This window comes from Diplotaxodon limnothrissa, linkage group LG6 (genome assembly GCF_057381915.1).
Source record: "Diplotaxodon limnothrissa isolate DT_005_m linkage group LG6, D_limnothrissa_male_GT1.1, whole genome shotgun sequence".
Lineage (NCBI taxonomy): Eukaryota > Metazoa > Chordata > Actinopteri > Cichliformes > Cichlidae > Diplotaxodon > Diplotaxodon limnothrissa.
In genome coordinates, this window is record NC_140601.1 from 38,894,087 (window position 1) to 39,038,265 (window position 144,179).

The 144,179-nt window shown below is 40.3% G+C and overlaps 8 protein-coding genes across 9 annotated transcripts; 6 read left to right on the forward strand and 2 right to left on the reverse strand.

Moving 5' to 3' along the window:
* Positions 1-2,617: 2,617 nt before the first annotated feature.
* LOC146631176 (testis-expressed protein 2-like) lies at positions 2,618-39,504 on the reverse strand. 2 transcript variants are annotated; one of them, XM_085355169.1, is made up of 13 exons: positions 39,346-39,504; positions 38,792-38,883; positions 17,501-19,025; positions 16,758-16,958; positions 16,255-16,579; positions 15,911-16,149; positions 15,403-15,567; positions 14,512-14,611; positions 7,402-7,528; positions 5,932-6,045; positions 5,419-5,628; positions 4,993-5,113; positions 2,618-4,273 (listed from the first exon to the last, which is right to left on the reverse strand). In XM_085355169.1, the coding sequence occupies exons 3-13, from the start codon at positions 19,010-19,012 to the stop codon at positions 4,124-4,126; spliced, it is 3,264 nt and encodes a 1,087-aa protein (XP_085211295.1). In that variant the 5' UTR covers positions 19,013-19,025; positions 38,792-38,883; positions 39,346-39,504; the 3' UTR covers positions 2,618-4,123. The 2 variants fall into 2 exon arrangements, with proteins under 2 accessions (XP_085211295.1, XP_085211294.1); XM_085355168.1 differs by lacking the exons at positions 38,792-38,883; positions 39,346-39,504 and adding an exon at positions 26,887-27,084.
* An 856-nt stretch (positions 39,505-40,360) lies between these two features.
* On the reverse strand, positions 40,361-41,236 carry LOC146631177 (myeloid-associated differentiation marker-like). The gene has a single exon (XM_085356401.1). It carries the CDS (start codon positions 41,234-41,236, stop codon positions 40,361-40,363), a length of 876 nt encoding a protein of 291 aa, XP_085212527.1.
* A 10,505-nt stretch (positions 41,237-51,741) lies between these two features.
* Positions 51,742-55,214, forward strand: LOC146631178 (perforin-1-like). The gene is made up of 3 exons (XM_085356402.1): positions 51,742-51,765; positions 52,431-52,966; positions 54,047-55,214. The coding sequence occupies exons 2-3, from the start codon at positions 52,431-52,433 to the stop codon at positions 55,212-55,214; spliced, it is 1,704 nt and encodes a 567-aa protein (XP_085212528.1). The 5' UTR covers positions 51,742-51,765.
* A 4,822-nt stretch (positions 55,215-60,036) lies between these two features.
* LOC146631179 (perforin-1-like) lies at positions 60,037-66,327 on the forward strand. Its single transcript, XM_085356403.1, has 2 exons — positions 60,037-60,584; positions 65,157-66,327. Exons 1-2 carry the CDS (start codon positions 60,049-60,051, stop codon positions 66,325-66,327), a joined length of 1,707 nt encoding a protein of 568 aa, XP_085212529.1. The 5' UTR covers positions 60,037-60,048.
* Positions 66,328-66,763: 436 nt separating this feature from the next.
* LOC146631180 (perforin-1-like) lies at positions 66,764-70,829 on the forward strand. Its single transcript, XM_085356405.1, has 3 exons — positions 66,764-66,805; positions 67,004-67,539; positions 69,659-70,829. Exons 1-3 carry the CDS (start codon positions 66,764-66,766, stop codon positions 70,827-70,829), a joined length of 1,749 nt encoding a protein of 582 aa, XP_085212531.1.
* Positions 70,830-79,703: 8,874 nt separating this feature from the next.
* Positions 79,704-82,150, forward strand: LOC146631181 (perforin-1-like). The gene is made up of 2 exons (XM_085356653.1): positions 79,704-80,239; positions 80,980-82,150. The coding sequence occupies exons 1-2, from the start codon at positions 79,704-79,706 to the stop codon at positions 82,148-82,150; spliced, it is 1,707 nt and encodes a 568-aa protein (XP_085212779.1).
* An 11,554-nt stretch (positions 82,151-93,704) lies between these two features.
* On the forward strand, positions 93,705-95,795 carry LOC146631182 (perforin-1-like). Its single transcript, XM_085356406.1, has 3 exons — positions 93,705-93,713; positions 93,848-94,383; positions 94,598-95,795. Exons 1-3 carry the CDS (start codon positions 93,705-93,707, stop codon positions 95,793-95,795), a joined length of 1,743 nt encoding a protein of 580 aa, XP_085212532.1.
* A 3,429-nt stretch (positions 95,796-99,224) lies between these two features.
* On the forward strand, positions 99,225-101,143 carry LOC146631183 (perforin-1-like). Its single transcript, XM_085356407.1, has 2 exons — positions 99,225-99,760; positions 99,964-101,143. Exons 1-2 carry the CDS (start codon positions 99,225-99,227, stop codon positions 101,141-101,143), a joined length of 1,716 nt encoding a protein of 571 aa, XP_085212533.1.
* The last annotated feature ends 43,036 nt before the right edge of the window (positions 101,144-144,179 follow it).

The following is a 144,179-nucleotide window of genomic DNA, read 5'->3' on the forward strand; positions in this document are numbered from 1 at the left end:
CCATGACTTACACACTCATGACTTACTCTTTGAGGGCTGTGTTGGAGTCAAGTTTTGACTCTTAAATTGTTTAATCTAATATTAAACTCAGAAATTTCTAGTTAGCATTGGATAATACACTTCTGCACCAGCATTATCACATCTACAGGTACACAGGGGTCGAGTTTTTTCTATGTCCACGCTCCCTCATGGTCAAATTATTTGTCAAAATAGCATCAGTCTAGATTTTGCAGCCTATTTTACCTTTGAATCGTGGAAATGTTATATAAGACTGCTCAATGAGTTTTGGATATAAAAAATACAGTGTCCTACGGTTTCTTACACTTAAATGAGTGCAAAACAGAGGTCATATTGTTGTGTGTTGCCCTTCCACTAAGGTCCATATAGGTCTGCTTCCCTAACCTATGGAATCAGGGTGGGTCCTTCGTAATTAATAAATAATAATGATCAGAAACAATCATTATCTCTTTCAGTGCGCCCCAGGGCAGCTGTGGCTACAATGTAGCTTGCCATCACCAGTGTGTGTATGTGTGTGTGTGAATGGGTGGATGACTGAATGTAGTGTAAAGCGCTTTGGCGTCCTTAGGGACTAAGTAAAAGCGCTATACAAATACAGGCCATTTGCCGTTTTTCATTATACACAATGAAATTAAATTAGTAAATACATTGCACTCATTATTGATTTTTACAATTTCATGTGTTGACCAGAACTCACCTTATATATTCAAGTTTTTCTGAGCCTACTTGAAAATGAATAAAATATCAAGTGGAAATCTGAAGATTTCCGGGCTGGGCTTATGGGTAACAAATACCTTCCTTGTATTTAAAATTAGCTATGTTTCTGTATTCTTGCTAGCTTCGCGCTAAGTCCTCAACAATAGAGAGGGTTTGTGAGGATCACAGTATAATAACTGTCAACCTGACTTTGGCGCTTTAATAGTCAAAAGAACAATTTAGAGTTTGCGTACCAATACCATCGTACTATATCGTACCAATGATATAATTTAATTTTGCATTTAGGATACAACTTACCACGGTAGCGTTACGGGTACAGTCGATAAAGGTTACTAGGCAACCGTAAACTTCCGTAGCTGGCGTCTGCGCAGTCTCAGTCAGACATCAGTCGCTGTGGCGTTTTAACACACAGGTAGCACGTAGGATGTACGCGCTTATTTACGACCGCTTACAGAATAAAAGTCATTTCTAGGAGTTACTGACATGTTCAAAGCTAATTTCTTAATGCTGTGGTAACATTTTATCTCCAGCCAACAACTGTGAGAGGGCTGGAGGAGCCTGTAAGAGAGTAGACAAATATTTAGATGCAATTTATGGCCTCATTTTGGGCAGTGATCTTTGTTTTGATAATCACATAAATACGGTTTAAATACTGCTTTCTATCACTTAAAGGTTATATCTAGGACTATAAAATTCCTGTCTCAAACTGACTATGAGATGCATTCATCTCATTCATGGGTTTAAGTTGGTTATATTATTGCAGCACTCTATTTGAAGGACCAAATCATCAGCACAACATCTCTGGCTTATTCAAAATGCAGCAGGCAGAATCCGTACAGGTAGATGGAAATTTGACCTCATTAACTTAGTTTTGAAGTTACTTCACTGGCTTCCAGTGCTATATATACACATTCTTCTATTAGTTCACAAATCTCTCAATGGTTTGGCCACCCAGTATGTCTCTGACTTGCTGACTGTCAAAAACCCAGACTGGGTCTTTTAACTGTTCTCAGAATCAAATCTCAGTCTGTTGAGGGTGCTTTCAGTTTTCTGGAACAAGCAGCCTGCTGACTTGAGATCAAAAACAGACTCAAAACCTTTTTGTTCACACAGGTCAATAAGTGTTGTTGTTTTGCTTTGTTCTGTCTTTAATGCCTTCAGTTTCCGTACACATTCAGTCTCATGTATAAAATGTCTTGTATAAATAAAATTGCCAGAAGGAGAAAAGAAAGGAATAGGGAAGAAGTGTTCAGTGAATCAATTCCACTTCCTGTCAGTTATGATCATAACGAATTACAGTAGTCCAGCCTAGAAGTAATAAATGCATGAACTAGTTTTTCAGCATCACTCTAAAACAGAATATTTCTAAATTTAGTGATGCTGTGCAAATGGAAGAAAACAGTCCTACATATTTGTTTAATATGTGCATTGAAACATATCCGTCTCTTGATGGCAACAGTTATAAAACAGTATGTAAGGACTGGAAAAAGTTACATCACAACTAAAACTTCCAGACGTGAAAGAAAACGATGAAGTTCTTGAGTTCTTTACCTATAATACCTTTAGGTACAATAAAGAGATGGTTACAGCTCCAACTATAAGCTTTAATAAAAATCAACGTGATTTAAGTGATGAACTGAGCCCAACATCAAATTATTATTAATCTATTATGAAAACAAGACCCACTGCTAGAGAAGAGAAACTAAGCATTTGCAACCCAAATTGTGAGAAAGCAAAAAACAACAATAAAAAGCTTTGACAAGATTTATTTTGCTCTATAAATAAGGCAGATACACATAATCACTGGATTTGGCTTTGAAATTAAAATGTAAATTTTAAAAAGTCATGAATAATTCACAGATACAAATAACTTCATGAGCTTTACATATATCATCAAAAAAATTCTCTTTTAATTCTCTTTATACCAAAAACATTGACACAAAACCTGAAACCATAACCCACTTAGACTTCCAAAATACAAGGAAAAAAAAACCCCTCAACATTAACGCATGTACTGTAGTACATCTGTAAATGTCACTTCACAATGCTTTGTCAATACAAGATGTGTACCTGTGAGCAGAAAGAGCAGTCCAACTCTGGGCCTAATTAAAGGACTTTGGTTAAGATTAGAAACAAAGTTAACGAGCTTTTTTTTCTTTTTTCCCCCAGAAGGGTGCACATTCTTGGCAATAGGTTTATGAACCAGTCTGTACCTTAGCTTCACTGAAGTGTCCTTCTACATACAGTGTGGAGGTTAAAGTCGTTTTAAAGCACTGTCACATATCTTAATTAAAACTGTTAAGTGCATCGATAAATAAGCCACTCAGCTCTCCGTAAGCCCGATTATCGAATAGGACATGTCTAAAATGATATGCAAGGAGAGCTAGTGTTTATCATAAGAAAACCTTCATTAGTATTTGTGCAATAATTTGCATATCCCAGTCAAATGTTTGCCGGGAGAAAAGACGTTTCCATTCAAAAACAACTGAAGCCACAAACACCCGTACGTACATTCAGCAGACGTGTTACAGGGCTCTTACTTCTCAGACATACACTTATAGTCTCTATCATTTTAAATTCTATGTAGCATTTCTAACATTGCACTTATTTGTTGCGTACTTGTCATAAGCATTAAATTTACGCTGTGAACGACAGTTCCTACATGACGCATGTTTGCTCTTGAGCATTTCTTCCATGTTAACACGGATAATGGCATCAGTGGCATTAATAAAAAAAACAAGGAAAAAGAAAAAAAAAAAAGAACAGGGTTTGGCAAGTGAACGGGGTGTTCAAGATCTGGTCACAGCACAAATCAATACTGTAAGTTAACACCTGATTAAAAGTCGCTGACACAAAGCCACTTAAAGGTTTAATCTTTTTCGGTAAATAAACATCAAGTATCTGATTTATTTCGCCTGTTTCTCTAGAAAAATCTACATACATCACGCTGTGAGCACCACTTGCTCAGTCTCTAAACTAAAAAGGCCTACCATGCGCCGTCTCACTGTCTCATCACGTGCAGGCTGTAAGGTATGTGGTGAATGCTTTCACATTGACATGTTCATAGCACATTATATACTTATATGTTCTCCTCTTATTAGCTTAACCCCCTCCCGGTTTTGAGCCAAACGTGACTCCCTTCATATGTCCATCCTTAAACTCTAAAAGACAAATCAATCTATCCTCTGATAAATACCACTTAAGGGAGCAGCAAGCAACAGTTTGTTTGTCATTAGTGTTTATTTGGTCGACTCTACCTTGTTCTTGTAGAATTCATAGTCTATTCTATGGGAATGTGTTCGTGTTACAGTAGCGTCAGACCTATCGACTTTGGCTCCGGTTTCCATTCTAAGACCCTGTAATAGTTAGGAAATACTGTAAACAATCATCATGGCTGGCTGGTGCTCTCCCTCTCTGGCTGGGAAGGCTCTGGGTCCACTGGGGGGCCAACTAAAGGGCCACCAGCTGTGCGTGGGTCCATGGCAGAATGCATGATCGGCAGCCACACGTCATCCATGTTTGGCATTACAAGGATTTTCTAAAAGATGGAGAGATAATGGACAGGCAGTATTTAATATGCTTGATTCAGCGTGAAACCTAAAGTGAAGTGGTTAATTTGCCCAGTTTATTAATAAAATGCACTCATGTTCCTAGTGCATTAATTGACTAGACTGAAAATGGGTGGAAAATTTGAATAATTTCTAGGGATTTCTGTGTGTCTTGGGTCTGAGTGAAACATCTCCATTGGTAGGTGTTCAGGAAGCATCCTAGTCAGATGCTTGAACCCACTCAACTGAATCCCTTTGATGTGAAGTAGCAGCAGCTCCCTAACTAACATGCCAGATGAGTAAAAACTGCCAAAAAGGTAATTAAGGAGCTGAAATGTTGACTGTGTAACAATCTACAGCTAATGATGTTAACACTTGTTTTTAACCTTCACTCCATTACAAAAGTGCATGCACCCAAAAATGCGTCTCAAGTGCATCAAATCCTCTAAACACCATCTGCTGTTGTCATAATTGTGCGCATGGTTGAGGACTACAACTGCTGGCATCACTGCCTTGCTCTACACTTTACCCTACATACTAATATGCATACATAAATCCATACATAGACGAAGACCATAAGCACATCAGCAAAGTGTGTCTTTTTAGCTCTACCTTCTGTACGGAACCATAAATAAATGTTGCTGTGCTCCGAAGTATGACTGTGTCAGTGACTTACAAAAATTAAAGAGAAATGTTGTGTTTACGATACCTCGAATTCCTGCTTCAGTTTTTTCTCTATCCAGTCTGTGACATGAGCCAGAGTGACTTCTCTTTCTCCCAGTTTAGGTCGTGCCTTCAGTTCCAGGTGAGGTGGTGTCCTGAAGCCATACCTGCACCAGAAAACAATCAACACCCTCACCATCACAGCTAACGACTGACATATGGCCACCACTAGAGGGCAGTAAGAGACTGTATAAAGAAATACACATTTATTTAGCTGAGTAATTCCACCAGTTCTGGGTATCCTCACAGTTTACTTAATAAACAAAGGTAGTTGGATTTAAGTTTAGGGTAAAGGTATCTGGAGTCTAAAAAACTGTTTACAACAAACGTGTTGTTGTCATTCTGGTAAACCTGCACCTTCACTCTGTGCATTCCACAGGTTACACAGCAGGACAAGACTTTCTTCACATACCATATCCTGTCAGTAGGAGGAGGGGGAATGTTGACTGCCAGTGTTCCTTGGAGCTCCTGCACCTCCACCGTGAGCAGCAGCGGTGTGTTGGACACTTCTTCCATTTTCTTTTTGATGAACTCCGTCTCTGTGGCCTTCTGGAAGTATTTGGACTTTGTGATCTTGTCCACAAAGCGCATGATCTTGCTCGATTTATGTCCTCCAACAAAGCTGTATTTATTAAAAGGAAGATTTGGGTTAAACAATGCAAACTTTCCTGTAATCCAATAATTCAATTTTTTCATTTTGATTTCTTCTATTATTTAGTTTTATTAGTGAAATAAATACAGATGTGACAGGTGAAATTATTTTAGAATTAGTGATCAGAAATGAATTACACATACATTTTTTTAGACAGTCCCAGTTCCAATTAAATTTAACCAGTACTTTTGTAACCTGAAGTAATCATAACACTCATTTCCTGTTTACATTTACAGTCCTTTGATTACAAAAAGCACGCCCCTTTACACTCACCCCTCCGCTCCAGTCAAATCATTGGAAACATCTGAGGAGTCTTCCTCATCTGATGAACCTGCGCTGGATGACTCTTCATCACTGTCAGCCAAGCAGTAAGTTCGTGGCCTGTATCTAGAAACACATGAACAAATAAATGAGGATTGTAATGTGCTGGCTTCTATGCATTTATTAACAAATGCAAACGGTTTTGCTTTGTGTTTTTTATCGTTTTTAATATGCCATCTATGATTACTCACATGCACACATGCTTATAACGCTGTTTTAATAAACAACTTAGTAAGTTACTAAAAAAGAAAAGAAAAACAAAGCTTCACGAGAATTATTTTCACAATTTTTCAGGTGGTGTACACCTTGTTTCCTCATGAGACCTTGAAAAAAAAAAAAGCCCCCTTTCCCATTATTTTTGGGAATCCCCAAACATTCATATTGTAGACCAGTGGTTTTAATTTGCACCTTTTACACCAAAAAGCAATGGAAGAATTGACAGGACACCTGTATCCGTATCTGTCATGTGACATGTTCTCAGTTCTTCTTTTGATTGTACTGTGAGACAGAGGAATTTTTGACAGCCGACTTTGGTTCAGGCCCAGTGGTCTAATCACTTTCAGACGTGATGTTTAGTTTCCAAATGCCTCTTTGGCATGCTTAGCAGAATGGCCAATGTCTCCTGACAGTTGCTGAAATCCCCGAGCTGACTGAAGCCAGAAGATAGAAAGATTATTATTTTTTCTCTTGTCTTTAGACGGTGGGTTATCTGTATGGTTAGCTGACGTTTGCTCAACACAAGAAAAGTGATCCTTTGACAGGAGTGACTGGATGAGAAATGGATGGATGGCACAGATGACTGTCAATACATGACCTTATCCTTATTTAATGTCAGAAAATCAATGCTGTCAGATACTTTTTACTCTTTCAGAGCTTTCTAATAACTCTTGACAGTAGTACAGAGTGTCACAACATACCAGGACTTGAAAAAAGTGGAATCTGTGCCTCCTGATCTGTATTTACATTAACATACTAACATGTTACTGCTCTGTAGTGCAAAGACGTAATCCGAGGGATGAAAATGGAGAGAGATGAAGTAAAAGCTAATGAGATTATAGCTGGTATTAGGAAATGACGACTCCCAAACTAAAGAAACTGTAACTGGAAAATGAAAGCTGATGCTGATTAAAGCACTCACCGAGGGAAGAAATGCATCCGATTAACAACCCCATATAGGCAGAATCCAAAGTTAACAGCAGGGAAAAAGAGGGGGGGGGGGGGGGGAGGTATAGGAGACAGAAAAGACAAAACACTGAGAGAAACAGGTGAGGTACCGGACAGTGTACTAGATACTAAAGACCACACGCGTTGTTTAAGTCCCAGGAGAACCCCCCCCCACCCCCCACAAAACTCTGCATTAAATCCAACAAAGGCTGTTCCAACAGGTGCACACAGTATTGTGGTGGAGATCGACTGTCTTACCCATCTTTGCCAAATTCGCCAGGGCGCAGGCTTTCTCCCTCCTTGCCCAGGCGAATGAGGTTCATCTTGGTTTCCAGGGTCATCAGGAAGGAGCCACTGTAGGTCATCTCTAGGTCAAACCACAGACCTGAGGGGAAAAAAAAAAAAAAAAAAAAAAAAAAGATTACTAGGAAGGTCGATATGAGGAAAAAAAAAAAGTAAGATATGAAACTGCAAAATGTAAGATTAGCAGATCACTGTTATATTGTAAAAAATGGCTTCCCAATCTGAGTCTATTAGTGACAGTGGAAAGAAACATAATTACTAATTTTGAAGCTAAAACATTGAGAATCTTCCATTTCACAGTCATCCTCACCACCTCTCGTCTCAGACTTACTCTCACTATTCTCATAAAGCTGTGCTGCTCTTTCTGTGGCACCTCTCATTCCCCTCCAAGCATCACTAAAGCAGGGAACCCAACTGATTTTATTTTCTTGATCTCTCTGCTTAGATGAGAAAGACACACTGAAGCACCCCGAGAAGGAAGGGAAAAACTGGAAGACATCCTTTAAACGTAGGCGGAACAATTGGAGAGCACACAGCTTTTCCCTAAGCCTCTGTTTGATAACAGCAGGGAGATCTGGCTGCAAAAAACAGGGCTCTCCTTTCCCTCCTCTTTTCTTGTTACCTCTGTACTACCAAATTTGCTGTAATCTGATAGTAGAAACTTGTTAAAAATCTCCATAGAAAGCTTGGCTTGACTGGGGCAGGCTGTGTATGCCCCCCCCCCCATGTTTCCCCATTTTTTTCCACCCCCAATTCTCTCCTTATAAAATAGTCACATGGTCTTTGTGTGCAAAGACTTACTATAAACTTGTTAGTGTGTTTCTCTTGGCACCACTAGAGGGCAGCAAAGTTTGAGAGATGAGGAACTGATGAACAGCAGTAGGGAGCCAAAAAGTCCACAACCTGGGTAGTTATTTAACAGCTTCGTGACAACAGCCCATCGAGAACAGGCTTTTAAATCTGAACAGGATGAATTAAGGGTCTAATCTGAAACCTTTTTCCCTACAGTGGGCTCAGGTGGGCGAGACAGCTATTGTGGGTCAACTTGTTCCCCATCAAACAAAAGTGATCTTTTTTTATCCTTGACGAAACATTTTTGGGATTGAAAAAAAAAAAGTGCAATATAATTTGCATGATATATGACCTTCATAGTCATCAGTTCTATACGTGAGGAAGATTCTTGACTAATGTGTTAGACCACACTGTCCAACATCATCATTAAAAACACCAAAAAAGGAAATATCTTTTGAAAGAATAGTCTTTAATCCCTGCAACAGAGATACAGAGACTTGGAGAATCAATGTCCTGGAGCAGATAATGGCCCCACACCTTTACAAGTGTTCTAATAACTGGAATGTTGGTGGTTTGGTTCCTGGCTGCTCAAGTTTATGCCTTTGGCAAGATACTGACCCCTAAAGGTCCTGTAACATTGTGATGTAGGAGAATGCTCTTTTTGGTTGATGCTGGATCTGACTTTAGCACATTTCAAGCACTTTTTCTTATCACTGCAATGCAGATAACAATCAGTTATATCTCTCCTTTAAGGACTAAGTGGGAGGTTTCTGACTAAATCTTCTAAGTACTTATGCGTCACACTGTTGCTAATTTGGCTGCAATGGATCCCCATTAGCTTCAGGGTTCACATTATGATCCTGGTTTTGACTGTTAGAGCCTCTGAAGTGCTATGATTGGTCAAAAGACCAAACATGCTGGGATGTTAATATAGGTTGTTACTTAACAAATCATCTGTAATACAGATATTTCAGCTTTGGATACTTGTTGTTGCTGTTTAAGTATTAGTACTATCAAAATGGAAAGGTTATGATGGAAACTTGTTCAGATATTAACAAGAGCTGACATGTGGGGAAAGTACACACAGGACTGAAACTGCATGCTTTGTTTTCACTGTTTTGCTGCCTTGATACCGTTGGTTTGTGTTAAATGACTAGATAATGCCATAAGTTTGCTGTGCCAGACAGAAACACAGAGTTAAAGCCGTTAAAGACAAAACCAAAAGTCGAGGGGGTGAAAAAAAAAGGACCTGGAACAAATGAAAGTACAGAAAGTACAGAGAGTTAGTAATGTCTGACAAAACAGCTGGTTAAAAATAGACAGGAAGTCAGAAAGACTGTGGGGCTGAAAGAACAGCTTCGATCAGCTGAGCCTACAGGGCATTGATGGGCCCACCATTTTGGAGAGGTGTGAGCTGAGGCAGGTTGGGTTAGGAGCACAGAGTTTTTGTAAGTCTGGACAAAGAAGATGACCTCGGTGCAAGCAGCTGGATCAGAGCAGTGCTTCCCTAATTAGGGTGAAGCCCCACCAAACAAACTGCAAAGAAATACCTTCACATATACAAGGAGGGTACTTGTTTTCTTGTGTCCATCAGAAACTGACATTAAGAGAAAAAAAAAAAAAAAAAAAAAAAGCATGTAACAACAAACATGCATGAATACAAATGTGCAGGCACGTAGATACAATTGCTTGCCAAGACATGCACACATGCACAGCTGAAAAGATTCATCGATCCATTGCACTCAGCAGGATTGTTACAGGAAGGAGCGGCATGAGACGAGATAAAGGAGGACCTGAGCTGCCTGAAGGATTCAGCCCCTACAACACCAGTGGAAATTTCCAAAGGAAACCTAAACTGACCATTTTGATTGCAAGTTTCCTAAAACCTGAAATACCTGGCATAAAAATAAGATAAAACACTTGCCCCCGACCTCCAAGAAATATGGCTAAAACAAAAATCAAAATCACAAATTTTAATTGAATGTAAGTGATATCTGTCAATTCACTTACTGTCTGTGATAAAGAAAAGAAACCTCTGGCAACCTTAGCTGTTTGGGGAGTAAGTGCGATAAAAACTGACAAAATATCAACATCATCAGTGAAAACGAGCTCCATGCGAACTGATTATGTTTAGAGAGACTTCTGATGGGTTTTTTGTCTGGAACTGAACCAAGAACTACTGTTGCCATCTCAGCTGGAGACACAATCAATTCCTGCCCTTATTATAGAGTTATGTGAGTGCTGCTGCAGTGATGAAAATGAAGCAGTGACTCATAGCGTTGGGATGAGAAAAGAGTGAGTAGAGGCACAAAGAGGAAGATGAAATGAAAGGGAAAGCAAGGGGAAGAGAAAACCAGGAAGAGAAATAGAAGATTGTGCATGCGAAACAGATGAAAAGAGAGATCAGTTACAGAATGTAGAATGACAAAGGTTACGTTGTACAAGCGAAAGGAAAGCTCAGTGCGCCTGCATTACTGAATAGTCACAGAAGTATTCATGTAAAAGCTGCTTGTGCTCTAGAACATGCATAGTTATGCAGAGCTAAGACCTCACATAGCTAAGCCTCGATTTATCTGGAGCACATAAAACCATAAAACCTGCTAAAGAGCCGTGAAGTACAACCTACCTGTATGGACTGTGCTGTATATGAGAACACAATTAAATTTCTTTAGACTTCTAAACAAAGCCTTACACTTTAAATAAGTTGTATTCTGTACAACAGTCTGTAGCATGTCTGCTAAAGGGTTTTTTGTCGTTTTTGTTTTTTGCATGAATCAAATGTTACTGTACACCAGTTCCACTCATACATCCATACAGTTAGCCAAACTCAAGACAACAATACAGGAGCTCAGGGTTATGAGCTTTACTGAACCGACTCCTGCCCCTGCCTGACAGACTGAGTGAATAAACGGCTGTTACTGCCCAGTACAAAAATTTCTATTTTGCATGTTCTTGAATGGAGCAGTTTTTCTTTTTATAGGTGTTAGCAAAGACTTGTGTTATCTCCTTTGGGTTATTTTTTTTTTTTAAATTATAATTAGCAGCAACCACATCCAACCACAACCACAGAAGTTATACCAGGTAATGATGTGGCCCTAACTTTCATATGTTGCTGTTTCTACTGCTGCTATAAAATACTTTTAAAAAGACCTGTACTATACTACATATTATATCATTTCCTGCTCCAAATTTTTATTGTTGGACTCTAGCGCAGCAGTCAAAAATAATCCTTATTTATTTGTTCTGGGTCTTGTTGCAGCCCCTCGTTTTTGCCCTCGATCTGGGCCAACATTCCTTCTGATTGGCTCGCCTCACAACTAGAAGGACTAAACAGCAGTCGTGCTTGGATATTCCAACTCACTTGAGGCAACTCTTGTGAACTGATGCAACAAAAATTTAAATAAAGATGAAAAAGCTGAGTCGTTCCAGTTTAACTACCGTATTTCCCGGACTACAAAGCGCACCTAAATATTAGCCGCACAAGCTAAAATCAGGGGAAAATCCTGTTTTGTACATACATTAGCCCAGGGGTGCTCAATACGTCGATCGCGATCGACCAGTCGATCGCAAAGGTAGTATTGGTAGATCGCATGGCATTAAAAAAATAGATGCCAGCCTATCATCCATCCCGTCACTTGATTGATACAGGGAAGCCAGTCAGATGACAGCAGATTTTTTCTGACGCTTAGGTCGCTGCGCATGCGCAAACAGCGGCGCGAAGTGTAGTAAAACTGACAAGCTAGTCAGCGAGTTAACTCCAATTTTTAGCTCTCGGTTTTTTCTCTTAAACCTGGCCGTCAGCAGCTACTGTCCGGACTATGCATCCCTGGCTGATTCAATTCAGTGCAAGTCATCAGAGTAAACTCAGGTAATGACAAAAAATTTACATAGTTAATTGTGTTGTGAAATATTGGATATTGCGGTTATGCATGTATATACATTGTAGATATAAAGAATCCTCAATATATTTATAAATAAGTATATGTTTTGGATTTTTGTAGTGGGTAGATCATTTTGACTTGGTCATTTTATAAGTAGCTCACATGCGGAAAAAGTGTGAGCACCCCTGCATTAGCCGCACCTGACCAAAAGCCGCAGGTGTTTCAATGTTGACTTATCATATGTAAGAGAATATGCACAAAGGGAATTGTCAGGAAAGAGATGGCTGTTTGGAGACATCACTTTTATTAATATTTTGAAAAACAAGTTATGGGTACATATTTGCACATGTAGTACATAACAATAACCTACAGCACACCAGAAAAATAGATTCGGACTACCTTTTAGGCTCAGGTGCAGTGACACAGCTTTAACAAGGAGAAAAGTCAGTCATTCACCACCATCTTTCTCTTCTTCCTACGCACTAAAACCACCAAAGTCCTCTTCTCCAGTGTCGGATACAAACAGGCTCATGATGGCTTCGTCATCCACTCTTCTTCTCTCCTTCGTTGTCACTTTCAAAACCAAAGAAATCCTCATTGTCAGTGTCAGAGTCGAACACCCTCAGAAGGGCCGTGGCGGTGTCCTCCTCTCCATCATGCAGCAGTCCAGCCCTTCAAAATCCGTTGGTGATCGTGGATGTTTTCACACTTTTCCACGCTGTCAGAATCCACCGGTGGAGTTGGGCATAACTTGCTTTTTGGGCATAACTTGCAAGTTTATCGCCGCTCATCATCCACGACTCCCGCTGAACGCGTAGCGCTACTTTGAAGTTTGTTTTTCGCGCTACTTCGTACGGCACTACGTTGCCTGGCGGACGGACATGTGACTAACATACCACTCTTGAACCCCGATCCTTCCGCCAGGCAACGTAGTGCCGTACAACAGCGGAACACACAAAACAAATCGTCTTACGATATGACAAAAATCACGGACAATCCATAGAAAAGCCGCACCTGACTAAAAGCCGCAGGGTTCAAAGCTTGTGCAAAAAGTAGCGGCTTATAGCCCGACATTTACGGTAGTTCTTTTTTGTTGTCAGTGTGGACAGGGTTGCTTTCAGTAAAGTTAGCACAGCGATCGCCGGTGTTGTTGTTGTTTGGATGGAGAGCGCAGTCTCAGAATTGTGAACTTATTAGTCACAGCAAAAAGTCTGGGAAAGAGACCCACGGCCAGTCATGAGGCAAAATGTCATTTCTGAGTTTTTTTGTCCACCAAGCTTTAAAAATGACATTATCTAAAGTTTTGACAGTTTAAAGTCTGGAAGTCTGGACTGCAGAGGCGTCTGCCACCAAATATAAAAAGCAAAGTCATAGCAAAAAAATCTGAGTAGGAGTTTTTGTAGAAAGAAAGCTTTGACATATAGTGTCATGTTTGCTTATGAAAAACTTGTCTATGTGACCTAGAAAACTACAGTAAATAAAACTAGGCTACAGTCCGTTTGAGGTTAGTCACATTCATGTTTGACAAGAGATTACAGTGACATTTATAGTAGAGCTGATGTTCAGACAATATCAGCTATAGATAACAGCTACTCTAAGTGGTACAGAACTGTCTATATTTATAAATGGTCAAAAACGCTGAATATGTCTTAATTCAAGTTGTGTTTCCATAAGTGAGATTTCCAAAAGGGAGCAATTTTGCAAAAGTAAAGTTAAATTATTTTTCAGTTTGTACCATGGAGACATCTCCAGAACTAAGAAATGAAACCAGTGTTTGAGTGCCAAACCCTGCAGTTCCTTAAATGGCCACTAGAGGAAGACCCCGACAGCGAGACTCAATGGTAAAATGCCCAACAGATCACAGACATGTTCACAGCATGCTACAAAATATGATTTTGCTCACCAACAGTCAACTGTCATCCTATCATGGTTAGTGAAATTGCAATATCTAATCTGTATTTTGCTTAGCGCTAATTAGCACTGTATCTTGATAACAAAGCTCACCATTAGCCATTAAGTGTTAACAAACAAAAGAAAAATCCCCTGAAAGCTGGAACCCAGATCTGTGACAGCTTTATACAAGCAACACCAAACCACTTGTAACTTTATAGATAACAAAGATTAGAATTTTACCCCTTATCTTTGTTATCTCTACCATGGGCATAGCTATCTGACTATGAATGGCCTGTGTGGAGGTGCTGTGTTTTTAAAAACACGAGATACTCGAATGTTCTCCGTGGCAAATATTGCACAATAACTAGAGTCTTCTGAGAGAGAAAAAAAAATAAAGTGCACAGAGCTCATGTTTGCCAGTGCATCTTTTAGTTGTTCACTGTGTGTGTGTGTGTGTGTGTGTAAGTGTATTATGGTTCCAAATTGATTTGTCTCTTGCCTCGATAGTTAATGCAGGGTTTAGATGCCCTGAGGATTCTGGGAGTGGTCGAGCCCATGTCCAGTTCTGTCAGGGTGAGCTCATTCATGAAGTAAGGCAACTGAAAGACACAAGCATACAATTTGGCTGAAGATACTCTCCGAGTATACTTAGTAAGCAATAACAAAACAACAAACAAAAAACCTTGACAACAGCAGATATAGAAGTTAGAGTATCATTTTTCAAAATCTAAATCAGTATCAAAATATTTTTCATGAAGTGAAATAGGTTTTGCCTGGGCTGGGGGACAGGATTAGAGTGAAACTGAGGGGCCGAGCAGCTTCTTCTACTGCACTAAACTGCATGTGGCGCTGTAGAGGGGGGTCAGGATCGAGACGGCTGGGAGGGGGTCTCCAACTTCTGTTTTGATTTCGACATATTCACACAAGCCAGTTTGCTGCATGGTGCAGCTGCAAGTTGTGGTTAGAGTGGGCGTCTAGTTCACGGAAGACGCTAGCCGGTAAACAACAATTGAACTTTCAAAATATGAGTGGATGGATGTTTGGAGGCGGGGAGGGTTTGAAAAAAAAAATAAAAAATACAAAACAAAAACATGACTCGCAAAATATACCGAGGAGGCCTGCCCAATAAAGTCTACATGTGCAAAATGCTGGTTAAGGGATAGAATAAATGATGCAGTGCCTCTTTCTCTCTCCCTCTCCTTGTAAACCCGGTATGGAGCTTCTGCACTGCATCACACACACACACACACTGACATTTAGAGTTTGTTTGTCTCTTCTCTGTGTGTGGCCAGACACCTGTTATCAACAGGAAGCTGATCATGACTCCTTTTTCTCTTGTATGCCTGTCTCGGTCCTAAAGGGAAAAGGTTATGTGCTTTGTTCCACACACCCGTATTTTGCTGAGCTTCATCTGAATCTTCTTGGAGACCTGTTCAATCCAATAGGGCTCAGTCAGGAAGTCCCAGAAGAGCCGGCCTACAGTGGCATTCACCCAGGCAACCGAATCGTCCTCTTCTCCGTCGGGCTGCACCTGAGCCGATGTGGTGCTCTGAAGCTTAAAGACAGAGCAGATGAGTTACTGTAAACACCACATAAACCTTTTATCCCAAAAGGGATTCCAAAATATCACCCAATCCCCAAACAACACAACATATTGTGCCCCTCTTATTAGGAATACAAATAACTTTATTGATCTCAAAGGGGAATTCCTATGGGTACAATGTTGCAAGGATATGTGCAAATGTAAAATGTATTATTAGATGTCACAGAATGATCTTTTTATTGCGTATAGTCACCGTTTAGTCCAACGAGGTTACACCGCAAATGAGACAACACCTCAAAAAGGAAATTAGAGAGAAATGTGTTACGAGTATGAATGTGAAATGAGTATGTGCTACCTTCTTATCAGCTCCAGGGCTGCTCTGTGGACTCTGAAGAACAGGGCTGGCAGCTGTAGGGCTGACTGCAGACTCTTTAGGCATTAAGGAACCCATGTAGACACTGTAGTCCAGCAGAGGCTTGGTTTTGGCACTGCCCACTGTTGTGGAAGAGACTGATGAGTCTTTTGACTTGGTCTGAGATGTCAGGGCTTCATCCAGACTGCTGCGGCTGCTGTTGCAACTGTGACAGCTCAAAGCTGTGGGTCACAGCAAAAGTAACAAAGAGTTGATGAATTCCTGCTATAAGAGCATAACTATATTGTAAGAATAAATGACTTCTGGCCCTTTTAGCCCTTACTCACCCTTCTTAAGTCCTACAACACTGGAACTTTTCTTCAAGCCCACCTTTAGCTTAGAGGCTGACAGAAACCGCTGGAACCACTCCTCCTTATCCCTGCCAGTCCTTCCAAATAGGTAGAGTGTCAGAATGGAAGAAGATGATGATGATGATCTCCGCTCTTGGAATGCCCCCGTTCCCTCTCCTCGCTCCCGTGTGCCCTCACTGGCCTCCATTCTTTCACCTTCTGCCTTTGACATGAAGTCATCCTGCCTGCCAAGTTCAATGCAGATAGGGTATTTTTTGTTCCAGACTCGCTTCCTGGCGAGACCCTGAGGCACGAGATACACCTGAGGGAAGAGTTTGGTTAACAAAAAAAGATAATAGCCAAACTGAAAAGTTTAACTTCTTTAAATTTCTTTTGGTAACAATTTCAAAATTTATAAAAGACTTATGATACATTAAAAAAAAAAGTTAAGCTGGAAGAATGTATAAATTCTGTTCTAATGTATGCATGTAACTACTTACTTTGCTGTATGTAAGATCATAAATCTTCTGACTGATGTAGTTAACATCAGGTTTTGGTTCATTGTGCGAGGCACGGCGGGCGATGTTGTGGTTGGGTTTAGACAGTCGAATGATGGATCCCTCCAATCGGACAAAGACGGACTGCGTCAGTGTGGCATGATACGTCTCTGGGTCGTAGTTCTGTATCTCATTCATCCAACCCTGCAAAGATATACTGATTTTACGTGGAGTTGATTATGTTTAAGGAATGTGTTGCAAAATAGTTTTACTAGAAAAGCTATTGCTATCCTCACACACTGTATATTCTTTCCAGAATTCAAACAAGAAAAACCTTTTTGGAAGAGCCACAAACACAGAGACAAAATCAATCACTGTACCTGGAAAATGGAGTAAACTCTACACTTATGTAACATATTTCTACAGTGATTGAAAAGGTCACCCAAGTATCTCCATGAACCATGTGTTCTAACCACCAACTGAAAGTACAAAAGGCTTGTTGTATTCAAAGGCTTTTAAATTGATCTGGATATAGTTCTCCTAGGATCCTTCTCTACGTTTATTTGCTGCTTTTTTGCTTTGTTGTTGAGAAGAAAAAAAAAGATTTTAAATCGCACAGCTGTTGTAACTATGTACAAATCTTTCCTGAAGGAAAGAAAATGTGTTGATAAATGTAGATTATGTGATTTGAAGTTTGTCTGAAACAAGCCATGTTGGCTCCTCTCTGTTAAAAGCGTTTCACTGACCTTGTAGATATCTGGTTCCTTAATGTCCAACTTGGTCACATTGAGCAGCTTTCCATGCCGTCTAGGTCCCATGTTGTTCCCTCCAGAACGTTTTGGTCCTGCCAGCCACACAAAACCAATGGCTAAAAGGAATCCCAGCTCAATCCCAAGCAGCACTCCTCCAATATAACTAGGCAGAGGCAATATAAAACACCCATAGAGGAGTAGAGTAAGGATGATGAGAGTATAGTATGGAACACTAGGTAGGGGCTCAATATATTCAGATTCATCCTCGCTGCAGGGTTCAGTACTACCACTTAGTGGCACTTTAGTTAGACTACCGGTTCCAGTATTATCAGTTTTATCAACACTTTCACCTTCTGTGTCTGTAAAAGTCTCAAATTCCTCATTGGACAGAATGCAATAGTCCTCTTCTGCCTGCTTTGCTAGAGCAGACATGTAAAGCAAAGATGATTTGCTGGGACTTTTAGTGGCAAAGGCAGTGCTCAGCGGGGATTCTGCTGAAGCAGAGGCCTGTCTGCTCGGGCTTTCACCCTCCCATTCAGTTCCTTCTTCCTCCTTAATGCAGTAATTATTGTTAGTCTCCATTGGACCATTGATAGAACCAAGACTTGACAGTTCTGTGGCACTGGCAGAAAGTACCTTGGGCCGGTAAATGCTGCTTCCAACTAAGTTGCCACTCTTTTCATCCATGATCTTACTCAACAGCTGAAGCGGTTCAGAAATTGCCTCCGATAGACGACGCTTGGTGTCTTCGATTCGTGCCTCCACTTCTGAGACTTTGAAGAAGCTGCGGTTATCTGGTGATGTCAACGGTGAGGAGGGGGCAGTTTTAGAATCACTAGCTGATGACATGGCAGCAGATGATAACCGGGACTGAGCAAATTGCTTAAAGAGTTGCAGGTTAAGGCGGGATTCTGGAAGACGGTAGGATGCTGACGAAGAGGACAAATCCTGGGATGTGTCTGAAGACAAAGATTTAACGAGAGTCTTCATGAGATGCGTGTGCCTTAGTGATGGTGCGGGAATAGAGGAAACCCCATCACGTGACTCGGCATCAGAGGAGATGGACTTCGCTAGGCTTAGAAAAGGTTTGTCACTGGAGGGAAAGCTCAAAGATTTTGTAGGAGAGGAGTTTGAAGTTGAGGCTGAGGACAGAGTCTGAGTGGTAGAATTGATAGTGTGATGTCTTGAAGGGGAAGAAAGTCTGGATGTTTCAGGAATAACACCAGCTCCAGCTGCAGAGCCTGATGGCACCCCATCAAACATCTCCTCACTTGCTTCTAAGGCTGTCACGATATCTGAGTCATACATGGCAGCTGAGGGAGTGGAGACAGTTGTACAGTATAGCTCTTCTTCCTCCTCCTCTTCCTCCTTCCCAAGGGCTGAGAAGTGGATGGCAATGTTCTCCTTTGACAGAGGCCGCTGGACATGGAGCCTGGGTGTGAAGGCAGGTGGCTGTTTATCCGTGGAGTGAGTACTCTCTCCATGGCCAGGATGCCGGCTGGTCATCTCAATACTCCCACTGAAAAAAAGGTAGAGAGATTTCACTACACTACAGCAGGAACGGTCAGTCCATTAAACAGATAAATCAGCAAAGACTGTCTTGATACAAACGCTCATTAAGTATCAAGCTGTTTTAGCTCTTCTTTCTTTAAGCACAGCTTCTTTAATTTGATTGACACTTAAACTCAAAAACAGAAGGCTTAAAAAGTGGGTGGGTGGAGAATCCATGCTTACAGTCAGAGCTGTCTGCATGAGATGACCATTTTAAAGATATGCAATATGACAATACAAATCTTCAAATCCATGCAAAAGCTATTTAAAAGGACATGCACAAACATAGGGGGTATTATTCCACAGTAGGAAGTCAGTAAGGGAGCACTTCCTTGTCAGTGCATCAGCAAATCCCACTGAGCAGTCTGAACACCAGCACAGATGGGGACTAAGAGCCGGGAGACTATGTGAACAACCAGTCAGTCCTGATCAAGCTTCTTGCGATCAGCATCGGAAGCATAGATATAGAAAATGTGCGTCTATATCTATTACTGTGTGGGTGCTCAAAGAAAAAGGAAAGAAAGAAAAGGTTTTTTACGGCTCAATCAGTTTTGTTATGTCAGACTTAAGAGGCAATCAGGCATCTTAAATTACCACCAAAACACATTTAGGGATTAGAACCCGACGTCTGACGCATTACCTGCTACCACTAACACTTCTTTCAAATACTTAGCAAATGACTCAGCAAAAATCAAGGAGCATCCTTAGAAGTAATCACTGCCAAAGTCTGATAGACTGAAGAAGCTTTTCCAAACAGTATATGTAACATGACTGACATTTTTAATGAAATATTCAATTTTATTAATGCAGCGCCAAATCACAACAACAGTCGCCTCAAGGCACTTTATATTGTAAGGTAGACACTACAATAATACATGCAGAGAAAAACCTAACAATCAAATGATCCCCTATGAGCAAGCACTTAGGCGACAGTGGGAAGGAGAAACTCCCTTTTAACAGGACGAAACCTCCGGCCGAACCAGGCTCAGGGAGGGGCGGGGCCATCTGCTGTGACCGGTTGGGAGAGAGAAGGAAGACAGAATAAAAGGCATGCTGTGGAAGAGAGCCATAACACAGGACTTCAAATTGACCCTATTTGGCTTTTTCTTATTTTCATATGTACCATTGTATTGGTGGTTGCTCATATCAAACAGTTTCAAATACTGAAGTCAGGGTATGTACAAGTAATCCTTTTGGACAAAAGGTTTATGCTTCAGAGTCTTTTCTTCCCTACTTTTAAACCTGCATGATATCCTATCCCTAATATCCCGAATTTGACTTTTGTAGACTTACAGGTTTGGTCTCCACCCATCGACTGTTCTAACCCTCCGTTTGTAAGGGATAACCAATAAGAAGAAAGCTCGTTTGAAGGCAGAGGAGTCAAAATGGCTAATTTATGAGAGTAAATGAAACAAGGGTCTATACCGAGACTTCATATCTGGATGACCAAATTACCACTACCACCAATTCAGCCCTGAGATCCTCGCAGTTTTGCCTGTACTGGACAGAGAGAGCAGTGAAAATAGACAGGAAAGTGGGGAGAGAAGGGGAAGACACATAGCAAAGGGCAGTGGATCAGACTTGAACCCAAGATGCTGCAATGTGGCATATGGTCAAAAGCTCTCAAAGAAGGTGGAAACTCAGTGGAGGAGGGTCGTGTTCATCAAAGGACAGCTGGTGTTGAAACAGTGTTTTGATATGTAACCGAATAAGAATAAGTGAAACGATATTGGAGCTTACTTTGCTGGATTTTATATAGAATTTCTTTTTTTTTCCTAAAATGACCTTCCGAATACATGATCGGAATAAACTGAACAAAAACAAATAAGTATATGCAACTGCAGCATTGTATTGCCTTGCTACCAAATAGCCTACCAAGGGAAATTACCAGTTTAACTGTATTTGTCCTTGGAAGTTTCAGGATGGCAGCTTTATCGAAGTCATGGATCAATTTTCAGGTTTCCATATGTCAGAACTTATGGATTTAGGCCTAGTGTAACATAAAACAAGGTTGTTACAGTAAAAAGAATCCACTGTAGAGATGCTTTTTATTTTTATTTTTATTACCAACACACTTCCTTGTTGCTATTCAACACTTTGTATGTGGCTTATGATAAAAGTCAAATGACAACACTGACACACAATTTGCAATTACTAACACTGTAACTAATGATTAAAAGTTGATACAGTGACTTGTCAGTCTAACTGCTGGCTCTTTGCTTACATCCTCTGGTAGTCAAAACAGAATTATGGTAATATCCTGTTGACATTTGGCACTGGCGTCCTTGTGCTTTGTCTGGATGACAGAGGTGGAATGAATGTTGGCTCACTCATTTACAGACTCAACTTGACCACTCATTGTCACATGGGTCACGAGTGAGCTTGTTACCCAGTCAGGCAGTCTGCCAGCCACCTCTGCCCCCAGTTAGACAGCCTTCAGTCAGCAGCAACACAATGAGGCCATTTCAGTGGACTGCCAGCTGGACATGAATTTCATTTTACCATACAAGACTCTAAGGACCTGGACGTTTTTGCCAGCAACACATTAGGATTATTGATAGTGGGTAACTATGTACTTGTTTGGGTCAGATTTGAAAGCTGGTTCTATCTCCTAATCGAGCACTATGGAAATGCAACAAACAAACAGCTCAAAAAAAAAAAAAAAAAAAAAAAAAAAAAAAAGTGGGCATGTGCTGTATATTTACATATTTATGATTGGCCTGTCCATCAGAGGCTGTATCTGTACACACAAACCATGGAGATTCCTGTTTGTCTTGCGTCTCCAGAGTTTTTCCTTGAGCCAATGTCCAGACTTGGTGGACAGAGAAGAATGAATAATGCCACTGATGCTGATAAAGCTAATCAGTGAAGCAAGCCAGCCTCATTAACCCTCATGTTTTGCACTCATTAAGGACATGTTCACAGTTCACTTCTTTGTAAAGCAAGCATACACTGGCAAGGAGAAAAGCTCCACAGAGCTATTGCATGCACTGAATGGCTATTCATAGCATTGCTTGTTTAGTGTTGTTAAAATGAACTGGAGAAAAATGACGTCACCTTAGTTCCTGTGCTGTAGCTTCATTCATATAATACCATACAAAAATCTGTACCAATAAAGTAAAATAAACCACGCTAACATGAAAACAGACACAAAAATACATACAATAAAAATAAGATTTGTATCCTTATTTATGTAAAAATGTCACACAGTACTGACTATAATACTGAGAGGCAACTGACTGTAGTTTATAATCCTTGTCATAATCTTAACTATTAGTGTCATTTTTCTTATTTATTTGGATGCTGCAACAAGGAGCTTAATAAAGATAAGCCTACACTCTACAATAGTAAGCATAATTCCTTTAATGCATTATTTAAGATTCATCAGAAACTATTATCACAAATCAGTTAACCATTAAAAAGTGTATAAACAACTACTGTTTTTATACAGTTTTTGTGAAAATGGACAAAAAGATGTGAATAACTGCTGTGTTTATTCTATCATGAACTAACATTAAACTGACTGGTGAACTGAGGGAAATAAAGACACCTGAATAGGTGATGTGTCAGGCAGACCTAAATGATACAGTGTGGACAATAAGATGAAGAAAGTGAAATTATGGTGAATGAATATATTTTATAAGGGAATATAAACAAGCGCAGTTAAAACTCTGAGGGCTGCTATCAGACTACCTGACTTCTGACCACTGAGTTCAATGAAAGTTCACAACCAGAACTTTCACAATGTCAAAATAATAAATGTGGGAAGTCCCCAAGTGAAGCAGTAAATGCAGTCACATGATGAGAAAAAAAAAAAAATTGGTGCCATAAAATCTTTCTTCTTCTTTTTTGGGGTTAAATGGCATAACTAATTCATCAATGATCCAACATGTGTCATGGCCCGGGTGAGCACGGGGTTTTTCCACTCCGCTGGGTTCTACCTTCAGGCAGAGACTCCAATCAGCTTCCACACCTGGTTCCAATCAAGTCACCTGCATATAAGACCAGCATTCACAACAGACCTCTGCCAGATCTTCTGCTAACCCATGTCAGTGCTAGGCTGCGAACCCCTTGTGAGAACCCTCAACTACTGCTTTTCCCTCACCGTGTTTTTCTTTGTCATAGGACCCACCTGGCAGTCACGTTTCCCGAACTACTCTCATCTCCGCCTGGACGCTGGTTCTGTCATCTGGTTTCTTCTTCTCCACCATCGGACTACACCTGCCTGCCTCCCTGCCAAGTCCCTCACTCCACGCATATTCTGGATCCTCTCTGGACACTCCTCACCCGGAACCCCCTGGACACCCCTTCCTCGCATGACACTTTAAACCTGCAACGCGTAAGCCCTAACCTCCATAGCCTAATCCTGCAGCTGTGATTCACTGGACTGCCACTGACTACTTGTCTCTTCTCATTATAGTGACTGCGTACCTCCATCCAAGCCGCTGCCCCTTTTTTCCATCCGTGAAATCCAGCACCTAGCCATAGCACTCAGTTTCATGTTCACAGTTTGGCCTCAGTTCACAGTTCATAGCATTTCATAATTCATAGCATTCATAGTCTCCTGTTGTGTAATTTCACTAGACACTTGTAAATAAAGCACTGTGTTCACGCCCGTTTGCCTCCCTCTGTGTCTGCATTTGAGTCCACACCCACAGCCGGGCCCTCTCGGCCGTAACAACATGAGGGCTATAAAAGCGAGAATATGCCTTTCCACATTATTTATACGCCATCATGCTTGAGGAACTTTAGTTCTCTTAATGGGGACAGTTATCATAGTAGCATGACTCAGTGTGTCCAAGCACAGGACCGCCTCCAACATGACCTCACCAAAAACTTCAAATCACGCTTCATCAGCATGTCTGGAACTGCTAATGTGACTGTAAGGAAGTGGAGAAACGCCTCCCTGGTACATGTCATGTGTCACTTACTTCACTTCTTTCTTACAACACATTCACAGTTCGATTTGCTAATTTGTTATACTCACAAGACTGTGGTTTTATCAGCTTTAGAATTTATTTTACAGCTAATAATTTAATACACTAACTTCTGGGTTTCCAGAAAGAAAAAGACTGTCCAACGTAAAGTATTACCCAGGTGAATCCAGAACAAAAGAAGTCATACTTGGCACTCGGGGAACAAAAATTATATTTCAACCGATATATACGTATTATAATCTTGTGAAGTGTGATTATTCCAAATAAAGATCAGCCAAAACAGAAGGAAAGAAAGTATAAAACCTTTTTAATGCCAAACACCCACTGTTTAAAGGTCACAGTGGATACCAACACAGTGGAAAACACTGGCTTATGGGTCTTCAAGTGCCTTAACTGTGTGTGTGTGTGTGTGTGTGTGTGTGTGTGTGTGTGTGTGTGTGTGTCTCTCTGTTACCTCGCTTTATAAGTTTATGATCTCAGCTGCTAGTTTTAAGTCTTACTGTGAACACTCTGACGTTACATTATAGTGACTATTAGGATCCACAAGAACAATAAAGCAGGATACGCTTTAGGGCAGTCCTACAAGTGTGCAATGTCTCTTGATCAGCTCTACACTTCTTACAAAACTAAACAATGTTTAATGACATGTACAGAGAGATAGCCACTAAAACATTACAGCACAAAAATAATAAATTAATAAAACTGACTAGTAGAATGTACAAGTATACAGAATTCTGTAGCTTTAGTGTGCTGCACAAAATCTGATTATTCTACACACTCACTTCTACACACTGCAGGGTGTTTGTGTTTGTTGCAACGTCACCTTCACCCTATTTTTCCAGTGTGAATAAATAAATATTTAGCAAACAACAAACCATCAAGGAATGACTTGTGCATGAGTGACTAGGTTTTGAATTTTGACCTAAAGTTCCCTTTTTTCATTTTTCAGTCACTTCTTTAATTATGTGCCTGACACCCAAAATACGGTGGAAACACCCGTGACCCTCATGTTTTCTTCCCCCCGATGATCAGTATGATCCGGCACGTGATGGACATCATTTTCTCATACAATGTTTTCCCAAGACATGGTCACCTGTTCACTTTTCTCAAAACCACTAATTTGTAACTGAGTTATAATTAAATGTTCAATTTACGTTGATTAAGTAAATTGCCTCTATGGTATATGAGAAAAAAAACAAGACCGAAAATGATTTTTCTGAGCATTTGAGCCTAAAATAATCTTAAATTGGGCTAACAGCATTTCCACTGATTGCAGCTCAGTAACTTCACTACAAGAGTATTTTTGCAAGTCACCGTGCTTGATGCTCTCTGCCAGAACAGCACCACAAGCCAACCCCCTCAGAGAATCTCAAATGTCATGCTCCACTGTTTCAGATAATCAGCAGCATTAAGATGACGCTTGCTAAGGGATGGAGATGAAACTACAACGGCAAAACACACCAGTAGGAGGTATAATGAAATCCCAGAACACTTTCAAGTTGCCAGGGAAGGGATTAGAAGCAGTCCCGCTTTAAATCCAGCTGTTTATTTGCAGAGTTAATAGCTTTCCCAGTGCCGACACTCACGGCTAAGGAAAGTGTCACACCCCATAAACACTAATGTCAACATTGCAGAAACAATAAGTAATGGGTACAGACATCTAATAGCTGCACACAACATTTTATGCCTAATTTTTTGTGGCAGATAATAAAAACTAATGTTGAAGTGGGAGAAATGACTCAACTCATTTCTAGAGAATGGCTCCCTGTACCTCTATAAGCCTTCTCTCACCACAGCAATATGTGAAGGTGTAAGTCTGCTCAATAACTTGCCTTTACGGTTCTGATTCTTGTGCCCTGATTTTGTACATAATTCCACAGACAAAGCAGAAGAGCACACATCAAACAGAGCAGTATGGCACTGATGTGGCTCAAGTTAAAACAAAAGCTTTCGGAATATTGCAGTGTGAGTATAACAATAGAAAACTACTGAGGCACCGTGTCTTCTGCTAAGATCATACCTCATGTTTCTTAGACCAATATGTAGAAAAATCAGTTTAATCTTCATCAGCCTTCAATAAACACAAAATCAGACAGAATCAAATACCAGCCCCAACACATCTGGCATGGTATATAACTCATAGATGGCACTAAAAAAAAAAAAAAAAAAAAAAAAATACTGGTCGTAGCAAGTGGTACCCCTAGGCCTCAAGGGCTGGTGTTCTGCAAGTTTTAGATGTGTGCTTGATCCAGCACAGCTGATGTAAATGGCTAAATTACCTCCTCAACATGTCTTGAAGTTCCCCAGAGGCCTGGTAATGAACCAATCATTTGACTCATCATTCGATGCTGACCCAGGGTGATATCTAAAACCTGCAGGACACTGGCCCTTGAGGCCTGGAGTTCCCCATCCCTGACCAAAGGTTTCAATTACAAAATCCTAAGTGACTTCCTTCTTCTTTATCGCATTCAAAAGATTTTATGGAAACTTGACCTCCGACCTTGACGTCTCTGAGATTTGAACTAGTCTGATATTTTTAGCAGACGCAGCTATGGCGTCGATTTGAAAGTCCTAAGTCACTTCATTCTCGAGCTCTCCCATTCACAAACCTTGGTTTTCAGGCTGCCCGCCCACTTGGCAGAGTGTTATCAACACTCCGTGAACCTTTTATGGGTCAGGGGTAAAAAAAAAAAAAAAAGCAGAAGCCACACACCAGTTAAAATAGTACAAGTAACAAATACTGAAGGATCATTATAAATTCAAGAGAAAAGAAAAACATGCCAAATTTATAACATTGCATTAGCATATATAAAACAGTAGCCCAGCAAATCCACATTGACATATCAAAAGTTTAAAACTTAAGGCGATGAAAGAAAAAGGCAAAAAGTCTACCTCGCCGCTCTGTCCTGGAAACTCATTAGTGATCAGCGACGTTACAATCCAAAATGTTTCAGTTGAAGAAACCTGTTACATGGTTCAGTGTCACTTTTAGAGTGACTGCTTTAAAAGAGGTTGGGGTCCAATGATCAGCTTGATTGTAATGTATAAGAAATACATTTCTTCATTTTGTATGAATATTTGAGTGATAGGCTGAGATTTTACTCAATTTCTGACACAGAAAAGGACAGCTGCAGAAACCACAGACTGTTCTTATCTGTGACTGTGCGGTCGTGTCAACAAGCTGAAGGTTACATGGGTATCCACACTGGGCTTTAGGTTTAACTTTCAATGACAAAATTGACATAATTCGGACTCTTAAAGGACGCCTAAATATTCACAGAAGCACATACTATCACATTGGTGTGGGAGGATCAGGAGGGCCTGCATTTGAATATAACCTGCATTTGAATATAACCTGCATTTGTATAGCGCTTTACTTAGTCCCTAAGGACCCCAAAACGCTTTACACTACATTCAGTCATTCACCCATTCACACACTGGTGATGGCAAGCTACATTGTAGCCACACCTGCCCTGGGGCGCACTGACAGAGGTGAGGCTGCTGGACACTAGTCCAACTTTATTCAGCAAAGCATCTCGAACAGTGGGTGGGTGGGGTTTCTGTGCACGTCTACCTGAGATGCACTAATCAGGGACATGTGCTGTCACTGACATCATACAGATTTGAGAGTAAAAACAAACCAATAAGTCTTTAAAATGGTGCGTTTGGAGCACTCTAAAGCCTGAGCTCTTGGTTTCCACAAACACCTTTTTGTTTCAAAACATTGGCTTGTTTAATATGGGCTTTTACAAAAGTTATTTCTCTAAAATGAGGCCATCTTTGTTTCCAAAGCACAAAAGTGGGGCATGGGAATAACAACACAAATAGCAAAAATCTTTCTCTAAACATCAACATGGAGTCATTCCAAGTGCTGGAGACAAACAATAGCAGCCCAACAAAACAGAAACTGTTCTGAAGAATGTTGAGGAACTGGTGCGACAGGCACGGACTGAAATGTTAGGCACTGGTATCACTGCAGGTACCAGCCCTCTCCGAGCACTCCTCGGCCAGCTAAAGCCACTGAAATCACACAACCAGCATAAAGCAATGAGAAAATACAATTATGCCATTGATATCTGAAGGTCAGTGTGCTCTTTTATCCTGCACAGTCGGGATAAACACAAACTACCAACCGTGATCATATTCTGCTCAGGCCTCACTCGTCACTGCTGTAAAACTGGTGATGAGCGAGGCTCCTTTAAATTCTAATGCTACAGTCGGAAAGGTGAACGAGCCTCACTCATTGGCCCTGATTAAAACCGAGAAATCAGTAGTGTGTGAAATATGACGTCCATAAATTATATCTGATTTCACCCTCTGCTAAACTCCTTCCAGGTGCAAAGTTTCTGATGCCACTTTATCAGAGAGTAAGTGCCATGCTTTGAAAATATATACCATAAACACTATAAAGGTTAGTATGACTGTGGTTGTGATTACTACTCATGCAGTGTGCAATCATAATGCATGATGAAACTGAAGAGGCAAGTTTCTGATCCCCAAATTAAAAGTATATTAACTACAGTTTTAATTTGGTTATTTATATATTCCATCAGACACTTGGGAATTTACATAGCACCTCTAAGTGACCCATTCACACAGAATTTGTGTGCACATTAAGGGCCATTAACCCAACATGCAAATCTGTAGAAACCACACATGTACAGGAAGAACAATGTTTGAAGCCTAAACCTTTTTTTCTGAGGCAGTATTGCTAAGCAGTGCACATTTAATGTTAACTTATCCTGCACACCAGCTCCACAGGACGTCAGGTTTAGACTGGCTAATAAAAGGGTCCCATTTAAACAGTTTGTTTTACGATTATATTTTTAAGCAGGTAGAATCAAATGCTCCAAAGGTCTAAGCTTTATAACGACAGTATAATAAAACTTCAGTATATAGCGTCAATATATATCAGTTAAGCTGTGCACACAAGACTGCCAAGCTTTTAATATGTGAGTAACAACCTTTTATAACTACAGAAAGTACAACTAGCTTACATTTTCCCATCTTTCTTTGCAAATATGCAGGCATTTTTATGACAGTTGGCACGCAATAGTTTGGTGTTATGGATCAATAGAGTGAAAGAGCACGAAGACTCATGAAGAGCATGTGACGTTCCGTCTATCGAGACTAGGAAGTTAAAAAAAAGAAAGAAAAAAAAGCCTGTTTTCAGCAACAAACAGAGAGAAAGGCAAAGAACAAGGCCAACAGCAGGTTTTCAGAGCACAGTGACCCCGGCGTTACACAACCACATCTACCCAGACAAATCACTATTCTCATGATTCACAAACAAAGCACTTCAAATCCAATTTATACTTGCTCCTATGCATTTCAAACCCTGCCAGTTGTTCCTGCTAAATAATTCACTCCTCACTTAACTGCTTAAGCTCATCAACAAGCCCTCATTATTTTTTGAATGAGCTTCTTGGCAGCAGCGGTGACAAAACGGTAACAGATCCGCCTCTCTGCTCCAGTCACAGAGACTCGTTCAGCTACAGCCCCAACTCCCAGGAGACATGTCACCTTTTATTCTTTCAGAATAAACTAAACAACATTTGTGACCTACAGCACTTTAAGTAGTTTTAAAGCTTTTGCTGCTCTTAACCTTTTTTAGCTACTAAGCAATAGCCCTGAAGCAGCGAGTCACACAGGCAGTTCTTCCTGTAAAAAGCGAGACACTTATTAGAGTAGGAGGATTACCGTTTTATTGCTGAAGAAGAAAACCACATCATGTTTTGTGCAAATGCCATTAAGGCAAAGGACTCTTTTCATAAGGCCCTGACCTAGTGCTTAGTTTCTGAGAAAACTGATTAAGTAATAATGGCATAGGTCTCCTCAGGATTCAGCACAAACTCTTGTCAAATGTCAACATAATATTTTAATAAATTTTGTCAAATTATGACTGAAAAACTGATCATTTCTCAGAGTTTAAGATCATTTTAAAGCTTAAAAAGCATCCCTGAGGAGTCCCCCCCCCCATCTGTAAACTGGGACTGTGGGTTTTTCCTGCTTCTCTGATTCCATCCACCACAACTGTAAAAGGCAGCTAATCTGTCTGCAGTAATTACATTTCATGCTACTCAATGCAGTTCCATAACAGTGAGCTTCTGAGGCCCACGTGAGACATCAAACGTTGCTGAGAAGCCACTTCACAAGTATTACAGATTGCACAGCTGCACATTTAATCAATAAAACACTGATGATTTTAAATGATTTCCAACATTTGATGCAATTAATAGAAAATGTAAAATAATGTGGTAAAAAAGAAGAACATTTTCCCTCTGAGCAGACACTTTAATTGTTGCCCACTTGCACAGTGAACAGAAATAAAAACTTTAGCAAAAGCCGGGAATGCTGTAATCGTATATTTTTCAGTGCTGTTCAAAGCAATAGGAATTAGGCAAAGCAGGTCCCAGCCAAACTGTGATGACAAAAGACCACATTGTGAAACTGTGAGAGAAGCTCATTGGAGACTGAAATAGCAAATGACTGCTTGAAACTGCAAAGGAGTGGCTTTAATCTTATGAAGCTGTGCTGCTCCTCTGGGCTGACATTAAAACTGTAAATAAATTCACAGATTCTCAGAAATCTCTCTGATTTTTGCTTTCATACAATCTGTTGCCTGCGGCTTTGTGAATTTGCCTCAGTTCCAAGAGAGAAATATTTTTAGAAAAGCTATATTTAAACACCTCCCCGCCCCCTACCTTGCCCGTGTCTCTCTCCTCTGGTAACAGAGGTGATTATTATGATGGCAACAGTGAACTGAGTGTTCAGTACTGTGCAAGCAGAGCACAAGTGAGGCAGAGCCTGAAATCACAGATGGCTGATAGTGTGACACATTCTCCTGATGTCCCAGTAATGGCCATTATTCCAGTAAGGGAGCGGCACCTGTTTAAGGCGTCTGCTGGCACCTGCATCAAAGATGACGGAGCTTACAAAAGGTTCCTGGCTTTACTACAGGAAAGAGCTAGTTTATCTTTTTTTTTGTAAAGTATTAGGGCTACGTTAAGAAAAAACTATTATCGATCACTTCAAAAATCAAGTCAAAATTTTGAGATTAAATTTGTAATTCTAATTCATTGTGGTGATGAGTATGTGGATGTTGAACACATGATGCAGAAAGCCGAGTCTGGTCAAAAAACAAACAACAAAAAATAAATAAAAAAATAAAAAAAAACTTTCACTAACTCGTCAAAACAAGGCATTTTGCAGGGGGTATTGCAAATGTGGCAGTTTGTCTTGAAACAACAACGGTAATCTCCACGCTCCCCATTTCAACCTTTTTTCCCCAGAATAATATTTTGACTTTTCTTTAACTTTGAATCTCAAAGTTTTGACTTTATTCCCAAAATAATCAACTTTATGTTTATGTTAATGTGGCCCTAATACTCTGTCATACAGTATGGTTGCCCTGCCATGGAAACTACTGATCACTCTTATCTACTGAAGTCTCAATGGACTTGTATAAAAATCAACAAATCACACCCCTATCTGGAATTCTTTAAGCTCAACAAAGCCTTGGAAATTGATCTGATAACAGAAAAAAAAAACAAGTTGCCTGTAACAGCACACTCACATGTGACAATGGGCTCGGCTTATTGCCTTTTACATTGTTGTAAAGATTACAAACTATTACAAATCTGGGCCACGGTTCATGGAGAAACACTGGTTTCCTTTAACAGAGGCCTTCACTCACTCATTGTTTAACTGAGCAAGCTGTAAATCACAATGAGAGAGTGTACCCTGTGTAAAACTGCCCCACATAGCCTAAGTACAATAATTTCATGTCAATAATTTTGTCATATTAACTCCCAATCATCTGTCTTCAAGGCTTTGTAGATACAAATGCCACCAATAAACTTCCTGCCACTTGGCAGCTGTCTTGGAGCACATCGGGGTAGTTATTTTGTGTATGATACATAAATTATTTTTAATTCTGGTGAGGGCCAGGACATAAACATGTATGAAGAAAAATCAATCACAAGCCAAACACAGAAAACCAAAACAAAAAAATGATAAGGTTTGCTTACCTTTCTGCCAAAAAAAACTTTTTTTCTTCCTAAAAGTTTATTTCATTTCATTCAGAGAGTGTCTGCTTCTTTTTACCTTTTAAATTTTTTTTTTTTTTTTTTTAATAAAACTAAGTGTGTCTACATCTCAGCTGAAGAAAAATCTGACGTAAGAAAAATAAAAAACGAATATTCCTGATGATCGAAAAATAGATTTGGTCTGCTGAGAACCTGGAAGACAAGAAAGTGTCTCAAAGCTATGAACAGGTGTCGAGTCACCAGGGTGCAGGTACATATGAGCAGCACATGCTCTTTGTCTCACAGTGAAAAATGAATAAGTCAAACTCTATTAGAGGAGCAACACTAAGGAGGTGATAAAGACACACAGCCACTACCTGTTCTACTGCATTACAACAGCATCAGAACATGTTTGGCTCGGAAAGTAAAACATCCACAACACAAACTAGTTGGTGTGTGTTTTACCAGTCGGTACAGAATTCTGTTTGGGCATACATGTGGAAAAGGCTTCCATTTTGAACGGCTTTCATTCGGCAGTTTTATTTGTGACATGCTTTCTGAGACAGGAAATGAAAACGTGATCCAAATCATTTAGATATGCTGCAGACACACTCAAACCCTAAGCCTCGTTCTGTCGCTCACAGGTGTTACGGCAGCTTTTACTTCTCCTTTGGTTGCCAAAATGACACCTTTCTCTCTGCATCCTTTCAACCACATCCTGTCCTTTAGTTTCAGCACTTTCAGCATGAATTCTTCCTACAGGTGCTGTCTGTGCAGCCGAGGTCTGAGTGGCTTTTAATGTGTTTGCTGACATATGCCAAATCAGGCTTAGGATACAAAGTACCTTACTTCATACCATGTAGGCTTCAAAAACAAACAAAAAACAAAACGCCACAGGTTGTGGCTCTGGATGCTTCTCTCAGGTTTACGTTCGACATGTCTGCTATTCAGGCCACCGTTATTACTTATTCAGTAATTCACTCATCCAAGTGATTTATTGAAGAAGTCTCTTGGACGAGTAGCCAGATGTTTCCCCCACAGGAAACGCTACGTTCAGATGAACAGAATAAACTTTTTGAGTTATTAAATTTAGCTAAAACTAAACTAAAACTAAAAGGCAGAGTGAAAAGAAACAAAAAATAGAGTTTAGAGAGATGAAAAGTAACCAAACAATTAATCTGTAGTCACAAAATGAATGAAAATAAAGAAAAAATGTCTTTAGTTTTAATCTTTTACATAAAGCATTAAGAGGCTTTGATGCACATATTTATTGAGAACATAAGCATGAATGACCTAACTGACTGCCTTGACAAAATACTTTATAATACTTACATTCTGAAATTCTTCTTAAATCATACAAGTACATCCCATACCAACTACCAATAAAATAAAAAAGCTTCAATTACATAAAATTTTCTAATAAAAAAACTAAAATGAAATGAGAAATACCAATTTTGAAAATGAACTGAAATTAATTTAATCAGAAAAAAAAACCCTATATTAATTCTGATTCAGACACGACCATATCCGTTACATATATCCTTACCAGAAACAAATACAATAAAAAACATTTCTGAGAATGACAGCCTACATCAGACCAAACTTTTCGTGTGTTAAAACCAAAATGTTTTACATCTATCTTATTCTTTAGCTACATCTAGAATGGGTTCACTTTCTTATACAGACATATGAACATTATAACATGACCACAAAAATCAACATAAACATTATGACTACAGAGTTAACTGATTTGCATAAATGCCTAAATACCCGACCAGGAAGAGAGACCATAACGTTCACTTTTTTTGCCACCTTGAAACAGGCTTAACTGAAGTCAGCAGGAGTCTGGCTGCATTACTCGAGCTCTTTTAGAACAGCCTCATGCAAATCTTAAAGTCAAATTCCTCTGTGAATTACCGTGAATAACTGGCTCAACAACACAGCTAACTGCTACGCTTTATTTAAGATCTACTATGAGACAATGTGGCAGTTAAGGAACAACCTGCAAAAGAGAACAATGCAAGTTTAAAGAAGTGGAAGCCTAAAGAAGATAGCATTATTGGATTACTTGCATTAAACCTGAAACTGAACATGTGTTTAAAGGAAAAGAAACGTGTTCTGGTGTGCGGGCTTTTACCACAGCCTGTGGGTATTGCTTTGAATAGAATTTCACGAAGCAGCAGCTTTAGTCATCTAAAAATAATGACTACATGACTTGAAGCTTCTTGAGCACCAAAACAATAAGCTCCATGAAGCGGTTTGGATGACAACAAGTGAATTCTTATTCCTTATAACACTATGCAGCACTAGTGTTTCTTTTAGTATGAGCAATGGCTACTTGACAAAAGTAGTATTGTTCAATATAACCTATAGAGACCACTGAGAGGAGCATAGACTTTATACAAAAGATGGAAGTAAGTTTCTTGTCTAAAAAGTGAAGTCAATGCATTTTTGCACTCTTCAGGTTGCATAAAGTAGTTAATTTGAACAGAAGTTTACAGCCTTTTTGTCTACTTTACCATGTGACTGGGAAGTTACTGTGGTATCACTCAGTTTCTGAACCTGAGCCACCTCGCCTTGTCAAAACGCTAAAATCAAGGCAAGAAAATGGTCATATTGAGGCTAACCAAGGAGTGACATAACGATGAGCTACATACGTTTTTATATACAGTGGGGCAAAAAAGTATTTAGTCAGCCACCGATTGTGCAAGTTCCCCCACTTAAAATGATGACAGAGGTCAGTAATTTGCACCAGAGGTACACTTCAACTGTGAGAGACAGAATGTGAAAAAAAAATCCATGAATCCACATGGTAGGATTTGTAAAGAATTTATTCGTAAATCAGGGTGGAAAATAAGTATTTGGTCAATAACAAAAATACAACTCAATACTTTGTAACATAACCTTTGTTGGCAATAACAGAGGTCAAAGGTTTACTATAGGTCTTTACCAGGGCCCTGTGCTTCGTACGTCGCTTACTACATCCAAGATCAAATGAAACATCCAAGACCAAATCATCGCGCTAACTCTGAGCTTGCTATTCCGGTTCCCCGAACACACCTGTTGTTGACGATTAGTATAGCTGGATGAAGTAATGTGAGATCACTGGGTGGCCCAACAGGGGCTAAGATAAGAGATAAGATAAGATAAGATAGAACTTTATTAATCCCTCGGGTGGGTTCCTCTGGGAAATTCGACTTCCAAAAAAAGCACAGCAACGACCGAAGTTACAGTTACAGAACTGTTATATATATATATACACACACACACACACACACACACACACACACACATATATAAATACAGAGACAAATATAAATAAAATATACAAAGGGGATAAATAGAATAAATAGGAATAAAAAATAAAAAATAAAAAATAATAAAAAATACGCATCGATAGTAGAAACATTGATCGGCAACCCTTTGATTGGTCGGCGAAAATGTCGAAGGAGCGCGCTCGGTATTTTTCGGCAGCAGAGCAAGAACTCTTGAGTGAGGGATTTCAGGAGTTTCGGAGTTTAATTAAAACGCAAGGGAACACTGCAAAGGCTGCAAAAGCAAGGAGAGAGGGCTGGCAGGAAGTTGCTGACAAATCAAACTCGTAAGTAATTCAATAATAATAATAATGGATTGGATTTATATAGCGCTTTTCAAGGCACCCAAAGCACTTTACAATGCCACTATTCATTCACTCTCACATTAACACACTGGTGGAGGCAGCTACGGTTGTAGCCACAGCTGCCCTGGGGCAGACTGACAGAAGCCAGGCTGCCATATTGCGCCATCGGCCCCTCTGGCCAACACCAGTAGGCGATAGGGTAGATTTATCATATCACACCATATTATCCAATATTATATTACATTATATTATAATATGTTATATTTTATCCTCTTTCACATTAGAGCCACAACAGGACCCACTAGAACATGGGAACAGGTAAAAGTGAAATATAAGAATATTCTACAGAATGGTAATATTTATCACTTATATTGCTTGTCGTCTCTTGGAAAGAGACCCTGGAATAATCTGTTTGTTTGTTCATAACAGCAACCAAGAAAAGGGCAGAGCAAAAAAAAAGACAGGTGGTGGTCCTGCACCCCCTCGTCAACAAGTTGGTTAAGTGAATAATACCCTCACGGGAAAATCAATATCTCTCTATGAGCACACTGTCGCACTGAGCTAAAGGATCCTGTCTGTCCCGCAATATACGCTGAATTCTGAGGACTCTCCTTATCAATCTTGCACCTTCCGCAATGGGTTGCTCGCGTAAACGGACAGGATATGACTGCGACAGACTTCCCAAATCCACCTTCGCTTTTATAGCCGTGGTCTCTCATCTTGATTACACGAAGTAATTTACAATTACTACTCTGAAATATGAATTAAATCTGTAATAATCACATACATGTAATAGAATGTTAATAGTACATTTCCCTTTTTTAGGAAATGACCTGTATGTATCTGTGTGAAATCAATAAAAGGATCAAGTGCTGCATTATCTTTAGTTACATTGATGTTATTTATTTATGGTGAAACAGTGGTGGAATATCGCTGTTGCTTTCGTATGAATGACGCGGACATACCTGCGTGGCCGCGATCTAATCCTGTTTACATAAAGTAAACCTGCTCCCCAGCAGGTTTACGCTTACGGCTCTGTTGCTATGACAGCAAGTCCCGGATGGGCTTCGGGGAACCGAACGATCCAGGATCACGCGAAATCGTCAACAATCTAATCCAGCTAACTCACTTAGCGCGGTACGAAGAACGGGCCCCAGGTTTGCACACACAGTAGCTGGTATTTTGGCCCATTCCTCCATGCAGATCTTCTGGAGAGCAGTGATGTTTTGGGGCTGTCGCCGAGCAACACGGACTTTCAACTCCCGCCACAGATTTTCTATGGGGTTGAGGTCTGGAGACTGGCTAGGCCACTCCAGGACTTTCAAATGCTTCTTACGGAGCCACTCCTTTGTTGCCCGGGCGGTGTGTTTTGGATCATTGTCATGTTGGAAGACCCAGCCTCGTTTCATCTTCAAAGTTCTCACTGATGGAAGGAGGTTTTGGCTCAAAATCTCACGATACATGGCCCCATTCATTCTGTCCTTAACACGGATCAGTCGTCCTGTCCCCTTGGCAGAAAAACAGCCCCATAGCATGATGTTTCCACCCCCATGCTTCACAGTAGGTATGGTGGTCTTGGGATGCAACTCCGTATTCTTCGTCCTCCAAACACGACGAGTTGAGTTTATACCAAAAAGTTCTACTTTGGTTTCATCTGACCACATGACATTCTCCCAATCCTCTGCTGTATCATCCATGTGCTCTCTGGCAAACTTCAGACGGGCCTGGACATGCACTGGCTTCAGCAGCGGAACACGTCTGGCACTGCGGGATTTGATTCCCTGCCGTTGTAGTGTGTTACTGATGGTGACCTTTGTTACTTTGGTCCCAGCTCTCTGCAGGTCATTCACCAGGTCCCCCCGTGTGGTTCTGGGATCTTTGCTCACCGTTCTCATGATCATTTTGACCCCACGGGATGAGATCTTGCGTGGAGCCCCAGATCGAGGGAGATTATCGATGGTCTTGTATGTCTTCCATTTTCTGATGATTGCTCCCACAGTTGATTTTTTCACACCAAGCTGCTTGCCTATTGTAGATTCACTCCTCCCAGTCTGGTGCAGGTCTACAATACTTTTCCTGGTGTCCTTCAAAAGCTCTTTGGTCTTGGCCATGGCGGAGTTTGGAGTCTGACTGTTTGAGGCTGTGGACAGGTGTCTTTTATACAGATGATGAGTTCAAACAGGTGCCATTCATACAGGTAACGAGTGGGGGACAGAAAAGCTTCTTACAGAAGACGTTACAGGTCTGTGAGAGCCAGAGATTTTCCTTGTTTGAGGTGACCAAATACTTATTTTCCACCCTGATTTACGAATAAATTCTTTACAAATCCTACCATGTGAATTCATGGATTTTTTTTTTCACATTCTGTCTCTCACAGTTGAAGTGTACCTCTGGTGCAAATTACTGACCTCTGTCATCATTTTAGGTGGGGGAACTTGCACAATCAGTGGCTGACTAAATACTTTTTTGCCCCACTGTAGTGTCTATGGTGATGAGTAAACCAGTTAAATGAGAAGAAAAGATGCACTGCAAGTCTAAGAAATTATTTTTAAATATAACCTTAAGTCAGTATGTGCAAAACAAAAATAAATAAATAAATAAATCAAACCAAACAAAATAAAACCCAAGAAAAATGGTAAAACTCAACTTTAACTATCTGCGTTTAAAAGCATTTGCTGAAATGTAAATTTAAAGTCAGAGCTTCAGAAGGGAGCCTTGGGCTCATCTCTTTTATTTGTATGTTTGAATATAAGACTCCATGCTTGTGCAAGGCTTTTAAGGACCACGGTGCTACCAATCATCTGGTTTTGTGACAACATGTTCAGTTTTGTGAATGACAAAGCTGGGAATCCCGGCACTTTAATCCTATGTGGTAAGACAAACACACGTTTCCACTTTATCTTCAGGTCACCAATACCTGAGGCCTGCTTCTAACGCAGAGGTTTTATCTGATCCCTATTCTGTGAATGCCAGCTGTTCTGTAGTACTACTCAGTTCTTCACCACTCAGAGCTATGTTTGTCCTTCCTATCCTCCACACGCACTCTCTCTTAAGCTTTCCTCTTTCCATCTAGACTTTGGCCCCACTGAGGTCATTTGTAGCTCAGGAAACCGATCAATAATCAGTCCAAATTTACTGGCTAAGTGCTTACCTTGTATCCTCAGTGCCATTCAATCCAGCCTGGGACTTGCATCTGCCTAGAGCAGAGTCAAGTATCACATGTCCATGGTGCTCATGGGGCTTCTGAGAAACACAAGAATTAAAGGGCCAAAGATAATTATGGCTGTAAAAAAATATAAACACAGAGACCTAAAATATAAAGGGAGTGTGTTCTTCGTAGCTCAGCGTTTAGCTGGTAGCCATTTGTGGATGGAATATAACCATATGGCAAAATATAGGCTTTGACAGTAGGAGTTAGCATGAGGATGATACTGGGAGGTGCTATATGGACTAATATGGGTACTAACGTGGTCATAATATTAATTATGATCTTACACGGACCAGTGAAACACGACAGCATTAACTTACACTTATTTTCACTGCCATTAGCCCAAACATGACTTAATATCAAACCATAAACAATGAGTGGACGGAAAAGAATAGTTTTCCTGTTTAAAACTGAATCCCGAATTTGTTCCCAAGTCTGTTTTTAGACGAGCTTATTTCACCAAAACTGGAAAAATGTGTTTCGTAATGATAGCTTACCGTTTGTGGGAGTCTCCATGTTCGCCTGGACACACACGAAAAAAGCAAAACTTCCAAACGGGCTCCAAAGATTCACGCACAGTAATGTGTGTGTATTCAGTTCCACGTACCAACTTATTTCGACCCGTCTTCTACCTCACCCTGTTGACAACGACTAAACTGCACTTAGTTCCTTAAAGAAGAATGGGAAAAAAACGCTGGAGTCACGGGAGGCCAGAGTAATCGAAACCGAGCAGACGGATAACTCCATTGCAATGCGGTTTGGGATAGCCAATCGATGTTTTGACAGAGCTGCTTTGCAGGCCTGAGCTGGTGAGGCAGATGTGTAAGGTAAACAGTGTAAAATGTAAATAAGTCGGGAACACTAGTGTACAGTTTTTTTTCTGGCTTATCTTGGGGACACAAAATTTACTAAATTAAAATAAACTCCTTTTGTAGATTATCATAAAAGAAAAAGAAAGCAAATCCATCTTTTATTTTGCTTGTGTGCAGGCTAATCAGTTAAAAAGTGTGTGAATAACAGTCACATCTAATTAGTATTTAAGAGCTAAATGCATTAAAGAAGGATGTTATTTACAGCAGTTTTTATCTTCACAAAAAGGCGCAGCTGACACCTGCTGAAAATAAACATTGAGTGTAATGTACAGTTAAAAGTTCCCTCCTGTGATTTAAATAGTGGTACTGCTAATGTCGTGTTGCCATCTAGTGTTAGCAACTGGCAACTGGCCCCATTAAACTGATGGTACTGCAGGTTGTGTTAAGGTATGTAATAAAAAGAAAATAATTAGTCTTTCATGTATCAGTTACATTGGAAACAATTTTATTATTAGTCTGAATGCCTTTGGGTTAATTTTCTTTTTTAGACTCTTTATTCTGAATAACTAATTTACAGTTTGATTTGTTAAGCATCATGAGTAACTGTTTAGGAAGTTAATTATAGTTATCATACATTCAACATGTTATTTTCCCCATATTACACCCTTCAGAACACTTTTCACACAATATATGAGGACCTTCACATACGACCCCTGTCACACAACAGTTTGATGGAGAAAGCGAGATCCACTGTGTAAGCTAATAGTGTAATACTGGATATAACGGTTTCCATAATAACCAGCTGTTGTGTTATGGCGTTTTTGTTTTCATTCAGCTGCAGTATCTTGGTAAAACAAATCACTGTGGCCAACATGTAGAGCAGTACTCCAATTAGGGAGAAGCCAGCCAAAAATCTGTCAAAAGGCAGAAGACATCGCCCAGCAAAGTCACCTACTATAACCACCAGTGTAATTAGAGACATGAGGATGCAGACACCATATGACACACCAGAGACCGATAGCTGCCATGCTACTCCATTAAGGAGTTCATGGACCATCTCCACAACCAGAGGTATGATCATACAGCCCCCCCATAGCTGGATGATCTTGAGGAGACCCGGCATGGTGCTCATGTAGCCTCTTTGCTCGTGCGCTTGGGTGCGGAGCACAATTGACTCTGAGGTGTAGGCCAGGAAGGTGAGACCTGAGGCCACTGCAGCCGCCACAGGACGTGGTAGTTCCCCCTTATGATCCATCACCATCCAAGGGAAAATCACAGATGTACTGAAAGTCATCAGTGCCCCCAACACTGCCACCGTCATAGTTAGGTTCTTCCAGGATACTCGGATAAGACTGTGAAACTGGATGATGCTCAGCATGTGGATGAGCAGGGTAATGGTGAAGAAGAAGCACCAGATGAACATACAGAAGATCCTAAAGGTTCTGTTCCAAGTTGTGTTACTATGTTCCACAGAGGCCACAAGACTGAATGCTGTGCAGGTTGTTAGGACTTCCAATGTGCGCACCAGGAAAAGGGGACTGGTGAAGTCTCTGGCCTCTAGTACAATCACAGGCATTGTCACACCGTGCACTCTGAGCGATCTAGCATCCAGCAGTATATTTAGGCGTCTTGAACAATACCTCAGTCTCAGTTCCTCAAGGTTTATTTTTTTTATATCTTGTAGTTCAAAAGTTCAGCCAGCTTGTATAAATCCACAAATATCCGTTTAATCAGGGTTTTGGAGAATAGTCCAGTAGTGTCCATGGAAGCAGTTAACTCAACAAGATCATAATAATACAAAAAAACCTAATAAATCTTGAAATTATTTCACTGTCTTCCTTCCGTTCTCCAGCACCTAAATATGTGTAAAATGAAACTTCAAAACAGCACCTCTTGGAATATATTTCGAAGCACGGTTGGTGTCAAAATAGACCTCGCCTACTTCCTTTTTGAGGTTGCAGCCGTGCACTTTCAGTCTCAGTGGAGGTAGGTGCAAATGGCCACAACAAAAAGCAAATGCAAACAGAGCAATCTTCCTCCTACCTTCAGTTCTCATGAAGCGTTGTTCCTTTTTTTTCTTCTGAAGTAGCAGTAATAAGATAGAGCGGGGTTTTTTTTTATTGTTTGAAGATGTATGTCGTGCATTTGTTTTAGGACAATATTCACTGATCTGCGGAGTGCTGTAGATCATTTAGAGTTGCTTGGTGGATCTGTTTGTGGGTGTGCCCTGCTGTACTCTCAGGGGAGAATAGGCTGATATTGTAAAGAGCATCTGTTACCCCCCTGCCACTACCACCCCCACCCCTCACTTTTTTGTAACATTTGGAAATAAGTTGTGTTGAGAGCTAGAAGAAAGCTGTAAACATTTTACTGCTTGATTGCATCCATGGGTGTGACTTTGTCTAGCATACACTGTAAATAGATTTACGATGTAGAATCACTGTGTGCGTGCATAATTATCTGCATGCATGTTTTCACAGGGAAGATATAAAAGTGTTCCCGTGTGTACATGTATTTATACAAGCACAAGATAATCTCTGTGGAAATAACCAATCTCTTTGCCTCTGTGTTTTGCCACATGTCCTGTTTGTGTTATATATAGATGCTGTATACACCATTTCCCCAGTTACCGCAGTCTCAAGGCAAAAACTTTGACAGAAAGCTAAAGACACATCTGATAAGCAGCTGAGGTAATGGCTGTGATGCGTGTATCAGGGTTTTGAACACATCTGTATATAGCTTAACAAGAACCCAGATCTAAGACCAAGGCTTGTCTCAGTTTCAAAGATAACTTTCAGAAGTTCCTTTTTAAAAAATCTCTTTTTACAAGATGTTACTGTAAAAACCCACATGATGAATGGCTTACATTTCTGATTCCTTATAGTGCCCTCATGTGGTAACAAAATGAAATGCAACTTTTTAAACTTACCACAGAATTTCAGTAATGATGGAAGGCTGTCTGTAGTTATGGATAAGCAGCAGCAGAGGGTGAACTTGTTTATAATATGAACAAAGAAAATCCACCTTAAAATTCTGAGTAATTGCACATATACACTAGTTTATACCCTAGTAGTTTTCCATTCAATTACAAGAATCTAATAGATGGTTTTAAGACAGGGAAAATTAAAAACAGTTCAAGTTCTTACAATTTACTTGGGAAATGTGGCAGGTTTTCATCTGAAACCCTTTCGTCATGTCATCTTTTATATACTGAATTCCCCTTTCTGTAAACTCCTGGTCATTGTGCTATCCTCAATGATGCTTGATTCATAGTGTAAGATCATTTATTAATATTAATATGTGAATGAAAACTTACAAAGAAGACTGGAAACATTAAGCTTGCTTGTTTTAAAAATGGTTGAGCCATATGAGTCTAGTGTGAAAAGTGTGACATTTTGGTTCATGTGTTGTAGCAGCTTTGCTGTTACAAAGTAGGTATATGGCAACAAAGAGAAGAACTGTGCTGTTTTTATTCTGCTTAAATATGTCAGCTGATGCATTTATTTGTTGCATTAACTGACTTATAAACTTTGCAAAGCAGAATATATGTATACCAGTCTTTATATGCTGTTATACTGTTTTAGGGATGCATCTGCAAACCTGCAGCACTGACAGTGCACGGTTCCACCACATCACAGGAAGTGATGTCTTTCTTGTGATGACTGTGAGAGTCATTTTTACTCTGAATGTTATTAGCACGATTCTCTGAAATGCCTTCACATGCCATGTAGCCTACTGAGTTTAAATAAAACCTTTACCCTCTGATCGACATTGTGATGATAACCTGAAAATTACAAATAGTACGACAATAAAAAAAGGCTTAACGTACATTTCACTTCATATGTTTTTACCACGTACTTAGTACAGTATTGAGTAGTCAATCGCTAATGGCTTGTACCATTTCCTGGTGATTTTTTTTCCTCAAATTTTGATGCCTTTTGTTTTTATGATTTCATGGTTGCGTTTAGTTTTGAGCCTTGAAAGCTGTAAGTGGTTGTACAGCTAATTATTTTATTACTGAGAGGTTCTTTGATGCTTGATGAATCATGAGAGATATTCTAGCAGCCTGAGTCCATGGTAGCATAACTCAGCGGCAGTTTAAGCTCCAACTTTAGCAAAAAGGAAATTTTAAACTCTGACAAGTAGAGCTTTTTCTGACAACCAAACTGCTTCCATTCTACTTGTAAAAACTCTGGGAGACACAAGTAATCAGTTATGGAAAAAGTAGATTCTGTAGGTCTCAAACTAAGTGCATCTTCCCTGTATGTGTTCAGACGTATTGGGCATTTGGCTAACAATTCACTGCAAAGCAAACTAATAAGATGCAGTGTTGTGACCTTTGAGTGCCTTTCTTTTTTACAATAAATAGTATTGTGTGCTTTTATTCCGTTGAAATCCTGAAAGTAAGTCGACATTAACATACTAAAAACTTTTACATATTGTGAACTTTGCAGTATGTTTGATCATGTGTCAGATCAGTCTTTATATTTCTTTTAATAAACTGTACTGTACTGTTTAGTCAGAAAAGTTGCAGCAACAACAAAGCACAGTTCACACTGTTAACACTGTGTAATTTTAACACTGACTGCCTAATAATTCTGTGAAATGTTTTCCAACACCATGTACTGACAGTGTAAACACCCCTACCTACCCACCCCACAGACACGCACATGCTCACTCTAACCCTCAATCATAGTTTAGACAATTTGAACTTCATCATACTATTAAACCAATAATAGACATGAACTTTTTTTCATGATACCCTTTATTAAAATCTAGTCTGATGGATGTAGGTGGTAGTGTGTAACAAACAGCGTTCAAACGAAAAACACGAAACAAACCATAAAAGCAGACTTCATATGCACTTTTATTGTTAACTGGATGGAAATTTTCGGTACAATTCATGGCAAAAATATACACATACTGCAGTGTGCCAAGAAATCAATAAACTCACAAGGACAATGATAATATCTCTTGATTGAATTCCTCTTCTCAATGACAAGATTATTAAAGAGCACGAGCTTTCTTTTTTGCTAAAGGGTGGATTTAACTCTGAATAAGCTTTAAGCTGGAATTGTGTTAATGTTTACTGACTTCTTACCAGGAACTGCATTAGAAATGTCAAGTTGGCTTCAGTGGTTTTACTGCAGAAGAACTTAATCTTGAATTCTTAATGTGCAATAAAAAACAGTTATAACTAAAATGGTGGTTATTGATGAGACACATTTATAAGACAAATATGTGCTATAATTGATATAAATCTAATGCAAGCTTAATAAGGTTTCCCTATTCAGCTAAATTAGTCAGATTACATCAGACCACAAAGTATTGAAAACAAGATAAGCTAAAAAATAAACTAAAGAAAGATAAGCTGCATTTGAATAAAGGAAAATGGTGTAAGTACTTGGTTTATGTGGTATGAGAATAACACAGTCTGTGTTGGTTGAATACTACGGGTTGGTTGTGTATTGTTTAAGACCCTGAAATGTGTGTTACTGTTAGGGCATCTTATATATTCTAACTCAAATCGTGATGTTCTCTGTAGTCTAATCAAATAGTTTTTGAGCCTAATTCTAACCAGGCAGTGATTAAAAATGAAACTAAACAGTGGGTGAAACAGAAAACAAACTGCGGTCTCCAGCTTCACACTTTGGCCACTGTAACTGGTCACCTATGGGTATTTTAGGCCTTTGTTGGGTACTTGGTGGCTCCGGGGTGTCTGACTGAGTGTTTAGGTGTGATTGGTGAGCTGTTTCCTTGGGGGATGTGGCCAGGGGTGGCTTGGGCCTCTTTGTCGTGTGGTGGGGGCTCTGCTAGGTGTTGGGTGGTACTCGGGGTCTGGGACCCCATCCTCAGCTCGTGCTGAGGTGGCCGTTCTCTGGCGGGGGTTGGCTGGGATGGACACACGGTTGTCATCGGGAAGTGTGGCCTCAGATCTTCAGCTCTCTTGACTGTCCTCGGTCTCCTCTCTTTGTTTCGGCCTTTAGGTGCTGCGTATCGTTTGAGTGTGCTTTGTTACCGATGCAGCAGTTGGAGTCCTAGCATATCTGTTTGCTTCATCCTTGACCCCCCCCCCCCCCCCCCCCCACACACACACACACACACATACTGTTTTCTCTCTTTTTTCCTGGTCCTTTTCTTCGTCCATTCCTCCACTCCAGCAATATTATGAATTACAGTGGGGCAAAAAAGTATTTAGTCAGCCACCGATTGTGCAAGTTCCCCCACTTAAAATGATGACAGAGGTCAGTAATTTGCACCAGAGGTACACTTCAACTGTGAGAGACAGAATGTGAAAAAAACCATGAATTCACATGGTAGGATTTGTAAAGAATTTATTCGTAAATTAGGGTGGAAAATAAGTATTTGGTCACCTCAAACAAGGAAAATCTCTGGCTCTCACAGACCTGTAACGTCTTCTGTAAGAAGCTTTTCTGTCCCCCACTCGTTACCTGTATGAATGGCACCTGTTTGAACTCATCATCTGTATAAAAGACACCTGTCCACAGCCTCAAACAGTCAGACTCCAAACTCCGCCATGGCCAAGACCAAAGAGCTTTCGAAGGACACCAGGAAAAGTATTGTAGACCTGCACCAGACTGGAAAGAGTGAATCTACAATAGGCAAGCAGCTTGGTGTGAAAAAATCAACTGTGGGAGCAATCATCAGAAAATGGAAGACATACAAGACCACTGATAATCTCCCTCGATCTGGGGCTCCACGCAAGATCTCATCCCGTGGGGTCAAAATGATCATGAGAACGGTGAGCAAAGATCCCAGAACCACACGGGGGGACCTGGTGAATGACCTGCAGAGAGCTGGGACCAAAGTAACAAAGGTCACCATCAGTAACACACTACAACGGCAGGGAATCAAATCCCGCAGTGCCAGACGTGTTCCGCTGCTGAAGCCAGTGCATGTCCAGGCCCGTCTGAAGTTTGCCAGAGAGCACATGGATGATACAGCAGAGGATTGGGAGAATGTCATGTGGTCAGATGAAACCAAAGTAGAACTTTTTGGTATAAACTCAACTCATCGTGTTTGGAGGAAGAAGAATACTGAGTTGCATCCCAAGAACACCATACCTACTGTGAAGCATGGGGGTGGAAACATCATGCTATGGGGCTGTTTTTCTGCCAAGGGGACAGGACGACTGATCCGTGTTAAGGACAGAATGAATGGGGCCATGTATCGTGAGATTTTGAGCCAAAACCTCCTTCCATCAGTGAGAACTTTGAAGATGAAACGAGGCTGGGTCTTCCAACATGACAATGATCCAAAACACACCGCCCGGGCAACAAAGGAGTGGCTCCGTAAGAAGCATTTGAAAGTCCTGGAGTGGCCTAGCCAGTCTCCAGACCTCAACCCCATAGAAAATCTGTGGCGGGAGTTGAAAGTCCGTGTTGCTCGGCGACAGCCCCAAAACATCACTGCTCTCGAGAAGATCTGCATGGAGGAATGGGCCAAAATACCAGCTACTGTGTGTGCAAACCTGGTAAAGACCTATAGTAAACGTTTGACCTCTGTTATTGCCAACAAAGCTTATGTTACAAAGTATTGAGTTGTATTTTTGTTATTGACCAAATACTTATTTTCCACCCTGATTTACGAATAAATTCTTTACAAATCCTACCATGTGGATTCATGGATTTTTTTTTCACATTCTGTCTCTCACAGTTGAAGTGTACCTCTGGTGCAAATTACTGACCTCTGTCATCATTTTAGGTGGGGGAACTTGCACAATCGGTGGCTGACTAAATACTTTTTTGCCCCACTGTATAAAATGAAATAAATGAATGAAGCAAAAACATCAACAAGAAGAGTCTACTGTGCTCCTCTTGGGAAAGCAAACATGTTTGGCACAACAAAGCATTCGGACCATTATTCTGCTTGCTTCTGAGCAAGACAGGTTTAAAAAAAGAAAAAAAAACAAGGGTAGCTAGGAATAATAAAATAATAAATGGGCAACCTGGGCGAGATGAAGACAAACGTTTAGAGATGCTGACAAGAACACAGGCTCCTGGTTTGATGCTAGCATCTCTCAGATGACTCTTGGATCACTGACAAAAATAAGCATGAATAAACTCATATTTAAAAAAACAAGTTGTTCCTGTATTATGGTTTCTACGGAAACTGCGAAAAACAACAGCTACAACAGGAATCAAAAATTGCACATTTATTTAGTACAGCAGCATGCATAAGACTCTCTAGTCCAATCATCATATAAATCTCTGGGAGTAACAATCAAGGCAACCTCACTAATCAAGGTGTGATGTGGCTGACTGGCACACACAAGGTCACACACACAACAAAAAAAACCCCAAAACTTTTTTTTAAAAAGTGAGAGGCAAGTTGGCGCAATAGTCCAGCTGACTACCTTCACTTTCTGCTGTCATGCAAAAGCGCTACTGGCTGAAACTGAACACGGGTTACCTCATGTAAAGAGGCTACATTTGTGTGTATAGTCGTTTCGCCTGATCTAGAATTAAGCTGCATATCTGAGCCCTAGTCTTTTAAATGTCCCAATTCCTAATTAATGTAGCAGAGAAGTAGGTAGACGTTTCACAGCTTGCCGAGAGAGGGTGCATGCGCAGACGTTTTATGTTGGAGACTCGGAGAGGTCCGTCAGTAACGTGATTCCCGGAACGGTGCTCCTCACGGACAGTCAGTTTACTTTACTGTTTAGACCTTACCGGTGTAAAGTATTTACTAAAACGCGCACGAAAGAGTTTACGTGTAAATACGCGCGTCACTTCAGTCGTTAGATAATCAGTCCATTTTAATGCTGTTAGGTTGCTCATTTAGTGGAGTCCTACGGTAAAATACATTAAAACAGCAGAATATTTTACATTACAGTTTAAAAACCCTACGCAGATCTAATTAAAAAGTTAATCCACGCACACACAGGCGGGCTCTCGATCAGCGCCCTCACCCTGCAGCCAGTCAGAAATAAGGTAAACGAAAACAAATGCAGCGAAAAATTCAAATCGCAAAAATTGTTACAATTTGACAATGATACCGTGATACCGGAATTACAGATATTTTTAAGAACACGTGAGTGTTGGTTTTTATGAGCAGCGACTTTATGAGCAGTTACTTGCTCTTCCCAGCTGAAAATTCCTGCGCGCTCCCAGAGACACCGCCGTATGCTCATTTGGAATTAATCAAAGGGATGTGCTTCTTTATGCCACTAGCAAATGTGGGGCGATCGTGGCTCAAGAGTTGGGAGTTCGCCTTGTAATCGGAAGGTTGCCGGTTCGAGCCCCGGCTCGGACAGTCTCGGTCGTTGTGTCCTTGGGCAAGACACTTCACCCGTTGCCTACTGGTGGTGGTCAGAGGGCCCGGTGGCGCCAGTGTTCGGCAGCCTCGCCTCTGTCAGTGCGCCCCAGGGTGGCTGTGGCTACAATGTAGCTGGCATCACCAGTGTGTGAATGTGTGGATGACAGGTTGTGTAAAGCGCTTTGGGGTCCTTAGGGACTAGAAAAGCGCTATACAAATACAGGCCATTTACCATTTAGTAAAAAGACAGCATAAGCAGTGTATGGGACAATTCATGAAACGTGCTGACATCTGGTTATATTCAGGAGTGTGGTTCTTAACACAACCTGTCGACAAAACAATGTCAAATAACACAGACTTATGATCTGAAAACACTGCATCTAAAATCATCAAGTTTAAAACAAGCAGGCTATAGGATGAGACAAGGTTCACTGTATGCCCACATGCATGTGCAGGCCCAGCCACCCACTGTGTGAGATTAAGCTAAGGCTTTTTAAAAAGTCATATAAGAAGTGGACAGTAAATCACAACACATAACACTGGGTTAGAGCAGTCCTGCTCAAATAAGGTCAATTAAACACTGGAGGAAAATGAGGGAGAAAGCTGCTTACAGTCGTATATACTCCAAAAAACAGTTTCTATTCCCCCACCTTGGCCTGAAGTCTGGGGAGAATTAAATTAAGCACAGTTAGGCAGTGCCCAGTAGTATTCACTTGTCTGTAGTCATACACAAATAACCTTAAGTAACATTCCAATCTTAATCCATAGGGTTTAATATGGTGTTGACCCACACTTTGCTAATATAACAGCATCAGCTCTTATATTCAGGCAAGAAGACCTGGCTTACTCTATTTCATCCCAAAGGTGTCCTATGAGATTGAGGTCAGGATTCTGCGTAGGCCCGTCAAGTTCTTCCACACCAAACATGCTCATCCATGTTTTTATGGAACTTGCTTTGTGCAGTGGGGTGGAGTTACGTTGGAATAGGTGTGAATAGACTGCACAATAGACTGGAGGGTGTTCGCTCTGTGTTGTAGCGTCCTGATGACACCCAGTTTGTGCTCCAGTGGATGATGAGAGTCAAACCTTAAATACTGTTCTGAATATGTTGGTTTACGGTACACATAAACTCTTACATGTCCCCCATTACTGATAGAAATCTCAGAGTCTAAGAAGGCTAACATGTCATTTTTCATATCCTTCCTAGTGAAGTTGATGTGTTGGTCCACCGAATTAATGTTATCTGTGAATTTTTACCCAGGTGTCATCCACATACCTGAACCAATGACTTGATGGTGTTCCAGGGTAGGATAACAAAGCCCTCTTTTCCACTTCTTCCATGTACAAGTTGGCCACAATAGGTGAAACCGAGGAACCCATGGCACACCCATGTTTCTGCCTGTAGTACTGACCCTTGTATGTGACATTGGAGGGATTCGGACACAGTTCCAAGAGCAAACACACTTGGTTGGTGCTGAAGGTGGTCGTGTTTCTGTAATCTCTTACAAACTACCTCCACTGCTTCAGTGACTGGAACACAAGTGAACAGACATGTAACATCATACAAGACCAATATTTCATCTGCCTCCATAATGATTTCACTTCCCTTCTCAACAAAATCCAAGGTGTTCTGGTTGTGGTGTTTAGAGCTGCCTGCCAGCAGGTTGAAGATCCAAGACAGAAACTTGGGTGACCAAGTTGATCACGAAGACAATTTGTCTTAAAGGTACACCCTGTTTATGTATCTTCGGTAAACCATATAGACTTGGTGTAGCTTCCCCTGGGTATAGCCTGTGGTATGAGGTCTGGTCCATAGTATTGTCTTCGTCTAACTGCTATCACCTTCTTCAAGTTCTCATATTTTGGCTAAAAATTTTTCTGCTAATTATTGTTGCCCCATAACTGACTAGACCTAGATTCTAGTACAGATGAAGAAGTGGCGTTTTGATTGTGCCTTGTTATTGTTGCACATTTAATAAATAAATGTTTCTTCTTAGTAAGATTTTATTATCTAAAATTTGTAATTCTATATAATAAATTTTATATAATATATTCTTAAAATAGTTTGTAAGAAATTATTATATAATTTTGCTGACAAAAGCAAAGCTGTCATGGGACTCTGCAGGCCGGTCAAAAACGACACCCTTACTACTTCCATAGGAATGCAAGGTAAGTAACGGCCAGGTGCTGATAATCCAGTGCACTTGATTAACTGATTATCAGCATGTCTGGCCACGTGTATAGAAGCAGAGGATTTGGCAGTTTGGGCTGGTCTGCAGTATTCAGGTGTATATTAACACAATGTCGCAATCTTCCTAGGAGTGGATGTTCTAGCAAATTTGTTTGGGTGTTGTTTTGTGCTTGTTTTGCATCCACAGCATTCAGCATTCATTCTTGCAATCACTGAATCGACCATGAACTTTTTTGTATACCAAAGTTAGTCTGACACCTAAATCCACCGAAACTTGGTCTTGCAGCAGGACAATAATCCAAAGCACAGTTTGGCTGGAAAAAAAAAGAATCAAGGCCCAGTTCAGAACTCAGGGGACTGAAATGCTGTTGAGTGCTGCAATATCTGCATAACTGCAAGATATTGCTGGTAAGGAGGATTTCACAATGGGTGTACTTAACCTTTGTTTTATTTCAATAATGTGTAAAGAGCAATAGTTTCCACACACATTAAATATGTGTGAAGGAAGTAAAACTGGTGCGCATATGACATTGACTTTTTATATGTTCAGTATAAAAACTCAACGTCTTCATCTGTACAACAGTCTAGATCAGATCATAGACTGTACTAACCAAAGCCTGCGGTCAACTGTCAAAGTAAGACCACCAAGTCCTTTGTTTCTTTAAGAATGATTACATGCAGGGTTAACAAGTTTAATAGCCTTTTATCTATAAATTGTTGTTTGCATGCCCACACTTTATGAACGTGGAGAAATTTGATTTTTTTTTTAAAGATATCTTAGCAGCATTTGTTTTCTGGAATTTTTTTAGGACAGTAAAGTCTGTCTAAATGTTTTCAAAGTGTACTCAACTTCTCACCAGATTAAGAAAAGCAAGCAATTTTTGTCTTTTTTTCCTTTTATATTACATTGTTTTGCAGTGGTCTACTTTAACATTTCTCTTCGTCTCTTTTTGTATCTTTACTGTGCTAAATAAGAACTGGTACTTCACTTTAGTATGCACAGGTACAATAGAAAATCACAGTAAACACAACTTTACCACTGTTTGGTTTAATTTAAAAAGCTGCCAGGGTAGAGTGAGGTAGGTACTGAGGCAGGATATAGGTTGACCACTCATACTCATACCACTACATAGACACAAAAGTTTAACTGTGTGATTTCTGGTTTCACATACATCTCCACTGAGAAATGACAAATTATTTGGGGGTGAAGTGAACATTTGAAAAATACTCTATTATATTGGTCATTTTTTTATATTTAAAGTTTAATCATCATTTAATCTCTTCTCATTGTTCCATTCAGATGGCAAAGCTGTGGCACGTCCTGCTCCTGTGTTGGGCATGGAGTCCCTTGTGCCTTCCATCCAGTGTGAGCTTCATTGGTACACCACAGGAGTGTGAAAAGGCTCACTTTGTCCCTGGTTACAACTTGGGTGGTGAAGGCTTTGACATTGTGACGATGGAGAGAAAAGGTGCCTATGTGATCGACACTGAAACATGGAAGATTGGAAATGGTAACTGTAGGATGTACTGTAACCGTTACATGAATGGCGAGAAACAGAAGGTCCCTGTTGCTGTGGTGGACTGGAGAACCCTGCCCAAGTGCAGTTTGAAGGTCTCCAGTGTGGTCTATGATTCTGTTGAAACTCTTGTCAGTGACTCGACATCATCTGTATCCAACAACTGGACAATTGGCCTTGACGTCCCGGTAGATCCTTCAGCAAAGGTTGGGGTTGGCTTAGGAGGTTCTCACTCAAGAGATTCCACCTTTGCCATGAAAAAGTCAAAACAAGACCGCTACACCTTCTTACACCATTCGATCAACTGTAAATTCTATGGGTGAGTATGTCAGGGAATATTTATGGAAGCCCGTTTCCGAAACTCGAAATTTTGAGAAATGTAACTCGAAATTTCGAGTTAGCTCTGGCAATCAGTAATCTACGTGGAATGCGCACTCAAAACTGGATCGCAACAAATCGGCGCTTTCGAGAGTATGTTTGCTGATAGTAACACCATGTGATTCAGCTAATAACACAAGGATTTCATAATTTGTGAAGCCACACTGAAAATAATCAGCAATTTGTGCATTCAGGACTGACTGTAATAGTGGTAGCTTAGCTGTAGCATTTGTAGCTGAGGGCTTCAGCTTCTGGGTAACAAAGAAATGACGTAATTCACATAGATTACTGATTGGCAGTGCTAGCTCAAAATTTGGAGTTAATAACTCCAAATTTTGAGAAAAGTAAGTCAAAATTTCGAGCTACTTTTATTCTAAATTTCGATAAAATAACTCTAAATTTTGTGTTATGGATACATTTTTTTAGTGACAGAAATGCACTTTTTTTTATAATAACAAATTTTATTTCATTTGAATTTATGTGACGTCAAACAGATTTTCAATTATGTGTCACATATAGCCTATTTTAATTTTAAGTATGTAAAACATTACAGAAAAAAACGTCAGTGTAAAAAAGCCCTATCATATATAGAAAATGTTCACAGTTATTGAAGCACATCGTTAAGTTTGAGTTTTCCTTGTTTCTGTGTTTGGATTAATTATTGTTCCTCAATATGGCTGGCAATGGTTAATGTATTTGGCAGATATAATGTAAAACGGATGACGAACATCTAGTTGACATGAACTCAATATGCAAACTTATTATAATGATTTTTAAGACAATGCTCCCTGGTGCAATATACTGTGAAAAGCTAAAAATGATGCCCTCCTGCTCCCAGTCTGTATACTTTGCTAAGCCATCCACTGGATCAGATTGGCCAGTGAGTCATATGTTTGACAACACTGTTTCTTAATAGTTTGCTGCCATTTCCTCTGCGATTAATAAAGTATTATGATTTGACTTAAAGGAAACAAAATCTAAGGTGATTCACTTTTCTGTGATATGCTTTTCTGTTCCACAGCTACAGACTGGCAACAAGTCCTCCTTTGAGTCAAGAATTTAAGTCGGCTTTGGATATTCCCCCTTATTCCTCTAAAACTGCGCCATTATATCACAATCTGATTGACACTTATGGAACACATTACATCACACAAGTGTCTCTTGGAGGTGAAATTAAAGCAACCACTGCTGTCAAGACCTGCATGGCTACAATGAATGGACTAACAGATACTGATGTTAGTGACTGTTTGTCAGTTGAAGCTTCAGCTTCTTTTGCAAATTCTGCCAGTATTAATGCCACAATTGACCACTGTCAGAGAAAGAAAAACAAGTTGGGGTCTAATCAAACTTTCAGCAGTTCATTTAATGAGCGGCGCACAGAGGTCATTGGTGGAGATATTGATGGAGGTGATATCCTCTTTGCAGGCCAATCTGACCCCTCGGCCTATAAAAACTGGCTCATTTCTCTTAAAAGTATCCCTGATGTGGTCCAATACAACTTAAAACCCCTACACACCATACTGCCATTAAATCATCCTGCCAGGGCGGGACTGAAGCAACAAGTGGAGCAGTACATTAAGAAAAATGCAGTGCTGAAGAAATGTTCAGAAACCTGTAAGATTGGGCACCGATCAAACGCAAGAGATCCTTGTGCTTGTGTCTGCAACAGTAACCAGAACATCAAGTCAAACTGCTGTCCTGCTGGGAAAGGTCTGGCAACCTTAAAGGTGTTCAAACTTTATGCAAAGGGTCTGTATGGTGACAAGTGGACTCAGACAGATGGTTCAGTGGAGGTGACATATGGTGATCAGAAAAAGCGCACTGATATTATAAGTAATGATGACAACCCTAGATGGAGAGAAACATTTGAGTTTGGAACCATCACCATCAACATGAAAAACAAACTTAAATTTGCTGTGTATGATGAGGACAGTTACTGGAACAGTGATCTGTTAGGCGAGTGTTCATTTGATCTGCGAGCAGGGAAGGTGAGCGACAGCTGCATGCTGAATCATGGGACCTTCTTCTTTTCCTACATCGTAGAGTGTGCACCAAGTCTTAGTGGGAACCAGTGTCAGGAGTATATCCCCTCGGCCATGAGTCCGTCTTTGGCTGAGGTTTTCCACACCAGAAATGGGGTTCTTCTTGGAAAGATTGGGAATAAGTATGAGGAGTCAGTAAATGAGTGATTTTAAACCAAATGTCATTGTTAGGAAATGAGTCAGGGGGAGATGATTATGTACTGGATATCTGTTTGCTTATGTTTTTGCTTTTTATTGCAGCTAAAATATTTACATTTATTTGTTCAGTGGGTGTAATGCATGAAGAAGTCATGACAAAGAACAGTTGCCCCAGTTTGTTTTAGGTGTGAAGGAAGTAAAACTAGCACACGCCTTTGTGGGTTTTAAAGTAGTTAAAAACAAAATCTGTGACAACAGCAGACTCAAGTCTCCACTTCTAGATCAGTTAGTAAAGCATAGGCCGAATAATAGATCTATGCTGCTCTATCGATCAGAGCCTGCTGTTCACCGTCAGTGTAATACTACAAAATGCTTTGTCATTTTTAAAACATTCTTGAGTAGCACAATTGTTCACATGTGCGTCTCCAGTGAGTAATGTGTGAAAAGGTTTAGAGCTGCAGTGCATGTGTGAAAACTGTTTTAATGTATTGGGAAAAAGTTGAGAATGTTTAACTTTTGTTATTTTTGTTTTTTTATCCATGTCATTTCATATCTTCTCATTCTTAAATGGTTCCATACAGATGGCAAAGCTGCGGCACCTCCTGCTTCTGTGCAGGGCTGTCTGGTTAGAATGTAAACTGCATCTGTCATGTTCATGTCTATTCAAGTTTCAGACATTGCATTTTATATCCAGACTGCGCTGCTTCTTCTGTATTACACTTTCACGTACTGCAAATTTGTAACTGTGCAGCTCATATAAGTTACAACTGTCCACTTCATTTGTGTCTTGCAGAGTACGGTACATAAACTCAGGACATGGCTGATCAATACAAGCATCATTCCATACTTTCTGTGTTGGAGTTTACTGCAGACTAACCATACAGTTTAAGTTTGTATTTAGAATTTGTATCTTTTTACTTATTCTCTATGTCAGAGTACAGTATCCTGCCATTTGCACTATGTGTAAACCTGGAGCTTTATAATTTGTCTCTTTGCATACATTTACATGGCTGAGATGACAATAAAGTTCACTTTGACTTTTACTTCATGGGTCACATACAACCCAGTGTGAATTTAAGTGGGATCAAACTGTTGAATTACAACAAAAAACTATTTTAATAAAAGTACTATTGCTGAAAACTTTGACATTTAATAAATGATACTTTATAAAGAAAATTAATATATTTGAGTTCTTCCTGTTTCATTTTGGATAATGTGTTTGTCAGTAAGAAGGATGTTAAGCTGATGATGAGATTCACTCATGATGTGATCTTATGACTTGCAAGATCATTCTTCCTGGTTTCAAAACAATGAGAAGCAGAAATTGTTGCCCTCCTTCTCTGAAACTGTCCACTTTAAAAAGCAAGCAGTTGGCCTGTGGGTCAAATGTTTGAAGCTTATTTTGGAAATATGAAGTAAATCCATACATATGTGAACTAGTTGTGTTTGTGAGGTTTTAATTAGCCTTTGTAAAGGGGCCAAACAATAATACAGAGTACAACAGCAGTCTGCATGGCTTTTTACAAAGATAAATAACAATCATAAAATCATTTAGAAACACAATTTATCTACATGGTCACAGAATACAGTCAGAACATTCAGTGCAAAATGTAACTTATACATTTAAGTATATTTTGTGTTAAAGGGCTTCTGTGGCCTTTGTTGCTCAGCTTTAACTATATGAGTCCTTCCCATCAACTCAGTTGCACCAGACTGTTATCTGTGTAGGCTAAACCTATTTGATGCAGAGGGCCTCACAATATCCGATTTTCACTGCACATTAATTCATTTGTAGTTGAAAGGTGAACTTACTGTAACATCAACAGAAAAGTATAGTAAAGAAGTAATTTAAAAATAATAACTATACAAGAATATGCCATATTGTGAGTGAATGGAATCTGGTAGGAAAGTTATCCAAACCACATAACACACACATCTGGGAATATCAGCAAGATCCCCGAAACACACGCACACACTGGTGTCAGGTTGAGGTGAGCAACAGCCTTTTTATTTGTGACAACATGGACTGCGGTTTCTTAGCCTTTCTGTTCAGCACGCAGACACACTGGATGGCTGCCACCGACTTTATTCCTGCACACCTGTTCTTCCCGCCCTGTGACCTCACTGCGTCACCCCTCCTCTGCAGCAGGCCAGAGACTACACCTCCGCCACACCAGCAAAACTAATCTTTGATTATCTAAATATTATATGTTATGTTATATAGTAGAAGAGCAGGTAGACGTGTTATGACCTGCTGCAACCAGAGACGTGTTTATGACAGAGATTCGGAGAGATCCGTCAGTTATTTCATTGCTGTTCACGGCAGGTTAATGTGATTCTCAGACCGTTACGGACAGTCGGCTGCTGGCCGTTGAGGTTACCTCAGTCTAGATTTTAATGGTAGTAAATTCTAAACCAGTTTACGTTTAAATACACGTATCACGTCACAGATTAAAAAGAAGAAGAAGAAGTAAAAAAGTGTTCGATAGATAATCATTCAATTATAACGCGGTTAGGTCATGACTAATCTAATTTAAAAAGCCTCTTGTCACCTCTCGAGGCACTGACCTACTTTAAAGACCCACAAAGTTCTGAGCAAGTTGCAGTGGTGATGGTGGGAGGACCTGCGAACACTTTCAGATAGGAAACTTGGTTGAGCTTTACACTTACGTGAGGCTCGGATTAACAATTATTTTTAAAAGATGAAACTTAGATGTTTCAAAGTCTGATATTCTATGTTTGTAAAAGGGTATCATGTCTCTATTTCCTGTCAATCTTTCTTGTTCTTTGCCTATATGGATAACTGTTTGTGGATTGCTAAGAATGTGCAGTGCTGAGTTTGAGGTACTTTGATGAGCAATTCTCATATGTTGGCTAAAAGCTTTTCTGCTAATCACTGTTTCCCCAAGACTCACAAAACGTTTTTTTTTGAGACTAACAAAGAACTTCAGTTTTGATTGTGCCCTACTGTTGTTGCAGACTTCATACCTAACCATAGCTAATAATTATATAAATATGCATGAGCCACAACTCCTCCACAATGGTGTTAAGGACCATTAAAGCCATATACGAAACGATTACTGAAAGAATTTGCTGCTCAAAGTGGTTTTACAAGGGGTGTACATATTCTTTTCCACAGGATTTTGTTACTCCTGAGAACATTTTCTTTCTCATATGACTGTCTTCACTTACTGGAACATATTAACAAGCCACAACAAAACAGTTCCCCCATGTGTGATATTGGTGTGAACCAGGTAAAACACGTCTTTGTGGGATTGTGGGTTTTAAATTTCTGAGGTATAAAGGAGCGTGGTGCAACCTAAACTTCACTCTTTCATCTTTACTACCCTCTAGGTAAGATAATAGAAGGTACTGACCAAAGCTTTCAGTAAGCTGTCAAGGTAAGACCACCAAGTCCTTTGTTCCGTATGATTTTCTTTTTGCCATTTGGTTAATACTTTAGTGTAGTGGCTCTGAAAACATTGGTCATGCTCCAGTGGAGCTGCACGAAGTCACTGCATGACCAGTAGAAACTAGATAAGATGGTTAATGTAACAAAACTATGCAAAACAAGAGTTTTTTTTAAATTCAACTGCTTACAGTTTATTTTGTTATCGTGAAATATTATATGTTCTTAGTTGTTTACAAGGAGTAACATGTTTAGCCAAATATTCTATTTATATTGCTGGCTGCCTGAGTGGTGTCCAAAAAATGACACGGGCTTTATAGATAACTGCAAAACTTTTTATGTTTTGTTATTAGACACAGCATCCATCCCACTTGGAGGGAGCAACTATTATTTCTAGAAATGTGGCTTATCTGGGGGACACCAAAGTGTTCTGAGGCCGGCCGAGAGATATAATCTCCCTCACAGTCCCTGTTAGTAAATTATTTACTAGTTGATCATCATATTTATTTACTTATAATTTACATCATATTTAGCTCCTCAGAATTTGAAAGCCTTGAATCAGAAGTACTTGGCTTGCTGGTGTAACTCTTGTACTCACATCTTAAAGCAGATAACCCATTAGCTGGAGAGGAGATGGTGTCTGAGTAATTTAGAAGGTCTACAACAAATTTGGGTCTAATAAAGGTTATCTTATCTTATCTTATGTTATTTATGCTGGAAAAAGAGTTTCTTGCTTTATAAAATAAAACCCCCTGTAAAGCTACACCTTGCCATTCATCACTGATTAAAGAAAATAAGAACAACCCCAGGCTTCTCTTCAGCACTGTCGCCAGGCTGACATGGTGACTGCTTCTTCACTCTTGAGGATTCATGTACATTAGAATATCAAAGTAGACAAAGCTGCCTGGATAGAGTGAGGAAGAAGCAGGATGTTGACAGCTCGCTAGCTATGAATTCAAATGTTACCTGCACATACTTCACATGAGCAAAATCAAATGTAGTCAGAAAAGATAGGATCTTTGGGTGAGGTATAGTGGATATTTTTGGTGTTTAAGTTTACACTGGGGGGCAGCATGGCGGTTAGCACTGTTGCCTCATAGCAAGAAGGTCCATCAGTCCAGGGTCTGTGTGGTGTTTGCATGTTCTCCCTGTGTTTGCTTGGGTTCTTTCTGGGTACTCCGGCTTCCTCCTACAGTCCAAAGACATGCAGTTAGTGGGGATAAGTTAATTGGTAGCTCTAAATTACTTATGGGTTTGAATATGAGTGTGAATGGTTGTCTGTGTCTGTGTGTTAGCCCTGTGACAGACTGGCGACCTGTCCAGGGTGTACCCTGCCTCTTGCCCTAAGAAAGCTGGAATGGAATTTTGCACTGTTTAACTTCCCCTTTGTTCATGTAATTTAATCTCCTCTCATTGTTAAATGATTCCATTCAGATGGCAAAGCTGTGGCACGTCCTGCTCCTGTGTTGGGCATGGAGTCCCTTGTGCCTTCCTTCCAGTGTGAGCTTCATTGGTACACCACAGGAGTGTGAAAAGGCTCACTTTGTCCCTGGTTACAACTTGGGTGGTGAAGGCTTTGACATTGTGACGATGGAGAGAAAAGGTGCCTATGTGATCGACACTGAAACATGGAAGATTGGAAATGGTAGCTGTAGGATGTACTGTAACCGTTACATGAATGGTGAGAAACAGAAGGTCCCTGTTGCTGTGGTGAACTGGAGAACCCTGCCCAAGTGCAGTTTGAAGGTCTCCAGTGTGGTCTATGATTCTGTTGAAACTCTTGTCAATGACTCGACATCATCTGTATCCAACAACTGGAAAATTGGCCTTGACATCCCGGTAGATCCTTCAGTAACAGTTGGGGTTGGCTTTGGAGGTTCTCACTCAAGAGATTCCACCTTTGCTATGAAAAAGTCAAAACAAGACCGCTACACCTTCTTACACCATTCGATCAACTGTCATTACTATGGGTGAGTATGTCAGTGGATATTTTTCTTATTTGAGTAATTTTTATTTATTTATTTTTTAATGTATTTCTTCTTTAGTTTAGCATCAAGAGTGATTTAAAATGTCACTGAAGTATTTATTACAATTACTGCAGTGGTGTCAAACATCCCCCCCCCCCCCCCCCCACACACACACACACACACACACACACACACACACACACACACACAGGGTCAGGGAGTGTTCTGGAATAATCAAATCATTATATATATATATATATATATATATATATATTTATTTATTTATTTATTTATTTTTTTTACATGTTTTTATTGTATGATGTGAAAAGTAAGGGTAATTTTTAAAAATTGATTTTCACCCTTCAAATTGATTTTAGTTTGAATAATGCGATATCGATTTATTAAACCCCCGAATCGACTTTTAAATATTAATGTATTTTGCCAGAACCGCCAGAATCTCAGGTTAAAGCTCACAAAACTGGTTTAACAACTGCCAAATAGCTAAAACAGGTGAAACATCTTCAAGCAACTTAAAGAAGTGCGGTGTTTTTCTTTCCAAGCTCCTTAGACTTCAGAAAGTTACACACACATAACAGGGGCGATAGCTTGTATAGCACACTGTATATTTCATACATAACATCTTCTCCCCACTAAGGTAAGCGACCGCAGCACTGCCCGCAGAAATATTTCACTTAACCTAAATGGTACTTTTTTCTTTTCTTTTTTCTTCTTTTCTTTTCTTTCTTTCTTTCTTTTTTTTACAACACGGTAACAAGTGGGTGGCTTAGTGACCCTCACTAGATAATGTCTAACAATTTCTGTAACCTGTATACACTCAGTGTTTCAATAGACTGGTGTGTTTCTGGAGGTATTGTGGTCCGCAGAACTTGTTCAACAGGTGTCACTATCACTCTGGGCTGGTGACATTTAGAATAGAATAGAATAGAATAGAAAATTTATTGTCATTGCACATGTCACAAGTACAAGGCAACAAAATGCAGTTTGCATCTATCGAGAAAGTGCTTTAGCAATAATATAGATATATTACAAAATATATATTAGCAATAAAAAATGGATCTATTATAGGTATGAGGGTACAAAATATGGGTCTATTATGGTATGTTACAATGTACACGGTATGAAGGTAAGTTATGAATATGCTATAACTACAAGTATGTACAGGCAGTAGTGAGTGTACAAGCTATGTACAGGCTATGAACAGGGTATAAATATGAAAACTATACAAAAATATGAAACTATACAGAAATATGAACTATACAAGTTATAAACAGTTGTAGAACTATAATTATTATTGTACAGAATGATTGTCTGTACAGAATTTACAGTAGTGCAGTTTAGATCAGTGAGATATGTGGCTAATTTCCACAGAGGTTATATAAAGTGCTAGTGTTTGTGAGTGGTGGTTCAGTCCATGTTATTATTGTGTGTATGATGGTACAGTTGGCCATTTGTTTGTTTTTGTCCATTGTGTGTTCAGTAATGGGTGGTTGTGGGTGTGTGTATTGTTCAGTCCATGAGTTTAATGTGGGTCAGATGTCAGGAGGCAGAGTTCAGGAGTCTGACAGCTGTAGGGAAGAAGCTGTACTGGTACCTGGTGGTCTTAGTCCGGTGACTCCTGTTGCACCTCGCAGAGGGCAGGAGGGTGAAGAGTGCCTGTCAGAGGATCCAGTGCAACCTGCTGAGATACTGGCTCAGGACATGTCAGCATCTGATCCACATGACGTTTCCACACTCCTTGTGCTCCCACATTCACTTTGTATGACACTGGCCCAATCTTTTCCAATATGAAACAACACTGGTGATGCCACCAAAATGTAAATGATTGATACGGAACAGCCCTTTTTGAGTCAAAATAGTCTGCAGCTTCTTAGACTCCTCTTCTACCTCCATCTGTAGATAGGCATTTGCTAAGCCCAGCTTACTGAAATGCTGACCCCCTGCCAGAGAAGCAAACAGGTCCTCAATGCGTGGAAGTAGGTACTTATCCACACAGAGCTGTGAATTGAGAGTGACCTTGAAAGCCCCACACAGTCTCACTGAGCCATCCTTCTTGTTGACAGGCACTATGCCCCACTGGTGTGAAGACCCCAAGTTCAGTCAGGCGTTTCAGTTCAGCCTACACTCGAGGTCAGAGAGCATAAGGCATGTTACATGGTGGACAGAATTTGGCTACATTATTAGGCCTAAGAATCAATCTGGCTTTAATTCCTTTCATTGACCCAAACTCCTTAGAGAAAACAGCTGAGTGTTTTGTTAGCACAGCCCCCAGATTGTCATTTCCACTTTGCTCTCTGGCATGAATGTCTTTCAAGTTCAGTTTAATAATTCTCAACCACTCTGGTGCCAGCGGTTCCCCAGTGTATGTCTTCAGCATGATGTCAGTGGGTTGCAGCAGCAACTGACTCAGCATACTTTTGTACTGTTCTCATGGGAGCAAAGACACGCCACCCCCTGTATCCAGCTCCATCTTCATTTTCTTCCCGTTAACTACAGGCATCAGGGAGATAAGTGAATCCCTCTCTTTTCGAGACAATGAATACAGTTCCAACTCACTATCAGTGTCAGATCTGATTCATTCACTTTCACTTTCCTCACCAGCAACATGATGAATTCTTCTCTTTTTGTCCTTAACTCTGTGTTTAACTGCATTACCTTTCAGTTCAGGTTTTCCGTCTTTCTCTTTCCTGTTCCAATCTTGGCTGCTTCTGGCTCTACCTTTACGCATGCGTTTCGTGTGGCCTTTCCTCCCCAACTGGTGACAGTCACGGTCCTTGTACCAGCAGTCATCATCAGTATGATTCATTTTCCCACAGCGATGGCATCCATCACCTTTTTGCGACAGCACCATGTTCACTTTAAGAGAGCCACTTAACTGCTGAATTCACGTGTTGCTGTCTCTGCCAACATGGCATAGTCAACTGCTTTGCAGAACATGAGATCCTTTTCTGTCAAAAGATGCTTCTCCACAGTTTCACACTTTAATCCACAAACAAATCTGTCCTGTAGAGCATCTTCCAGATACACACCAAACTCACAATGTTCTGACAGTCTTTTCAACACCACCACATACTGTGCGACTGTTTCCTGTTCCCCCTGATTCCTCTTGTGGAACCGGAACCTTTGCAAAACTCCCACAATATTGTCATACTGCAGGCTTGTTTGGAGCTACCAGGTTACGCAGCAGACCATACGTTTTGGGACCCATCACACAGCAGCACTGGCACTCGTTTCTCAGACTGAATGTCATTAGCCAGGATGAAATGCTCAAAACGTTCAATATATGTTGCCCACTGCTTACCAGCATCATCAAAGGGATCCATCTGCCCAATCATTCCAGCCATGATGCATCTACAGCCAACACTGTCGTTTCTGACTCGTTGTAGAAAAAGCAGCTCACCGAATCCACAGCTCGGAAGTCCTTTCACCATGCTATTGTTTGTTTTCCATCCACACTTGGCCACGCAGTCAGTACATGCACAGTAGACGGCCAAGTCTTCCAGACTTCACAGCACATAACAGGGCGTGGTGCCCACTACTGGTGATAGCTTGTATAGCACACAATATATTTTGGCTTATACATAACAAATTCCCTCTTGCTGTTTTGCTTGCACCAGGAAAAAAAAATCACACTTCCTGCATGGCTTTCTCTCACTCTGTACTTCAAGACCAGTTTGCCATTAAAAATCTCTGTTTTCTGCATTACTCTGTTATGCACCACTCTACCGTCTATTCAGTGCTTTCAGCCAAGAAAGCCGAATTTCTGCTGTTCAATAGCGAAGAAATATAAGCTTTTGCAATAATAATGACAAAACCGAATAAAACCTCTGTAACTTTGCTCTGCTTGACTTCAGCAGCATCAGATAATGTTCATATGTTGCACATTACCTGATCTACTGGAGAATATTTTTAAGGTGCGTATCTGCAATAAAAAGTCAGGATAGGAAAAACTCATTCATATTTTTCTGTTTTATCTTCACTTACTTTGACACAAAGGTATCTGCTGTGATGATTACACCACTGATGTGGTCTCACAAGTGTCAGCTTTGTTTTTATACATAGATATAAAAATATGGATATGTACTGATAAATGGTCAGAAATGAAATATTTATGAATGTTTGAGTCAAAATCGAATTGAATTGGAATCGAATCAGTTATAGAAATCGAAAGTGATAACCAGCCCTAGTGAAAAGCATTCACCATGTTACAAAACAGCTGATAATGTTACAGTTTTTCATTCTATGGCTTAACCATTATTAATTGGTGTAGATAGTCATGAGTAATGTGTTTGTCAGCAGGATTTAAAATGGATGACGAGTTTCCTGTTCAGTTGAAAGTATTATTTTCATCACTTGCAAGACAGTGCTTCCTGGTGCAAAATAATGTGAAAAGTCTAAAGCTTATTCTTAGCAGTTTTCCATTTTGAAAAGCCATCCAGTGGACCAGATTTTTGGTGGGCCAGATCTGGCCCGTGAGTCAAATGTTTGACATCTCTCTGATGTTGATAGTTGGAATCAATTTGAATTAACTTATTTATATGCTTTTCTGTTCCACAGCTACAGACTGGCAACAAGTCCTCCTTTGAGTCAGGAATTCCAGCCGGCAGTTGACTCCATTCCCCCTTATTCCTCTAAAACTGCGCCATTATATCACAATCTGATTGACACTTATGGAACACATTACATCACACAAGTGTCTCTTGGAGGTGAAATTAAAGCATCCACTGCTGTCAGGACCTGCATGGCTACAATGAATGGACTAACAGATACTGATGTTAGTGACTGTTTGTCAGTTGAAGCTTCAGCTACTTTTGCAAATTCTGCCCGTATTAAAGCAGAGTATGAACACTGTCAGAGAAAGAAAAACAAGTTGGGGTCTAATCAAAGTTTCAGCAGTTCATTTAATGAGCGGCGCACAGAGGTCATTGGTGGAGATATTGATGGAGGTGATATCCTCTTTGCAGGCCAATCTGACCCCTCGGCCTATAAAAACTGGCTCATTTCTCTTAAAAGTGTCCCTGATGTGGTCCAATACAACTTAAAACCCCTACACACCATACTGCCATTAAATCATCCTGCCAGGGCGGGACTGAAGCGAGAAGTGGAGCAGTACATTAAGAAAAATGCAGTGCTGAAGAAATGTTCAGAAACCTGTAAGATTGGGCACCGATCAAACGCAAGAGATCCTTGTGCTTGTGTCTGCAACAGTAACCAGAACATCAAGTCAAACTGCTGTCCTGCTGGGAAAGGTCTGGCAACCTTAAAGGTGTTCAAACTTTATGCAAAGGGTCTGTATGGTGACAAGTGGACTCAGACAGATGGTTCAGTGGAGGTGACATATGGTGATCAGAAAAAGCGCACTGATATTATAAGTAATGATGACAACCCTAGATGGAGAGAAACATTTGAGTTTGGAACCATCACCATCAACATGAAAAACAAACTTAAATTTGCTGTGTATGATGAGGACACTTACTGGAACAGTGATCTGTTAGGCAAGTGTTCATTTGATCTGCGAGCAGGGAAGGTGAGCGACAGCTGCATGCTGAATCATGGGACCTTCTTCTTTTCCTACATCGTAGAGTGTGCACCAAGTCTTAGTGGGAACCAGTGTCAGGAGTATATCCCCTCGGCCATGAGTCCGTCTTTGGCTGAGGTTTTCCACACCAGAAATGGGGTTCTTCTTGGAAAGATTGGGAATAAGTATGAGGAGTCAGTAAATGAGTGAGTTCAATGCTAAATGTCACTGATGAGAGATGAGTCAATAAGAGAATAAGGATTTGACCATCTGCTGAATATCTATGTGCTTGTATTTCATGGCATTCTGTGTTTCTGTGTGCAAAAATATTTTTTGAACTCAAACATGCTTGTGAGAACTCAAAACTGTAATGCACTTAGTTCAAAAATCTAGCAATAAAGAATCAGCAAAGACAACATGTGTGTTTCATGTAATTATTCAAAAAATAATGTGTTACTGTTTATTAGGTTTCTGTAATGCATCAAGAGGTTATCACAAGCTACAGTTGCCCCATGTGCTTGAGGTGTGAGGGGAAACAAAACTAGTGCACATTGTTTCTGTGGGTGTGAGAGCAGTTAAAAATAAAATCTGTGAAAAGAGCACAATGAAGTCTCCACTTCTACATCAGTACTTTAGCATACTTCAGATGACAGAAGCTATTGATCTGAGCTGGCTGTCAACTGTCAGGGTAAGACGACAGAATTATTTCTTGTTTAAAGAAATTTCTTGACTTGAGCATTTGTTGTACGTTTCTGGTTCATTTCTGGTCTCACTGCTGTTCATGTGTGAAAACTACTTTTCTGTATTAGAAAAAATGAAATATTCAAACTTATACATATAAAAAAAGTCATTTATTCTCCTCTCATTGTTAAATGATTCCATTCAGATGGCAAAGCTGTGGCACGTCCTGCTCCTGTGTTGGGCATGGAGTCCCCTGTGCCTTCCATCCAGTGTGAGCTTCATTGGTACACCACAGGAGTGTGAAAAGGCTCACTTTGTCCCTGGTTACAACTTGGGTGGTGAAGGCTTTGACATTGTGACGATGGAGAGAAAAGGTGCCTATGTGATCGACACTGAAACATGGAAGATTGGAAATGGTAGCTGTAGGATGTACTGTAACCGTTACATGAATGGTGAGAAACAGAAGGTCCCTGTTGCTGTGGTGGACTGGAGAACCCTGCCCAAGTGCAGTTTGAAGGTCTCCAGTGTGGTCTATGATTCTGTTGAAACTCTTGTCAATGACTCGACATCATCTGTATCCAACAACTGGAAAATTGGCCTTGACATCCCGGTAGATCCTTCAGTAACAGTTGGGGTTGGCTTTGGAGGTTCTCACTCAAGAGATTCCACCTTTGCCATGAAAAAGTCAAAACAAGACCGCTACACCTTCTTACACCATTCGATCAACTGTAAATTCTATAGGTGAGTATGTCAGGGGATATTTGTCTTCTTTTTTAAAAATTTACTGAGACTTTTTATTTTATTTTATTTTACAGCAGTGGTGTCAAACAATTCGTAATTATATGCCCAGTGATGGGGAGTAACGGAATACATGTACCGCCGTTACATATTTAAAATACAAAATATGAGTAACTGTATTCCGTTCCAGTTACCGTTTAAAAGGTGGTATTCAGAATACAGTTACTTTGTTGAATTAAATGGAGTACACGGTGGTCTTTTCCTGTTTCATGTGTTAGACTGTTCCCTATTTTTGGTAATTCCACGCTGGTGGAAACCCAAACAAAACACGCATTAAGAGGCTCTATTGCTTGTGTGTTGAATCAGCCCCCCCCCCATCATCTTTAAGTGACTGAGACAGGACTCATCACCACATTCTCATATCATCCTGACCCTTCTGGCCTCGCTAAAGCACAAGACACTTTAACGCCCTTCCCACGCAATGTACACAAGCTGTAAATTTCCACATTGTTTTATTTTATTTTATTTCTATTTATATAATTTGCATAACTCACCCATTTGCTGCACATAATGTCATCTTTGTATATACTCATTCACTGTATATAAAGTTCTGTCTGTCCCTCTCTCTTTTTTTCTTTGCACGGTCGAGGAGCGTATCACGTCACATTTCCCTGCGTGTTATACCTGTATAACCATGCACGTGACAAATAAAGAATCTTGAATCTTGAAAATCTTGTGTCTCAACCCCGCGCCCCATGTCACCCCTACTTGCAGCCCGCATAATGTCGTGAAGACATATTTTTAAAAATCATTATTCAAAAAAGTATTTAATATGAAGGCAATAGGCAGAGTGTTACAGGCATAGCCCTAAAGAATGTAGCCTTATGGGCAGTGTAGTCCGCGCTGCAGGGAGAATGGACTGCCATTCCCGTTATGTGTCTGTGAGCGCGAGGGAGAGAGGAAAAAGGAGAGTCAAAAAGTACGAGCTGTGACAAACCAGAAACGGGAGATGGAAACATGTAAATATAATAATAACCACTGCAGCCAAAAAGAGTGCCCGACGAGCGCAGTTGTAAGTAAGCTATTAAGACTCGACTGTACACTGTGTTCGTCTTTTCCTCCGAAACAATAAGTTCCGTTGAAGCAGCCTTTCAACGCCTCTCTCTGTCTCTCGCTAGCAAAGTTGACCCAGACAAGAAAGTAAAGCTAGTTTTCGGTTACGAGCCTGACACAGAACCCGACGTATTAGTCAGAGGTCCCTTTACTACGGTTCGGAGTCGTGGACCTGTTTTATATACGCGCGGAATAGTTTTCTATACGAGCTGCAAAAAGTGCAGCCTTACCTAATGTCCCCCCTACTGTTACTCATTTATATTAAGATTTAAAAATCTAGTTGGTATTGATATGGCGAGTAACCTGCAGTAATAGTAATAAATCACACAGCAATAGTACATTCATGTAGTTGTAAAAAGCATGATAATATATTAAGTAATCCAAAGTATTCAGAATATGTTACTCTGATTGAGTAAGGTAAAGGAATATGTTACAAAATATACTTTGGGGCATGTATTCTGTGGAATACATTTTAAAGGTGACCTTCCCAGTACTGTATATGCCATGTATAACCCAATTGCACTTTATGTGGCGTGGAGCAGCCAAACCATCGCATAAAAAACTATTAAAAACATTGTCAAATGTAAAGAAATGATATACTGAAAATTTTTATATTCATTGTATCATACTTTTACTAATCAGATCATTAAGTCTGAGTTTTTCCTGTTTCTGTCTGTAGCTTAATTATTGTTCCTCAGTATTGCTGGCCATGGTTAAAATGCATTTTTCAGTAAGACGATGTAAAACTGATGATGTACCTCTAGTTAAGACTGAGTAAAGATGCAATCATTTCATAATGATTTTTTTTTTAAAAAAAATGCTTCCTGGTGCAAAACACTGGATCAGATTCACTTGTGGGTCATATGTTTGACACACCTGTTTCTCAACAGTTTGAGGCAGTTTCCTTAGTATTGTGATTCTGTTTTGAATTAATAGAAAGAAAAATCTAAAGTGATTCAAATAAAATGGTTCAGACATTAATGCATTTATATGCTTTTCTGTTCCACAGCTACAGACTGGCAACAAGTCCTCCTTTGAGTCAGGAATTCAAGCCGGCAGTTGACTCCATTCCCCCTTATTCCTCTAAAACTGCGCCATTATATCACAATCTGATTGACACTTATGGAACACATTACATCACACAAGTGTCTCTTGGAGGTGAAATTAAAGCAACCACTGCTGTCAAGACCTGCATGGCTACAATGAATGGACTAACAGATACTGATGTTAGTGACTGTTTGTCAGTTGAAGCTTCAGCTACTTTTGCAAATTCTGCCCGTATTAAAGCAGAGTATGAACACTGTCAGAGAAAGAAAAACAAGTTGGGGTCTAATCAAAGTTTCAGCAGTTCATTTAATGAGCGGCACACAGAAGCCATTGGTGGAGATATTGATGGAGGTGATATCCTCTTTGCAGGCCAATCTGACCCCTCGGCCTATAAAAACTGGCTCATTTCTCTTAAAAGTATCCCTGATGTGGTCCAATACAACTTAAAACCCCTACACACCATACTGCCATTAAATCATCCTGCCAGGGCAGGACTGAAGCAACAAGTGGAGCAGTACATTAATAAAAATGCAGTGCTGAAGAAATGTTCAGAAACCTGTAAGATTGGGCACCGATCAAACGCAAGAGATCCTTGTGCTTGTGTCTGCAACAGTAACCAGAACATCAAGTCAAACTGCTGTCCTGCTGGGAAAGGTCTGGCAACCTTAAAGGTGTTCAAACTTTATGCAAAGGGTCTGTATGGTGATGACTGGAGTCAAACAGATGGTTCAGTGGAGGTGACATATGGTGATCAGAAAAAGCGCACTGATATTATAAGTAATGATGACAACCCTAGATGGAGAGAAACATTTGAGTTTGGAACCATCACCATCAACATGAAAAACAAACTTAAATTTGCTGTGTATGATGAGGACAGTTACTGGAACAGTGATCTGTTAGGCGAGTGTTCATTTGATCTGCGAGCAGGGAAGGTGAGCGACAGCTGCATGCTGAATCATGGGACCTTCTTCTTTTCCTACATCGTAGAGTGTGCACCAAGTCTTAGTGGGAACCAGTGTCAGGAGTATATCCCCTCGGCCATGAGTCCGTCTTTGGCTGAGGTTTTCCACACCAGAAATGGGGTTCTTCTTGGAAAGATTGGGAATAAGTATGAGGAGTCAGTAAATGTGTGAGTTCAATGCTAAATGTCACTGATGAGAGATGAGTCAATAAGAGAATAAGGATTTGACCATCTGCTGAATATCTATGTGCTTGTACTTCATGGCATTCTGTCTTTGACTTTTATATGCAAAAATATTTCAGCCATGCTTGTGGGCAATGTAAGCCACTCTCTATGCTTCTTTTCCATAGTCGTTCAAAAATCTAGCAATAAAGCATCAGCAAAGACAATGCGTGTGTTTCATTTGAGTAATTAAAAAAATTGCCATGGTCTAAGGTGTTTTTGGCTGCCTGTTTTTGTGTTTTTGGACTTTTGGACCGTCATTTTTTGTTATTGTGTAGTTCCTGGTTTCTTTGTCTTGAGCTTTGCTTCCTAATTTAATCTTTTATATTTCTAGTTCCTAATTAGTTGTTCATTTAGTCTTTTACCTTTTGTGCTCTGTCTTCGTCACTGGCCTCCTGGTTGCCTTCCAGATCCCCATTGCCTGCCCCGCCAGCATGAGGTCGTCCTGCAGAGCTCCTTCGTCTGCATGGCTGTCCACACTGTTGGCTCCGTCTCCTTTGGCCACTAATAAAGGAACTAATAAAGGTTAATAAGAGAGGACTATAAACTACTGGCATACATGAAACAACTATCTGAAGTAATCATTTATTAAAAATGTACAAAATTTCATAGTAATATTTAAATTAAATTTACATTATAAGAATTATGTGTTGAGGAGTAAGGGAATTCCAATATACATGGACTGGTTCTTATATAGTGCTTTACTACTCTTCTGAGCACTCAAAGTGCTTCACACAACTTGTGCATTCACCCATTTGCACAATTTTCTTAGTGCTTTCTAACTAACATTCACACTCCAGATGGATGCATCAGAGAGCAATTTGGGGTTAGTATCTTAACCAAGACTAGGGGAAGCCAGGAATTGAACCACCAACCTTCTGATCAGTAGATGACCTGCTCTATTGCCCGAGCTACACCGTATATAACAAAGACATCCAAACAACCTCCCTGAGCGAGATCGTTTTCACATAAAAATAAAACTAATGGACTTACATACTTTTTATTGCAAGTTTATATTGGTAACTGTTTATTCAGTTTCTGTAATGCATCAACAGGTTATCACAAATTACAGTGGCTCTATGTGTTTTATGTGTGAGGGGAAATTAACTAGTGCACATTGTTTCTGTGGGTGTTAGAGCAGTTAAAAATACAATCTGTGAAAAGAGCCCAAGGAAGTCTCCACTTCTACATCAGTACTAGAGCATACTTCAGACGATGGCAGGTACTGATCTGAGCTGGCTGTCAGGGTAAGACGACAGAGTTATTTCTTGTTTAAAGACATTCCTTGACTTGAGCATTTTTTGTATATTAATAGTCTCACATGTATTTTCAGTAAGTAATGCCTGAAAAGGTTTAGGGCTGCAGTGTGAGATGTGTAAGAATGTTTAACTTTCGTTTTTTTTATCCATGTCATTTCATATCTTCTCATTGCCATACAGATGGCAAAGCTGTGGCAGCTCCTGCTTCTGTGCAGGGCTGTCTGGTTAGAATGTAAACTGCATCTGTAATGTTCATATCATTTCATATCTATTCAAGTTTCAGACATTGTATTTTATATCCAGACTATGACTTTCACGTACTGCAAATTTGTAACTGTGTAGCTCATATAAGTTACAACTGTCCACTTCATTTGTGTCTTGCAGAGTACGGTATATAAACTCAGGACATGGCTGATCAATACAAGCATCATTCCATACTTTCTGTGTTGGAGTTTACTGCAGACTAACCATACAGTTTAAGTTTGTATTGATATTTTGTATCTTTGTCTGTGTGAACTTGTTCTCTATGTCAGAGTACAGTATCCTACCATTTGCACTATGTGTAAACTTGGAGCTTTATAATTTGTCTCTTTGCATACATTTGCACTACTCTGCCTGGTTTGCACTCAATGTCATTTACCCTTATATTGTATATTGTATAGCTTTCTTGTTATATGTAAAATTGTATTATATTATTTAATTTTTTTTACTTTAAAATATTTTACTTGCATTTTTAATCACTCTTATATTTAAATGTTCATTTTCTATTTTATCTAGGGATTGAGAGTAACGAAGTTTCTATTCTCTGTATGTCCTGTACATGTGGCAGAATTGACAATAAAGTTGACTTTGACTTTGACTTTGACTTTGATTTACATGGCTGAGATGATAATGTGTTTGTCAGTAAGAAGGATGTTAAGCTGATGATGAGATTCACTCATGATGTGATCTTATGACTTGCAAGATCATTCTTCCTGGTTTCAAAACAATGAGAAGCAGAAATTGTTGCCCTCCTTCTCTGAAACTGTCCACTTTAAAAAGCAAGCAGTTGGCCTGTGGGTCAAATGTTTAAAACTTATTTTGGAAATGTGAAATAAATCCATTCATAGGTGAACCAGTTGTGTTTGTGAGGTTTTAATTAGCCTTTGTGAAGGGGCCAAACAATAATACAGAGTACAACAGCAGTCTGCATGGCTTTTTACAAAGGTAAATAACAATCATAAAATCATTTAGAAACACAATTTATCTACATGGTCACAGAATACAGTCAGAACATTCAGTGCAAAATGTAACTTATACATTTAAGTATATTTTGTGTTAAAGGGCTTCTGTGGCCTTTGTTGCTCAGCTTTAACAATATGAGTCCTTCCCATCAACTCAGTAGCACCACACTGTTATCTGTGTAGGCTAAACCTATTTGATGCAGAGGGCCTCACAATATGCGATTTTCACTGCACATCAAAACATTAGTAGTTGAAAGGTGAACTTACTGTAACACCAACAGAAAAAAGTAAATGAAAAATAATAACGATAAAAAAAATGTTCCAAAAGCTATGTACATGTTAAACTAAGATTTATTTAAAAATATATATATTATATTTTAAAAATTGCGAGTGAATGCTCATTTTCCCACTATGTTCATCTTGTAGGAAAGTTATCCAAATGACATAACACACATCTGAGAACATCCAGCAAACCAATCTCTGGTTATCTGAATATTTTATGTTATATTATATAGTAGAGAAACAGGGAAACGTTTCATGACTTGCTGCAACCAGAGACATGTTTAATGGTGGAGACACGGAGAGGTCCATCAGTTTATTCCTGCTTGTTATATTATGGTTAACGTGACTCTCAGCCCGTTACAGACAGTCGGCTGCTGAGTTTACCCTGGTTTAGATTTTAGTGGTAGTAAAATCTAAACTAGTTTACGTGTAAATACACGTATCATGTCAGGGGCTAAATAAAAAAAGAGAAGAAGACAAAAAAGTGTGTGATAGATAATCAGAGCATCTTAACGCAGTTAGGTTGCTATTTTAGCGCAGTCCTACGAACAAAGTACAGAAGACTATTTATATAACAGTTTAAAACATGATGTAAATCTAATTTAAAAGCCTCTTGTCAGACCTCCCGCAAAGTACAGACAGGAAACCTTGGTTGTACTTCACACTTACGTGAGGCGATGATTAATAATTATTTTTAAAAGATGAGACTTAGATCAGATGTTTCCTGTCTATATATTTTGGCTGAATGCTTTTTCACTAATCACTGTTAAAGAACTTGAGTTTTGATTGTGCCCCACTCTTGTTGCAGATTGTTGCAGACCTAACCCTAGCTAATAATTATATAAATATGCAGTCACATGCATGCAGCCTTCAGAGCTGGGGATGAGGTGAGCCTAAGAACAGCAAGGGCAAAACTGTCACGTGGCATCATAGAGGCAAAATGGCAGTACTCCAGGAGGATTTCTCAAAGCTTCAGTGACAGCAGAGACACTCGGAGGCTGTGGCAAGGGATATAGACCATCAAAGGTTACAAGCCCACTTGGCTACAAGCAGACTGTGGACAGAAGACGCCACCCCCCCTAACGATCGAGTGGTGACACTTTCCCATGAAAGTGTGTTCCTTGCCAGGATCAATACACACAAAGCCCCAGTACCTGACAACATCCCGGGACGAGCACTGAGGGACTGTGCTGCGGAACTCACAGATATCTTCACAGACATCTTTAATACGTCACTGAGTCAGGCTGTCGTTCCCACGTTCCTCAAAGTCTCCACCATCACTCCTGTAGCAAAGAAGTTATCTCCCTCCTGCTTTAATGACGGCCATCCGGTCGCACTCACCTCCATCATTATGAAGTGCTTTGAAAGGTTAGTCATGCTTCAAATAAAGACATCTCTTCCCCCCAACCATTTCGCATACCTGTCAAATCACTCAACCGATGATGCAATTTCAACTGCCCTTCACTCAGCCCTCACACATCTGGACACTAGAGACTCATACCTTAGAATGCTGTTCATAGACTTCAGTTCAGCATTCAACACCATCATTTCCCAGCAACTCATTCACAAACTGGATCTGCTGGGGATCAGTACCTCGCTGTGTAACTGGCTGCTGGATTTCCTGACAGAAAGACACCTCCAGCACAAGAACACTGAATACAGGGGCTCCCGAAGGATGTGTGTTTAGCCCCCTGCTCTTCACTCTCCTGACCCATGACTGCACACCATCACACAGCTCCAACCTTTTCATCAGGTTTGCAGATGACACAACTGTGGTAAGTCACATCAGCAACAACGATGAGACCTGCTACAGGAGTGAAGTTAACCATCTGGCAGCAACAACAACCTGTCCCTGAATGTGGAGAAGACTAAGGAGATCCTCATAGACTTCAGGAGAACTCACACCCTGCACACCCCACTAACCATCAATGGTGCTGCTGTGGAGAGGATAAGCAGCACCACGTTCCTGAAGTCCTCCTCTTGCTGTTTAGATGTCCTGCCAACAAGTTTTTTCAAAAAGTCTCAAAGACTTTGGAGTCAGACCTGTTACAAATCGTCAACCTTTCTTTAATGTCAGGTGTGTTTCCAGAACCACTAAAACCTGCTGTAATTAAACCTATACTGAAAAAGGACAATCTTGACAGCTAACAGGCCGATCTCAAACCTCCCATTTCTAAGTAAGATAATTGAAAAAGCAGTTTCTCAACAGCTCAATTACTTCTTAAAACAGAATAATTGCTACGATGCCTTCCAGTCAGGTTTTAGACAGAATCACAGCACTGAAACTGCTCTGACCAAAGTGTTTAATGACATATGTCTGAATACAGACAGTGGAAAAATGTCAGTCTTAGTTTTACTGGATCTCAGTGCAGCATTTGATACAGTTGACCACAACATATTACTCAAACGACTGGAGAACTGGACAGGTCTTTCAGGAACTGTACTAAACTGGTTCAAAACATACTTAGAAAACAGGAAATACTTTGTATCAATAGGTAACTTCACATCTGAGCAGACAAGTATCACATGTGGAGTTCCCCAAGGTTCCATCTTGGAACCTCTTCTGTTTAACATTTACATGCTCCCACTGGCACAGATTATAAAGAACAACAAAATAAACTATCACAGCTATGCAGATGACACACAAATATAAATCACAATGTCACCAGGAGACCAAGGCCCTGTACAGGCTCTTGGTAAATGCACTGAGGAAATTAATGACTGGTTGTGCCACAATCGTCTCCAGCTAAACAAAAAAACCAAATAAATAAAAGGAAGTAATAGTCTTTGGCGCCAAAGAAAAACGATTACAGGTCACTAGAAAACTTCAATCTATACACCTAAAAACCACCAACCAGCGAGAAATTTGGGTGTAGTGATGGATGCAGACGTAAACTTAGAAAAACACATTAGGACAATAACAAAATCATCTTACTATCACCTCAAGAATATTTCAAGGGTAAAAGATCTGATGTCTCAACAGGACCTGGAAAAACTAGTCCATGCATTCATCTTTAGTAGGCTTGATTACTGTAACAGCATCTTTACAGGTCTACCTAAAAAATCAGTCAGACAACTACAGCTCATTCAGAACTCTGCTGCTCGAGTCCTCACTAAGACCAAAAAAGTGGACCACATCAGTCCAGCTCTGAGGTTCTTACACTGGCTGCCTGTCCGTCAGAGGATAGACTTTAAAGTTCTGATGCTGGTCTATAAAGCTCTGAATGGTTTAGGACCAAAATACATCAGTGACCTCCTGACCCAGTATGAACCTTCCAGATCCCTCAGGTCATCTGGATCTGGTCTTTTATCAGTTCCCAGAGTCCGAACCAGACACGGAGAAGCTGCATTCAGCTTTTATGCTCCTTATATCTGGAACAAACTCCCAGAAAGCCTCAGATCAGCTGAAATACTCAGTTTATTTAAATGCAGGTTGAAGACTCACCTGTTCTCAGCTGCATTTGAATAAAGCACCAAATCCACACTGTTTTACTTTTAAGCTTAAAATTTAAAACGTACTCTTTTTTTTTTAATCATGCTTTTTATTTGTTTCTGTTTTTTAATGTCTCTGTAAAGCACTTTGAATCACCTTGCTGTTGAATTGTGCTATATAAATAAACTTGCCTTGCCTTACCTGGGTGCACACATCTCAGAAGATCTCTCCTGGTCAAAAAATACTGCATCACTGGTCAGTAAAGTTCAACAGCAACTCTACTTCCTCCGCAAACTGAGGAGAGCAAGAGCCTCAACCCCTACAATCTTCTACAGAGGCACCATTGAGAGCATCCTAACCAGCTGCATCACTGTGTGGTATGGCTCCTGCACTGGGTCCTGCTGAAAAAAAGTTACAACGGGTAGTGAGAGCAGCGGAGAGGATCCCTCCCTCCAGGACATCTACTGCACCCGCCTCATCTGGAACTCACAGGTGACTTCACTCATATGTCCAATAGCTTTTTCAGTTTGCTGATATTAGGAAGGAGACTGAAGAGCCTCCGGGCCAAAACAAGTAGACTGAAAGACAGCTTCCTCCATCAGTCAGGATGCTGAATTCACTCCCCTGCTCTCACCCTCATGATCTCCAGACCTGCATTCACTTATTTCCTCTGAACCCCCCCCCCCCAAACATTCGACTCTGACCCACCACCATTGCCCCTTCACTGACTGGCCCACTCCCACTGCACATGCACTTGCCCACATTTACTATGATTGCTTTGGACACTACTGCTTAAATAATTAAGTATTGTATTGTATTGTACATAAGACTTTTATTTTATTTTATTTTTTTACTTTTTTATCTTTATATTTTTAGTGTACACTCAGGGCCATGGGAGCATTGCTATTTCAAATTCCTGTGTATGACTGTACATATGGTCTTTGACAATAAAGCTGACTTTGACTTTTGACCCTGACTATATGTGTGTGTGGGCATATACATGATAAAAAATTTTCAAGGCTCCAACGTGAGCTAGAATTCTTTCAAAATGATGTGAAGGACCATTAAGCCATATATGAAACAATTACTGCAAGAATTTGCTGCTAAATGTGGTTTTACAAGGGGTGTACATATTTCTTTCCACAGAATTTTGTACACTTCTCAGAACATTTTCTTTCTCAAATGACTGTATGTATATTTTTACTTCGCTTACTATTATGTATTAACAAGCCATAAAAAGACAGCTTCCCCATGTGTGAAATAGGTGTGAAAGAAGTAAAACACATCATTGCTGGATTGTGGGTGTTAAAATCGTGAGGTATAAAAGAGCGTGGTGCATCTAAAACTTCACTCTTTCATCTTCACTACCCTCTAGGTAAGATAATAGAAGGTACTGACCAAAGCTTTCTGACAGCTGTCAAGGTAAGACCAACAAGTCCTTTGTTCCATATGATTGTCTTTTTGTCCTTTGGTTAATACTTTAGTGTAGTGGCTCTGAAAAAAGTGGTCATGCTCCCGTGGAGGTGCATGAAATCACTGCATGACCAGTAGAAACTAGATAAGATGGTTAATGTAACAAAACTATGCAAAACAAGAGTTATTTCAAAATTCAACTGCTTACAGTTTATTTTGTAATCGTGAAATATTATATATTCTATGTTGTTTAAAAGTAGAGTAACATGTTTAGCCAAATATTCTAACTAAATTGCTGGCTGCCTGAGTGGTGTCCAAAAATATGATGTGGGCTTTAAAGATAAATGCAAAATGTTTTACGTTTTGTTATTAGATTCCCCCACCTGAGCTGTATTTGTACTGACATTAGATTACACACAGGTGCACTCTATTTAGTCATTAACACTCATCAGGCAATGTCTATGGGCAACTGACTGCACTCAGACTAAAGGGGGCTGAATAATTACGCACACCCCACTTTTCAGTTATTTATTTGTAAAAAATGTTTGGAATCATGTATGATTTTCGTTCCACTTCTCACGTGTACACCACTCTGTGTTGGTCTTTCACCTGGAATTCCAATAAAATTGATTCATGTTTGTGGCTGTAATGTGACAAAATGTGAAAAAGTTCAAGGGGGCCAAATACTTTTGCAAGCCACTGTATATGTTGACAGCTTGCTAGCTATAAATTCACCAAAGTGTTACCTGCACATACTTCATCAGAAATGATAAGAACTTTGGGTGAGGTATATTGGATATTTTGGGTATTAAGTTTACACTGGGGTGCAACACGGTGACATGGTGGTTAACACCGTTGCTTCACAGCAATAAGGTCCCGAGTTGAATTCCACCATCAGTCCAGGGTCTTTCTGTGTGGTGTTTGCATGTTCTGCCCATGTTTGCGTAGGTTCTTTCTGGGTACTTCCTCCTACAGTCCAAACACATGCAGCTAGTGGGGATAAGTTAATTGGTAACTCTAAATGGTGCATAGGTTTTAATATGAGTGCGAATGGTTGTCTGTGTCTGTGTGTTAGCCCTGTGACAGACTGGTGACCTGTCCAGGGTGTACCCTGCCTCTCGCCCTAAGAAAGCTGGAATGGAATTTTGCACTGTTTAACTTCCCTTTTGTTCATGTAATTTAATCTCCTCTCATTGTTAAATGATTCCATTCAGATGGCAAAGCTGTGGCACGTCCTGCTCCTGTGTTGGGCATGGAGTCCCCTGTGCCTTCCTTCCAGTGTGAGCTTCATTGGTACACCACAGGAGTGTGAAAAGGCTCACTTTGTCCCTGGTTACAACTTGGGTGGTGAAGGCTTTGACATTGTGACGATGGAGAGAAAAGGTGCCTATGTGATCGACACTGAAACATGGAAGATTGGAAATGGTAGCTGTAGGATGTACTGTAACCGTTACATGAATGGAGAGAAGCAGAAGGTCCCTGTTGCTGTGGTGGACTGGAGAACCCTTCCTAAGTGCAGTTTGAAGGTCTCCAGTGTGGTCTATGATTCTGTTGAAACTCTTGTCAGTGACTCGACATCATCTGTATCCAACAACTGGACAATTGGCCTTGACATCCCGGTAGATCCTTCAGCAAAGGTTGGGGTTGGCTTTGGAGGTTCTCACTCAAGAGATTCCACCTTTGCTATGAAAAAGTCAAAACAAGACCGCTACACCTTCTTACACCATTCGATCAACTGTCATTACTATGGGTGAGTATGTCAGTGGATATTTTTCTTATTTGAGTAATTTGCTGATAATTTTTAATTTATTTATTTTTTAATGTATTTATTTATTTTTTAGTTTAGCATCAAGCGTGATTCAAAATCAAATGGTTTCTGTGTCACTGAAGTATTTATTGCATTTACTGCATTGATGTTAAACACTTTTCCCCCCATAGGGTCACCCAGAACACATACATACAGATCTGGAGTGTACTGGAATATCATATCATTTTATAAGCTGTGTATTAACATTTTGTACGATGTGAAAAGAGTGCATTTAAAAAATTGATTTTCCCGATTCAAGATTTTAGTTTAAATAATGCAATATCGATTTATTAAATCCTGAATTTTGCCAGAGACGCAAGTATCTCAGGTTAAGGCTCACAACACTATTTCAGCAACCACCAAACAGCTAAAACAGCAAATGAGAACAGGTAAACGGATTCCCCCAAAAATTTAAACACAAAGCGCAGCTCATTCACATATGCAGACATGCCTTTGGGTGCTGAAAGTCAACATCGCACAGACTCTGAAGCTGCAGTTGGGAGTTTGCCTTGTAATCGCAAGGTTGCCGGTTCGAGCCCTGGCTTGGACAATGTAGCTTGCCATCACCTGTGTGTGTGTATGTACATGAGCTTTGGGTCCTTAGGGACTAGTAAAGCGCTATACAAATACTGGCCATCTTCACAATTAAGTTAAATTTATCTATATGCTTTTCTGTTCCACAGCTACAGACTGGCAACAAGTCCTCCTTTGAGTCAGGAATTCAAGCCGGCAGTTGACTCCATTCCCCCTTATTCCTCTAAAACTGCGCCATTATATCACAATCTGATTGACACTTATGGAACACATTACATCACACAAGTGTCTCTTGGAGGTGAAATTAAAGCAACCACTGCTGTCAAGACCTGCATGGCTACAATGAATGGACTAACAGATACTGATGTTAGTGACTGTTTGTCAGTTGAAGCTTCAGCTTCTTTTGCAAATTCTGCCAGTATTAATGCCACAATTGACCACTGTCAGAGAAAGAAAAAGATGTTAGGGTCTAATCAAACTTTCAGCAGTTCATTTAATGAGCGGCGCACAGAGGTCATTGGTGGAGATATTGATGGAGGTGATATCCTCTTTGTAGGTCAATCTGACCCCTCGGTCTATAAAAACTGGCTCATTTCTCTTAAAAGTATCCCTGATGTGGTCCAATACAACTTAAAACCCCTACACACCATACTGCCATTAAATCATCCTGCCAGGGCGGGACTGAAGCAACAAGTGGAGCAGTACATTAAGAAAAATGCAGTGCTGAAGAAATGTTCAGAAACCTGTAAGATTGGGCACCGATCAAACGCAAGAGATCCTTGTGCTTGTGTCTGCAACAGTAACCAGAACATCAAGTCAAACTGCTGTCCTGCTGGGAAAGGTCTGGCAACCTTAAAGGTGTTCAAACTTTATGCAAAGGGTCTGTATGGTGACAAGTGGACTCAGACAGATGGTTCTGTGAAGGTGACATATGGTGATCAGAAAAAGCGCACTGATATTATAAGTAATGATGACAACCCTAGATGGAGAGAAACATTTGAGTTTGGAACCATCAACATGAAAAACAAACTTAAATTTGCTGTGTATGATGAGGACAGTTACTGGAACAGTGATCTGTTAGGCGAGTGTTCATTTGATCTGCGAGCAGGGAAGGTGAGCGACAGCTGCATGCTGAATCATGGGACCTTCTTCTTTTCCTACATCGTAGAGTGTGCACCAAGTCTTAGTGGGAACCAGTGTCAGGAGTATATCCCCTCGGCCATGAGTCCGTCTTTGGCTGAGGTTTTTCATACCAGAAATGGGGTTCTTCTTGGAAAGATTGGGAATAAGTATGAGAAGCCAGCCAATGAGAGACTTTAAAGCCACATGTTGTTGTTAGGAAAGAAGCCGGTATGGATTTGACGACATGCTGAATATCTATGTGCTTGTACTTCATGGCATTCTGTCTTTAACTTTTATGTGAAAAAATATTTTTTTGAACTCAGAACTGTAATGCACTTCCTATGCTTCTTTTTCCATATTGTTTCAACTATCTAGCAATAAAGCATCAGCAACGACAACGCCTGTGTTTCTTTTAAGTATTCAAAAAAATATTGCGTTATTTTTTTGGTTTTGATATAACACGGCAATGAAGGGTGTTCTATCCATTTTTTGCATAGAGAGTGCAAAAGTGTGTTATCTATATAAAAAGATTAGAATACTGAATTGAATCTAACATTCACCTTAAACACAAGTAAATGTTTCTGCCAGAAGCAGAAACATCCAATTTAGCATCTTATCGAAACAACCCATCATTAACTCTAATACTAGGAGACTCATAGATAACCTCGTGGCCATCAGGAGTTTAAACAGAAACAGTAATGAATCTACAAGGGTTTCACCAGTTTGGAATTATTAAAGTTTCAAAGGAAAGGACTATGAAGTATTTTTTTCTTATACTTTATCTCCTGTTGGGAAATTATTCTCAGCATTTAACCCATTCACTCAGGGAAGCAGTGGGCAGCCACCAATTCAGCACCAGAGGAGATATGTGTAGGGAGGGTAAATTACTCAGTGGTACCTCAGGTTAGCCGTTCGGTGGATTTGAACCCTCAATCTTCCAATCATGGGGCAAATGCTCTACCTACTGAGCTATTGACATAGATGAAACAAAGACATAAAGTAATCATGTATTAAAAATATACAAAATTTCATAGTGGTATTTAAACTAAATGTACATGATAATTAGAATGATCAAAAATGTGTCACAGAATTAGTGAATTCCAATATAAAGACAAACAAAGACATCAAAACAAGCCCCCTGAATAAGATCCTTTTTACATAAAAATCAAACTAATCGACTTACAAACTTTTTATTGCAAGTTTATATTGGTAACTGTTTGTTCAGTTTCTTCTTTAAAAAAAAAAAAAAATCCTGACCTTTGGGTCAGGAATTAAAATGCCGGTAGAGGAGACAATTTTATGTTTGGTCCATTGGGCTTGGACATCTTTTAATTGTCTGGCAAGTAATTTATGGGGTTTATCTCCTAATTCAAAGTTAAGAATATCGCTTTTGACTTGGATCCCAAATCTGATTGTATTGAAGTTTTAGTTTTAGAATAGAATTAGAGATATCCTCAGTATTAGTTTGGAGAAGTGACTCCTTTAATGTTGATAATTCTGACTCGATTTGGGACAGACGAGTTAATCTCGATCTACGAGCAGGGAAGTTGAGTGACAGCTGCATGCTGAATCATGGAACTTTCTTCTTTTCCTACATTTTAGCGTGTGCACCAAGTCTTAGTGATAACCAGTGTCAAGAGCAGACATGGGCAGTAACGTGTTACAAGTAACACATTACTGTAATCCAATTACTTTTTTCAAGTAACAAGTAAAGTAAGAGATTACTATTGCAATAAAGTAATTAGATTACTACTACTAGAGAGTATGACCATGTAGCGTTTAATGTGTGGAAGTACTGACCTTACTTTGAGCCTGATTCCGTAAAAAGTGACAAAAACATTAGCATCCTGTACACTCTACTTGGGAGGAAAACTTCTTTCTACACAGAAAAATTTAACTGCAAATGTGAGCAAACACATAGCACGCTGCCACGAGAATGTGAAATTCCCCGGGAAACCCCCGGATCCCCCCCCGGGCAAATCTCCGACTGCTCCACTTCTTCTAAACAGGTGAAAATAGATTTAAGAACAACAGGACTTAGTGCCGCCGACTCTTTGATTTTATCTATTTTTTGCTGTGTTTTACTTGCATCTATTTGAAAGAGTGAGTGTAAACATAAAAAAATATTTTATTTTAAATAGGTTTAAATGTTAAATAAATTTCTTCAAGTCAAAGACTATCCATCCATCCATCTTCTTCCGCTAATCTGGGGTCAGGTTGTGGGGACCAGCAGCCTAAGTAGAGAAGCCCAGACCTCCCTCTGCCCAGACACCTCCTCCAGCTTGTACGGGGGAACACCAAGGCATTCCCAGGCAAGCCAAGAGATAAAATCTCTCCAGTGTGTCCTGGGCCTACCCCGGGGCCTCCTCCTGGTGGGACATGCCCAGAACACCTCACCCAGGAGGTGCCCAGGAGGTATCCTATTCCAGCTGAGGAACATGGCCTCCAATTTGGAGGTGCTGATTCTTGTTCCCACCGCTTCATACTCGACTGCACTCGACTTCATCGGGTGAAGCCATCACCCGATGAAGCCAACAGAGGCACATCATCCACGAAAAGCAGAGATGAGATTCTGAGACCACCCAAGTGAAAGCCTTCCGCCACTTGGCTATGCCTAAAAATCCTGTCCATAAAGGAAACCCGAGGGACACGATCGAATGCTTTCTCCTGTACACCGTACACTGGTTGGGCAAAACTCCCATGAAACTCAATTATCTTTCAGAGGATAAAGAGCTGATAAAGTTTTGACTCAACAGTTTCAGTATTAACAGAGAAGATAGGGCGTTCCCTTGAGATGACTGTCATGGGCCTTTTTACTTTTAACTCTGAATGCTATTAGCACTTCATTGCAATAATGTATACTATGTATACTTTATTAATCCCCATAGGGAAATTAGTCATCTGCATTTAACCCATTCACTCAGTGAAGCAATGGGCATCCACCAGTCCAGCGCCCGGGGAGCAGTGTGTAGGGACGGTACCTTGCTCGGGGTACCTCAGGGTAGCCGTTCAGTGGATTCGAACCCCTGACCTTCCGATCATAGGGTGACCACTGCCCTGGATGATATACTCTGAATGACTACATACTTACTGCTAAATAGTGTCATATGCAAATCATCAATAGGGATTTGCTGGAGAATCTCATGCTCAAAGCACTGATAGATGTAAATTTGAAAAGTCCTTTTTCTATTATCAAGACTCAAACCAGTGCGGTGTTAACAGTAGAAAAGAAAGCAGACTTCATTCACTTTTATTGCCTACTCAATAAAAATAACAATGATTCTGTACACTTAACAGCAAAAATGTATGCAAAGTGAAGTGAAATAAATTTACAGAGGAAGTGGTACGAACCTTTAAAAGAGTGACACATTTATTTAAATGTGAGCTGTTTTATATAGTGCACAGCTGAAATTCAGTTCAATTTAATTTTATTTATATAGTGCTAAATCATAACAGCTGCCTCAAAGCAAAACACATGCACAACGGCCTTACAGACAAGAACGCATTAGTCTGGAATCAGAATCAGAAAGAATGTCAGGTTACTGAAGGTTGCTTCCTTATCAGGAACTGGTTTCAGCAGTTTTATTGTAGAAGGACATATAGTTAAAACCTTAATATGCAACATAAAGAATAAATATAAATAAAATGATGTTTTTAATATCGTCACACATAAAAGCATTTTATTAGAAAACTGATAAGATCTCCTGCAAAATGAAGCTTCCTCATTCAAGTAAATGAGTCAGGCATGAGTCTCAGTGTGAAGTACTTAAACATGTGAGAGATAAACTAAAACAGACAGTTTGGTTAATGTGGTGTGAGAGCAAGGAGTCGTGGTCACTGAATCATGTTACAAGTATGTGTGCTAAGTTTTCTATGTGCCGCAATGAGCTACTTCTGCTTTTTATTTTTTACTGTTCAGTTACCTTTCAGTGTTTACTGGTTTCAGTATTAGTTTTAGTTTTTATTATTTTTATTAAGTTTTATAATATAGTGAGCATTTGTCTGGTGCAAAAAAGTGATTACCGGCAACACATTGGGATATCTACAAGATGACAGCCTTTACAATCAGAATTTGCACCAAACTGACCACAATTAAAACTAAGAACATTTCTTGTCTGTTTTATTCCTGTTATTTATATATTTATCAAGTTTAATGAGTAAATTTAATGAGAAACACACAGAGGTCATTAGTGGAGACAATAATGGAGCTGATATCCAATTAGAATCATCTCTATTCAAAAATGGGCTCAGCTCATTTAAACCCACAACTGGTGTGGTCTGATACATCTCAAAGTCCCTGCACACTACAGCACATTAAGAAATATGTAAGATTGGATGTAGATAAAAATTTAAGAGATCCTTGTGCTTGTGTCTGCAACAGAAGGTGCAGGTGACATATGGTGATCAGAAAAAAACAAACTAAACCAAAACAATGGTCCTTAAGGCCCAGCCAGCTTTAAGACACACTTGTATTTAGTATTTACAGATTCTGCCTGTTCGCCATTTATAATGAGAGGGCAATGCACCTGTCTGTGCCTCCTGAGCACCAGTGGGACAAGATCTCTACCTTGGCCCTGTACGCTGTCTCATCACCATCATGACCCCAACCATGGTGACTGAGGCCACGAGGAAATCTTTGATCCAGATGCAGGTGTCAGGGAGGGATTTGAAGGTGGCGAAGATGTCTGAGATCATGGTGTTGAATGCTGAGCTGTAGTCCACGAAGAGAATCGCCACATTGCTCTTCCTGTTCTCCAGATGGGTCAGTGCTCCGTGAAGGGAGACGGTGATGGCATCCTCTGTGGACTAATTTGCTCTGTAAGCAAACTGGTGGTGGTCAAGGGAGCGGGGTAGACAATGTCTGATGTGCTGAGAGACTATCCGCTCGAAACACTTAATGACTACAGATATGAGGGCTATAGGTGAGTAGTCACTGAGGCTGTCTGTACCAGTCTTTTGGGGGACGGGAATGATGGTGGAGGCCTTCAGACAGGTGGGAACGATGGCACAAGTCACTCTCAGTCTCCACCTCCTTGCTATAGACGTGTGCTTCAAGGGGACTTCCACTGATTTATTAGCATCAGTTTCTTCTGCAATCACCACTTTTTGCTCATAATGTGTGTATATGAGACTACTTCATGTCATTAGCTTGTATCTAAACTTTGCCATAGTTTGTGGGATTTTTTTTAAATTCTTTTAAAATTTCCAGCAGGAAAAATCTATTTTTGTTTATGTAGTTTGCAATCGTCACTTTGTGTTGCAAAGCCTTAGCCTTTAGCCTTGAAATATGGTTTTATGGAGCAGTCACATTATTAATTTTATATATTTAACATTTTAAGACAGAAATACTTTTTTGGTTCTTTAACTGAAGACAGTTAAGAAAATTTATCAAATTATTTTCAATTCGTTGAATCAGCCTTGCAATGGATATCCCATAATTGAGAAACAAGAGCCGCAGAAAGTCCCATTTATGTCTACAGCACCATCCACTGGGCATCCATTAAAATATGAAGATGATACTCTCTGTGTGTGAGGTAGGAAGGAAGTAAAATTCACACATTGTTATCTTGGATGTTCTTAAGTTAATATTTGGGAGATTAGCGATCAGGTCTCCACCCCTACATTAAAACTATAAAATAGGTCAGAAGCTGCTGATCAGAGCAGAGTCAACATTGAAGGTAAGACTGCTAAGTCCTGCCTTGCACTATTTTTTTAAGTTGTGCACATTCTCATTTTAGTGCACTTGTTCTGATTCTTTATTTGTGCTTGATTTGTCCTTGATGTTATTAATACTGATTTGCGATGCTCTCTTATTTGTTGTGACACTTTCATGACTTCTGTAATGCGAATGTGAACCTGTGAAGTCTGACAATCATTGCTTTAGTGTACTGATTAATCTTTGTTTATCTCCATCATTTTTTTCTTCTCTTATTGTTTGACTCTTTCATATAGATGGCAAAGCTTTGGCACGTCCTGCTCCTGTGTTGGGCATGGAGTCCCCTGTGCCTTCCTTCCAGTGTGAGCTTCATTGGTACACCACAGGAGTTTGAAAAAGCTCCCTTTGGTTACAACTTGGGTGGCGAAGGCTTTGACATTGTGACGATGGAGAGAAAAGGTGCCTATGTCATCAACACTGAAACATGGAAGACTGGAAATGCCACTAAGATGTACCAGAACAGCTACATGAATGGAGAGAAGCAGAAGGTCCCTGCTGCTGTGGTGGACTGGAGAACCCTCCCCCAATGCAATCTGAAAGTCTCCAGCACGGTCTATGAGTCGGTTGAAAGTCTTGTCAATGATTCTACAGCATCGGTGTAGGAGCACATCCCTTCTCCTATGACAGTGGTTCTTAACCTGGGTTCGATCAAACCCTAGAGGTTCGGTGAGTCAGTCTCAGGGGTTCGGCAGAGCCTCCGCCATGACATGCATGGCTCATTTTGTGCACCAGTAAAAAACATATCTATGTCTTGAATTTGAAAAAAAATCCTATTTTATTTTTCACTAAAGAGGGGTTCAGTGAATGCGCATATGAAACTGGTGGGGTTCGCTACCTCCAACAAGATTAAGAACCACTGTCCTATGAGCTCCTCTTTGGCTTACGTTTTCTACTCCAGAAACGGAGTCCTTCTTGGAACGTCAGGGGAGAAGTATGGTGAGTCAGTCAGTGTAAGAGCAGCTGTTGATGTGAAATGAGTTGATGACTAAATAACAATCTGATTTTATGCTGAATATCTTAGGTTAATATGCCGGTTTGATATGTAAGATGACCTGATGTGCAAAAATTATTATTACTTTTAAAATAGGTCAGCTGTTCAAGAGTCTGATAGCAGTGGGGAAGACGGAGTTGTTGAGTCAAGATGTTCTAGATTTCACACTTCTAAACCTTCGTCCCGAGGGCAGAAGTGTGAATAGTCTGTGTTGGGGGTGTGTGGGGTCTTTGAACCTGCAGAGGATCTTGGCCGACATACTAAATTTCCTCAGCCTCCTCAGGAAATACAGCCGCTGCTGAGAACTATAAACTTATTTCACTAAAACTATTATTTATTTACATAGTGCCAACTTACAGATGAAGTCCCTGCAAGAGAAAACGCCTATGAGCAGCACTTGGTGATAGCGGAGAGTGAATAAGTCCATTTCAGCATGGGGAGAGCTCCAGCAGAACAAGAGTCAGGGACGTGTTCGAGTGAGGAAAAAGCTAAGAGAAAGAAATGATGAAAAAAGAAAAATGACACACAGCAAATGTGACAAACCACAAACAGTATAGCTACAGAGATAAAAGCCTGGTGAGAAAAGCACCAGAGGGGGTGGAGGGGTGAATAGCACCTTACAACCAGAAAAACAACCAGAGCGCTATTTTGTTGATCCCGTTGCCAGTTTGGGTTCAAACCATCCTTTGTCATTCAGCTCACCCTCAAACATATCTTAGTCATGTTGCTATAGACTCAGGCTGCTGGAGGACTTCCATTGATCTATTAGCATTATATTCTTCTGCATTCACCACTTTTTGTCCTGCTGTGTTTACATGCTACTACTGCACGCCATTAACTTGTATCTAAACGTTACCACAGTTTGTGTTTTCCTTTCTTTTCCGTTGGTTGTTTGTGCTTTCTATTTCCTGGCCTTCTGCACCATTCATAGCAAATCTTCCTGTTAAAAGGATGTAAACACCAGTAAAGACTCGAGTGTTGCCAGCACTAAAATTTGTAACATCACTTAGCATTGCAAGCCACGTGGTTTATTTACAAATCTTGTTCCACTGCCCTGTGTCCTCCACCTGTTCTCCCGCTCATCGAGGTCCCGGCATAACTGAAATAGAGAGACCACAATTACTGGTTTTCAGTTGCCCTGCCAGCCTTCTTGGCTCGGTCCCTCGAGCCCGCAAACCACACCTCCGTCACAGAGGGATTTCTTCTTTCTTACTATCGCCAAGTGTTTGACTCATAGGGAATCATCTGATCACTGTGATTCTCTCTATCTAATATGCTATGTGTGTTTTTTAACCTTATAATATAAAAAACCCTTAAGATGACTCATGTCAATTAGTTGTATGGCTTCAGTCAAATTGATTCATATATTAAGTCTGCACATATTACTGTGTTTGGTGTCCCATTGTGGTCATATTATAAAAGAAAATGTGGCAGTTCAAATGAACTGTAATTTTAATAATGTTTTTAGAAAATGAAGCAGAATCTTTTACCCTCACATGGCAGCAGGAAAAATCCAATTTTGCTGATGCAGTTGGCAGTCATCACTTTGTCTCGCAAAGTTTGCACAAACAGATATATAAAATATACGGTATGTGTCATATCATTTAGTTAACATACGGTTGTGATCAAATACTCGCCTATTTCTTTTTAATTTTTATTTTTTTTACATTTGGAAAAAATAATAACTTTATTTAACTAAAAACAAAGTTACTATTCTTAAAAAGTCAGGAAAAGTTATATTTGTCAATTCTTTGCACTAGGCTTGTAATGCATGTGCCATAACTGAGAAATAAGATCAGCATAAAGTGCAAATTTATATCAACAGCGCCACCTGCTGGACACTCATTAAAGTAACAAGATGAGAAGATGATTTTCCCTTTACGTACACTGCATTGACAAAAATACTCACTCGTCTGCCTTCACACACATATGAACTTGGGTGACATCCTGTTCTTAATCCATAGGGTTTAATATGATGTCACCCTTTCCACCTGTAACAGATTCAACTTTTCTGGAGAGATTTAGGAGGAATTTATGTGTTTATGGGAATTTTTCACCATTCTAAACTAAAAATGCTCCCGATAGAACTCTCAGGTCAGCTGATAAGTTGCTTCTAGTTGTTCCTAGAAGCAGGCTAAAAAACAGAGGAGATCGGGCCTTTGCGATTTCTGCGCCCGAACTTTGGAAAAGTCTGCCTCTTGAAATTAGGATCTCTCCAAGCCTTGACATTTTTAAAACCACATTTTTGATCTCTAGCTTTTAATTGTGACTGAGTTTTTTTTTGTTCTTTGTGTGTGTTTGATCTACTTTTTACTTGTTTACTATGTACAGCACTTTGGTCAACCTGTGTTGTTTTTAAATGTGCTCATAAATAAATTGATTGATTGATTCTTCAATAAGTGCATTTGTGAGGTCACACACTGATGTTACAGAAGGCCTGGCTTGCAGTCTCCACTCTAATTCCACTCAAAGGTGTTCTGTTGGGTTGAGGTCAGGACTCTTTGCAGGTCAGTCAGTTTCTTCCAAACCAACCATCATCCATGTCTTTATGGACCTTGTTTGGTCCACTGGTGCTCAATCATGTTGGAACAGGAAAGGGCCAACCCCAACTGTTCCCACAAAGTTGGGATCATGAATTTGTCCAAAATGTCTTGGTATGCTGGAGAATTAAGAGTTTCTTTCACTGGAACTAATGAACTAAGCCAACCTGTAAATAAACACAATTTGGTCAAATTATTTTACATTTACTCATATTTGAAAAACAAAAACAAAACTCATAGGAGTCTTTAATCTCCTAAAACATCCAAAGTCAAAACAAGATACAAAACAAGTACATCCTCACATAGTGACAGTGGGGTTTTTAACAGCATAACAAAATTTAGTCCCCATTGTTTAAAAGTATTAAACATTCTATTAAACAAAACAATATATAAGATTCAGAAACACAAAGTTGTAAATTTCCCAACATCAGGATACAGGATCTAAAAGGTTAAAACCTTTTAGTTGGTTATTGCCATTTACATATTCTTCATACTCATATCAGCCTGCAGCATGCAAGAGCCTATAGCAATGAGTTTTTCTATTACAGCAGAGAAATATTGTAATAATACTAATATTATTGAAGTTTTCACAAAATGTTTGTAAAGCCTTTACTTTTTAGACAATTCTTATTAAGTCACTAGTTATATAAGAGTTTCTTAATTTAATTCTTAATTATTTTCAAGAAGTAAAAAGCCAAAGAGCTGAAAATAGACACGTACATGTAACTCAGTAAAGAGTATTTTTCCTCCTTATATTTTTTGATAAGTAAGTATGAAGTGACTTGAAGGTAAAATACTCAAGTATTTTGAACTGTTCTGGAGTCATTCTGCCTAGTGACGCTCCACCACTTCCCAGGACAACATGCTTAACATTTTTGAAACTGCGATTTTATTACATTGTTTTCAATTATATGCCCCTCGTTAATGCACATTCTAGAAGCATTGTTTCCTGTCTTGAAATTTTGCACATGGAAAAACAAACAAACAAATAAACAAGTGTGTTCCTGATGTGGGACTCCTGTGAAGTCCACACTGTCTGATGAGTATCGGAAACTGTCATTTTTGCATAAACAAGAAAACACAGATGAAAACTTTTGCAAAAGACTTTAACTGTGCAACACATTTGCAAAGCGTCAACTAAATGCAGGACTAATTTTCAACTGAACGGCGCTCTGTGAACATAAACAGCATGTTTAAGAACTTGTAAGGGTGAGGTGTGAAGTGTTGGTGTGAATTCTTGCTCTTGCATCTGTTTATTTAATATTCAATGTTATAATAACATCTGCTCAGCCCAGTTACCTCTGGACAGAAGTCCTGAGTGTCTCTCCGTTCAAAGGGTCCGAGTCTCTGATTCGAGGGCTATTACTACAATACGTTAACAGAAACTTATTTAAGCTGATTACGGCACTAACTACCTCCATCTGAAAGCCTAACCAACTGTGAGCTAGCTGACGCACCCCACAAAACACCAATGTTTCTTTTATCCGGGATATATAAAAATATGCTTTCCTATTGTACTTCATAAACATGACAAGCAGGTTTATATTTCAAAATTCTTTGTACGTATCCTGGTAGGCATGTTGGAATTTCCTTGTGCCTGAATGTGTCTGTATTTTTTATCAAACATTAGGTACAGTAAGAAAAGGAATGATAACACTCATCTGTGTGTAAGCTATTAATATCCTTTCAAAATCACATTATAAGAAATTGTATCAAATTGCAACAGAGTTCTGGCAGCTGGGCTTGCCAGCAATAAACTCTGTTTTCATGGTTTGCACAACAGGTTTGCAAGAGCAAAGCTTTTTACTGGGTTATGATGCTGTGTTGTCAAGAAAATATAAGTTTTATGCTGTTAGCCATTGAATTTCAGTGAGTCTTTGCATTAACCAAAGGGGGAAAACCATTTACAATACAGTACTGTTCAGAATTCAAAATAGAACAATTACAATTAGATTTACAACTTAACATTCACTTTTGCTTCCAGGATGATAAATTGCTTGAATCCTTGTTTCTAGATATAAAGTAGATATAAAAAATTAATGTTATAAAACATTTAGGTTAAATGTAATAAATATTTTACAGAATATATAACCAAAAAATATTGACAGCAACTTAAAAGGAGGAGGTCAAACATGAAGATCAAATACACAAAACATAATCATCAACATCACCATAATTTGCTTTACACTTTACACTTCAGGTATTGCGTGATAATGTTCCAACCTCTCATTCTGGTCTCTGTTTGACCCTCTGGCTATTTATTTATTTGTCTTTAACAAGTCGCCTTCTTTCTTCTTCTAGTTCTTAGCAGAAGTTTAATTAATTATCGTCAACGCCTAATGGAGGGTGTGGGGTGTGTAAAAATGTGTGAACAAAACTGATTCAATATAAAACTTGTGAGAAATTTGTTGGAACCTAGTTTTAAATACCCTTTCAAGACTCCACCTCCTGGACACTAATATCTTAAGCTGTCCATTTTGAGGCATCAAACAGAACTTCCTGTTAATGCTGATGGTAAGACACCCAAAACCTTCATTCTGTGAAACTCTGAGATTTTCCAGTTTTCATGGCTTTAAATTTCCCAAGATTTTAACTTGTATTGCCTTTTATTATATTTCCTTCTATTGTTCTTTATTTCCTTCATATAGATGGGAAGGCTGTGGCATGTCCTGCTCCTGTGCTGGGCATGGAGCCCTCTGTGTCTTTCATCCAGTGTGAGCTTCATTGGTACACCAGAGGAGTGCAAAAAGGCTCACTTTGTCCCTGGTTACAACTTGGCTGGAGAAGGCTTTGACATTGTGACGATGGAAAGAAAAGGCGCCTATGTCATCGACACTGAAACGTGGAAACTTCAAGATGGCACTTGCAGAATGTACAGAAACAGCTACATGAATCAGGTAAAACAGAAGGTCCCTGTCGCCGTGCTGGACTGGAGAATGTTCCCCAAGTGCAGTTTATCAGTCTCCAGTACACTCTATGATTCTGCTGAAACGCTTGCTAATGATTCCACATCATCTGTGTCCAATGACTGGAAAGTTGGCCTTGATATTCCTGTTTCTGGTAGCGTTGGACTTGGGCTTGGTTTTGGAGGCTCCCACTCCAAAGAATCTACCTTCGCCATGCAAAAGTCTAAACAAGATCGCTACACTTTCTTTCGCCATTCTGTCAAGTGTAACTTCTACAGGTGAGTATTTGAACAGAATTAATTCAATTCCTAAAAACTACAAATAGTAAACAGTCCTATATATGCAAATCTTTCTATGTTATTCCAGTAGTTATGTTATTTGCAGACAGACAAACTCATCCACAGTATTTTATCATATGGGTAAAATTTTATTACCTTTATTATATTATTGCTTACATTTTTTAATTTTTTGTTTTATTTCTGTCCTTTACAGTTACAGACTAAAAGCAAATCCTCCACTGAGTCATGATTTTGAATCGGTTGTGAAGGCCCTTCCTTATTACTCATCTGCAACCAAGCATTTATACCGGAATTTGGTTGAGACATATGGCACACATTACATCACACAAGTGTATCTAGGAGGAGAAATGAAGGCCGTCACTTCCATCAAGACCTGTCAGGCGGCCATGAATGGCCTGTCAGCTACAGATGTCAACGACTGTCTCACAGTGGAGGCCTCAGTTAATTTCATGAGCTCTGCCAGCATTAAAACCATGAACAAAAATTGCAAGGCAATGAAAAGGAAGTTAAACCATGGGCAAAGTTTCAGCAGTACATTTAGTGAGCGATTCACAGAGATCATTGGTGGACACATTAACGGAGCTGATATCCTCTTTCAAGGGCAATCAACATCCGTTATGACGGACTGGGTCAAGTCTCTTAAATCCATACCTGATGTGGTCCGATACAATATAAAGCCCATGCACATGATTCTGCCAAGCAGCCATTATGCCATTGCGGGACTGAAGCTAGAGGTGGAAAAGTACATTAAGAAAAACGCATTGATGAAAAAATGTTCGGAAACATGTAAGATTGGATCCAGATCCAGCAGAAGAGATCCTTGCGCTTGTGTCTGTAATGGTAATAAAAATATCAAGTCGAACTGTTGTCCTGCTGGGAAAGGTCGTGCAACATTGAAGGTGTTCAATCTTTATGCAAAGAATCTATATGGAGACCAGTGTACTCAGACAGATGGTTCAGTAGAGCTTAAATATGGTTACCAGATAGGGCGCACTGCTATTATACCAAACAATGATAACCCCAGTTGGTCGGAGGTATTTGAGTTTGGACCAATCACTATTAACACGAAAGACAAATTGGTGTTAAATGTATACGACGAGGATAGATACTGGAACAGTGATCATCTTGGGCAGTGTCAGGTTAAACCACGCAAAGGCTGGTTTAATTACAGCTGCATGCTTAATCATGGTACATTATTCTTTTCCTGCAAAGTAGAGTGTGCACCAAGCCTAGGTGGTGACTACTGTGACGAGTATATCCCCTCACCCATGAGTCCCTCTTTGGCCAAAGTCTTTCATACCAGAAATGGTATCCTCATTGGAGAAACTGGTGAGCAGCATGGCAAATTAGTCAAGCCGGGACTTGAAGTAGGACAAAGGGAGAATATGTGATGCATACATTACTTTTATATTGTTGCTTCTCATTTCTGCTTAACTGCTTATCATGTGGAACCATTCCTGCCTCATATAGTAATCGCAAATATATTGCAATATTACTGCATTCATGTATTCTTATTAAAAACGTGCCAGTAAAGCAGTCACAAAAACAACATCGGTGTCTGTGCGTTTGCTTCATTTGTGGTGATGTTCATTGACTTGAAAACATTGTGAAAAGATAAATAATAGAAAGAAGATCCAGGACTGTTGAGCAGCTAGAATCTTGTATGAGAAGTTCAAAAGACTCTGAGCTGGTCTCCTGAGTTCCCAGACATTTACGGGCCGATGTTAAAAAAGGGGGGTAAACGTGACCCTGTCTCAACTCTTTTTGCGATATGTTGCATCAAATTCAAAATACCCTTGAAATTTTTGTTTATGTTTTCTGTTTTATTATGAACAAAATATGGGTTCATGAGATTTCAGATGATAACACTTTATTTTTATTTAGATTTTACACAGCATCACTTTTTTTTTTTTTTTAGAATTGGGGTTTTATTTTTGCTTAATTTATTAATGACAAACATATTTGTGACACTTTCAAAACCCAGCATTCTTGTACTCTGTAAAACAACATCATTGCGTGCATTTGCATGTGTCTCTTGCATTGTTTGTCCAATAAAATCTACATTATCTATCTGAATTATTGTGTCAGTAGATGTCAGACTAAAAGCTATCCATGAGCCAGTTTTAAGGCATTAAAGGTCTGTGGGTAGTGATTTGACATGTGCCACTTTTCACTCTTAAATGAAAGAAAACCGAGGCAGTTCTCTCCGTGAGTATCTGTTAACGTGAAGTTTAAAGCTTCACGTGGGAAACTTATATTAGGTATGATATACACATTCACAGACATCATTGGTGGATATGATATGTGTGTATTTGTTGAGCTTCTTTGAACCTTTAAGGAAGAAAAAGCTCATTTTGTGCAGAACATCTTGAAAATACGTACGTATGCTTCAATAATGTGGGAGTGCCAGCAGCAAACTGTAACTCTTTCATTGTGAAAGTGTATAGGCATTAAAGCATACATGTGAATTTGTTTGCCTTCTTGTATGCATATAGGGCATGCATGAACACATCTGCAATCTCCAAAGAATTCATTTCGGTAGATCAATGCGTGGATGGTTGCATGCATACATGTTTTCACAGAGCAGATGCAACTATGTTCCCCATGTGTATTGCGTATTTACAGAAGCACAAAGAGTCCTCTGAGGATCCCGACCAATCACTTTGCCTCTGTGTGATGGCACACCTCCTGTCTGTGTTATAAATAGAGAATAGATGCATCAATTCCCTCGGGTCAAACAGCTCAAGTTCAAAAACTTCATCTGGCTGTTTTGACAGAAGGGAAAAGGCACACTCCACAAAGACAGACGGTAGCTGGTAAACAGTGTAACCCTGCTATTACAGAGTCACGTTATAATGTGTTAACTGCATAATGAAGGGTAAAATGCATGTTTATAGTTCTGACTGTTATGCAGCCAGCAGCATCCTGACCAATCATCGATTTCACATTGAAATATTAATAGCATTATTTATTCCTGCACAGAGAAACATGGAAGGTTTATAAATTATACAGAAAATCTAAAAAAAAAAAAAAAAAAGCTATGGAAAAGTTTGAAGTCTGTTATGTGTGTTTCCATCATTTCTACATGAAACTAGCGCCGCTTTGTGGTACATATGTGAACTGCAACTACTTACAGCACTGAAGCAGAAATCCAGTATGGATGTGTGCAGTAACACTGCAGCACAGGATGGACAGCAGCAGAAGAAGCCGAACATCTTTATGCAAACCAAACAGCCACATTTATGCAAATAAAGGAAACCTTTGTTCTAAATGCACATGTGCAAAATTCCAGATATTTCCCTGTACAAACCCCACCAGTCATGATCTGAACATACACACTGTTTTTGCAACTATTATGTCAACATATGTATTTAAATACAGAGACATTCCTCCAATCCACAATTTTTTCAAAAAAAATAAGATGAAGGAAAATGAATAAATGGATGGATGAATGAAGAAATGTAAAAAAACAAACAAACAAAAAAACAAACAAAAAAATCAACAAAAAAAAATAAACACATCAGAAGTAGTGGAATATAGCTGGTCTAGGTACTGGTAATTTGATAAAATCTTTGGGGCTTTTTGGCTTCTTCAGCCAGAGCAAAGACACACATGCTTGAGCGACTGGTGATTTTAAATTTGTTATAGGTGTGAAAACCCGCCTTATGACACCTGAGGCTCTAGTACACCTGTAACTCCAAACTGGAGAAACAAAAGAAAATGGATGGGCAGATGGATGGTTTTATTGTTTGTTTTTTTGATGGAAGGAATCTGTTTGGACTCATTTCTGTTTTTTATTGTGAAAATATTTTACAAAAAGGTCAAAGTAAAGGTGGAGTGGAAATAGTTTAACTCTCAGACGTTCAAGGATGTCAAAAGCTTACTTGATCTCACCAGCTTTAAAAAAAAAATATATATATATACACAGGATTAGGATTCCGTAAGCTTATGTACAAACATGTTACATTGATAGGAAGTTTTTCCTCTAACATTGTGCAACACATTTAAAGAACACAGTATCACATTACTTTCTCAGAAACAGAACTACGCCCTGTGATCGCAAACAGGCTGTTTGTGTACGTGTAAGGGCGAGGCGAGCCGTAGTGGTGTTAACTCAGCCCGTTTTCAACTTTTCACCCTCACATTTTTAGGTTCTTGTGTATAGTAGTTTTTATACGACCAACTCCTTTAAAAATGCGGAATCCAGTAGCGAGAAGTTCCACACATACGATTTATTTTATTCTGCACGCCCACAATCAATACTCTTCACATTTTTTATTTATTAAATACTTCTCTGGACTTCACATTTGTTCATTTTGGGTTGGGATACAGGACATATTAAAGGACACCTTTAAACAAAAGATGTCTTGAAAGATGCATTTTGCTTCTGTTTTGCATTCGTATTTATTTTCTAAACGAATCCATTTATTTGGGACTCAGTCTGACAAGTAAACATTTTCTTTTTGTTTTTGTTCAGATTGATAATTTCAGAAAATTCTTCATGTGAAACAAAAAACAAAAAAAACTGTTTTAAAAAAGTCTCTGTGAGACTTTTTGAACATGGTGAAGTGCACATAATGTGTGAATGCTGATAATTAGATGAGACAGTATTGACTCCACCTCCTGCATATTAATGTTACAGTATACAGTCAGTCGGACTTTGACAGCACGATCACAGTTTGCAGTTCACAGTCAAGGTAAGGTCTTCTTCATAGTCATTATGAAACTATTGCACTGGGCTGAAAGTGTCAATTTAAAGATTGCTTTGTTTAACGATTTTATTTTTGTTCTTCTGTTATTTTTTTATTTCATCTACACAGATGTTTATGCTGTGGCACTTCCTGCTCCTGTGCTGGGCTTGGAGTCCTCCGTGCCTTCCTTCCAGCGTGAGCTTCATTGGTACACCAGACGAGTGTAAAAAGGCTAATTTCATCCCCGGCTACAATCTGGGTGGAGAAGGTTTTGACATTGTCAAAATGGAGAGGAAAGGAGCCTCCATCATCGACACTGAAACGTGGAAGACTGGGAATGGCTCTTGTAAGCTGCAGAGAAACCCCTTCATGAAAAAAGAAAAGCAGAAGGTGCCTGTTGCTGTGGTGGACTGGAGAATCATCCCCAGGTGTGATTTGAAGGTCTACAGCATAGTCTACGACTCCGTTGAAAAGTTTGCCAATGATTCTGTGTCAGCTGTCTCCAATGACTGGGAAAGCGGCCTTAATTTCTCTGTAGACGCCACTCTGCCTTTTCAGCCAATTTATGGAGGTTCCCGGTCAAAAGAATGCACCTTTGCCATGCAAAAGTCAAAGAAAGACCGTTACACCTTCTTCCGTCATTCTCTCTCTTGTAATGTTTACCGGTGAGTGTGGTTTGCTCTTTACCAAATGTGTATGTTGCTTAACTTGGAAATCCTTAGCTTGAATTTTTCCATTTTTTTTAAACCTATAGCAAAAGCAGTTAAAAAGCAAATTGGTTAAAAAAAGACAAAGAATTAACTTTTTCTTTGATTGAGATTTAAATTAAGAAGTTATAACCACTGTTTGTGATCCATGTCTTTTACAGCTACAGACTGGCAGCAAAACCTCCACTGACGCATGAATTTGAATCAGCTGTGAACTCCCTTCCTGCTTATTCACAAAAAACAGAGGAATCATATCGCATTTTGATCGATACCTATGGCACGCATTACATAACACAAGTTCTTCTCGGAGGAGACATGAAGGCCATCACTGCTGTCAGGACATGCGAAGCGACCATGAACGGCCTGTCAGCAACAGTAATCAATGATTGTTTGTTAGTCGAGGCTTCGAGACGCTTTGCTCATTCTAGTAGCATTAAGTCAATGATGCAGTACTGTAACTCAATAAAGAAAAAGCTGTCCATGCCAAGCTTTAGTGGTAAATTTCATGAGCGGTTCACAGAGGTCACTGGTGGAAACATCGATGGAGCTGATGTACTCTTTCAAGCGCAGTCAGATGCTTCTGTTTATAAGAAATGGCTCAACTCACTAAAAACTACACCTGATGTGGTCCAATACAACTTAAAGCCACTGCACACCATACTGCCAACTAATCATTCTGCCATTGCTGGACTGAAGTTGGAGGTGGAGAAGTACATTAAGAGAAATGCTCTGCTGAAAAAGTGCTCAGAAACTTGTAAGATTGGCCACAGAGTGAACAAAAGAGATCCTTGTGCTTGTGTCTGCAACAGTAACCAGAATGTCCAGGCGAACTGCTGCCCTGCTGGGAAAGGCCTCGCAACATTGAAGGTGTTCAAACTTTATGCAAAGGGCCTGTATGGTGACTGCTGTACTAAGACAGATGGTTCAGTGATGGTTAAATATGGTAAACAGGTAAAGCGCACTGCCATTATACGGAACAATGATAATCCCAAATGGTCAGAGGTATTTGAGTTTGGACCCATCAAGCTCAACAGTAAAAATAAACTAAGTTTTGTGGTTTATGATGAAGACACATACTGGAACAGTGATCTGCTTGGCAAGTGTTCAATTGACCTGCGTAGCGGAAACGTGACCGAAAGCTGCATGTTTAAGCATGGCACCTTCTTCTTTTCATACAAAGTGGAGTGTGCGCCAAATCTTGCTGGTAGGCTTTGTCAAGATTATGTGCCGATACCTTCTAGTCCCTTTTTGACGAAGGCCTTCGCCAACAGCTATGAGATGCTTGTTGTAGAGCCAGGAAAGATTTATGCTAAAAGACTGAATGATGATACCGAAATCTGATTTTTCATTAACCTTTGATGTTATTTCTTTGCTTTTTCATTTTGCTTTGTCTTTTATGTAAAAACATATCTTTGCAATTCATCAAATGCATTCAGAGGCAGCTTTATGAAAAGAATTGTTGATTCTTTTTCAGGCTTTTCTTTGTACTATCAATGTTACAAAATCTGCAAATTAAAGCACCGGCAAAGACAGCGCTGCTTTTGTGTGATTTTCTTATTCAGTGCAATTATTTCAATAATATTGCCAAATCACAGCTAAATGTTTTTATTAATAATAGCACACTAACGTAATAGCCTGCAGATAGGTCTTGTTTTAACTGCTTAAGCTCAGTGTTAGGTTACAGTGTTAGGTTAGTTAGTGTTAGTGTTACCAACTAACTAACTAGTGTTAGTTAGTTAGTGTTACCAGTGTTAGGTTACAGTGTTAGGTTAGTTAGTGTTAGTGTTACCAACTAACTAACTAGTGTTAGTTAGTTAGTGTTACCAGTGTTAGGTTACAGGTTTATTTTTCTTACTGCATTCAGAATGTCTTACTGCGTGTGAAATAAACAAAGACTTAGTTAATAAATAAAGACATGTTTACAACAAAGACTGTGTTAAAATATTCAGTAAGATTCTGACAGGCTTCATGGCATTCGGCTTTTTTACACAATGACAACAAAACATTTAACAAGTAAATCTAAACAGGTTCATATTAGAGTTAGTTCTCATACTGTGCTCAGCTTCTTGGGTGTTTGTGTGTGTGTGTGTTATGTAGTTGAATAACACCTTTCTCTATACGTTTGGCCACCATCGTTAAAATGACGTCTACGGTATTTGTACATTTTTGCAGCCTGCTATGAGATGACCTGCAGTTTTGACACTTCCATGTTGGCTTCATTTTTCAGTCTTGTGGATGCTTGATAACTACCAATATAACTGTCCCTCAATCCTAACAAACAGGCTTGAAAAAGAATCAAGAAAAAATTAAATAGTAAAAATAAAATAAAATAAAAATAAAATACCAGCTTTGTGGTGCATTAACTTTTAAATATAAACCATCCTTTAATGTTAATATGTAACATCAAAGACCCTTTTAAGCCTTCTTTAAAAGAACTAATAAAGCTTTTTTGAGCTTTCTTTTCCTTTACAGTGCATCGTCTCTACAAAGGGATCTCATCTTTAAATACTTTAAAATAAATAAATACAAAAATGTGTGAATGCAATTTATTAAGTATAGACAGATTACACTTGCAGACGTGACTCCTACTTGCACATATAAATAGCCCAGATACCAGCAGCTTTAGCCTGTTACCATTAAGCAGTCAGGGCAGGCAGTAACCTCTGTGCTGCAGGCTTTGAAAAAGACTGGGTTTCAAGGGCTACAATTGTGTGTATTCAAGGTCCATCAAAGCTTTTGCACCGTATAGAGTAGCAGCATGCATCAAGCGTGCACACTCTGTGTTGTCCTCGGTGCTGACAGTCATAACTTCAGAATCTAAAACATGAGGCGATGTGTTGCCACTGAAGCAACCTCCCCCATGGGAAGTCCCTGCAGGGACCAAGAAGCTTTTGAAGAATTCAAATTGTCTTCCTGTTTCAACCAGAGGGACCAGGGTCCAAATGAAGCTCTAGGGACATTGTTTTACCCCAAGAAAGTCCCTGATCATGTGGCAGTATTTGAAGGATCAGGAACCTTTCCCGCTAGGGCTTGTAATGTTGAATATTTCTAGGCAACTTCCCACTACATGATTTTGGAGCTAGCGTGAGATGGCACAGTACACAACAGATGCCTAAAGGACCGTTTCAGCATTGGTGTTTGCGCTGTGGTGCAGGAGTCAGCTAAACTGGGATGGACTGTTATCTCAGCCTACTGCAGATTTTATATTTCAAAGGTGGTGTGTTTCCATGTTTTAGGAACTGTTGGTGGCTATACAGACATGTATACCATTACACAGATTTACTTTGGTACATTTTAATTTATGGCTATATTTAGACTTCACAACACAAGTACTGCTTGCCCTGCTTGTCTTAAAGGAGTGCCACAGGAATATGTAGAATAAGTACCTTTTAAAAATATATTTGCATTGCTGAACAATAACGAGCAGACCAATAAATGAAGAGGTAAAACCAGAAGCCCGAAGAGTCTGCCAGTGCACTTCCAGATTCATACAACATTACCATATGTTTTGGTTTTGATAAATCTGTGGAATTAAAATCCCTATTCCAGACTCTTAAGTGGATGGTTACACAAATCAAAGAGTCAGTAATAAATAATCGAATTATTTTATGCAATCTGATCAGGGATGCAAGACAATACAGAAGAAAAAAAAATAAGAAAACAGGAATTTATTTACAAAAGCAGTTCTCACAGAATGCAACATTTAAATGTTAAACTTTATGGAATTAAATGGATATTTAGAGAATGGTACAAATGATGAATTTGACCTGCATAGTTTGCCTCTTCATAACAGTGGGGGTGAGTTTTGTAATCTACCTGGTGAGCTACCTGGAAAGCATCTGCTTGACACAATTCTGCTTCATGCCATTGAAGTGGACGTCTTTCCACTGTTGGACCCTTTTTCATGGAATACGTGACAAAGATTATTGCTCGTACAAACCATCCAAGAAGTATTTCAGTTAATGTGGTGAAATTCTCATATTTTCATAATACATTATTTAGTAAATAGTAATGTAATTAGTGCTAACTACATCTGATATGTAACTTCATAACCAACCTAAGTGGTATTAGCTGATAAAAATAAGCACACTCACAGCAACATGTAGGTTGTCCACTGAAAATTTCATTGGTTCAGATTAAATCCATTTTAAATCAGTAAACAGTGTGTATTATTAAGAGTAACTATACTCATGTTTCTTTGAAACGGGTGATGGTCTAATATCATTTATAAAATCTCTTTGTTTGCCCACAAACTCCTCCTACAATCAGAAACAAGCACATGAGCTCTTTGGTGGAGGTAAGATGAGGAGCTGAGCAAATAAAATTGGCACACAGGTATATTTTAGGACTGTGAAGGGTCCAACCTGTATCAGAGGTGATGGTGGTGATGATATGTATTGTATTGTATATGGTTGTGTTGCCTAGTAACAAGTTATTAATCCAAATCTAAAACTTAATATGATACAATGCTTTTTGAAGCATTTTTTCATTTTCATTTCATAACAATAGCATTTACCTAAAATTTAAATGGCACACGATACATCATCATGTTTACTGGTAACCAACCACAATGGACTAAAATCACAGACCAAATGATACTGTCGAATGGGTATATTAGTATACGTAACTGACCATACATAAACGATGACGGGTTTACTCCTTATCTTTGTCAGAATCAGCGGATTTACTAGAGTGATACACTCCTTCCTCTCAGACTGTGCAGATATTAAAAAAAAAAACACACAGTAAAGAAAATGAGTCCAGTCCAGACAAATACTTTGACACAGAGTTCATTACACAGTACAGTACTGTTATGTATAATAAAGGAAAGTACATCAAAGTGCTGAGATCTATACCTTTATCCTCAATTTCTTGCTATCAAACAATGACCCCTTTACCAGCAGCCATTATTCAGACTCACTCCCATTTCCAAAACAGGTCATCTTAGTTCTTCAACTTGACAGTCTCCTGCTGGTCTGGCTTATCCACACCCCATTCCTTCCTCCTTCCTTTGCTCTTAGAAGAAAAGAGACAGAGACGAGGGGATTTGCCTCACGGTAGGTAGCTGTTTTATGTGTAGCATATGAAAAAAGAGGTTTTTTGGTGAGGCTTGGCAAAGAGAGCCAGGAGCCCACTTGACGAGCAGCGGGTCTTAGAGCTGGATGATTTGTTTGGAGAAGCCCTCTCCAACCAAAAGGGGGATTAACTGCACACAGGTTCCCATGGAACCACAGCGAGATGGAGAGGGTTTGTAGAGGTCGCCACACCCCCACTTGACTAGCTATGCATGCATGCATGTACACACACGTGAACAAAAACATAGATATGAACAGCATGCAAGACTTTGCACCTGTCCTCAAAGTACATTCCCATGGGCACAGAAACAGTAAGTAAGTAGGTGGGTCTTGTCTAGGCTGGTTTGCTGTTTACTTCACAACCTCTGGTCCTTCTTAACTCGCAGCGCAGGATTTAATATCTGGTCGATCTATAGTTAACCACAGTTAAACTTAGGATGGTAAAATAAAGATCCTGAAATGCACAAGTAAATATAATCAATTTCTCTTTATAGCTAAAATAAATCATCTTGCTTCTGAAGCCTGTTGTATTCGCCTCTTGTGTGAGATACTCTAAACTGACTAAACAGTAGCAAACATACTTTAGGTCTCAGTAGGAATTCATCAGGGAAAATAGAGATAGAATTACCTCAACTAAAGAGGTTATGTACCTAGTTTGATTTATGTGTTTGTTAGTTTGTTTCACACAGTAAAAAAAAATTTGTGAGAAAATTCTAAAAGAATTGGAGTTTTTGGTTTTCTGTATTTGTATCCTGTATCAGAAATTTTGAAGAGAGATTTTGCTTCATATTTTCACAAATACATCTCAAATTACAGTACAAAAAATTGGGAGAAGTTGTCTCCATGTTCTCTAGAAAATACCACAAATCATTCTGGAGCCAGGGAATCAGTTCATGGACAGTGTGAATGGATGTTTTATGCAATATAAAGCTGCTCTTGCTGATAAGCTGCTTCAGGCTTTATCATTATCCATCAATTTTTTTAACTGCTTCTTCAACATAGGCGTCGAGGCCTATTCCAGCTATTCCAGCTAGAAGGTAGACCATAGACAAACTGCCTTTTCCACTGCAGGGGAACTGACAACCATCACATCCACACTTATAGTCAGCTTTTGAATCACATGCATGTATTTGTAATGTGGGAGCACTCGGGAAGTGCAAGCAGGCCAAAGAAGACAAGTTAACTTTACACAGAAAGACCCTAACCAACCAGGAAGTTTGAAACAAGAAATCTCGTCACTGTGCTGCTGCATGGTGCTTTGGTGAATTCATCCTCAGACTGTAGTGGCTTACTGGTCCTCTCAGGTTTTACTTAGTACATCAGTGATGCATCACACTATGGTATGATAAGTCAAAATGCCTGGTGTGGTTTTTGTTTGTTTGGTTTTCTTTTTAGAAAAAAGCAAAATGTTTCTTTATATCCAGACTACGGCCACCATGAGCTGTGATCTCCAGCATGCCCAAGAAGAATTCAAGCAAAAAACAAAAGATGAATTAGTTGGTTTCAAAAACTTAGAGCTTGTGACCGAACTCTAGATCTCAGATGTCCTTTGTAATTCTAAATGTAATGTCTCTGTTTACAGTATTTTATGGCCCACACAGAGAAGCACAACATCCTGTGTTATTTTCAACCTGCAGACCTTTGATCACTTCTACTGTATCTAGCTGCACCTGCAAAATAAAAGTAAAATCACTCTCTTTACTTTCTTGAATCTATGTATTTGTTGATTTGCTTTTTTTTTCTACTTCAATAAATATGCCCTTCAGTTGAGATAAAATATTATAACTTCTCACCTTGGGGACGAGGAACATTTTTAACACACTGCATACTCAGGTGATAAAAATATTGCAGATGATCTCTTGTTCGTGAAATCACTTGGTCAGCAGAAGTGAAACAGTGGTGAGAGCTGTGCTCTTCTGAGTGGGACGAGTGTAGAAGCAGTGTTCTCACAGCCTGTTTGCAGTAAGATGAGGAGGTCACTGATGCTCCATGCTGGTGCTGAGCTGCTGCCATCTGCTGGTGCCAAATGTATTTTCATTGTTTATGTACCAAGAATCTGAAGTAAACATTATCTTTTTGCATTTAAATTAAATTTCTTTCAAAAAATTATAATTAGGGCAAATAAGTTTTATAGTTTTGCTGGAAGATTTAATCAGATAGCACCCCAAGAAGGAGTGGTGTTGGTCTTAAACTTAATGCTGTGTAAGCTTATCAAAAAAAATATACTTCATATATTATATTTAGGTAAAATTCATTCTGTATTTCAAATTTAATGTAACTTAAATGTTTTATTTTAAATTCTTTTTAAAGTACTTTGATTAATCCTGTTAACTCAGTTAAAGCCAGTTAAAGCATGCCCTGTGTCTAACAAAGACAACATGTTAATACCATCGGTTTATGAAGCCAGCATGCAGAAATACACCACAAATATGCATGTTCGCATGTTCGTTCATTTTCCCAGTTGAGTTGGATTTCTTTCAACTAAGAAAAAATATATTTTAAAATTATTTCCATTGTTATGAAAATAAATAACCATGATTTACTTTAACATGTGTTAGAGACACAGAGCTACTTTCCAGTATGTCTGTTTTTTAAACTTATAAAAAAAAGTAAAGTAAGTTGGGAGTTAAAATTATTTGATTATATGTTAACTATTTGAATGAGTTAGTTTTACTTGTGAATTTATTATTTATTTATTCATCTTATACTGTTGTAAGCTAAAGACAATCCCCTATATACAAGGGAAAGTGGGGAGGAAGAACGTCCAGGAAACCATGGCTAGGGAGGTCAGCCATCTGCTGCCACTGGTTAGATAATCACAATTTGACAAAATGATCTTATTCAGTTCAATTCAATTTCATATTATTATAAAATGATAAAATAATTTTCTCGTGCCAAATAACAACAACAGTTGCCTTAAGGCACTTTATATTGTAAGCTAAAGAAATGACACTGAGAAAAGAGAAAAAACCCCAACAATCAACAACAACCCCAACCTATGTGCAAGCACTTTGGTGACTGTGGGAAGGAAAAAAGTCCCTTTTAACTGGAAGAAACTTCCAGCAGAGCCAGGCTCAGGGAGGAGTGGCCATCTGCTGGTCTGTTGCTTGGTTGGGGCTGAAAGGAGAAAGACACAGACATGCTGTGGAAGAGAACCAGAGATTAATAATAACTAACTTAATGTTAACTGTTTCTAAGTTTTAAAACTCATAGTTTTAAGTTTTTGAATTGACTCTAAGACAATACCAAATTAAAAGGAATTTATGAGAACACACATATTTATTTTAAGCACAAACTCATCAAATTGTCTGTAGATTTAACCTCTACAGATTTTATTTACTGAAATAAAATTAATCTAAACAGAGAAATAATAAATGAATAAAAATAATTTTTTGTTGCCAGATGCAACTAACATGAACTCCCAGGTTTGATTAATAGTACAATTAGACTGAAAATAAAAAGCTTCATTCATTCATTTCCGTGCGTGGAAATGAATGAATGAATACTGTCAGTTCTGTGTAACGGAGGGCAAACCTTCAGTAACGTACACATTGGTGGTTTGGAGATTAAAGTCAACTGTCACAGAAACAGATTCATCACCGTGGCAGCTGAAGTGTGAGCTAACTTTATTAATGTGCTCTCCAGACAATGATGACGTCTGTATTTCACACAAACCCTCATTATGTGACATGCAGCACATGTGGGTATATGACTGAATTAGTGTAGCTTGCAAGCTCCATGCTGGTGGACCCCCATGGTGATATCACTCATAAACCAGCTGCTGCGGCTACCGCCCCTGCTATTAGACTCACCCAGTTGTTGTGACCGTCCATGGTAACCTGGGAAATCAAAGCTCCCTTTTATCTCCCAGTACCACCCCAGTGGTGAAGCCTGAACAACTGGTAGCACTACTGTCAGCACCTCGCTTTATTTGCCATGGACTGCTCAGTTCAGCTCAGCCTTGTGGCAAACATAGCACAGATTAGCATGCCAGCAGTTCTCTTCCCAAACATCTCTGACAGCATTAGCACATGCTCAGTGTAGGGCGTACGTGAGAGCCAGCTGTCAAGTGGAGGGAATTCCTAGTGCTTCAATGAAGGTCGCTCCCACCATTCAAAGTAATGGTGCTCTGCCAGGACTCCCACGCAAGGTGTTAACTTGGTATTGCTCACAGTTTAGCTTGGACGTCCTGGCATTTCTAAGAGAGACTTAATTGCTGCTTTACATTTACACAGCAGGGCTACAGTGTGCGATCGGCACCTGTCGCACCACACAGGGGGGTCGCAGCAAAGGCATCTGCAGCTTTATTTAAGGAAAAGCAGCAAACACTAAAAGGTAGATTTAAAAAAAAAAATCAGCTAAGTGCTGATGAATAAATATTACTCCCAATAACCCATATGGAAAAGAAATAGTAAAAACTTATATGATTTACTCATGAAAGTGACCACTTTCTCAATACTTTCATATATTGCTTTAGTAAGTATCCACAACATACAAGTTTCATTATATAATTTTTCAAGGGATCTTATATCTGTTTTCACTCTTGTATGCTTTTCATACAAGTTTCACACAAGACAGATACAAACTTTATAAGATTTATATATATCTTTTCCATATGGGAACAAAGCACAACTGAGAGCATCGTCTACACAAAACAGCAGACACTGCTGAATCTTTAACCTGCCTCCGTTAGTTTTTTGAAACACTAGCTACCCTGGATTAGTGTTGGGTTGTGTTGATTTGTCCAATATATCACTGAGGATAAAATTGCTAATCACAAATGTGTCTTTTGTTGGATTCTGTACTTTCAAAGGTGACAATCTTTACTTTGCATGCAAATCCAAAAAACAAAGCTCGTGTGGTATGTTAGGGTGTGAATAGAGTGGGGGGGCCTTTGGACAAATTCAACAATTCACGCTGATTTTAATTAAAGCCAACAGGGTACTGCATGCAACATTAAAGGCACAAAACACACAGGGCTACGTTTCAGACAAGTCGTCCTCTCTGTATTTTTCTCCTTTGTCACTCTTTCTAGTTCTCCCACCCTTGGTTGCCCCCTCCTTCACTTTAATCCAGTGGCAGAATTTCACTCGACAAGTGATCAAAGACCAGTAGCACGATGCCAGGTGCGGCTGTAGCTTCAACTGTTGACAACCACCAAGCAATTTTTCCCCCCTTCCTTTTTCTCTTCTCAGAAACCTAAACAAAGCTGGGCGAACTGCTGTGTGTGTTTGAGTCTGAGAAAAACAGTTTCTCCTTTTTTTAAGACTTTATTCGATTTTTTTTCCAGAAGGAGAAGTAGAAATGTTTTTTTTCTTTCTTTTTGACGGTGATCTGTATTACCTAGTCTCCTGTCCCCCTCAGTGCACGGTGTGGTGGCCGGTTTGAGGAGTTCTGTGACAGTAAATTACAGCACTCTTGAGACAGACGAGCAGCAGGAGTTGAGGTACAGAGAGAGGATGCACGGCGGGGATTAGGCTTTATTAAGACTCAGCCACCACTCATAGGCACAACAACACAACATGCAGGTGTGTGTGTGAGCGAATAAGTGAAGGATATACAGCTCAAAGCATCTTTCTCAACCTATAGGTGGTCGGCAGTGAAAAAAGATACACATCAGCTCTAATAGGGATCTCATGTCTGAAAGTGTTCACTACTTTCTTGAAGAATGTTTCCAAACTGTACTGTTACATTGCTCACCAACATATACTGACAGTATATATGGAGTATATGGTGATTTCTCATTATGTTTAGGCCTGTAAAGGATTTGTGTGTTCTGTTAGCAATTTTTACTTTTATTTTGTTTAAGTCTCATAATATTTAAAATTGTGATACATACCTATTTTTATTTAAATAGCAGAACATGAAAAAACATTGTGAGGCCTCTAACACTTTGAGCAATGCTTTATTAATGCCATTTGGAGTGTATTGTTAACAAAGGAAAAGCTTCGTTTTAAATTACTTTATACAGTACAAGTGAAAAATGTACAAAGTATGACAGGTTTCATGGACAACAAGAAAATAACCTAATTGGCTTCTTAAAGTCACCTCATCTGCCCTAACAAAGAAAAGAAAAAGAAAATTACGAGTTTTCATAAACACAAAGCAATAATTGTGACTGAAATAACTACTGTAAAAATAAACTCTATTGTTTTACATTTTACTCATTAAACAGAAATAATGGGAAATTTTCACAAAATCAAATTACTTAAAGTCAGTATTTTGAGCATAAATATTATTTTTGAGTGTATAAGACACAACACCATCACAGATGGGAGCCAATAATGCAACAATCCCATATGAGAAAAAAAAATCAATATAAGCACAAACATCTGTTGGCTGTCAAATCTGTCTGTGATAAAATGCTGTTGGTGCAAACGGTGTAACATTATTACAGCAATACTGTACTGCAATAAGAAATATTCTAACTAGAATGGATGGAAGAAGCCTGGCTGACAATCTGGGTGGAGAAAAAGGTTCATCCCAAAGCAACAAAAAGGAAAATGCCTCAGACCCTTCATGTGATAACTGCTATGGCCATGAAGATGGTTTGGGATGAACTGTGATGCACGAGTATAAAACATTTGCACTTTTTCAGCAACGCTGCAAAGACTTTTCCAAACAATGTTTCATTTTCTTGATGAAAAAAGAGTACTGCACGGTGCTGCTGGATGATTCCTTTTGATTAAATTTAGATTTTGAAATTCTACAATTCCTTTTTTAAAAACTTCTTCAAATTCAACCACACAAAGGTAACCCACTCTGTAACAACATTAAAAAACTGCTGATGTGTATCACAAAGTCTGCTCTTAATCTGCTGTTAACATGCTTTGTGATTTATAGAGAACCTTTGTATGCAGAAATGAAAAGTATTTTTAGGTGCTGCATATATTGTGGAAAAGAAATGCTGAAGAGGATCTCTTATCTGAACGTCCTGTTTTGAGCTCAAATTTACAAGAATTTCACTGAGACGTACATGGTGGGTATACAAATTAGAGTCTCCCAGGAGAGACTACAGCTTGGATATGGACACAATTTGCAAGTCCAAAACCCATACTTGAAATAACTCTGTTATAACTTGACTCTGATGAAGCTCTGAGTTGCCCTTTGCCCTTTGTGATCAATATGCATACGTTTGTGAATGAGCCAACACTGCATATATTTTCATATTAAAACTTTCTTCATGTGCGTGTGGGTGGATATGGGGACTTACTGACAGGTGGGAAAGCAAGTGAAGCAATGTCAGGCTCCAGCTGTCGTGAAACGCCTCCCAAACACTCTTTAACACATCCACATCATCCACCCCCTTCCCCCATCTTTGCTCTCATGCCTTAACTATCCTCTCTTGTCCGAGCACTGCTGCGTCCAGCTGGAAGCTTTGAACTGGTCCAAACACACACACACACACACACACACACACACACACACACACACACACACACACACACACACACACACACACACACACACACACACACAGATGGATTGAAAAAACAGTAGTAGAGATCTGTTCAGACTGATCAAAAGATCAAAAGAGTGACTAAAGAAGACATTTATTTCAAAGCCTATTCCACTATTTCATGAACAGTAAGAGAGTTGTAGACAGAGATTTGTATCTGTGATGATTAGAACTGTCATTTAGTGGTCTGGGGTAAATCTCAGCATTTGCTTCTTAGTCACCACCATGTAGATTTTTTTTTTGAACTAGTAGTGACCATATTTAGATGAATGAGTGGACTCCCCGAGCTTGATTAGCAGGCTGCTTCCATGTTTTATAAGATTGTCCCGATGCCTGCAAATTAGCCCCAATTAATGGAGGGCTGCTACATTCACATCCACCTACCAGTCAACGCAGTGTTATGTTAAAACTCTATAAAGTTTAAAAGTGAAGGAGTTACAAATAATAAACCTCCTGTGTAGTTGTTAAAAACAAGGCAATAGTTTATACTCAAACTCAATCAAACAAATACAGCTGAACCTAGCATTCCTGATGACTGACACAATTTGCACAGTGAGTTTCACTTTCTTCACCCTGGACAAACATTTCTGGTACCAAAGTGCAAAGCAAAGAGGTTTAAAAACAGCTTTGCTCCAGCATCCATCACGCCGATGAACAATTTATGTCTATATTGTTTTATCGGTAACATGATGATGTGCTTTCATGTGAGGTTGGTTGATTCATGACTGCAGAACAAATCAATTGATCTGATCGAGAAATCGAATACAGACCAGGTTGTAACGTTTATTTTTTTTTGCCTAAGTTTTTAGGGATTTACTCTCTGTCGGAACTAACCTCAAGTGGCCATTAGTACAATAGCAATTTTTTCTGTCTTGGCTTCACTTTTCAGCCCCAAGTGTTGCAGTTTGAGTGGCAAGGATTAGCTGTGACAGAGGCGTCTTCATTAAAAGTCACAAGTTTGCAGCTCCTCTTGACGCCATCTCTTTTCTTGAAAAATGAAGGGTGGACTACTTCCAGCAGAGCAACTGTTGGTGCTGGAAATAAATTGTCTGTTCCTGCATCGTCTAGTATGAGCATATATAATTACTACAGACACAGAGATGGTCAGCATGTAGGCTTACCACAACACAGGCCTTAGAATGAGCCTCATCATTTTTAAATATCTTTGCTGACTGACAATTTAATGGAGGCTGCCAGAGCTGTTTGACCCAGTAAAAATAGGGTTGAAAGAAACCCGGAAACTTATTTTCGGAGCAGTTGAAGAAGTCTCGTGCCGCATATGAAAGAAAAGGTTACCCGAGTTGGTTTAAAGTGAAAGAAAAGGCGATACGCAAGTACTGAAGGTTCTGTTGTCCTTTTGAGAAAATCACTTGTTTTCTCCCTTTGAAGAATTGGTTATGAGAGTAAATCTGACAGAAAATTATCTGACTAAAACAATATAACTCCAACACGCTGAGCGACTGGAACAGTGATGATCACATTAAAGAAAATCAAGCAAAAATATTCAGCCAATTCCTTTCAAGTTGATATGAAAATGGATTGTTGCGAAAAAGAAAAAAGGGGGCCAAAGAAGTCTTTTCTGGCTGTTAAATTGGATGTGCATATGACAAATTTCAAAGGCTGTCAAAATAAAAAAAAATGGAGGGGGGGAGAAGAAGAAAGGGCTGGAAAAAAATACATTTACATCATAAATGCACAGGTTCCCTTTCAATAGGCCTCTTCAAAACTCTGTCAGGCTTTTAATGGTAGGCAAGTTCAAAGTGGCACTAGACTCCCACTGCTTCCACAGATAGAAGTAGAACAGTGTGTGTGAGTCCGGATCCCTATGTGGACACACACACACAGTAGCATGTGAACTATTACCTCTTCTGTCCGAAGTCCTCACACCAAACCCTATTGTGTGTGTGTTTGTGCATGCACTTGAGTGTACAAGCGTGCGTGTGACTGACAGGTGTATACGGAGAACTGATAGCGGGAATTCTTCCTCTTCCTCCGCTCTACCTCTTTGATCCACCCATCTCCCTTTCTGCTTTCTTCCATCCACTTTTCTTTCTCTTTTTCTGCATTTCTTCCGCTTCGCTCCTGGTTTGTCCTAAACTGTTGGCGAGAGATTGCTCGAAATGGTATCTCGGGGAGCATTGCAGACATTCTGAAAGCGCTCCGGATCCCGGTACCAGCCAGCCCCAGCCAACCAGCCATGCCCCACGGTGATATCCCTGCATCAAAGCCACAAATCTTCCCCTCTTTCTTTGCCTCCCTCCCCTTTTCTCTGTCTCTTTTTCTACGGTGGCACTTCCAGCAGCTTCGAATGTTTAAACTTCATATATCAGCCTCATTACGGAGCCTCAAAGCCTTCCATCGATTCTAAAGGCGCTCATTTGAATTTTTAATCACACGTATGTACGAGTGCTGCGCTCAGCAACTATCCGACGCAAGCATGCACATACACACCCTCGCGCTCTCATCTCCGCTCCTTCAGCTCTTTCAAAGTGCTCTGCCTCTGAAGTTTTGGAGTTCAAACTTCCACTTAGAAAAAGTCTCAGTTAATATTGCTCCGATGAGTTTGAATTTAGAGCGATAACTGTGGGCACACAGTTCAGGCTCCATTGTGGGCACGGTCGCATTGCTTGTGGGCGGCAGGGTGCTTGACTTGAGTTAACACAGGTGCTTCTTTAGACTTACTTTCCTCTTTGATGTCAAATATGTAGTTCGAGCGTAGAGAATATTATATAAAAAATATACAGTTATACATCACTCGGTCCTCTTGGTGCACATACTGTAGCTATGTAGGGCCTTCTCACGCTCAGTTACAATGTGCATACAAAGTCCTGGCTAAGCTAAAGAGAGACTTTGTCACTCAAGCAATAACAGGGAAAGGGAGAAAGAATCCTTTAGATCTTCCTGCAAGAAGTACACCTTTGAATCTGAATTTCCTTGCAGAAAAAAGCACTTTGAAAATCTAATGCATAAACATTATCTTCTTTCCCCCCACTTCCACCCCTCTTCTACTTCTTCCTCCCTCCATTCCCTCCCTTCACCTAAAGCGCACAAGCTTCTGAGCGACTTTGGAATAACTTCCCTTTTTTTTAGAGTCCTCAGTAACTTAAATAAGAGGCGGTCGGGGATTTGGATATTGTTACGTCTCATCAAAGGCAGAGATCTTCAGCTACCCTCCCTTGCCTGTTCGCTTGTTATCTGTCAACACCCAGTCTTCAAGAAAGATGCTTCTCCTCAAGACTGATCTACTGTAATTTGATATATCCCCACCCCCACTCCCCACTCCACCTCCCCTACTTTTTTGAAAAAAATCTTTGTTAGGGCACAAACTAGCTCAGGGGAGCACAGACGAAGACGTTAGCACTGGTTCAATCAGTTAGTTATCGTTTTTTTAATGACAAAAGTAACTAAAAAACACAAAAACCCCTGCAGTTGGTTTCTTTACCTGCTGAATACTCTCACAAACGTGGTCTGTTTTCACAAAAATATGAAATTATTTTGTTTAAAGGTTAAATATCTAATTTCCACGTGCCTTAAAAGGTTCAAAGCCATATTTCAGAACCAAATTGTAGAGCTTCATGCTTTGCAGAAAGGCAAAAGCAGAGAGAAATGGGACTTTTGTGGCTACATGGTTCACATATTTCAAGCAACATGGAAGATTTATGGCATGTGATTCAACAAAAAAAAGACTGCACTTACAATCTTCAGCTAGGTCAAAAGATATTTCTTGATGTGCCTTTTGACAGCCAGTCGCTGCTATCTGCGCTGTTTACCTTCACACAGCGGGCAGCAGACAGCAAAGCGTGTGCCTTCCTGCTGTCGGCGGTGTCGGCTCGAATGCCGCTCGCAGTCCGGAGCGTCATCAGAAGTTCAATGGATCATAATGAAAAGCATCACGCTAGCACAAAATCAAACAGGGATTCTATTTATTGAAACCCATGTGGGGACTCCGTCTCATTGGCTTATAAGCAGTGAGTATGATTTAGTGAATGCTACCCATATGTTACCCCCCCTACCCACGAACCCATCACATGCTCTTTTTTCCATTCCACAAAACCCCTGAACCCCCCCTCCCCATCACTTCTACCCCCTTCCTTTCTCCCCTTGCACCTGCTGCTGTGAACAGCAGGATCCCAGTGTGTGATTCTGTTCATCCCTCGCTTTTCTCCCCTGCGCTCACCACTCCATCCCTCCATCCCTTTCTTTCATGTGTGCTTTGCTGTCAAGCCCAGCTGGATCAGGCCTGCCAGTCTAGTCAGATGCAGTCTTTGTTGGTGTTGAAACAGGCAGTGCTAAACCCATGTCTTGCAAGGCCTTTTATGTCTGTAGCATTTATGTAAGATATTAGCATTTATGTTAAAATGATACTCACAGGGTGCATAATAGACATATTTTCATTTCTTTTTTATTTATGATAAATGGCAAGTTTGGACTGAGAAAAAAATCTTTCTGTACAGTCTTTAAGGGAAGTATCACACAGGTCAGTGTTTTTGCTGAATCAAATTTCCTGAGTCGCGCAACTAACAGAAACTTTTTATTCAAAGCTGCTTTAGTGCGCTGTAGACATGTAGGTCAGCAACACCTAGCTGTGAAAAGTTTTAGGGACTATTTTCCACGAAACTACATCCATCTGTTGTATCATTGTGTGTAAGGAAGTCGGTGCCTACCCATGAGGAAATCATGGCAACCACAGTATACTTTGTTTTTTGGATGATAAAAAAAGGTACAGTCAGTTGTTTGTTCAGTTTATTCAAAGAGAAAAGTGTATTCCTGAATATACAATTGGTTAATGTGTAATTAGATTTTCCAGTTTGTGGAAACCGCTGTGTTGCCCCACCATCTTAAATACAGTGACCGTGATGGACACCTCATCTCATTTTGTGTATGTGGCTAGAGCCATAAAACATCATCCTGTTCCTTTTTGACTCGTCTCTTAATCTGAAGTCAGGGTTCCAACACACACAAAAATCTGCATAAGAATGCTTATTTGTTTCTGATATTGTCACATAGTGGCAGCAGATGAGACATGCGACCCTTCCATTTTCAGATAACGAGTTAGCTAAACTGCTGGTTATAAGCTAGCACTATGCCAGCAAATGTTAGCTGCTATTTAGTGTCCTAAAAATCCCACTTTCTCTTTGATAAACAGTTTGATTACATTCTCTCATCATATAAGAGTTTATTCCCGAAATGTCCAACTATGTTAGATGTGCTTCACTAATACTGGGTAACAGCAGCTAACAATGGTAACAACAGCAATGCTTACCAACAGAATAGTTCAGGATATCCTCAACAACTCACCTTAGTACATATCTATCATCAGCCAGAACTGAGATTCACTGATTTATCAAGTTGTATCAGATTTCTTTTTACAAAGTTTTACAGCCTCCTCCTGAGATGTGGATACTTCTCACCCAGCATATTGACAACTGAGGTAAACAGCCTACACAGACAGGGAAAAACTCAGATCCAATCTGGACACACCTCTGGGTACACTCACCTAGGTGAATGGTGGACAGATTGTTTGAAAGGCGACCGGGATACAAGCTTAAAATACCATAAAATATTTGATTTACATATATCTGTAATTTATTCCAAAGTTATTGCTAAGTGTTGATATTATTAACATATGTTACAAAACAGTGTGTACAAATTTTGTACATAAACAGAAGTAGAAACACACTGGCTGGTCGCGGCTGTTATGAGGTTATGATCTTGGCTGGTTAAAACATTGTTTGTCATATAGCGGCCGCGGTAGCTAAGAGGATACACTTGAAAGTTGACCAAAATCTGCAATCTGCTGACATCTAGTGGTGACATTTAAACACTGTAACTTCAGGGTTACTGTTCTGTAAGCAGCCAAGATTTTAAAGATTCTCCATCAATGGGTTTTTCCATCTATTCCTACTGTAAACGGAATGCTGCATAAACCGTCCAAGAATTCTATGCTCCAGTTTTTGGTGAGTAAAATCTTAGTAGGTGATTTTTCTTACGTATCACTATAGGTATCTGTGATATTGCGTTGCATTCATATAGTCAGGAATAGCTGATAATTTAACACATTAACCTCATGTCCAAATACGGTAACTTCAGGCTGCTGAAAAACCAAGATGGCAGCAATGCATCGCAGTGGTTAGTCCATCGTTTATATACAGTCTCTGGATGTTCCGTCTTTAACACACTTTCCCACCTGATTTAAAAACTTTACACTCATACATGCACGTTAGTAGATGCTTACACACACACACAATCCCCTTTCAAACTTTGTCTTAATTCCTTGAAAACACCTGCCACTTTCTTGATGTTAAATTAACATGGGGGGAAAAAGGAGAAAAAAAAACATCAAAGATGAACACTTCAGCAATCAGCTATCACTCAATTAGTGCTCAACAATTTTTTGTCTAATGCACTGCAGAAGGAACGCGTGGAGAATGTTGAAGAGAGGAAGAAAACTCTTTGAAAAATCATATTTTTTCCTTTATTGCTTCATCTCATAGCAAAACAATTTCTTCCTATTATCCTCCCAGTAGGTGGTCCACTGTCCTGTAAAGGGGTACGGTAATGCTTTATAGGCAGAGAGGAGAAGATTCCTTTTTTCTTTGCACCTTGTACCCTGGATACATTAAACAGAATCAAAGACGACATTTACATACCATTTGTGTTTCATGTTTGAGGAGTTTAGACAGAAACAGCTCTCATCCTGTGTGAAAGTAGGGATGTTTTGACTTTCTGAACTTTTTGCAGAGAGATAGAGAGAGGCGGGAGGGATGATTGAAGGACAGAGGAGGAGGAAGGGAGATGAAGAGTGAAATAACTCTCAAAGTTTTTCGCTACAATTTTCTTTTGTCATCTTGTCACCGCTTCTCCTCCCTCTTATCCAACTTTAGAGTGAACATGTCATAAATTAGTGACAAAAGCCTTTGAATGTGATTTTCTCTTTTTCTTTCTAATCATTTGTAATCTAACAGAGCTGAGCATTCTTCATGTCTAGTACAGTCACATTAGCAGTATCTTTATCTGACTAATGTCTGAGTTGGCGTTAACAATTACAGGAAGCCTACAAAATTAGAGCAGCATGCAACTGAGCTTTGACCTCAGTATATGCATGTGATTAGTCTGCGCTAGTGTCTGGTCATATTACCAGTGACCTGCAGCGTCATCCAGCTGCACATGAAGCTCTTTTTTGGATTCATTTTGATCAAACAAAATTGACAGGAGAAGATTTCTAGGTTTCCTCATGAATCTCGATTTGTCTCTTGTGACGTGCTCACTCCTCATCTTGCTTTGCACCTAAGCTGCTCTGGTGTTGTTTCAAAGCCTGCCATTTATGAGCTGGCGCTGTACATTCTCCATATGGAGTGACTGTTCTGCTTATATCCCTCCAGCTGTTTGGGGATGGACTTTCATCAACAGACAGTCGCAAAGGAGATCCCTTTAGTCCATAAGTGACCTGCTATACAGTTGAAAGCGCGGTGCCGCAGTGTTTCATCTTTAAATGTTCACTTGACAGATGAGGTGGTGGTATTGTACCCTCCTCCCATACATACATGCGTTTTTTTTAATGTCTGCATTATTCACAAAGTGACGTTTAGAAGATAGTAATGATGATAGCAGCTCTGTAACATTCTGTTTTATTTCTTTACAGATATAGTGATTTCAACCTTATTTGAAGTCACTGTTAATATTTATACTATTAATACTGGGAATATGTTACTAAATGGTACTACTAAGTAGTACCAAGGGGGCAATTTTCACTAACTGACTGACCAGGTTTCCACCCTTGGTGTGTCTCAAGATGTGCAAAAAAGCCCCTTAACCCAAACTCAACCCTCAGAGGAAGTCTGACATTTTGAATGTAAGATGTACTTTTGGTAGTGTTTTCAAAATCAAAAATTCTGATTTGCTGTCATTCATACTTTTGTCTATCTACACAAAACTTTACATGCTTCATCAGAATCAGAATCTGGAGATATCTACTGTATATGCGGGGAAATCAGCAACAGGCAATAAACAGTGTGTAATCTACATGAAATTTTCATTCATGTTTTACACAATAAAATGACATATATTTAGTTTATGTTCTAATAAACCATCCACGGGGCACAAGATGTCATGAGCAACTTGTTTGTGCAATAGCCAAATGAGAATTGAGGGTATAAGACATCTCATTGACTGCATGAAATGCCTCGAACGCACCACGCCCGACCCTCAGCACACTTTCACCGCAGCATGCCTCAACATGTGCCGAGACGCGAGGGCCCAATCATCGTTACTTGCAGCTTTAATTACACTTGCCATGACATCTCAAAATGTCAGTACATTGGAATTAATTGACTGAAATAAGCCTGGATAAGAACAGAAAGCTGGTTTACAGTCTTATGGTTAAGTTAAAACTTAACAAATGCGACTGTTGCTCACATCCAAATTGTTGTTTGGTGTTGTGGTTATTTCAGTCTGTGCTGTGGAGCTATGGTGTAGTTTACAGTGTTTATGTGGCAGTGTTAAAGTTTAGTTAGTAGTGAATGAGCAGCTACAAGTGTACAAATACATACATACACACACCATGGTATAATCAGGTTAATGAGACAACCCCTCGGCAGGTTGTGAGACTGAGTCAAATTCCAGTGCTGCTTTTATATCCTGGTCTGTCCATGGCCATATCTGTTGACATATGCACACAGGACTACTTTCTTCTTCTAGAAAATAAATGGAGGCAACTGCCTGCCATGTGAACTTGCACCTGCTGTGCATCCACTGTAACCTTGTCTCCTCTGTCCTCATATTGTTACATTAGTTTTCATTCATCATTGAGCTCACTACAAGCTCCTTTTCCACTCGCCACATTCCCCTCATTCGTTTCTCCCCCCACGTTCCCTTTCTCCTCCACGTTCCTGCACCTTTTTATCTTTTCCTCCCTCCATCCCTCCATTGCCCCCTCACGTTTAATGAAGTCTGCTCTTGTGTAATCTTACAGTGATCGGGCCCTCTCACCTCCCCTCTGTGACTCAGGTGTGTTCTCCAACAGAGAGCCATTGTTCTCAGGATCCTCTGCTGAAGCCTGCCTGGCACAAGCACACACCTGCAACCAACAATGATACCTTTATTCGCCTCACACACACACACGCACACGCACACACACACACACACACACACACACACACACACACACACACACACACACACACACACACACACGTATGAACTCTCAGACAACATGCCGACATGCAGAAGAACAAGCTCTCCCGCAACATATGAATGTTGAGGGTTTGAAATCACCTCTGGTTATCTACGGTGAAGGAATGAGGAAGAAAAAGTAGCTGGGTGAGGAGGGGTGAAGGAGGGGGAGAAAGAGAGAGAGAGAGGGGAGGAAAATGGCACAGATTACATAGCCAAGTTGTTGTTTGCACAAGCTGGTGTCATATTTGATTACATCGGACAGAGGATCAGCTGTGTTGGTGTACAGAAGAGGGGGGGAGGCAGGATCAGCAGTGCATGCTGGAGACATTGCACCCCACGGCGATGGGCAGTTAATGTTTAGTGCACAGTGACGGAAACATAACTCTATTTGCATTCACATGCTCTCAGGCGATGCGTCTCAAAAATCAAAGGTGATCTCTGCTGCACAAAGGCACGGACGGGGTATTTCCAATACACCTGCTGCAGTTTATGTTTAGGGAAATGGCCAACTAATCCTTTTATTTCCCTGCAACTGCCACTGAAACCTGAAGTCACCTCTTGCCTTAGGGTGGAAAGAAGGGAAGGGAAGATCACAAGCAGAAAGGAAAGTAGAAGGGACAGAGTCAGGAAAGGGGGAAATATGGCTGAGATAAGGCAAGAAAAAATGTGACTATAATAGAAACAGAGAAAGGAGAGCTGGGGAAGACCTCTGTGGCTTGTAGATGAGATGTCATGCTAGAATCACCTGTTAACGGGTGCAGGCCTGCAGGCAGGCCTCTCAAGGTCTCAGATATCAGTGTTTGTATGCATGTTTGTGAGAGAAAGACGGAGTCAGCTATCATTGCGATAGGATTTCAACTTACCGTGTACAGTAAATACGCCATCTTGCCCAAGGATCACACGCACAAACCAAGTAAACTCTGTCCACCCATCCCTTGGGTTAGATGGAGACTGTGTGAGCTGCAGGTTTCCTGTTATAGCTGCACATATTTACAATAACAGAATCAAAGTTGAGGGTGGGGGATTCAAGATGACAAATCCTTCCCATAACACAGTTATCATGTGTACACAGTGTGTGGCACAGTGGAGCTACAGTAGTTTCCAGTATGTGGGAATGTCTTGGTTTAAATTGGGAGATGTGCTTCATGCTTCAAACCAAAAGAGGTTCACAACCTCAGCTTTCCAGTTCCAGTTCTTTGCCTGAACTCCAATTTGCGGCAGCAAGACTGTAAAGTTGTGAAGTATTTTGAGAATAATCTAAGTGGGTTATATGCCTCTGTGACGTTGGAACATGGGGAAAGGGGTGGAATATGAGTGAAGGGGAGGTGTACGGGTTGGGGGGGGGGGGGTGGAGGGGTATAGGAGGCCTTTTGTAATTTTACATGTGACAGGAGCGAAGCGAGGGATGGAAATAGAACAATGGAAGAAATGCTGAGCTTCTGAGAAGGCCCTCAAAGACTTCCAACTCAGAGGCTGATAAAAGCCCTTCTACTTCATATCCCAGCACCCCCTTTTCTGTCTCTCAGACACACACACACACACACACACACACACTTCTCTCTGAAGAGAATATCTTCAAGCTTTGTGCGCGTGCAGCTGAGCGACAGATCGCCAGGGTGTGACAACGATGACGGTTTCAAGCTGAGGAGACGTCTTGAAACAGAGTCACGGCAGTGTCACATCCTGATCGTGGTGTGATGAAAGTAGAGTAAACATGGTAAACATGCCAGGAAATTTTGGTCAAAACTCTGAAAGCGAGCAATACAATGGGTGGACGTGAGCGTCTGAAAAGTGAAACAGTCTCTATCCACAGTCAGAATGACAGTGTCAGTGACACTGTATCTCAGGAGGAGTCTGCGGGTAAATAGGAATGTGATGTTTTTTGAAAATCATGTACAGTGACACAAACAATGTTCTGTAATTACAGAAGAGGCAACAATAGCTACTCTTTACTTTATTATATTTCAATAATTTTTTACCTGTACTATTTTTTATAGAGAGTTTTAAAATGCACATAATTTACTTGCAAAACTAAAATTTAGATCAACAAATATCACATGAGAATTATATGGTAGCAAGTAGAAACAGGCAGTAGATCAGGGATTAAACTTGTGTTTTTAGTCAATGGGGGTTTAGTGCAAAACTTACATTTGGGGCTTCTGTGAATGTTCCTCACGTTTTTCTTCACTGAAGAAGAGAAGAATTTGACATATTTTTCATATAAAATGTGCTCAAATTTCGTTATTTTTAGGTTAAGTGAAGTGGTGAAATGTTAAAGACTTGACTGGCTTTGGAGAAAAATCTTTTACTACACTGAATATGAACTTGTTTTTTTCAGTTCTTTAGTATTGGCCTATATTAAAAGCAGACCTTAACAGAGCACTTTTGTTGTGCGGTGGTTAAATCACTAATGTAATAGTTGGTGAGATGGTGAGGTAGTGACCCTTAAAGGGAGCAGCTGAAAGAAGACTTTTGTTTTAAGCTTTTGGGTTTAACCTGCCTAAAAGCTATTACAAGGAAGTCTTAAACTTGGAAGGCTTCTTAGCAATGTATTTTAAAAGCCACTGTCCAAATGATTAAAAAAAAAAAGACATGTATGCATGTAGCTTTAATAGCATTTAGCTCATCATCTCAGCTGAGAGCGTGTAGATAACTGGTTTCTAAAAGGAACATTTGTTCTCTTTGCACTCAACCAGAAATATTTTGTACTAATGCTCCCATTTATTCTCAAACATCTGATTGTTGTGTGATAGAGTGATAGTGTGTTTCATGTTTGCGCTGCCTGTGAGTGTATTTAATGTTTGCACTTCACACCAATGCTGAAGAACTTTCTTCATATCTTTCTTAGTTCCCTCCCTTCTGAACCATGTTGAGAGAGGGAAGCTAATTAGAGTTGCGCAGCCTTGGAAGTTGAGGAGTAGGGGGGATAGTTAGCTGGCGGACTCATGGCGGCTCCCTGTGACATGATTGATTTGGACTGTCACAGCTCTCAGCTGGGTGTCACTGCATGGCGACAAATAAAGGATTACATCGTCTCATGGTAACATCCCCCCCGCCAGTGCCGCCACCATTGTTCGTCCTACATCAAAGCACAAAGGAGGCACATTAGCATTTTTAATCAGGGGAGAGGCTGGACGCTGTGCAGGCACCCAGCACTGGATTGTTACTTTAATCTCTGGGCGCCCCCTCTTCTCCCCTTAAAATGATCTCATCGAACACACACACAGACCATCGCTACATTTAGACAAACACACATATTCGCTGGCTTAAAAGCCCATGTCTAAGGTTACAGAGTGGCCCAGTGGTGGAAAATTAACAAGACCCATCTGCAGTCACACTTCAATTAGCACTCGAGAGTTTGCCCTCATTTCACTGGACAAAAAGTCTCTCCTTTCGAAATCTTTTTTTTGTTTTTTACAACTCAGTAAACGAGAGCCACCAGAAGGGCCGGAATACAATTGTCCTCCTCTGTCTTGCGTATAGCCTCCCTTGGAACATGCAGATGGATAATTAGGGCTACACTCCTGGTGAGAGTACAAAGATGATGCTAATTCCATTCATGAAGGGGTCTTCCGCTAATTACGTACAGAGTTGCTCTCTCTACTGAGTGAACAATTGCACAGCTGAGTGGTTAAGGTTAAAGGGAGCAGCGTTCATGTTTGGAATCAAACGAGATTAGCTCTGATTGGTGTGTCCCTTCAGCCCTCTCAGGAATAATTTACCTAATAAAGTACCTGAATTACTGCTTTCTTTTCTCGGAGTCAGGCTGAAAGGAGGAGGGGGGGATGAAGGCAAATTCTCTTTTGCAATTCAGATGCTTTCCAAACTTGGATTTAAGCAAAATGGCTTAAAGTGAAGGATTTTATTTCTAATTTGGCGCAAAGTAAAAAGCTCACAGTCTTTGTTTTGTCAGTGTTTATGTCTAAATAACGAGTGACTTGATATTGGGAGAATAAAAGGGAGGAACACAGCAAAAGAGAGACAAAGGAGGAACTGAGACGGGAAATGTTTAAACAGTCCCTCTCTTTTTCTAAACTGTGGTTTTGAATCTACAAACCATTAACCACAAATGGTGTACACTGTGTATTAATGCTGACTGCTTTCCAAGACGTGTTGCTGGACTAATTTGGTGGGGAATCAGCTCATTCGTTTTACCACAGAGTGAAAATGTCCTTTCAAATCCTGAAATAAGCAGCATGTCTCATGCTGTGTGTGTTTGTGTCTGTGTGTAATATGACTGCAAACATAGGATTTTGTACCAATTCGTCTTAGTGATACATTCAAGTACGCTCTGACATTACAAGCCCTCCTTTATTAGCAAGCATTTAAGCTATTCAAAGTATACAAGAATAAGTTCATCTTGTGTTGCTGTGCGTTGTTCAGAAGCTGACTCCGAGATCTGGTTTAGAGGCACTGATAAGGACTTTTTTTTTAAAGTTCTAGTTTGTTCCTCTGTTAGACAGGACAGGTGGTAGGAACAAATAAAACCAGTGCAAATTTGATGTAACCTTATTTAAGGCCGTATTAGACGACTTATATTTCCAGGTTTCTTTCCTTGCTTTGTTTCTTCTTTTGCTTAATTTCTTTTGCTGGATAGTTATAGATACAGTTACAGATATAGATATATTTACTGATGAATGCAGCTTCTAGACCTGAAACTGAGGCCAGAGCAGAAGTGCATTACACCCTCCAGCAGTGCGCAAAACCTTTGGTTTCAAAACAACACTCGGTTGTATAAAAGTCTATAGAAAATGTCTATTAGTCTACTTTTTCTGTGGCCTCAGTAAATAGCCGATGACTTTATGGTCTAAGCCACTTTTAAGTCTTACTGAATACATTATGTTAATTTCATTATTATGGTCAAATTAGGGTAAAGAAGGAAGACCGGTAACAAAATATTCAGCATGTGCTTTCACATTGGGATTTCACCTCCAAATCTTTTATACACAGTCTGTGGCTGCTACCTGAACTTAGTATCGTTGATTCCGTATCAATAAGTAATATAAATGAAATGGCTTGCTGTGCGATTAATAGTATCACTATAGAATTGGGATGCACTCATACACCTTATGGATGCAGCGTGGTAACCAGCCTTGCTAGCGTTAGCTGATAGCTAAGCACTCTGTCCTGCCTTCCAAATGTGGTCATTCCATGGCTCCAATAAGCAAACTGGCAGTAACTTTTCTTGTTGTGTGTTTGCAGCTTAAGCAGTGCTTTGTTATTGATGGCCTACAGTGACTTTCAGACTTTCTTTGGGTATATATAAAGTATCGCTGCTTTGGCTCATCGACACCTCGAAGAGAGGCAAAAATGAAAATTCCTTAACAATAAAAGCAAAGAAGTTTAGCGGGGCGGCTGCAAGAAACAGGCCCTAATCTGCATGATCATCACTATGGCACGCGCTAGTGATCAAATACTGAGGGGGCTAAATAATAGATCACAATGGGGCTGTCACTGTCTTTTGTTCTGATGTGTGCACTGTGATGAGCCAGAGAATGTGCCTTGCAGTTTAACTTACAGACTACTGCTCATCTACAGTAGTGTGGCACATTTGCCCTATCACCCGCCGCACATGACTCGATTTGGGAAGAGGAAGGAGCGGGATAAGAAAGAGCTGTCACACAGAGAGACGATGCAATCTCGTACTAAAATTAGATAGTGGCAAGATTTTCTGGAGAGAGAGCCTGAATGAAAGTGAACGCACTGAGGCAAAGGTTGTCTCACCCCATCGCAACTGGTAAGATGACTTTGAAACAGTGACTATGATGTGCGCTCAAATGAAAGAGACAAAAATACAGGAGGGAGCAAACGGGTGCTGATTACAATGATGAGGAAGAAAGAGAGAGGAGGGGAGAAAACAAACCCAAGTCATCACAGCTAATCGTGTTATCATACTTTGATGTGTCAGTGGCGTACATAATGTACTTCTATCATTTATGACTTTTAGTGAACACATGATGGCAGAGGATTACATTTGTCAGTGGGGGAGGTGGTGGGGGGCTTTGAAAGAGATATGCTAATTTAGCCAAGGAGCAAAAGAACAACATCAAATATGTACCAGTGAATAGCCAAGGGACTTTCAAGTCTTAATATCCTTCAGAAGTGCTTTATCTTCACACCACAACCTGCATTTACAGCACAAACAGGAAAAGAGCCAGTAGTGGCTTCAAAGCGCCGCTGGTCTGTGAGTTTAATTCCAGATCAGGCTTAATAAAGGTTATCAGCCAGACCACTAATGAAACAAAGGCGAGTGCACATATGCAAGCGGTGTTAGCATGTTTCGCATCGCCCCCTCTTTCTCTTCTCCCCTCTCTCCCTCTTCTCCTTTTCCTCTTTCCTTCTTTTATGGCAGACGTTTGATTTTTTTTTTTTTTGCCAGCGTTTTAAGTTCTGCATCAAAGTGACTGGAAACAGTATGCGACCCGCCTGACTCTGACTCTCTTCTCGCTCTCCCGCAGTCAGCGTTTGGAATCATAGCAGGGTGGTGCTTGTTTGATAGCTTGATAGTCATTTGTTTTGATCTGCGACTCCTTTGTCTCTGTTTGGGTCTGAAACAATGAGAGATTAGAACCCTCGACTGAGGGTGCAAGCACAGAGAAAGAACAAATGCTTTCTTTGTTGTTTTCCTTTCAAGTTTGCTTCTTTTTTACCACAAATCTTGCAAATCTTTTTTTGTTTTTTGCCTCCTAGTGACTCGCTGTGCTCTTAAAGCCCCCCAAAAAGCCTCTCTCAGAGGGTTGTTCTGAGCCCGGGCACTAATGATTTTGAGCTGTTGCATACACAAAAAGGTCGCCTTGCTAACTTTTTAGCGCACACTGACAACGGGCAAAATTGGCTCCTGCCGTTCAGTGATGGCATCCCAATTATGAAACCATGAAGACAGGGAGAAAGGATGCATGATGTGAGAATCACAGAGAGGAGAGTGGTAATCGAATGGGGACCATATTAAAGGTCTTTTTCCCTCCGTCTTCTCCATCAAACATCAAGGCAAGAGACAAAGAAGAACAGGAAAGGAGAAAGTGCCGTCTTCCACTGGAAGCCTTGACTGAAGATGAAAGCTTTCGATTAATCAAAGAAGTCCCATCACTCATTATACCTTTACCTTGGTGGGCATGCTTCAGTCCAGATTCACTGCAGTCATGGTGCCGAATGCCACGCTAGGTGGACAGAGGATTCCAGGTGGAGGTCAAAAATTATTGAAATCTGTCAAAGACAAAGAGGGCATCTCAAATATTATGCCTTTAGGTACTAAAATTCAGAGAATTTTAGCCTTGCTAGACTGGAAAGTGGCTAAAAAATACCCAGAAACCTCCAGGCTGAAAGACAAGCCATGTGTGTAAATATCAAAAACTGTAGTTCTTCAAATGGCCACTCGAGGTTCCCTCCAAAAAGAGTCCCGCAGACTTCCATGTCAGAATGGAAATGTGTCACACTTCAAATATTAAATTACATATTTACAGCGTAGGACAAAAACAGTTTTGGTGCCTATAGCTAAATTCCCTGCTCTTTTAAATGCAATCAAACCTTAAAGTTATGCATCATTATGGACACGGTCACTCTGACAGCCAGGTTCTTACATAGGCAGCTGAAGATGATGGGTATCTTATTTCAGTACACTGATTGCTCAGCTGGTTTGGTTGCATTTCTGTCTTTTGATCATTTTTGATACAATTTTCTGACAAATATCTGTGTTGTTAATTGTGTCAATAGTATACATGTGATTAATGAGTGAAATTCTATTATTTTATGTGTACTTTACTGAGCACTTATTGGCAGCTATCTGCGTCTGTGTGTTATACCTACCCAGTAAGCTTTACCCTTTGCTCATTAGAAAAGAATGGGGAAAACATAATGTATCATAAAACCACAGCATGATGGCTACTTCCATTTTTAATATGCCATCTAGGAAAATGTTAGAACGAGTTTGACAAATTGACAGTATAGGTAAGATAATGACTTACTTCTGTCTCTTTGCTCAGGGAGAAGGATGAGGCTGTAAAGAGAGACGGAGAGGTACAGCGAAGGCAACAGGAGTGTTGGCAAGAAGGTCAGCGCTTTTAATAAGCAGGGTACACAATCTGATAAGGATGCAACTCCACATTGACGCACACACTCACACAGTCTCTCGGGCGATGTTATGCTCGTCCTGGACAGTCACCTACCCTCCCTCATTTCCTCCCATCATGCACCCCCCCCCCCCACCCCCCCCCCCCCCCAACACACACACACATACACACCACCCCACCACGTCCCTCCCATCCCTCTGTTGTTTCGTTTTATCTCTGTGAAAAATAATGAAAGCAAGCACTTGCAACCGTGGCTCCATTGATGTTCGAATACACAACCAGCAAATTCAAAAACACATTCTGGGATCAAAGTAAAAAGGGGAGGGTGGGGGTGTGTGGAGGGGGTGGGGGGGAATCTTCTTCTTTCCAATGAAATTAGGAGCGCAGTGGAGTCTGGGGTGCAGAGCTCATTTGCTAAGACTGTGAGGCAAATAGTCGTTAAAGAATGGCCTATAAGTAGGCATTAAATGGAAATGCCTGCGATTCCTGTGGATTAGCATAAGAACCTTTTCTTGCCAGGCCAGCTAATAATATTCATTTAAAATAAATACATGGGAAACGAATCTGTTTGAAAAGCGGGGCGATTGCACATATTTACTGAAGGGGCCGTCGAAATGAAAGAATGGAGATTCACAGAGTGCTCAGAGGGATGTGGACTTGCGAATCGTCAGTTCTTTGAAGTTCCAGAAACTGGAAAATTAAAGTCTTTACAAAAAATTAGAGGAGGAGAAAGGTTTTATGATTCAGTGGGCTGGCGAAGGAACACAAAGCTGAAGATGTCAAGTACTTACAGTTATGTTGGATGAATTTATTCATCTTGTTTGTCATAATCGTGCTGTATAGCAGATGATAACCTTTGATCTTTCACCTATGGCAGCAGAGCTAAACTATGGGGGCTTAGATATGCTGCCACGGGTTTTTGTCCCTGATTCAGCATGATTCAACGCTAACAAGAGATGTGAAACTTTTATTTTGTTGGCAAAGTCTTAAATCTCTGACATGAAAAAGTGAGTTCTCAGTTGTCCAAACACATCAGGCCTCTGTTGCTCATAGGTTCTTTGATGCTCGTAAGATCGTAGGCCAAGCCAATTAAAGTGACCCCCCTACCCCCCTAAAAACAAACACACTCGCACATACATACGTCCACGGGGCCTTGTTTATACACCCTGTCTCAGCAAATGTGTCAATGTGTGTCCTATGTGCGGCAGCTTCTAATGATGCTGGCCCATCACGATAGCCCAGTCAGACACTGACAGCCAAGCGCTAAAGTGGAGGAACTCCAGCCGTTTCTATAGCTACTGTGGAGTTCAAAGGCGGCCATCTTTTTCTAAGCATAACAAGAAAAGAAAGAGGCCATCACAAAGCAGGAGACCAAAACGACCTCCGGGGTTACACGTCAAACCTAGCCCCCTCGACCCAGAGACCCTCGCGGATCCCCCCCTGCCTCCTCCCGTACCTCATGGTGTGAAGGCATTGTCCCGAGATGTGCGGCTGGGCTGTCAGAAGCTTCAGACGGGGTCAGCAGAGCCAGGTAAAGATTCTCCTATCAGTATTATATTAGCCCACTTTCTTAAAGCGCAGGCTTTGAAGTGACACCAAAGTCTGTTGCAAGTATCTCTCATCTTATGTCCTTTTTTCTAAAACACTGCAGTGTCGACATTTCAAGCATCTTTCTGCGTTTAATGTTGAGCCTTTGATTTTTTTTTAAGACACTAATTTTAACATCTTCAAGAGAGAAGTGAAGTCTCTGCGTTTGGGTCTTTTGTCTGCTGTCTTCTGCCCTTTCTCTCTCTTTATGATTTGAAACAAGCTTAAAAGCAGAACTTGTTAAAAGGCGGATCTCCATCAAAAGTAACGCAGAAAGCGCTTTTTGGTGACATTTTTGCTACTTGGCCATTTTAACATGATGCCTGTCATCCCAGGGCTACTTTTTCTCCTCTCAAAAGGGAATTTTTACAAAGCGTACAGACAAACACTGCATTTCAAGAGGCAAACAAACTTAGATTGGGAAATCTTTGATATATTATCATGCAAAGTTGAACAGCAACCGCTGCAGACAAAGGCCGTAAAAAACCTTAAATGCACTGTGAAATTTTAGGTATTCAGCATGGAGTGTTGAGACATCTGCCGCACATTTGCTAGAGAAATCATCTCAGTATCAGAGGAAAATATGGATGTTGAAACAGAGAAAGTCACATCAAACTTTCAGTCAAGTTTCCATAACTCTATCTAACCACAATGTGAAGACTGAATGCTCACACAATAGATGTAGATGTATTATAATCTTTTATGTAGGCTGAAAAATCAGACTTTTCTCCTTAATAGCAGTACAGAGATTAATCTCTCATTTTAAACCCAGTGAGGTCCAACTTGTAATAGGCAGCAACTCTAATCCAGTACTTTGGAGAATGTGAAAACTGTGACTTTTTGGCTTTTTTAAAAACAAAATGTGAGTAGTTTTTATCTTACCTAGAATCATTGTACTTGTTCCTTGATTTCCAGGATTTGGGAGAACTGTTGAAGAAGAAAACTACATAGGGTTCGAAACAGGGTTAAGCCTGGAGTCGTTACCGGTGTCAATGTAGATCTCAGAGGCGTCTAGAGCTTGGATGACCTGGATGACTGAGAACCTCCACAGACACGATAGATCTCAGAGGGTTTCTCCATTTTTAGGAACAATGGGACATCATTTCAGTCTATGATTTGTGCAACAGACTACTCCAATGATGCATCATGGACATCACCATTCACATATATTGAACAAATATTAATGGCATATATGCAAATGTGTGTTCCTGGTTCTTAAGGACAACACGGTATTTTTCTCTAGATAGAAATTTTTTCCAGATTTATTAAATGCTGTGTTTTCTTTTTAGTTTATTGAAAAACTGACTTTTTACTGTCTGAAAAACCTTCATACTCATAGATCTGTTGTTCAAGCTGGAGTTCATTTATCACAGTAAATTGTTTTATTGACTGGTGAAGCTACAAAACTCCCCAGCAATGAATTCTTCTGGATTGTTTTGGGCTGTTTGTGGAGAACAGGGTACCTTTCACTTCCTTTCCCCTTTCCTTTTTAAGTCACAGTGTTTCCTTACAAAGCCACGGAGAGGGACCAAACTTCCTGCTCGGTCACTGGATGGGGAGGTCATCGATAAAGCTCACAAAGTCTTGCAGCTGCCTGATCTGAACAAAGCAAAGCATTTGTATTCAGCTATTTTACAGTATAATTTCATTAGTAAAGGAATATTTCAAGGCCCATATGGAGATGACAAATGATTATAGTGATTAGTAATTCTTTCAACATATGTGACTGTTGGTGGGGGAGGAGCAGAGCTTTCCCTCTAAATCGTATTTGCCTTCTACTCTTGGCTCAGCAACACTCTGTAACAGGTGTGGTGCAGCTATAATGTCAGACCTGTCTTGTCTTTCCATCTTCCTTTCCCCTCTCTGCTCCTTTTCTCACTCTTTTCCAGCCAAGGATACCAGTTTGTATCTATGTATGAAATCATCAAACAAAAGTGAGCTTCACATCACATCAGATAAAGAAGGCATGCCTGGGCACTTCTAACAGCCTCCCAAAGATGCCTGTTTCAAGTCCTCACAAGAAGGCTGCCTCTCACTGAAGTTCAAATGGATAGCTCTTGGGCACAAGCTTTCCAGGGGGGAGGGAGGGAAGCGTGCTCACCTCTGTACCATACTCACACATCCTACCAGGGAGCTACGTGAGGGGGAAAAAATTAAAAGCGCAGCTCATGGGCAAACCAACTGATTCCCTCTTTTCTGTCTCTCAAGTAGCCCCCCTCCATCTCCTTTTATCACCCAGCTGCCCCACGCCACCCCCATGCCCTTGAGCTGCTACTGCAGTGTCAACAAAATTGAGTTTGAGAATATGGCCGTCTGATGAAAATCAGCTTTGCTCCATGAGATCTCTCTTTATGAGCCCCATCTATCACGAAACTGAACTAATCGCCTGGTTATTGGCCGCGTTATCCACAGTTTGCCCCTTCTGAATGGTCTTTTGCCACGAGGACATGCCATTGAATGAAGACAATTAAACTACAAAGGGCTCGATTACAACTGTACCACTTTGATGAGGGAACAATAATTCTGCCAATACGCATCCTTATGAGTTCCTCCGGGTTAAACATTTTGGGAAAACAGTGTTAAGCTGTATCAAATTAAGTCAGAAGGGGGAAGTTCATTTAATAGCTTGGAACTCCAGACTCAAGATTAAATATCTTTTCCCATGAGCCTTTGCCCACTGTGCCCCTCCTCCCTCCCTACAGTGAGGCCTAATTTTCCTGTTTTCAGCAGGAAGATTTCACGGTTTACAAGATCAAAAGCTCGCATAAGCTCTGTGTTTGTTTACATCAGCCTACACCCAGGCAAATAAAGCACTGCTGAATATCTTTCCTGGCTTGCGCTCGTCCGCCATCGCATATGACCGCCCACCTCTGTTCGCTGCACATGCTCTCATTCACTTTCATTTTGCACTTCTAACAATCCCAAGCGATAGATAGAATCTCAACTCGGTCCATATTCATGAAGGGATCCCAAAGAGTTTACAGCTAAGGCTAATGCTAAACTTGGATCCTCTGAAAATGCCGTCTCTATCCACGAGAGCGACTGACAACTTCTTCCCTGTCTCCACATGGTGCATTTTGACACAGCCCAAATGAGGTCCTTTGACATTTGAAATGGAAGTGTGACAAGAGGGACAAAAACAAGCACCAAATCAACACATGAATAAATAATCTGTTTGCCTTTTCAGCGTCCCATTTCGACAAACCGCAGGCCATCCCTCCTGAAAGATGCCTGTGACTCATTTGGTGCTGAACTGTCTTGAATGAACACGTCTCTTTGATGTTCGGCTGAGTTTTGACATGCCTTTATAGTTCTATTGTTTTATACAGTAATTTTCCAGTGACTGGAGTCATTTAAACAATAACAACCAGACAAGCAAGCATCTTGAACAAACTTGTTGAATATTACATATTGCAATAACTGAAGTTACTCACTTTTGCACATTTCGGTCCTCATGTGTATATGTAGTTGCTAGTCAAGCCACTTTTTTAACTATGGAAACTTAAGAAATTAAGTGAATCACAAAGAAATGTCTCAGGCTGCAGTAACATCTTCCCACAGTGCAGGTTAGAGCAATAAGTAAGTAAGTTAAAGACAACTTTTCAGTTTGCAAGACAAATTCTATTTAAATGCCTGTACGTCTGAGAACAGGGCAGCTAGTCCTGACTAGAGGACAAGCAGCTCTGCTGAGTTACAGCTGAACCACCTAACAAACACAGGAGGACAGGCATGATTACTTAACTCATTTCAAAGGTAGATATCAAGCAACACCTATGAAACAGTCCAATTTTACCTGCCGCAGAATAACACCTCCCGGTGGAGAAGGACTTCCAGCTAGCAGGAGACTAGGAGGTAAAAGGCAGACATGCTGTAGAGATTAAGTCTCTTGGATGACTTGGGATTTCTAAATAGGCCCTACAGCATATCAACACACTTGGGCTTGCTTTGCAGCCACAGCCATTGACTATGAACTCAGTATCAAAGTATAACAGGATATCATGCAACAAGATAATTATCCCATAGACACCACCAAAAGTACAACAGAATGGCTTAAAATGAAAGGAAACAAGGTGTTGCAATGACCCAGTCAAAGTCCAGACCTAAACTTGAAATCCTCTGGCATGGGCTGTAAATAGGTGAATGCCCACAAACCTCAATGAACTGAAACAATGTAGTAAAGAAGAGTTGGTCAAAATTTCTGCACAATAACGTAAGAGTGATGAAATAATAACCTGAAGTTGTTGCTGCTGAAGGTGGTTCCACTCGCTGCTAAATCACAGGATGCACTTACTTTTTAAATTCTATTTTTTCACATCACTGTTTGAGGATTTATTACTTTTTTCTTTCAGTCTCTCAAATTGATTTTAAATAATCCCAATTGTAGTTCAAATAAAGTATTATTTTGGACATGTACTTTTATTTGATTTATAAATTTATTTAAAGCAGTATAATACTTCCCAAATTTTGGTGTTTCAGTCATAATAATGACTTAATACTCTTGACCAAACTATCTCACTTATATTCAGGCTATGTAATCCTGGAGGCCTTGTCATCTCATGCAGCCCTCAATACTCTGCTTCTTACACAAATAGCCGTTACAGAGCTTTGAGATGTGATTTAGTGCTGGAAAACTAATGATGGTCCCATTAAGCTCAGACTAGATGGGATTGTGCATCCCTAAGCGGTGCTGTGGAAGCCATACTAGTTAAATGCTGCCTTAAATTGGCCTTAACCAACAGTCACAGCTCCTCCTCTACATATTCTACATATTCAAAAGTTAACCTTCACCACGTCTCACAAAGACGCAGCATCTGTAACATGAAATCTCAAATTAGACCAAAAGACCAAAGTGCATGTTTCCCCGGCACAGATGTCCACTCCAGTTTCTTTGTTCTTCCTCAGCAGTGGTGTCTTTGCAGCAGTATCAGCCATGAAGGCCCGATCCGTGTAGTCTCCTCTGAACAGTTAATGTGTCGACTAACTGTGGAAAGCTGATTTGGGCTGTAATCTGAGGTGTTTACTTCTCATCAGAGGTAACACTTGTCCTTCTAGTTGTGGCCCTTGAGCCAGCTTCATCGCACTGTTTTATTCTTTTCTGACACTCAACTTGAGGAAACTTTGAAAGTTCTTGAAATTTTCTGTATCAGCTCTGTTAAAGTAATGGAAGAGATATTTGCTATTAACCAACACTACATGAATTTTCACATCTTTAATTCAAACAAGGCAAAGGCATTCACCTGTTATCAGTAAGAAGCTCAAAATTCTTCTTCTTTTTTCCCCCTTTTACATCTGTTGGTACCACATTTGTTAGCCTGACATGTCATCATCTGTTTTCAATCATCATGGATCTTTCTGCATGCAAACGTTCTTTCAGCTGTGAGCACGGAGATGTTTAACCCTGCCAGATTCCCCGAAAACAATCATTAGAAACAGCAGAATAAGCATTGCATGTGCATGGATGAAAATCACTGTTCACAAATGACTGATTGCACTGTGGTCTTTGCATTTCTGGTGTTTGTTTTGATTTGTGAATGTGTCAAAATGAGGAGAATCATCTCATGCTGCAAATTTAGTGAAATAGGTCCCAGGTTGGTTCCATATCAGGTCCAAAAGATTTTACTGTCATTGCCAAAAACTGAAACTTTGACAAGTTGAAATGATTGCAGATTTAGAGCTTAACTGAGTGTAGACTGATTGTAGACTGTACATCATTTTCAAATTACGGTAAGTATTTTACACCTGGAAACAATGTACTGTTAATCGGCAATGACCTATTAGGGCTTTTCCCACAATAGTCAGCCAAAGACTGTATATAAAGGATGGATGTAGATGTGCATTGCACAAATACCTGCTAATTAGTAAAAATGAATAAAATTAAAAGAGGCCACCTGCTGGTCATTAAAGATAACACAGAAACCTTTCAGTCTCTAGGAGTAATTTTATACTGTCTAAATTTTGAAGCCAAAATGAAATACTTGCTTAAAAGAACTATATTTTTTAGCAGGTGTGAAATCTGTGTTTTATTCTCATTTCAAATTAGAAGTTTTGCAATAATTTCATGCATACAGTTCTGACAAATGTGACTGCAACTTTGCCATGCATCATACAGCTTTTGCTTCTCATCAATATCTTAAAAATAAACATATGCCTTTTTGTGAGTGTGTTAGCCCTCTTTTGAACAAGCTTTACTAACAAAGGCAACAAAGACAGGCGTAGCCATACGTGCCAGAACAAGCCCATCACCACTTCTCTCAAGAAAGAGACTCTCCTGAAACAGTAAATATACCACATTTGTTTTTTAGTTCTCCCGACACACTGATGGATATATTAATGATTTCTTAATCACAAACACTTTCTCTTGCCTAGGTCCAAAAACATATTTCCACTTCATCTGAAAGCCACTTGTACAAATAAAAGCTTTTCAGACATCAATAATCAAGAACGGATGACTTTTGTTGACTGTTATTTGTGCTTTGATGTCTAACAATGATAAAGTGAGAACTCAATAAAAAGCAATAAAAGTATTGATTTTGATAAATGATGCAAAACAGCCACACGGTTAAGAGGTTATGACTTAAAAAGGAAATCTGGTTTGATTTAAGGATCTTGAACTTTGAATCATAAACTGCTACAGGTGAAGTGCAGTAGGTAAAGGGTAAATTACGCAGCTTTCCAAACACTTTTGCAACACTAACACCTGGAATGCTCAAGGCTGCACTTCCGAATGAAACCAGGCATCCAAGATCTTTACCTCCCACAATCGATTTAAAGGATCTCATTGCATGTAAAGTCTGGTCCTCGGCAGATTACAAGCCAATTGCACAAAGGAAGAAAGCAATGCCTCCCACGCCCCGACTCTCACTACCTCTCCTACAAGGCAACTGGACCACCACCGACTGGTGTGGATACACCTCAGACACAGGAGAGGAAGAAGGAGAGGAGAAAAGTGTGTGGTTCTCATGAAGGCTCCTTAATGGCAAGGCCAGTGCCAGCAATTTGAGGTGCCCAAGGCAAGTGAAAGGATTACAGCAGGGGAGTGTGAACCGCTGAACTTGAGCCAGAGAGCGAAAAAGAGACACTGAAGCAATCAGAGTTCATGATAAGAAAACATGTTGACTTCACAATAAAACTAAAATATGTCTTTCAACAGTGACAACCTAAATTTTGGGTGCTTTCAACAAGATATACATACATGTATATGATCTAATCCAAATATCCCACATTAAGGACGACTCTATCAATTGCCAGGGGAAAAGTCAGATTTGAAGATGATTAGGCCAACGTACTTCCCTCTGCTCATCGCAGGAAACAAACAGTCCGGCTCTGAATTTAATTCAACAAACAAGAACCATATGCCTGTCTTTCTTCTTCCGTCATCCTCTTCCACCGCCCTCTTTTCCATGAGAAACATGTAAATACTAAGACCTAGAAACACATGTGGTTAGTCATAAAGCTGGAAATGCAGCCCCCGCTCCCACCCCTTCTCTGTTTTCCACCCCCAGCCTCGACCTCCTCACCCAACAAAACCAACCCGCAAGAAAGCGGGCGAGAGAGAATAAACTTAAAGGAATCGGACAAAAACAAGAACAAAGAATGTTGGTAGAGCAATCACAGCATTGGGAAACTGACTTAACTGCCTGTGTGTGAAAAGCAAAGGAGAAGAGGGACAAAGTGGCGACAGAGAGGAGAGAAAAAAATAAATAAATAAAAAAATCACACAGGGCTGCTCTGGGCTCCTGCTGACTCTAGATCCATTTCCTCACTATGGTGGACTCTCGTTAAACTAAGGAGTCCATGCTGGTCCATCAGTAAGTTACGCGAGAGACGAGGAACATAAACCAGAAAAGACAGCGCCACTGCAATCCTCATTAAAAGACTGTTGTCTAGTTTGGACAAAGAAAGATTCCTTCAGAGACAGCCATTTTGTTCACACAACTTTCTACCTTCTCATCTAACTTAGTCCCTTCCCATCATCAGGGCCGATTAGCCTAATCGTTTGTGCTTCAGGGGTAGTTATCTTCTTGGGTGTTAGATGAAAATGGCTTGCAGCTGGGTTGTGTAGAATTCAATCTCTAACAGGTGCTGGGCTCTGTGGGTAAAGAGTAAACAATGGTGGCTAAGCCCTGAGCTTTGCCAGGCAGAGTGTTTAGGGTGGGAAACAGTCAGGCTTGAGGGCTCGCAACGCAGGTGGCTTTCAGAGGTTCATTTAGGCATGTGTAAACTCTTAGTGTGGCTTAGCTTGTTTTGGATGATGAAAATCAGTGATAAAATAAATTTAAAAGGTAAGTTTAGATATCTTACAAGTTAAATCTTAAGTGTGAGGCAAAAGACAGAAGATGAAAGTGTCATGGAACTGTTAAACAAGGATCAAATCTGTGTGTGCTAGAATTTCTTGTAGATTATAATATTAAGGAAGTTGATGAAAATCACTTGTTGCCCGGTCTTTCCCCTCTTCGCTGGACTCTAGTTCCGCAAGAATCACATGACTGCATCACATGACAGAGGTTTTTTTTTTTAATCCCTGTGGTTTCTGGGAAGCTTCCAAACCTAGAGTGGCCTCACCACATTTCCCACAGCCGTCTAGGGAATGGACTGCGGACCTGAAGGTATGTGTGAGGCACAACACTGAAGGACTATGGCTGTCTTAGGATGAAAGCAGAGAAATTCCCCAGTTTCTAAAAACAAGCGCAGTTCAATATTTTCTGAGGCAGCCACACCCAAGCAAGACAACATGTACGGACAACAACGTTTGGTCGCTGCTGCAGATTCTTTCTCAGGATCTTGGAACACAAAGTTTTTTGACTTGTAAATCTAGAACGTGACCGCATCAGTGTTTAGTTCTTCTATGCTACTTATCAACAGTGTTCAAGGGAGGTGTTACTGCAGTAACATGCATTGTACTAAATTTAGTACTCATATTCTAGTTACTAATCGATGAGTTGTGTTCTTCTGTCTTCTACATGATGGATCAATAGAAAAAACCAACAACCTTGTTTTGTTCTGTGTACACTGATGCAGCCATTGCTTGACCTTACGGCATGTAAGAGATGACAAAAATGACAGTCATCTACAACTTCAATCATTTTTGCATGTATGACTATGCCAAGGTTTGCTTGGGCCTGTGGGACATAAATTTTCCTCATCAGATGGTGCTTACTAATTTCTACGACCGTGAGGACTCATCCACAGAGGCTCCAAATATATGTCCTTCATGTGGACTTCAAAGAACAATAACAGGAATGACTTCTCGTCTATGGTGACTGCAGCTGTCTTTGTCCATGCCCCCAACCGAGTATATAATCCTCGTCTTGGGGAGAGAGACAATTACTGTTAATTTTTTGTGCAAAGGGGCAAGAACATGACATTAAAGAGCAAACTGTGCTCAGTCGACGAACAGCAATCCACCGCTGTGGATACAACATCAAAGCTCTAAGAGCAAAAGCATTATGGTAACCTCCTTTATGTGCAACTGATAAATAACACAACCACATGGTGGTAAGTTGTGTTGCCGGTTTGAATCCACAGGCGGGCTGGGACTCTTCTGTGTCAAGTTTGCATGTTCTTGTTGTGTTGGTGTGGGTTCTCTGTGGGTACTGTGGCCTCCTCCCACAGTCCAAAGACATGTATGTTAGATTAAGTGGTGATTCTAAACAAGCCATAGGTATGAATGGTTGTCTGTCTGTGTATGTTAGCCCAACAATAAAACCGTTCCCTCAAAGCAAGAAGGTCTTGAGTTCAAATCCACCAACACTGTGTGGCGTTTGGATGTTCTCCCTGCATTTGTGTGGGTTCTCACTGGGTACTCTGGCTTCCTCCCACAGTCTAAGGTTAGGTACATTCATAATTCTAGATACCCATAGATGTGAGTGTGAATGGTTGTTTGTTTCTCTTTGTTAGTCCGGCCATACACTTGCAACCAGTCCAGCGAGTACCCTGCCTCTCCCCCTATAGCAGCTGGGACAGGCTCCTCATGACCCTGAATTGGATAAGCGGAAGAGAACGGATGGATGAAAACAAAATCCACCAACACATGAAGGGGCATTAACTGTTGGTAATTCAGAAGTAACTCCAATGAGTTACTTTCTCAGTTGGTAACAATGTAACAGATTATTTTCAGCTCTCAGAACTGTTACCATGTAACAAGTTACCTTTTAAAAGTAACTTTAGCCAACACCACTTACCATCCTGAACAGCTCAACAAAACAGAAACAGTGACAGGTAGTACAACCAATGTGTGAGTATACATATGCGAAGACAGGCTGTTTTATTGTGTGCTTTTTGCACTTTTGATAAAGGTAAGCAAAACCATAGTAGTAATGTGTCACGGGTAATGGGGGAAATACAGACTCAGTCGCGGAGCTCTGGATGCGAAGCAAACAGTGCGTTTATTTACAGTGCTCAAAACAGTCACAAAGCGAAGTACAAAAATCCAACGGTGATCATCTCCAAATTCCCAGTGGTGTGCAGGTGAGTCTCCCAAGTGATTATCTGAGTGTGTTTCTCCTCCGAGGGCTTAATCCAGCGGACTCCTCCTCTCCAACCTTCTGCTCCGTATCACTTCCTCCTATAAACAAGTGACGACAGCTACAGGTGAGAAGGGTAGCCGGCTAAGGCTATGTTAAAAGTAAGAAAACACTCTTTACTACCGAGCCTCCAGTACAATCCAGCGTCGACTGCCATCCAGACACATAGTTAAGTACCTCAGTCCACAACGAGGATGATCAGTGACAGCTGGATGGCAAATTAGGTGCAGGTGTGTCAGCCACTGGGTGGAGGAGGAGAGAGAGAGAAGCACACACATACACACACAGACAGGTCGCTCCGGGAAGGACCGTCCGACCATGACAGTACCCCCCCTCTAACAGGAGCCCCCGGGCGACCCACGAAACTTGTCAGGGTGCCGACGGCGGAACTCTCTCACCATAGCGTGGTCGAGAACCGCAGACCGCGGCACCCAGGAATGCTCTTCCGGACCGTACCCCGCCCAATCCACCAAAAACTGGAAGCCCCTACCGCGGCGCCTGGCATCCATTATGCGAGTAATGGAATACGCCGGAGCGCCAGCGATATCCAGGGCGGGTGGCGGGGGCCCGGGAGGCGGGCACAACGGGCTGGTCCGGACCGGCCTAATTTGAGAAACATGAAACACGTCGTGTACCTTCATGTTGCACGGGAGGGCCAGTCGGACAGTCACTGGATTCAGGATGGCTTGCACAGAAAAGGGTCCAAGGAACCGGGGAGCCAGCTTCTTGGACTCAGTCCGCAGAGTGATGTTCTTAGAGGAAAGCCACACCTGCTGGCCCACCCGATAGGCCGGTGTAGGGACGCGGCGGCGGTCAGCCAGTCTCTTGTTTTGAGCGCTCGTACGCAGCAGTGCCGCTCGAGTTGCCCGCCAGATCCGTCGACAGCGCCTCATGTGATGTTGCACGGAAGGCACGGCCACCTCTCCCTCCGTGATGCAGAGGAGCGGGGGTTGATACCCCAGGGACGCCTCGAAGGGAGAGACACCCGTAGCGGCCGACGTGCTAGAGTTATGGGCGTATTCGGCCCACGCCAACTGCTCACTCCATGACGACTGGTTGGAGGAAACGACGCAGCGCAGCATGGCCTCCAGCTCCTGGTTCGCTCGCTCAGTCTGCCCATTAGTCTGCGGGTGGAACCCAGAGGACAGGCTGACCTGGACCCCCAGCTCGGTACAAAACATCTTCCATACCCGCGAGGTGAACTGGGGCCCACGGTCAGAAACAATGTCCAGAGGAATGCCGTGAAGGCGGAAAACATGTTGGGTCAAGAGCTGGGCAGTCTCTAGAGCGGTGGGAAGTTTGGTAAGGGCAACAAAATGGGCAGCCTTAGAAAAACGGTCAACGATGGTGAGTATAACAGTTTTACCAGAGGACGGAGGGAGGCCAGTGATGAAGTCCAGAGCGACGTGCGACCACGGCCGGCTGGGGACAGGCAGTGGTCTGAGGAGTCCCGATGGAGGGGAGTTGGACGTCTTATTTCGGGCGCACACAGGACATGCGGCCACATACTCCCGGACGTCCTGAGAGAGAGAGGGCCACCAAAACAGCCTTTGTAAGAAGGTGACAGTTCGGTTCCTGCCCGGATGGCAGGTAAACCGTGCGGTGTGTGCCCAGTGGATGACCTTACCCCTGACCGCTGAGGGAACGTACAATCTACCTGCTGGACCGGTGCCGGGGTCGGGTTCTTGTCGCTGAGCATCTTGGACCACCCTTTCTATCTCCCAGGTGAGGGTCCCCACGATGCATGAGGCTGGCAGAATGGGTTTCTCCTTCTCCTCAGGGTCCGTGTCTGGCGCGAACTGGCGCGACAAGGCGTCTGGCTTCGTATTCCGGGACCCGGGCCTGTAGGTGATGGTTAGGTTAAACCGTGCAAAAAACAGTGCCCACCTGGCCTGTCGGGCATTCAGGCGCTTAGCCGCTTGGAGGTAGGCGAGGTTCTTGTGGTCCGTCCACACGATAACAGGATGTTCGCTCCCCTCCAACCAGTGCCGCCACTCCTCCAGCGCCAACTTGATGGCAAGAAGCTCCCGGTCGCCCACGTCATAATTCCTTTCAGCCTGAGTGAGCCGACGGGAGAAAAAGGCACAGGGGTGTAATTTACCTGCCTTGCGCTGGGAGAGAACCGCCCCAACTCCAGAATCAGAAGCGTCCACCTCCACCACAAACGGCAGGGCGAGGTCAGCCTGGGCCAGGATGGGGGCCGAGGCAAACAAGCTCTTGAGACGGTCGAATGCTTGCTGAGCCGCTGGAGACCACTGGTACGGCTGTTTGGGCGACGTGAGTTGGGTAAGAGGCAATGCCACCTTACCGAAGTCCCGGATGAAGCGTCTGTAGAAGTTGCTGAATCCCAGAAAACTTTGCAACTTCTTCCGAGTGCCGGGCACAGGCCACTCCAACACAGCTTTGACCTTAGCCGGGTCTGCTCGCAACCGGCCCTGTTCAATGATGAAACCCAGAAAAGAGACAGTTGAGGCATGAAACTCACATTTCTCC

Excerpts from the sequence above, each read along its gene's own strand:
- LOC146631181 (XM_085356653.1), top strand. The coding sequence starts at position 79,704 with ATGGCAAAGCTGTGGCACGTCCTGCTCCTGTGTTGGGCATGGAGTCCC. Across the intron at positions 80,240-80,979 it reads ATCAACTGTCATTACTATGG|CTACAGACTGGCAACAAGTC; the intron begins GTGAGTATGTCA and ends TCTGTTCCACAG.
- LOC146631182 (XM_085356406.1), top strand. Across the intron at positions 94,384-94,597 it reads GTCAAGTGTAACTTCTACAG|TTACAGACTAAAAGCAAATC; the intron begins GTGAGTATTTGA and ends TGTCCTTTACAG.
- LOC146631178 (XM_085356402.1), top strand. The coding sequence starts at position 52,431 with ATGGCAAAGCTGTGGCACGTCCTGCTCCTGTGTTGGGCATGGAGTCCC. Across the intron at positions 52,967-54,046 it reads ATCAACTGTAAATTCTATGG|CTACAGACTGGCAACAAGTC; the intron begins GTGAGTATGTCA and ends TCTGTTCCACAG.
- LOC146631177 (XM_085356401.1), bottom strand. The coding sequence starts at position 41,236 with ATGCCTGTGATTGTACTAGAGGCCAGAGACTTCACCAGTCCCCTTTTC.
- LOC146631179 (XM_085356403.1), top strand. The coding sequence starts at position 60,049 with ATGGCAAAGCTGTGGCACGTCCTGCTCCTGTGTTGGGCATGGAGTCCC. Across the intron at positions 60,585-65,156 it reads ATCAACTGTCATTACTATGG|CTACAGACTGGCAACAAGTC; the intron begins GTGAGTATGTCA and ends TCTGTTCCACAG.
- LOC146631180 (XM_085356405.1), top strand. The coding sequence starts at position 66,764 with ATGACAGAAGCTATTGATCTGAGCTGGCTGTCAACTGTCAGG. Across the intron at positions 66,806-67,003 it reads GCTGGCTGTCAACTGTCAGG|ATGGCAAAGCTGTGGCACGT; the intron begins GTAAGACGACAG and ends GATTCCATTCAG. Across the intron at positions 67,540-69,658 it reads ATCAACTGTAAATTCTATAG|CTACAGACTGGCAACAAGTC; the intron begins GTGAGTATGTCA and ends TCTGTTCCACAG.
- LOC146631176 (XM_085355168.1), bottom strand. The coding sequence starts at position 26,912 with ATGAGTTTCCAGGACAGAGCGGCGAG. Across the intron at positions 14,612-15,402 it reads TGAAGCTCAGCAAAATACGG|TTGCCTTACTTCATGAATGA; the intron begins GTGTGTGGAACA and ends TGTGTCTTTCAG. Across the intron at positions 5,629-5,931 it reads GATTTGACTGGAGCGGAGGG|CTTTGTTGGAGGACATAAAT; the intron begins GTGAGTGTAAAG and ends TAATAAATACAG.
- LOC146631183 (XM_085356407.1), top strand. The coding sequence starts at position 99,225 with ATGTTTATGCTGTGGCACTTCCTGCTCCTGTGCTGGGCTTGGAGTCCT. Across the intron at positions 99,761-99,963 it reads CTCTCTTGTAATGTTTACCG|CTACAGACTGGCAGCAAAAC; the intron begins GTGAGTGTGGTT and ends TGTCTTTTACAG.